General features: G+C 40.7%; 4 protein-coding genes across 6 annotated transcripts; 2 read left to right on the forward strand and 2 right to left on the reverse strand.

Moving 5' to 3' along the window:
• Nucleotides 1-2,355: 2,355 nt before the first annotated feature.
• Nucleotides 2,356-28,900, reverse strand: VPS39 (VPS39 subunit of HOPS complex). Its single transcript, XM_082485325.1, has 25 exons — nt 28,768-28,900; nt 26,919-26,984; nt 25,549-25,613; nt 24,692-24,734; nt 23,576-23,670; nt 22,195-22,293; nt 21,415-21,507; nt 19,653-19,836; nt 19,016-19,136; nt 18,515-18,635; nt 17,605-17,734; nt 16,280-16,422; nt 15,263-15,406; nt 14,554-14,695; nt 14,184-14,270; nt 10,826-10,899; nt 10,129-10,227; nt 9,760-9,877; nt 9,151-9,279; nt 8,448-8,550; nt 7,471-7,516; nt 6,707-6,856; nt 6,404-6,538; nt 5,744-5,835; nt 2,356-4,565 (listed from the first exon to the last, which is right to left on the reverse strand). The coding sequence occupies exons 1-25, from the start codon at nt 28,838-28,840 to the stop codon at nt 4,490-4,492; spliced, it is 2,628 nt and encodes an 875-aa protein (XP_082341451.1). The 5' UTR covers nt 28,841-28,900; the 3' UTR covers nt 2,356-4,489.
• A 4,441-nt stretch (nt 28,901-33,341) lies between these two features.
• Nucleotides 33,342-55,831, reverse strand: TMEM87A (transmembrane protein 87A). Its single transcript, XM_082485703.1, has 20 exons — nt 55,683-55,831; nt 54,626-54,683; nt 50,732-50,829; nt 49,742-49,858; nt 48,013-48,066; nt 47,853-47,909; nt 46,371-46,518; nt 45,589-45,650; nt 43,514-43,697; nt 42,557-42,656; nt 41,713-41,806; nt 40,436-40,508; nt 39,827-39,931; nt 38,648-38,706; nt 38,282-38,385; nt 37,861-37,934; nt 36,484-36,545; nt 35,313-35,368; nt 34,034-34,064; nt 33,342-33,677 (listed from the first exon to the last, which is right to left on the reverse strand). The coding sequence occupies exons 1-20, from the start codon at nt 55,815-55,817 to the stop codon at nt 33,636-33,638; spliced, it is 1,713 nt and encodes a 570-aa protein (XP_082341829.1). The 5' UTR covers nt 55,818-55,831; the 3' UTR covers nt 33,342-33,635.
• A 168-nt stretch (nt 55,832-55,999) lies between these two features.
• On the forward strand, nt 56,000-83,524 carry GANC (glucosidase alpha, neutral C). Its single transcript, XM_082485326.1, has 24 exons — nt 56,000-56,130; nt 57,223-57,285; nt 58,818-58,926; nt 60,497-60,624; nt 61,171-61,353; nt 62,208-62,253; nt 63,666-63,732; nt 65,132-65,228; nt 65,811-65,991; nt 66,870-67,023; nt 68,256-68,491; nt 69,651-69,777; nt 70,669-70,748; nt 71,612-71,755; nt 72,160-72,256; nt 72,638-72,739; nt 73,223-73,466; nt 75,100-75,164; nt 76,277-76,353; nt 77,604-77,678; nt 78,101-78,214; nt 78,758-78,870; nt 80,400-80,503; nt 81,397-83,524. The coding sequence occupies exons 1-24, from the start codon at nt 56,102-56,104 to the stop codon at nt 81,504-81,506; spliced, it is 2,745 nt and encodes a 914-aa protein (XP_082341452.1). The 5' UTR covers nt 56,000-56,101; the 3' UTR covers nt 81,507-83,524.
• A 2,473-nt stretch (nt 83,525-85,997) lies between these two features.
• CAPN3 (calpain 3) lies at nt 85,998-120,714 on the forward strand. 3 transcript variants are annotated; one of them, XM_082484778.1, is made up of 23 exons: nt 85,998-86,577; nt 93,373-93,442; nt 95,859-95,977; nt 96,629-96,762; nt 97,182-97,350; nt 97,987-98,127; nt 100,505-100,588; nt 100,981-101,066; nt 101,820-101,897; nt 102,354-102,514; nt 103,086-103,304; nt 105,046-105,277; nt 105,998-106,034; nt 107,090-107,107; nt 108,200-108,301; nt 109,619-109,696; nt 110,383-110,440; nt 111,036-111,100; nt 112,135-112,203; nt 112,804-112,882; nt 114,386-114,502; nt 115,654-115,712; nt 116,364-120,714. In XM_082484778.1, exons 1-23 carry the CDS (start codon nt 86,284-86,286, stop codon nt 116,388-116,390), a joined length of 2,496 nt encoding a protein of 831 aa, XP_082340904.1. In that variant the 5' UTR covers nt 85,998-86,283; the 3' UTR covers nt 116,391-120,714. The 3 variants fall into 3 exon arrangements, with proteins under 3 accessions (XP_082340904.1, XP_082340903.1, XP_082340902.1); XM_082484777.1 differs by having other exon boundaries at nt 103,086-103,273; nt 105,069-105,277; XM_082484776.1 differs by lacking the exons at nt 85,998-86,577; nt 93,373-93,442; nt 95,859-95,977; ... (6 more) ...; nt 102,354-102,514; nt 103,086-103,304 and adding an exon at nt 103,893-103,968 and having other exon boundaries at nt 105,069-105,277.
• The last annotated feature ends 1,274 nt before the right edge of the window (nt 120,715-121,988 follow it).

Here is a 121,988-nt window from a genome sequence, read left to right on the forward strand (position 1 = left end):
ACCCCCAGTCCAGACCTAATTTGAGAGTTCCAGCCACCCGATCTAGGACTTTGGCCCTTTTAAACCCTTTCAGAGGTTCAGCATACCCTAAAAAAAAAACCCGTATTTTTAAATAGAAAGAAATTCCCATCTTACAAGCCTGAGGCAAAGCTGGATCTGTCATTGACTGTAGCCGTTCAGAGAAGTTTCAGGGAGGCCTGAGCGGAGACACCACAACTTGGTCTACATTAGGATGCCTCAGAGGATCTTGGTTCACCACCATGTCTAACCTCTCGCTATGCGAGCGGCCTCCCAAGTCCCCGCTTTATTCGCACTTCCACACAGCACAGTCTTGACTCCTCCACCAAATGTTCTTGAAAAATCACGCAACAGATTGGGCAGACTTTTTATGTGTCTATTGTGCCTTAAAAAAAACCTTTTAGGTAGTAAAGGAAGTTATCTACTGGAAGTGATTAGTTTATTAACAGCTGCTGACAGTTGGATTATCTGAAGTTTTTTATTAGAGAGCTTAAACTGAAGCAGCAGACCAAAAAACAAACTTAAGTGTTTCAACAATTGGAAAGTGGCAGAGAATGCACGAAAGCCGGTAACACAGCATGTCACCAGCTCCACACAAACATGAGAATGTGACACATTCTCAGCAAGGTCCCATTTGTTAATCATTTCCTGTCATTAGTGTCAGTCACTAGATCAGAATTTAAGAAAATTAATAAAAGCATAGGCACTGACATTTAGAACACAAACAAGTCCGTACTAGTTAGCGAATTCACGGACTTAGAGGCAACGCACAGGCAAAAAGCAAACATAATACCATTGCAAAACAGCCAGCAACTGCTGTAAAGCTCTCATGCGATACTAAATGGTATGGTAAAGATAGACACTGGGCTGAAAAAGCAGTTTGTTTGATTTACTGTATACCACTGCATTGGAAGCAAAGGACTGTCACACTACATTTTATTTACCTTTGAAAAAACTGCAGAACCGTAAGTGAGATTTATTTCTATTTAATCTAATATAGCTCAACTATAAATTACAGGAAAATTGAGGCAGCCTCACACAGTAACATGGAGAAACGACACTTAGTCTAAGCAGTTTATTACAGGCAGTATACATCGCCTGTATTTTATCTTGCGAGTACCCAACTGCATTTAAAATCAGGCTTACCTGCCTCCTCCTGAAGTTCTCTCTCCTCTTCCAATGAAATCTCAGCACAGGGGTCTCATTTCTATATAATTTGTCTTGAATTTCTCTCAAGAAAAACTAAAAGCTCTTTAGAACATATGCTTAAGAATTCTTTCATGGTCAATAGATCATCTATTAGCACAGTGTTTGTGCGCAGTTTTAGCTATCTACAGAAACTGTTGACAGCCAACTTAATATCCAAAGATAAGCTACTCACTTTTGTCATTTCCTAACAGACTAAGAAAACAAGAAAGCAAAACAGCATCAAAACCTGAGGCAACAAAGATGGTCTCACACCTGGTAACTTTACATCTGCTTGGATTAGCATCCCCATAGTGGTAAATACAGATGTATGCCTACATTTCATTCACTTATTTTTTTTGTCAGCAAGCGTGAACAAATGACACCATCACCAACTATACTATATAGTACTTAAAATGTGCGTAGATCTTGCAAGGGATCCCTTTTGCTCCCATTGGCAGTGATAAGAGGAGAGCTGAGATGCAGTGCATAATTAAAAGAGATGAAGATTCCAAAGAATACTATCAAGGTTTGGGGTTTGGTTTTTTTTTTGGAGGTTCAGTCTTCTCCAGAAATACCAATATACCCAATTGTCCAACATGGAGACAAAAGACTTCTTCAGTGCTGATATCTCCCATTTCTATAGCACGGGAAAACTAAAGATATACATTCCACTTCCAACACTAGACTAGTCTATGACCTAACATTCAAGCAACTGAAAACCTGTGAATCTAAACATCTCCTGCTTTCGTCATACAGAACTCAACAACCCTGCCCCCCCCCAAATAGCATACCACCACCCCAAAAAAATTGTCAGTAATTTTAGTGTTCTCTAATAAGTAAATATTTAATGGTAAGACTTTCAAAAACATTATTCAAAGAGAGAATACAAAAGTGGTTTTAGTAGGATTTTGAGAACATTCACAAGCATACTATAAACTTGTAGATTTAAAACCCAAAGTTGAGAATTGATTACAACTCTCATAAGACATGGCCTCATTTGAGTTACATATATTAAAGCAGGAGTGATACCAGGAGCCCCTGCATAAGGTGACTTCCAGGAGAAAGCGAGGACTAATATATATATATTAAAAAAACCAAAACCTACAGCAGCCCAGAGAAGCTTAACTGCACAATGACTGAAACACACACTGGTTCACAATATTTATTACAATCTATTGCTTTATATAAACCTGCTGTATGGTTAGTAAACCCAAATCACATTATAAGAATCAACAAAAAATGTTACAGCACAAACCACACCTCTGTAAAAGGTATGCAATGAAGGTGAACAGAGGCACAACCTTTTAACGATGTAAGAGCACAATGAAGATCCTCATATGTGAATACAGCTTTCCTGGCAGCAGATAATGAAGGTAAATAAAAATCAGACTAACAGTACTAAACATAAGATAGGTAAAAATCAGAACAATATTGTTATATCTGTATACAAAGAATACAGGGCCTTTTTTAATACCCCTCTTTCATTCTCAATGACCTGTAAACACAACTCTCCCAAACCATCTTCCCTCTGTACCTGAACAAGTATATAAAGATCTATACAGAATGTGCAAATCCAATATAAGTATTTTTAGGCTCTCTTCTTCAAATAGAAGAAATACAAGGTTAAAAACATTAACACCACAGATTCCCTCTACCCAGCCTCTGCAGAAAGACATCAGTAGCAATACTGCCCAAGACATCCAAGTACAGAAATAGCAAAACACTGGACCAAGAAATCCACAAGAATGCATGGCATATGAACAATAAATACAAGCACATGAGGAAAGGGAAAAAACAGTTATCAAAGGAAAGTAGTAACACTGGCAAATGAAAGTAAATTAGGACTCTTGTCAGCCTACAGCAGATCTGTTCCTAAAAACCACTCACATAACAATGGCTTAAGTAAACCTACAATGTTAACTGAGATCCAACTACATCTTAGGCAGACAGGCTTTATTCATCTACTTGTTTGTTAAGAGCTGATATCTAGTAGTTACTTGCCATGCTCCAAACTATTTGATAATTACATATTTATAAGTATTGCTAGACCAGGATGTTGGGAGTCAAATAGCCACTCTACTGGGTTATTTGCTACTGCTGCCTTTTCATTACCGCTGCCTTTCATTACCACTGCACCAGTCAAACATTTTAACATCCCTCATACCAATCTGCTATAGATAAAAGTTTGTGGAAAAATAAGTTAGACAAAAATATTACAGCCCACAAGGAGCATGGTACAATCTAGTTCTTGTAGTTAAGACTTCTGGCTGAAGAGTAACTTGAGAACAGTACCAGCCTGAGCAGAACGCAGTTCTAGAGCATTTAAAATAGAGATGTTTAAATAGTCTGCATTTTATTCAATGCTGGAAAGTGAACCAGAGACCAAAGAACTTATATACACAAATGTCAAGTGTTGTCTAGAAACTCAAGCAATAACTATAGTTCACTCCCTTCAGAAGTTGCTTTACAGGGTGTTCTTTGCTTTTTGGTATGAGTGCAGATGTGAACTTCTTAGAATAGTCTCTGAGCTTCGACTCATGCTGACAGTGAACATATATATTCAGTGCAAATAACACACAAGTTAATTCAATTTACAGCTCTCAAACTAAAGTAAAAAGGAATAAAAATGCTTACTAGTGGTATCTACTGTTTGTCTGACTATCTCCTGTGGAAATTCTGATAAGGTGGTCAGGTGATAACACTGAATATCAATAAAAAGATTCCTTTGGCCAGCACTTAAACATCCCACTTCTGATATGAAAGTAAAATCATATTTTCTAGGTCTAGAAATAGGCACAGAAGCCTCCTCTATGCCAAACACCTGGTGATCTCCATGCAACACTGATAGAGCTGCAAAGACTTTTAAGGAATTTTCTTTTTTTTTTTGAAGAACCATTTACATACAAGGCCAAATCACAACATTGTCGCCCTAAGGAGGCAAGTTTTATAGTAAAACTTGACTTGTGGTGAACGCCCAACAGTTGTCTAACAACTCATTCACAAGGCTGGAGTGCAATACAAAACTCACTACAAAAATCAGTTTCTATTCTTCATCTGCATACTGAGAGATTCAGTGTAGTTGCCAGCACTATAATAACATGGTTAAAGTCATTGTCTAGTAAATTAATATTGCCAGATAGGTACAGTCAGTTCACAGATACAAATGACTTCTACCCAGTGTAAGAGAACCTAGCAACAAGCCTCAAAAATCTCAGAGGCATCAACTTCTTAAGTCATCAGTTCTGAATTTCATATGAATGTTGGGATAGTTGACATGACAAGGTCAGGTGTCCAATGTGTTGACTTCTTTGGAGCAGAAATAATGCACAACTATTGCATTAGGGTATCGAGCAAATGCACTGTAAAGAGACAGAACACAAAAAACCAACTGTCAATGCAAACAGTTTTCCGTATTCAAACAAGAAGATCGAAGTTGTGCAGAATCAGAAAAAGATGTTTACATGAAACTGACACTTTTTTGTTTAAATTACAACCTGAATACATTATTGAGAAAACCAGACAAAAGAATTCTACAGATTTTGTAAGAGTTTTGTTTTAAAAAAATATAATATCTATTTTCACGTCTACAGGCACACTTAACTTGGAAATCACTGGTAACAAGTTAAAGACTGGGTGACGTGCTGACATGCTTGCCTTTCAAAACCTTGTTGAACTTAACAGCATTAGAAAAATCGTAGACAACCAAAACAATACCGCATATTCAAATTTAAATTCTGATGCTACATACTACACGCTAACTGCAAAAAACTGAATATGCATAGCAATAAGTATATTCAGACCTACGTTCATTACAGTGTTTTGGAAAAAGAACCTTTCCTTATTGTTGTGAATGCTACTGATATCTCAGAAGGGTTCATGTCAACAAGAGAAACAATGAATAAGCCTGTCATGTGGCATTTCACTGGAGTTCAAAGAGGAAAAAAAAAGCGCAAACAAAATTTGCATTCTATACTAACCCGTAACTACCAACTAAGAGTGGCAGAAGGAAAGTTATTGGCATCCAGGTAAGAAGTTAATTAGTTCTACTTTTAGATGTCCTAAGATAATTATGCTACAAAATGTAAATCAGCCAGGGAACCACAAACCCATCAGATATAGAAAACTATTACACATATATCTTAGTTCGAGATTCTTTATATCGTCCTTCTAAATTCTAATTAAGAAGCAGGTAGTAGGCAGTGTTCTTAGAAAATTTTCCAAATTCAGTATGAGAAGCAGTTTTCTGTCTTCTAGAGCCGTGAAGTAAGAAGTCTTCTGAGTTTCTGAAGTGGTTTTAATACTGCTTTCAACAAAGGAGAATAAAATCTCACAATAAATTTCACTGACTAAAGCTTTGATGTTTTCTCAGCCACCCAGTTAAGCGATATAATTTGGACTTCAAATGCTCTTCAAATATCTCCCTCATACTGCTGTACTCTGTATATACGCATTTCAAGTTTTGCAACATTCTTAGTTTAAGTGTACCAGATTCATATTTGATTCAGTTTCCCAAGCTTTAAGGTATATGCTCTCTCACCTGTTACCTATCTTCTTTTTACATACAGTGCACACCTTCTCCTCTGTAATAATGCACTTCACTTGCTGATGCAAGATCCGCTCCTCCTGGACCTAAAGAAGAATTAAAAAAACAAACTTATTCAAAAAGCAATGCCACACCACAGCTCCTCTCTATTCTGGTGAAACTGAAAACTGTCACAACGTTTAATTTTCAGTGACCATATCTACATTAGCAAGTGGTACAGCACAAAAGAAGCAGGTCTGTAGAGCAGAGCAGGCGATACCGAACACCCAACACCCACACTATATGAACTGCAGGACTTCACTTCGAACTGGTCTTGTCCCCACACTAAGGCATTCTAACCACTAGAGGATGTTCAGATGAACTACTGAACTGCATCATCTGGTTTAGTTTATTTGAAAGAAATCCAGTCCATGCTCTCCGAGATCATCCTGCAACGCACAGTGAGTCCAGAGACTCACAGCAAAGACACACACCTCATCCAAACGAAAATGAATGTACTTGCCATCTCCTAATAAAGGGACATTCAATCTACCTGATGTATATCTACTCATTTCAGGTGCACTACAGCACCATCTAGAGCACACGCATTAATTTAAATACTGAACATCTGCTTTAAAACACTATTCCAATAAATGACAGGCAGTGTATACTTACCCTCAGAAACTCAGCATGGAGAAGATTCTTGAGTACTTGATTAAATCTTTTCTTCTGAGCATTTTCTTCAAGGACTTTCTCTAAGAAGATTCGAATCTCACTAATCTGTGTATTTGCTGGGAGTAGGTTTATCGCCTGAAGTAAAACATACTTAGTTAGGAAAAGCTGAAAAGCAATAGAGAGCAAAATAGAACAGAAACCGACACATTTAGCTTGACACTGTTACAATTTGCTTGCCTACTTCAGCAGCTTCTGTCACCTTCTGCCAACAGTACGAATTGAGTACTTAAAAGTCTTTCTTACCTTGGTGGTATCCAGTTTGCTGTGATGTAGTTCCAAAACCTGCAGAGCAGCCTGCAGATTGGCTTGAGGCTCCAGCACTTCCATCTTGATTGGTCCCAGGCAGTGGACACTAGGTGGGGAGAGATACATCCGGAGCAGTGACAGATAGACCTGTTGCACACAAAAGGAGAGCTCTGAAACCACTGCAAGCATCCACAACTGACAGTGCTGGTAGAACCCAGTGACATTACTAGTTAAGTTGTACCCATGCCATTCAAAATTATGAAGGGCTCATTTAAATAGCTCTTACCTTAAAACAACAAAACCTGTAAAGCATTAATGCTGTCCAAGGCCTTCTAAGACTTGCATTCTACGCTATAACAACTTTTATAGAAAAACTTTACTTAAACCTCTCATTTATCTTACATAACTTGTTTATAACCTTTAGAAACCAACACTTCATTGCTTTTAAAAATTAACTTTTCTGCAGGTGTATGTGCAATACACACGCAGTATTCTGTCTTCTGAATTCCACCAGAACTTTAGCTACAGAACATATGCTCAACTCCAGTGACACAGTAATATTCTCAACAAAAACCAAATTAAAAAAAGATTAAAAAAAAATATCTAGTAATTCCTAAAGTCTACAAGCTTACACATAGGTTTGTGTCCGCTTATGCAAACCCTGAGAAAGTCTATACAGAGCAAAAACTTTAAAGTCCATAACATGAATAGTCTAATACATCTTTACTGAAAAGGAAGATTGCAAAGACAAAGCTACTTACATCTTTGTTGCCATCTTTGTTTCTGTCATAATGTTTATGGCAGTAGCTAGAGCAGAGAAGAATCAAGTGAAATGCAGAGACAGTTTTAGAACCTGAAGAATCAGTCCACAGAAATTAACATTTAAATGCTTTGATTACTGAAGCCATCCAAGTTAGGTGACCATACATCAGATTCTGATCAATTAATCAATTTGCACAACAAAATTACACCATTTACTCTGCATTACAATGCTAAGAAAAGGGAGGTTTTGTGCAAGTCTGCTACTTCTAATAAATTTAAAAAGCTTTAATTCAGCTGTCTAAAAAAGGGGGAAAAAAGATGTAGCCAATCAACACATCATAGCATAAAAACACATGTGTAGACATATATAGTCACTGTATCTGAATCACAAAGAGGTATTCATTAGTGTACCCTGCATACTGGGGTTCAGTGTCCTGTAACAGGCATTTGCTGAAACTAGCTTCAAAAGAAACTATTTTGAACAGGGTCCAGTGTTCAGATATACCTGCCAGTGTCAGTTAATTCCATTTTCACCTAAGTACTTTGGATTCACTCAGGAGACTCCCTGGCACAATACATACAAAATGCCATATCTTTACTAGAGAGGATTCTACTAACTGAAGGAGCTTACTTAACTTTGCATTTGGGCTAGTGAATGTCACTCCAAAGAGAAATGAAGTGAAAGAGCACACAGAAATTCACTAGCTAAGAACAGGTGGAAACGAAGAACTCATTGATGACAGTCATATTGCTCTAAGGTGCAATGACAGAAGAGCGTGAAAAGTTAAACCTCAAGGGGACTGCATCATCATCTGTAATTAACAGATACCTGGAAGAGCCCAAAAATCAAGAAACCATGCAAACCGAGAAGATCTGAAGGCTTACAGCATTCATGCTCCACATACAGCAACGTTCTATCCATAGGGCAGTGAGCAAACTAAGTCTTGGGGGAGGGGGGCGGGGAGGAAACCCTTACTTTTCAGCCATGTTGGTGTCCTTCAAAATATGAACATAAATAAACAGAGCTTGCTCATGCTTCCCCATACGACCCAAGAGCAGAGCACGTTCTTCCAGGAGACCTAGTGATAGCATGAAGGATTAGTTAATAGCTATGCAGAGAAATGGCAACAGAAACTCCATTAGTGACCAGACTAACAGAAGGAACTGTAGTCTGAGCACAGGTAAAAGTTACACTAAGACTGTAAGTCTACTTCACGCTAGTCTCAGTAACATTTTATGAATTCTTAAGTAACCTTAAGAAACAACAAACTTCAGATCTGTTGAGCAATTCAGGCTCATCAAAAAGTTAGGCTAAAATATTTAAGTGAATCATAGAATACCAGGTTGGAAGAGACCTCAAGGATCATCTGGTCCAACCATTCTTAGCAAAAGCATGGTCTAGACAAGATGGCCCAGCACCCTGTCCTGCTGAAACTTAAAAGTGATGGGAGACACCACAAGGTCTTAGACCATAGTCACAGGAATCCTGCAGAGACCGGTAAAACCAACCATGCCAGCAAACACAGTTAGTATACACTAGTATACGCACCAGTGGCCTACAACTACAGATACAGCCATCTTCTCTGTTTCTAGTTACCATGATTCTACAGTAAGCGAGGAGGTTTTTCTGTACAATGCAATAAGCTAGGGTTTAATTAACCTATGGAAACTGAACTCACCATCAAAGGGGAAGTCACTAATTAGTCGACCAGGTTCATACCAGCTAGACTTCTCCAGAAAAAGTAGAAGCTTTTTCCGGTAATCCCCCAAGTCTCCTCCTTCCTCCCCAGCAGGCACAGGAGTTTTATCTATATGGAAGAAAACAACACAAGCTACAGTATTACAACCATTTCACTACACTAGTACACAGAAGAAGATAAACAAATCATTACCAGGAAGAACCAAATGCTGATGAAACTGTTAGGTGGGTTGGGATTCTGATGCACCTGCCAAATTACTTCAACTCCTTAAAACACATCAAGTGGCTGGTTAAACAATAGACTGTTATCCAAGACCCTTCCCTACCTTTAACGTGCAGAATTCAGGGAGCAGTAGATGCCATTCCACTTAATCATGAATAAAGTGTCACTTGGTTCCTTAGGACTCCTCTAGGGAGGCAATAAACTAGACTTCCCTACAAACCCACAACTTTTGTTGTTCCAGTTCCTTCATCACTTGGGATATCTCCTTCTGGATGTGAACAGGAAAGGCTTACAGCAGTACACTGTGAAGGCTCCCCTGTACTATCCCATGACCCTGGTCTTCCCACAAGAAAAGCCTAAACATACCTGCAGGGAAAGAATTGAGATATTCTTTCATTAAGCCCTGCACTTTCTCACAGTACAGCTGGATCAGACAGTTGTGAAAGTCTGCACCGGTTTCTTCCCAGACGTGAATGATGTGTTCCTGTAAATACACGTTCAGGTTCAGCTATAGACACGCTTCCTCTGGGAAGTAATTTGTTATAAGCAAGCAACAGTTCCATGCTTTCCTTTACCAAGCTTGACTTCAGGATTTCATATTCTTTAATTACTTTTTCTTTGGGCAGCTTATGGCAAAGCTAGCATTCTCCGAGACAGCAACAGGCTCCAGTGCCTCGAGAACTGAAGCCTTACATGTAACACATTGTAATGCAGTAGTAGAGACTGAGTACTTACCAGGTAAGGAATAGTCAAGCTTTTAAAATTTTCTATCAAAAAACTGAGCACTTTGTCTCGTGGCAGAGCTTCTACTTCAGGGAGGTCTTCTGTAAATATCTGTTAAACAAAATTTTATTCACAGCGTGATTTTTTAAAAATTTGAGTGCCACACTGTATTTTCTCTGAAGCACCAAAACCCAGCATATCATCACATATGTACAAAGAGTAAGCACAAGAAGTATAAAAAAATATCTGAACAGCTTATTCAGACACTCAGAAGCTATCTCACATCTGAGAGGATTAACAAACATCCCCACTTCTGCCTTATTTAACACTCTTTTACGGTGCCCAACACCTCCCAGATACAGGGAGTCATTTAAAGAGGAAAGGGAAAATAAGAAAGACAAGTTAACATTTAAATACTCAATCAGGCTCTTGTGTAAAAAGCATATCAACAACATTAAATGTTGTATCAAAGGTTCTGAGCTACTTATTACAAGATAAGGTATTCCAAGAATGGAAAAGCATAATAAAAACTGAAAGGCTATGCTGCTCTATCTACTGCTAGTCTTACCACAATACTGAACATAGAAATATAAATTAGATATTTAGTTAGACTTAGCGTTAATACACGGCTTTTCACATAGAGTTCTCCCAGTTACATATACTGGGCTAAGAATCTCAATGGCAAGGTGCCTGTTTCAACCATGCTTACCTTCAGTCCATCTTCAGGAAAATCTCTTAGCACCCAGACAGAGTAGGAAAATACTAAGTGCAAGTTCTCTGTGCCTGGAAGACAAAAAGCATCAGCGCTCAATGTTAAAATCCTAAAGGCCTATCTATTCACAACAGAAGCAGATGCTTTCAGAGCCAGCAAAGCTTAATTTACAGGAAGAATACAGTTTGTTTTTTCCCCCCTGCTCAAGTCAAGCAAATCACACATTCCAGGCTAAAGCCACAATTTCATTACTTTGCAAACATGATTTCAAACAGAAACATGAATTAACTCAAAATACTAAGTGCCACCAAATGTAAACAATTCGGACCAAAACAAAGCTTACTTGTCTTAACCACAATCAAAAAGTCTTCCCTTACAATTTGTTTTTATTAGGGTAGAAAAACTTTTCACTTGGGTAATTTGCTTCAGTCCATTTCCAGCCCCAGCCTGCCAGTCTAATAACTTCTACAGCAAATGGTCAAATACTTCATAACAAGTAGTAAAGCATCACAGTATGAGAAGTAACTGGCATAGAAACTACATGACAGATAACTTTTCAGCTTTTAAGAAAATTTAGGACCTGTCTCTTTGAAAGAATACTTTCATTTGGACAATTTGGTTCACAAGGTTTATAAAAAACATGTTAGGAAAACATGACTTTCCCCTCACCCTCCTGATCAGAACCACTGAGGCACTCACTACCAGAACAATGCAACAACACAACTATACAAGAAACAGAAACCTACACCAACCCTACAAAAAGGCAGCCATTGTTTGCTTTCCTTATCCCACAATATCTTCAGGAGTAAGTTACTTTTTCAGTATTTAAAACAAGCAGCATCTTCATAGTAACAATATTTTAAAAAGCAGAAGATAAGCACTATGAAGTAAAAGAATTAAAATAGCCCCCAGAAGAGCCAATTTCAAAGTTTCAAAAACAAAAGAGTGACTTGGCAAACAGCACTAAGGTCATGGGTCTGAATTTCGCTGAACATCAATGAACTTTCTGAATTAAAAGGGCATTGTATGGTAATGGGTTTGCTAGCCTCACTGAAAAAATTTAAATAAAGGACAGGACAAGTCATGGGAGTAAGTTCTCATGTAGAACAAGAGAGTCTAAATGCTTATAAACAAGTGTAAGATTAATTAGAATAGCTTATTTCCAAAGCACTGATCAAGTTGCCTTTGTTGAAATCACAACCAAATCAAACACAAAGTTACAATCTACTCAGAACATTCATGATGGCAGAAGGAGAGGAGGAACTCATCAAGTAACTACCAAAGCTTATAGATCAGGACACTAAAAGGTCAACATCGCATCACACAAAACAACTGGCTCCCTCAGCACATAACATTCAGCTGCACGGGGATTTACACTGAAGGTCACAGGCAAGGATGTTTTGTGCTGCTAGAATTAAAGCAGACACTGAATTTCTAAACTTTTTCAGCAACAAATGCCTAATTTAAATACGAGCTATAATAGGAAGAAGTTCCGCATCACACTATTTTAACAGATAAAGAATGGTGTAATACAGAAAACTATCTGCCATCCAATCAAATAGATAATTCTCCTGTGCCTACCTCTGCCCAGATAAAGTATACTTTTGACGGACATGGCCAATCACAGAATTAACAATTAGTATTTGCTTTGATGCAATAAACAGTAAGTGCTCACTCTGTTGACATGACAAGTATCAAATCCAAATCAGTAATACATAATCAGTAATTCTCTAATTACCTAAGAACTACTTAAGAATATTTCATTAAATGCCCCAAAACCTACAGACAAGATATAACTAAAGAGTTTCTACTTCACTCAGAATGTGAAAACAACTAAAAATACATCTTGCATAATTAAATTTTTTTTAAAAAAATCAGTTATTACTTAGATTAAAAGCTCATAACTACAGGAGCTTCACCAAAGCGGGAGGGGGCGGGGGGGGGGGGGGGGGGGGGCAAGGGGGCCAGCAGAGGGAAAAATCTGTAGAAACCACATAGTCTGAAATGTTTTTATCATCTTCTTTAAGGGACTCCCAGAAATGACACTTGGCAATTAAGCAAGGCAGAACAGGCAGTGCAGTTAAAAAAACTACATATAGAATGTTACATTTCTGCTATTTACTTGGGGGGAAAATCTGCAAGTGACACTAGTGTAAAACATTCCATTTATTAGCAACAGTTAAATTTCTAGATTTTTTCCCCACTGTATTTCATTACTCTGAAGTGAATAGACACAAATATCCTTTATCAGTTTTAAAGAGCTGAGCAAGAAGCATACAGGAAAACTGACTGTCAGGAAGTCCTGAAAGCTCCAGAAGTCTACAGGAAATTTTGCAAGCTGCCAAGATTTTAGAAAAGTACTCCAGAGAACCTGGATAATTAAAGGTCTTGAACATCATCAATTGCAGGTAAAACAAATGAACAGCTGACATATGTTGATAAATCCATCTCGATTTACCTGACAGATTTATTTTCAATTAAGATTAGAAGTTTGTTTTGTAAAGCTGTATGCTGAATATAACATACCTACACCTCTCTAAGACGAGTGACATTACCAAATGCACCAGTGAATAAGAAGTGTAAGCAAGACACATGGCACAAACAATGACATTGAAACCCTTCCCTTCAGTAATTTATCATTGAACAAACATGTTGCTAACAGAAGCCAGCAGTTCTTAAAAGAAGTTATTATAGAAAAAAATATCAAACCTCGCCAACAGTATAAGACTATGAACAAAGGTATTTCCCCCATAAACTACTCACTCCCAAACTAATAGCACGATACTTTAAAAGAGTTATGCATTTAGACATAAATAACATTATTGGATGGGAAGGGACTACTTGCAAAAGTAGCAGAAACAAAAAAAGGACTTGGGATTTCACAATGAACAGTCAACCAAGCAAGTTCCTACCATGATGCTGTGACCAGCAACTACAATTGGTAGGTCATTACCTGGATCTACATAAACACAGAAAACAAAAACTTCATAAAGATACCACAAGCCCCAGCAACTGGAAGTTAGACTTTCAGCTGGAAAGCCTAACCCAGAAGTTAGACTTTACTTTTGTCAGTGACAGTAAATCATCACTGGAAGAAAATTCAAAATACTACAGCACGTTCTCTACCAATGGAAATTTTTATCAGAACTAAGGAATGCTTCCCAATGAGATACTCACGTTTAGCCAAGACGCTTGTGAACTAACCCTTGAAGTTTGCATTATGCAAGAAACCAGGCAAGATGACAAGGATACCCTTTAGCTTCATAGTCTCTAGAAAGTCGCCAAACAGCAGAATAACCTCTAAGCCCAACAAGAGTAACGCCTTCACAAAAACAATGCTCTCCTTCACACTCACCCAAATGCTGCAGATATTGCACTGTCCTTTCATGACCCTTCAAAGGTGAGTTGGCTTTTTTTGATTGATCCACCAGTACCTGTAATGCTTTTAGAACAAAAAAGTTCATTCCTTTGTAAATAGTATCATTCCAACTTGAGCCACAAAAAAGTGCATTTTTCCTGTTCTGCTACTGGAGACAAAACAAAGTTCTATTTTAAACACACAGACCAAACAGGTAACAGGAACAAAGATCAATTTAATCACAAGACAGACACAGAAACAAAGTCACTTTGGAATATTGCCTACTCACTGAAGACCAGCTAAATCTCAATACTAGGAATACATGCTCCTACCCCTTCTCCCCTCCCCACCCCAACCGCATACCTACCTTTCTCATGCAGACCTTTTTTCTCATACAGTATTATCAGCTCACTGTATTTGTGTGCCTTCTTTAGTACATGCTCACTCTCCTCAATATGGCAGTGATTGTTCTCCAGACGTAGTAACGGTGCCACCAGTGCTACATTTGTCTGCAAGCAAAAAGGGAGCACTTAAACATACTTCTAATGTGCACCTCCTAAGCTTATAGTACAAAACATGAGCCAGACAAAAAAAAAAAAAAAAAAAACCAACAACAAAAAAGCCTTATAGCATAAGAAAGAACAGTTTAACACCTTAAAGCAAGGCCCATGTTCAGTACCATAATTTGTCGGGACAAAGTATCAGAGCCACTCCCCTTCAAAAACAGAGGTCAGCTTTGAAAAACATTGTTGCCAGCAAAGATCTTACCCTCCTGCATTTAACAGTACAAGGCAACAGGAGAAGCATTCATTAGAACTCCAAAATACACAGGCACATCACGTTCTTTTGACTGAGGCAGTGACCAGAAATGCACACATCTGCTTTATTCCATGAAACTACTTCCTGACCAGCGAGCAAACTAGCTAACACCAAAGTTTCATAGATCATTTTTAGGCCACAGACAGTTGTGTGAGAATTTCTGAAGTAGCGCCTTATACTCCTTAAATGGTTCAGTCTGAAATACCAACAGAGTTTGCATGGTAAAGGAAAGGCCTCAAGGTCAGGCATAAACTCACGTGGAGGTAACACTTTAACAGGGTGGTATCAATAATTTGTAGCAGCTTCTTTTTGGATTTGATCGTGGGCGTTCCTTCCATGAGGGGTGAGGTACTGGACTGATGGTCTGAATCATTTAGCTTCTTCACCAGCTGACTTCTTTTCTGCAGGACATCAAATGAAATTTTAACAGGAAAAGACCATGGATTTCTCCACCCCTCATCAGCAAATATAACCTACCAAGTAAAAAGACTAAATTAAACCAATTTAATAACTTGTTTTAATCAATTGTTTCCCAAAGAATTTTTATTGTTAATAACTATTCAACACATCACCTATCCAACCACATTCAGGTGTATACATTTCTTTTGCAAGTTTATAGTTTTGCAAGATGTCCAGAATCTTGAGAAAATAGTCAGAGGGAAGCTCTGTTAACCCGGAGCAGAGACATTTTAGAGAAGTCAGGAGACATTTAGAAAACAACTTATGTTTTGAACTACTGGGAACGAAAACTATCCTCCTTCAGATGCAAGCTTGCTTTTAGTCTAGTATGAACAGCAACAGAATGATTCAGATTCTATTTACAACAAAATAAAGAGAACAGAAGTTAAAGTACCCACTACCTCCTGTTCCACCTTTTAATGCATGCTTTTGACCTGTCTCCTGGATAGAGTGCCCTCCACGACAGTCACCAAACAAAAACAAAAGATCAAGAGCTCAAGTCCTCTTCAGAAGGCTACTAGAAATAAAATATTGGACTCACATTCAGACCTGGTACATAGGTAAGTTTTGTCCAGCCCTTACAAAAAAAAAAAAATCATATGTGACGTCTCCCACATATCTGTGGGGCACCTCACATCTTCCAGTTCCCCTGCTTTCTCAGGAGCTACTGCCATAGTTTCCAACCGTGAAGACAGCCCATTAAGGCTAGCATGACAGAGCTGGAGTAGGCGTACTGCTTCCTGCACAAAGTTAACCAACAAAGTATGCTAAAACTGAACAACCCTGCTCTAAAAAACAGATATAGGAGCACTCACTTGAGTTAGGTAGTCTATCAGAGCTAAATGTGCCTTCTCCAGCTCTGCCCCAGAGAGCCCTGGCAGGGGGTTGGGATACTGTAGCTGTTTCCTGTAATCTGTGGGCAGGAGGTCAGGATACAGACCCATCACGTGAGTGGGATCTAAGCAAAAAATAACTAGTATTAGTAACCATTCATAACATTATTTTTGCAAACTCTTAAATGTATATAACCTTTGAGCAAGCTTATCTTTCCAACGGAGCTGTTTCTAGTCAACTTGTATATCTGCGAGGTTCCAGATAACACAATTTGCTTATTAAAGAAAAGAAGCTAAAACAAAGCAAAAGCAGCAAGAGAAAGACTGTTTCAAAGTCCAAGCACAGTAAGTTTCCATTTGTGCGCTTGGCACACCTGGAGAACAAGCCACTATCATAAGCCTCTTAATGTTGTGATTCTGCAAGAAGAGCAGTAACAGCTCTGACAACAGGAGAGGATTTCTAGGAACAAGCAATGTTTTCAGGGAAGATTTACTGTGCTTTTGAAACAAGAACTGAGTAGCACCATCTGTAACTAATGAGCACCCATTCTCATGGAGTTTAAGAAAATTCAAAATTAATGCCCTCTAATTTAAGTTCAAAGTATTTTGATTTCTCAGTCCTTTTCTTTCATTGTAGTTGTCCAAAGTAAATATGATGTTGAGTGTCAACAAAACAAGTAGAAGTTCTATGTTCAAATGCACAAGGGATGTGCAGTCACCAATAAAAGAATCTCAGCCTTAAGCACTATTCTGTGGTACAGTCCAGTCTTCAGGTGTTCTTCCAATAATCTTAGTACAAACCAGAGAAATAGCATCAGATACTATGTTGATGTCCAAAACCACAGAAAAGTTTCCTGGCTTCAAACGGCTTGGTCCATTAAGCTGGAAACAGGGTTAAGGCTCCTCAGTTTGGTCCAAGTCCAATGATTTAGCAAATCTACAGATGCTCCTTATTTCTCATTCCAAGCTACAAGTGGGCCTTTGGCAGCTTCTGAAACCCTCAACTGCAAGGGTCTGTGTACATTGTATGCACGCTGTAAAACAGCCTACAATACAAACCTATTCTGCACAAAGGGCAAATTCACAATTTAACTCACTAACTGGGGTTAATTAGGTACTATAACCAGTTTCACAAAAGAAAGCTAAGTAGCTGACTAGGCTATTCGCCATTCAGAGGGGACCAGTCTGCACAAGACACCACTGTTTTAAGACAAAAACCAGAAAAACAAAAAAGCCCACACAATAGTCTGCGAGCTTCGTTTCATTCCTCCTAACCTAGGTATCTCAATGCCAACGCAAATATTTACCTGTACCAAGCTTGGCAAAAACTTGCATGGATTCATCAAAGCGCTTCTGGCAGAAGAGGTTGAAGGCAAAGAGGTTCTTTATGTGGTGAATTTGTTGTCGCTTCTCACTATCCGAATCATCTTTCATTTCCTGCACACATACAAATTAACCAACATGAAAAACTCTTGGGCCTCAAACAAGAAGGACTCACTCTATAGAAGTAATAGGAGTATTATCCTTTGGAGAGAGTAAGAAGAAAAATTATAATCTTCCAAAGTGAACACCTTTGATAGTGATTCTCAGATACTGTGCTTATTGTGTCAGTCAGAACCTGGAAGGTTTGAAAAGTACCTCTGGTTATCTATATACTCGCTCTATCACAGCAACTATGTCTTCACTCATTTGCCTTTTCAAAATTTTTTTTCGAGTTAGTAATACAAAATGTAATTAATTCATTTTAATGTAGTTCTAGGGAAGTTTCCAGAAATCAGAAAAATCAAGAGCAATATAATTAAACATAACGCTTCAGCATCTCTAAGAAATTATTGTTTCAGGAGTAATATGGAGGGCTGTTACAAAGAAAACCGGTCACTTGACAGACAACCCACACAACTCCAAGCAAAACTGTTTACAAGCAGTCTGAAGACTTTGAAGTCCAAGGGACTTCAAGTATATAAGAAGGTAACTGATTAAACAGCTAAGAGACATAACCTTTCACATACAAGATGGTATGTCAAAATCTAAACCACAGTAGATCAATATGGAGAAATGGCAGCACAAAACTAAACCAGAGTTTACCAGTTTGTGCAAAGTGGACAGTACAGAGGTAAAAGTCTCCAGAGTAGCTACAGTCAAGCAGAATGCAAACATCCTTCTGTGTACTTTGCACAAGTGCATCCGCTGCAAACCCAAAGGTTTTTGAGTACTTACTGCTAACTGCAAAGCCAACTCAAACTGCTTGTCCTGCAGAAGCTGCTGGATCTGTGTGGCTATGGACACTGGAATGAGCCGCCACACAAAGTGATTACTTGCCACATATATAATATTTGTGCTGTAAACAAGACAAAAAGGTCAGTTACTAAGTTCCAGCACTGAGAAAGAAGCAATATCCTATCTGAAAAAAAAAAAGAAAACAATCTTGGTTAATACACACGTGGATCAATCAGATACAAGGGGTAACTTGAGCAATACTACAGAGCAGAAAAGAGAAAAATATATCTCCAGTCATCAGAAATTCCCAAAGGCACTCAACTTTGTCATTTACTCCTCAAGGTATGGCCTCCACCCATCTTTTCATAAAAAACAACAGACTGCTTCAATGCTACTTCTTAAGCCGAGGGAGTTAGAAAAGCTTTTACTCTCCCAGTTTCTCAGAGTGCTACCATACCCCCAGACAACCCGACAAAAGTAATAATCAGTTATACTCAATACCCTCCAGAAGTGATGAAGCGTGGTCTCTGCAGCTCGATACTCTGTACCAGCAGCCGCGGTTCAAAAGTGCGGATCTCCACGTACCTTGGCAGAACAGCAATGATGTAGGGAGGCTGGTGTTCTATTAATGAAACAAGTGAAAAATATAAGCTGATTGTTCTCAAGTATTCCTTGAAAGAAGCTATGACTAAGTAAGGCTTCTCTTCAACTTCTGAAATGTGTCCCTTTTTTTGCTTATTAAAAACAAAACCCAATGCCCAACACTGACAGCAATTTGGTAATAGACTATTACCAGGCTTTTTGTTCATCTTTGAACATAAGAAATTTATGTGGCACTCAGATGCCCAGAGCTACAGTGCTTTAACACACCACCTTCCATTTCAAATCTTGTCCCTCTATAAAAGATAAGCAATACGTCTGTTTTTCTGAGGAGGAGATAGGCATACAGACTACAAGCAAAGAAGAGGAAGAAACAAAAATAAACACAGGAAACCTTCCGCAGAGTACAACTTGAAATACTTTAGAAACTGTTGCACTCCAAATCCAGCTAGTTTCTAAATACCGTGAACCTAACAATTTTGTCACATACAAAGGAGTACAGAAGCAAATTTTAAAAAAAATTACTGCTAATTCTCACCCATGGCTATAGGAATATCCGTCCAATTCAAGGCACATTTCTGAGTACAAATCCCTTCTTCATTGAGCACAACAGTTAGATCATCTTGGCCAACTGCAACTTTTCCATCTGCCACAGGAGCTACCAATGGTTCCAGCTGCTTCCCTGTGGGAAACAGTTCTTTGATGGATCCTTTTCCATCCACCTAGGATAATAAAGAAAATAAAAAACAAACCTGTTTTTCAAAACAACCTTTATTTCAAAGCTGCATAAAACCAAAGTCAAAAGCCCCCTAGAGGGATTTACAACCCAGACTAAACACTTACAGGACATGAGCAATTTTAAAGAGTAGCAATAAAATTTTCTGCATATCATCATTTATCTTGCTTATACATCATTTGGAAATAAAGAATTAATACTTTTGTGTCTGAGGAAACGTACTCTTGTTAGTGTAACAGTAGCTGAGCACATAGTTCATACGGGTTTATAAAATGCATTGCACAGTAGCAACATCAGTTAAAGTGTCCAAACACTTCTTGGTGTAACCAGAGGATTTCATTTAGGTCAAAACTTCAACAAGGTTTTATTCTCCCATGAGTAAGTGCTGTCATATAAAAAAATAAACTAAAAACCTAGCAACCTGCCTAGCCTTTTCCCCACCTGCCCTAGCCACTCATTCTTGTAGCCACAAGCTGTCCAGGGAACTGAACACACTCCAAAAAAAATTAAAAAAAAAAAAAAAAAATCCAAAAAACTGTTGCATGAGCTGATCCAACAACTCATTACTACCAAAACAAAGAATCCTTCTCCTTCATTTCCAGCTATATGTTCCTGCTGCTTCCCTTGCATTACAGCTCAAGCATTCTTAAGAAATCAACAGCTAGCCAGCAGAAAACAATACCATAAAAACATGTATATTTTTCCTGACTATTTAATTAAATGAGGTCATTTAAGGATGGGTCAGTCAAGCACCAGAGCCAACCCAAAGTAAACACCTGGCCAGCAAGTCTCCACTCTGGTTGCTTGAGCAGCTGCACAACTGCTTATATCACTAGAATGGTGGGAATCAACATCTGGGACAGAGATGCGGAAAGGCATCACTTCTTCTGTGAGCAGTGTCAGTTTGAAGTGACTGTAAAAATTAGCGTGCAGTTCTCCTGTCGACTACAGATCAGTGTTGCCAACCATGTACGTACACATACATATGTGTGGTGCATCTCATCTTCATCTCATTTTCCTATATCAGAAGTCAATTGTAAAGGCAGAAAAGAGAATCAAATATAGCTGTCAAATGAAACATAAGTGGAAACTGTAATATTAAATCAACAACAGTAAGTTTAGAGACTTTCAAACTGAAACAATTACAGTTCAGCAAGAGAATCAAAAAAGAAAGAATGGTTAAGCTCCATTGCCTGCCACATAAGAAGATATTCTTGGTCTTTTTGCCCTTTTACAGCTATCTCCTTTCTTAATACATTAAATAAAATGCAAACTGAGCTTATGCAGACTGCTGACAAACCAAAAATATATCTTTTCCAATGCCTTCTTTCTGCAAGAGCTTCAAACCCTGGTTTCAACAGCAATAAACAGATCACTTCCTGACAAAACATCAGTTTGAAAGGACAGACTTAGACTGCCCTTCCCAAACCACATATAGCAAGACTTCCAGATACTGTTTTTCATAAGTTTCTGTTAGCTAAACCCCTGAGCACAAGAGCAGCCTCCGTAGCATCCACAGCTATCCAAATCTTCTGTAACACTGTATTCCAGATGTCAGTCTTACCCGTATCAGGTAATAGTCCCTCTTGAAGCCTACACAGATGGAGTTTTCACACCAGGCCATAGACTTGGGTACATCAGGTACACTGAAGTCCCCCTGAGGAAAACAGGTTGAAATGACTGTTACAAGAGAAAAGCAAGAGTCAAATCTGGCAACACAGAGTGTAACACAAAGCACTGTTGTTGACACTCTATTCCCCACCACACATGCCCAACTTCTACTTGTCAAGGAATGGCAGTATTCAACTAAAAGGCTAGATTCATGTACAGTAAAGAGGAGTGCCCAGAGTTAGCTGGTAATTCCTAGGAGAGCAGTGTCGCTGAAAAATTCTCTACCCATTTTCACTGATTATTTTTATCATTCTGGTACTCACAAGTGCAATTCTCTATGCTTGTTGTCAGCAACTACCTTCTGACTTAATGACATACCTGGAAAACTTTGAGCAGAAGCGGACCGGCTTCCATAGTGTTATTGTTAGGTATACATTTAGAGAGGCTGCACACTAGTACATTTCACTGACTTAAACTGTACAACCAGAATGTTAAAATAGAACACAGCCTTTGATTTGATTTATGAAACTGTATTAATGCCATTAATTGTGCTTTCAACCATGTATTGTTGCTTTTATTTACTGCTTCATTGTTAAATCACTGCAGAACCAACTGGAGTCAATGCTCTAAAAGTCAGCAGTGCCTCTGAGTAATAGAGACTGCATAGCAAGCAGTAAAGAGCAACTACACTCCCTGTCGATGCATGCTAGACTACAGAAACAACACAACTCACCTGTAGTTCATGGAATTCTCTGTCCTTCCAAAAATAAAGTTGTAGCTTTTTCCGCACTGCCACGCACATTCTCAACACCTCTTCCCCTGTATCTGACTGCTGTGAAAATAGACAGGCCTAACTCATAGGCTCTCATAAACTAAGAGGCAAGTAAGATAATACAAGGCCAAAATAATCCTCAGCCTGAAGCAAAGCTGGCAGCTGAAGAGTAGCTTTGTTCGTCCATGCCAGAAAGGCATTCCCTAAACAAGGAATCACAGAGAAAAGAGGGGGGGGCAGTATACTTAAAAATGAACTTTGGCAGGGATTGTGACACCAAGGAAATATAAAAAAAAAAAAAAAAAAAAAAAAAAAAAGGACCAAAGACATACGCACACACAAATAGAAGATAAGTAGAGAGCTATCAGCCCAGCCCTGAAGATTAGGATAAATAGCTTCAACTCTACACAGTATAGGAGAGGGGAGGAAAGGGAACAATGCAAAGAACTGAAACAATGCAATACTGACAGATAAAAACATTAATAACCATTTAAGATTCTAGCTTATTGGAAAAGTTTCCTGACAAGAAACACTAGAAAAGCTAAGTGCCTGTACACACAAACAACAAGGCACTTTGGAATGACCAGATGTAAAGGTGCTTTGAAAGACATCACTAGTTTTAACACTTAGAAAAAATATTTTCTAATAAGTACTAAAGGTAACACTAAGCTCCAACGGGGCAAAGAGATAAAAAGTGATGAAGAGTACTAAGTCATCTCTTCTGGTTATGAATAAAGTTTCTGAATGACATGGGTAGGCTAAGAAACTCACTTGGATAGAAACGAGTCACCTAATAAACTACAGCTTACAGACAGAGAAGGACTATACCTTATGGAAACATTTTATGGCCTGAATCTACCACAACTGCCCTGGGACTCCTTGGGCCAATACAGTTTAACAGAGACAAAAATGTAGTAAAAACAGTGATGGAGATGCTTGGTGAAGGGAACTACTATGACCTAGTACAATGGCAATTTAAGGGAAGGGAATGGCTTTTATATTGGAAGAGGACCTTTCAAAAAAGAAGCCAGTCAAAGTTACTACAGAATGCAAATGCCTTGAAGATTTGTATTAGGAGATTAGAGGCTACAATCACAACAGGCACAGGAAGATACCTTATGAAGCACAGGAAGAAAATTAAAGTGACTACATTAAAAACTGTTGCCTTAAGCAAAGCTTCAACATCCAGTATGTACTAATTTACTAATTTAAAAAGCACTAGTACCCAAATATCTTGCACGTAACACAAAATTAACAAACCTAATCTATACAGCAACATAAAAAAAAGTTATCCTTATTACAAAGAGTAAGGACATTTATGCCGTTGTGTTCCTCCTCTTACCTGAAGATCACAAGTAAAGAGAGATGCACCTTTTGCCTTGGAAACCGTGGTGATTTGTTGAAATGTCAACAGGTCATGGACATAAATATTATTTTCTGTTTTAAACAAAATTCCAATTATTATTCAATATTTAATACATGTAGAGCTCATTGCTAGTTCAAATAAGTTATCATATTTTATGTTTACATAAAAAGAAGAACTTGTGAAACTAAGAGCAGCAAGAAAGGAAAAGGAATGTTTTCCCAAAAGCTGAAAAGTGCTAAGGCACATACAAATACAAGACAATAAATGCAGAAAAGACAACTAACACCATCATTGGTAATTACATGAAGGAACTGAGAACAGGTGCTAACCAAGCAGAGGAAGTGGGAGTGAAAGGCCAGAGTAGAGCAAGTTCATGATGGAAGATTGTGTGAACAAAGACCATTTTGAACTGGCTCCTGAAATTAGTGGAAAGTGAACGGTTGCAAATGGAGGGTACTGTGGTCAAGTTTTTGTACGCACGAGGACGCAGGCAGCAGAAATCTACGCATGCTGGAGTCGGAAGAGCTGGGACTTGGAGATCATAAAGAAGGGAGTAGCAACATAAGCAAGAAAAGACATAGGAAGATCATAAAGTTAAACAAATGTAGCCAGAGACAAGCAAACTTAGATTTCCGCAAGATGGTAAAAGATCACCATCTGCATATAAACTGAATTTGGCATAACGCATCAACAGTAAGTTTCATATATCAAACAAGTTTGGACAGAAGTTTTAGCCCCTATCATACGGTGCACACACATATGCATGCATGTATGTTTATATGTGTATATACACATCAGTACAGACAAACTATATATACACACACATGCTTTAGTGCACGTATGTATTTTTCCATTTTTAATTGCAAAACTTAGTGTTAATACTTTGTTCTCCAAGCTGGCTTACGACAAGCAAAGCTGCTGCTCAATCTATGCTGCATAATGCTTCCTCTGCAAACTGAAAAAGCCTAAATCCTACCCAATGACTTTTCAACAACTAGACTACTATGCAGGTGCGTGGAAAGGGTGCCACATTCAGCCAAGTGACCGCATCGAGAAGAGCTCATTAAATATTGAAACATTTTATTCACTTACCTAATAGACTGACCAGAATTTTAAACTGAGAAACAACATGAATCTGAAAGAAAGCATTCTATTAGTGAACTCCATTCATAAACTAAACCTCTGAAGAGGCTTGGTTATCGACAGTCTAAGAAAATGCATCTTACGATACTCTCAAAATAATGAAAACAGCAAGGCAGCTATCTATGCACAACCTTCCTCCAGCTATTGCAACCCCTTTCACTCACACTCAGTTTTTACAAGCTAGAACACAGAGCTTGCAACCTAAGGTAAAAAATGCCGTACGTGGTATGTTACTAGTACAGAAGTACTTCTAAAGGATATGCAGAATGTTGCTGAAAGAGGCTGCATATTCTTTGAGGTAAGCGCTTTCCTAAGTATCAATATAATCAATGAGAGAAAGTTCTCCGAAAAAAAAAAAATTAAACAGTAGTAAGACTGGCAGTAGGTAATCAGCTACTTTAGTTCTAAATTTCAAATAAGAGGAATTACATTCACATCCCTATAGCATTTTATCCAAGAGGCAAATTATATATTAGAGTCTGTTGGTGTATTACCGTAATTTTTACAAATATTCTCAGTCAGAGCAGCTGAAGATTTACTGCTAACAATAGCATTTCCATAAAAGCCAAAAATAAACCTGTAAGTTCCAATTCTTTGCTTTCTGCTTTAGCAACCAAACCGAGCTTATTCCTGTTATGGGAAGAGTGGGCAAAACCACCAGGCTGTGGCACCTCTAGAACCACCTACAGTTGTAGGGAATTTTTTTGTTAAGCTTAGCAGAGACTCCAGAAGTACATTCAATATTTCATTTCCTGGCTGAAAACACTGGAAAACTGTCCCCGCATCAAAAAGATAGTATTTCCTACCTGCTGAATCTTTTTTGAGAAGTTCTTGTTGGATTTCTCTAGTGTCACTTCAAACCTATTGCAACCTACCAGAAAGATTTGAGAGAGTATGTAAACTGAAGTTGCCCTTAAATTTATGGCTGCATATATCTCACACTAAATAGATTACAAAGAATTATGAAAGCAAGGTTGGCCACTTAACACTAGAAGAATGACTCTTCTAACATATCCATGCTATCTTTTACTTAATAGCTAAACACATCAGAAGGTCTTCTACGAAGTCGGGTGAAAACGTAAATTACACTTCTTGTACCCATCCTAGGGCCTCATCAATAGTTACATTTTTGCCTTGCTGGTATTTTAGATTATAAGAATTACATTCAAGCATTTTGAAACCCAGAGATACAACAATACCCATAAAGACTTTATACACACCAATCAAATATCAGCAATTTAAATTGCTAGGGAGCACATCACTGCAAAGTAGACAAGGAATAAACACTACACCACAAGGGTTTAAAAGGAGTTTTAGGGATAAAGACTTACAGACACTTTCTGATGACATAACCTCTCCTGGCATTGATGCAAAAAAGGGGGAGAAATTTACCATGTGAGATAAGACACTAGCAACTCAAGACTAGCATGTTCTGACTGGAATAGACAGCCTACAAGGTTCAGAAAAAAGCAAGCTGAATTCAGTCTCTAGAATCCAAGTAGCTACAAATGTTGATGTTTGGTTTTTTCTTTCCTGTCACACACTACATGACATTACTGTGTTCAATAACATCAGTTTCTACATAATAGCAGATTAACATGAAGTACAAATCTGTTCAGTGAAAATCGATTTTAACTCAACTGAAAATAGAATAGTTCTATTTGTGGCATCTCTAGAATAGACTATGAACACTTACGACTGTCAAAGAGGCACAGAGAAGAGCAAACACATGACAGAACTACTTTGGAGGGATCCCTCTTCCCCATCCCTTGATGCTCATGGACCCACCAAAAGAAGTTACTCTTTCACTAATCCAGTCCATTAACAGAAAACATCAAACCTCTGGCAACTTGCACGCTGCACTGCTTTTGCACATGTCTGTGCGCTGTATTCACAAAAATTACACTAACGGTAAATTTAAACATATGGAGACCCAATATAAAACATACTTTAAAACAGAAAAAAAGACTAATACTACTTGCTATCTTTCTTGCACATCTGGCAAATGGTATTTACACTTTCACCAAAGATCCCACACAAATATTCATTAAACTCTACATGTGAAAAAAAAATTAGCAATTGAACATACTTGTGTTAACATCACTACAACCTCTTAAAGGGCAGGAAATAAAAATAACATAATCAACTCTTTGTGCCATTCTTAATATCAACTTACCTATGTCTTTCTTGATCCTGTAAAGCAGAAGATGCCCTTGTTTGGTACCAACAAGGAGCCATTCCTCTACAAAGACAAGGGAGAAGGAGAGACTGATTAGTTTCAACAAAAACTACCCTTCCCAGCCCAGTTACTCTTATCTTCTGATAAGTGGAAACTTGTTTCAAAAGCCAGAGGACTTTCTGTGGCGACTACACGCATGTCTCCTATCATCTTTCTGTGGAAGTGCTCAGAAGTAGCTTTCATTTTCAGAAGGGGATGGCTGAAAACCAAGCAGTAAAATGAAGAGTACAGCCTAGACATCACATCCCACTTGTTTATACCAAGGTAAAGAGGCAAACCATTGTATCTTGTGTGCAATCAAAAGAGGCAATGAACTATTTTTCAGCCATTACTATCTCCCACAGAGGAAAACTACCACATAATAGGAAGAAAATCGAGGAGTTCTATATGGGTTTGTGTGTTGGGTTGTTTTTTTTTTTTAAATAGTCAAGCCTATATTAGAACTCTCTGAAATCGTCAGCTATGCCTGGAAGGACAGTGGCAGATTTGCTTAAGTGGCATTTGAATTGCTTGGACAACAAACAGTCATTCAAGATTTATAAAAGAGAAACTTTTTAAATAAAAACTCTATGGCACAGTTTCAGATTCTTCCTATTTACAGCATTTATAGCATACAAAAGGCACAGAATCTTTCCCGGGTCACAAATATGACTGAAATTCATCCTCCTCGCTGAAGATCATACAGGAAAGAAGCATACACAAATATTTATTTCTACATCTAGTACTCTTTCACTACCAAAAATACTTGTATTTTAATAAAATCTTGTTTCCTGCAAGACTATTATGTAGAAGAGTTATAGAGACAGAATCACACCTCTTTTTATACAACCATACTGTCAGAAGCCTGGGAGTTTAGGCTTTTTTCTACTTCAGCAAAATAACTGCTTTCAAAGAGATAAAAGCCTCAACACAGGAATAAACTACCTTCACATCTTCTCTACATACCTCCAGCATAAACAACCCATGTTTAAACGTGGTACTACTATCCGGGTTATAATTTTCTACTTAAAACAGATTAAAGAGGTCACAATTCCACAGCGTCTAGAGTTTTTTTTTTTTTAATTACCGATTTTGTGCTACAGTAGTGTATCTGATGGGAACTGCTCAAGCAGTCTGTAAAGCATTATCAAGCTTTATCATCACAGCAACCAGTACAATCACCTGACCAAAATCTCGACGCTTTAACTACACCCCAAAAATATAACCTACGTTTACATGCCACTAACACACGCAAACAGATTCTAAACCTAAGACTTGAACGCACCCCCCGGCCTTCCAAGATAATTTCTAGCCAAAACAAAGGGAAGGCTTTTTAGCAAGGCACTAGCCGACCCGCGGTTACAGCGCTGGGAATCATGGCAGCCTCCTCCCCGGCAGGGCTGCCGCCGGGCGGGCAGGGCTGGGGGGGGGGGGGGGGGGGGGGGGGGGGGGCAGGCGAGAGCCGGGCACCCGGCGAGGGGAGCTCGCCCTGGCTGTCATCGTCGCCCCCCCCCCCCTCCCCGCGATTGCCGCAGGCACCGACCCAACGCAACGAGCCGAAACACGGGGAAACGCTCCCCCGCGCGCCCAGGCCTGCGAGGCGGCAGGGACACCGGCCGCCCCGGGGCACAGCGACGCGGCCACCCCCCCACCCCCGGCCCGCCGCAGGGCAGGGCAGGGCAGGGCAGGGCAGGGCGCGGCGGGCCCCAGGAACGGCTGACGGGGCGTCCCGGCCGCCCGGGATGGGAAAGACGAGCGGCTCAGGGCGGCAACACCGCAGACCCCCTCCCCCCCCGCCCCGGCTCACCCCAGGCCGCCAAGCAGTCGATCTGCAGCGGCAGCTTCTCCAGGATGGGCACATGCTCGAAGGCGTCGTGCATGGCGGCGGCGGCTCCTCCGGGCCCGGACACCACAGCGCCCCCGACCGGGGAGAGGCAGGCGCCGCGGGAAGGCTCTCCCCTGGCGGCGGGGGTTGAAAAGCGCCGCCGCCGGCCGCGCCCCCCCCCCCCCCCGAACACCCTCCGACGCCCAGCAGCTCCCGCGCCCGCCCTCGCCGCCACTTCCGCGCTAAGGCTCCGCCCCCCACCCGCGCGCTGTTCCCGCCCCCACAGCGGGGGGGGGGGGGGGGGGGGGGGGGGCGGAGCCGTGGCGGCCGCTGTCTCCTCACGGCGTCTCCCCCGGCCAAAGGGCGCAGCCCCCACGCCGGTAAATGAAGTATTCCCCCCGCCCCAGCTGCCGGCGGCTCGGGCACTAAGGGGGAAGGCGGGTCGGCAGGGCCGGCACCATGGGCCGCGAAGGGCGCGCGCCCTGTCCCTGAGGGGACTCCCCTCGTCCGTCTCCGTACGGCCCGAAATGGGGAGAGACTGCAAAACACTCGTTTTGTCTTCCCGCGACAACGTTAGTGTCGGAGGCAGCAGGTTGCCCTTGGCCAACGTAAAAGGTAGCAGGTAGGAAATTCACCCTGTATACAAAGACAAAAAATGACCTGTGTAACCTAAGGAAACCAGATGAGAACAGCAACACATCTCTTGCAAGTAAATGTCTATTTTTGGACGTCCTGAATTTTACTTTAATGAACTTAACTTCACCGGCCAAGTTGATAGGATAAGTCTCCAGGAGGAAATCTGTACTTGTCACCTTGTCCCTTCCAGAACAGGCCACGGTTGCATTTACGTTGGCCATGGGAGAGGCGTAACATTCACCACTACCGACTTAAAAGCTAAACTAACTAAACCAAATTAAAGCAGCACATGGTGCTAAATTCTCTGAGCATCTCCACCAACAGAGACCACTGTTTGAGAAATCAGAGATTGAGGACGCACTGTGCTGGGAGGTGGAAGCACAGGAACAGGAGAACGAGCGTGGTGCTCTCGCATCCAACTTCTTTCCTGCTCAGGAAAGAAACCTTGCTAAAGCATGGAACCGCACCAAGTCACATCGCCTTTGCAGATACCAAAACTGCAACTTGCCAAGGCAGTTGTGGCTCAGGCACGTATTTGGTCTTATTTACCTAGGATTCCTACAAAAAGAAGAGGGACGTAGCACCAGTTTAGCGAAAAGAAATGTAAGTTTCAGTAACACTGGATAATAATGACTCACATGCAAATGGCTGTAATCTATTTTTACCAGAGTGCAAATTGGTCTCTTCAGGTTTTAAAAAGTAGCATACTTTTCCTTTAGCATACAACATAAAATGCCATATAAAGTGAACAGAAGGATGAAAAAAAGCCCACAAACTTGCACATCCCTATATCTGCAGAGTGGTGACACAAACACACCCTTCCCTACCCCGGGTCTTATGATCCTGACTCACTCTGTGCCTTTCAAGCCTGTTGCATTTCTTTACCGTGCCATGTGATCTCTTACTACTCAGTCCCTCCTTCGGAGAGCCTCACAGGAACATTTTGTCACCCTAATGAAAAGCTGGTCAACATCATCTTCTTCACTATTACTTTGTTTTCTGCATGGCATGCACATGCTACAACAATTGCATCAGTAGCACTTTAAAAAACTCCCTCTATATTTGAATTCCTGTCAGGCATTTATTTTTTCTGCAAGCAGAGGATCATCTCAATTAGGAGCAGCTTGTTGAAGATATCTGAAGTCAGCAGCCAAATTTCCTAAAGAAAATTTAGCTTCTACACACCATTCACGTCACTAAAAACTTAGGCAGATCTCAGACCTAAGAATAGGCACATTTTCTCCCATCCTGCTCAAGTCTTCAGAGGAATCTCTACAGTTTGTTTTAAAATTACAATACCCATGTTGAAAGAATGGGTATCAATTTGTCTTCCCTGTCTACATAATCAAAGGTAGCAAGCCTGGAGGGTTTCTGGTTTCGTGCATTCTAGCAAGCTAGCTTGCTGCAAAGCTTTCCTGACAAGTCATAGAGCCCACAACTCTTTAGGACCAAAACCAGGAATCAGGAGAGGCAAACACCTCCTTAAAACCAACACATCTGACCGAACTTGCTGTCAGGGGAGAGGCCACGTTGATGCAACTTCGTTGCACACAAACCCTTCATTCCTCACCCACATCTCATCTACTGCTTTTAGTCACCTCTTCTGCAATCCCAGTAGTTGTGCATGTGCCATAGCCTGTGTGATGCAGTGGGAACTTGATACAAGTTCTCCATTAGACTGGAAACAAGGAAGTCACAGCATGCACCTGAGGCATGCTAGGCAACAGATGCTACCTTCCAAGGATATGGAAACTCTGCCAAACAAGCAGAAAGAACAACTGAACAGCTGAGGGAGCAACAAGCCCCCTGTAGAATTCAGGCCAATTTCAAATACTGATAGAAGTTCCTGCAGGGATGGAAGGGTAGAAGGCAGAGACCACTGTAGTTGTAGGCTGAAAGCACCACACAGCTACTAGATATATTTTAGTCTTTAAATTACTAAACTATAAATGCAATTAGAGAAACAGTTTAGATATTTCACTTTTGTTCAGAAATTTACAGTTTACCCTATCTATATTAGCTTTTCAAAAGACAGATTTCCACTCTATTGTCAAGCTTAACAAGATAAATAGAGCTATTGGGAATAACTGCATTATAAAATATCATGCAATAAAGAGTTAAAGTGAGGGAGCTTTGTGAAGATGTTAACACTTTCTCATGTGAGAGAACAGGTGGTAAGAAAGTGGAAGGACACAATGTAAACCTTTCTACTCTTTGCCTAGCTTTTATTAAATAATACATACAAACTTCTTTTGTGCTTCCAGTAGAGAACATTTTTCCCTATTTGTCTCAAAAAAAACCTGAACAACCCAAAACAATAGGACTTAAAACAACCCCAAAATGAAAAAAAAAAACATTAAATAGCAAGTTTTGTGTAGCTTTATTTCACAAAATTTCCTCTCCCCAAAAGGACACGGAGGTAACTTTTTTTCATCTGTATCAATTAAGCACAGCAAATGAGAAGTGTTTTCTAATTAAAGATTTTACCTGTGGCCTAAAGGGGATGGCAAAAGAGCTCCAGCAACTCTTGGAGAAGCAGACTGAGGTGTTACAGCCACACAGCTTTTTATCTCTGCCCATCCATAGAAGGTTTGCTGCCCCACAGCACAGCTAGCAGAAGATACTATGCACTTGTGCCTCAGCTACTGTACTGTAAAGTGCCATGTTTCAGCATAAATTGCTGATGAAGATGAACTAGAGCTAAGCTACCAGACCTTACAGTGGAATGAATGAAGTACAGGCACACGTTCACTTCTGCTGACATAGCTATGAGTGAAGACCCAGGAAAGCTGACTCCCTATGCCATTCCAGCAGCAGCCACATCAGCTCTCTAGAAGTCCAGCTAGGCTGCTGCTTGCCTGGTAATGATCAGTTGTAAAGGTTATGAACCCAAATTATAGCTTTTGTCATACAGTCCACAAAGGGTTTCCACGTGTAAGTTATTGCAAGTGAAGCCTCTACAGCCAAGCATAGAATAGAATAAAAACAGGACACTGTCCAAAAACTCTTTTTCAAAGGAGAAACAAAAAGCAATTATATAGAATAGAAATCTGCAACTTTAACTGAAACACAGTGATCTCAAGAGTACCTCTTGGCCACAGGGACCAATTGGGACAGGAAAGCCCATCATCAAATCACTTACATGGGAGGCAATTCTAAACAGACACTGGGAACAGAACTATCCCAGCACTGTGGACTCCTATTAAAGCCTCTTTCAAGTAAGGTAAACAGTGCTTGCACCCTCTAGAAAGCAATGCCATTTTCTCATAGAAGAGTGCCAACTTCTCAGTGGGAAATGTTACATATGCAAGGAGAAGAGTTCTGCTGAAACGTCTAGTTAATATCTGCTTAACATGAGTAGTCAAGCACTTGTGGAGCACTGCAGAAGTGGGTTTCGTGGTGTTTGTTTTGTAGTTTGGGGTGTTTGTTTGGGGATTTTTCTGTGTTTTGGTTGTTGGTTTTTTTTTTTTTAATTAAATCATGCAACTCAATGCAAGGTAGGGGCAAATCATTTTTCCAGGCATCCACCACATTGCCGGCAATGAGATGTGCCACAACAGCAAGTGTTAGCTCTGTGCAGCTGTTACCTATAGGTCAATGGCATTTAAAATAGAAAAATCTTTCTTACACAGTGTTATGAATAAAATTGCACTTGATTTTGTTAAAAACTCGTATCACTGTAACTTTTCCAAATATTTCCTTTCTGGCATCTCAATTTTCTTCATTAACAGGAACTTCTCTCTAAAAACCTGTCATTCATGTTGGACACATGACATGCAATAGCAGTAAGCCATTATCAACCAGAAAATGGGCCTGTTTCTTCAGTGCTTATTTCTATCTGTCCCCACCCTCCCCCCAAAAAGGTACAGGCAGTTCCCCTCTAAGTGTCAATTGTAACATTGAAATATAAACTCCTCAAGCAGACATTAGGAATTTTAGTTTCACAGATTAAATATTTGAAAAGTTACAGAAGGTGCTGGAATAGTACACATTTAAATTGCTTAAAAATCCAAACTTGCAGCAACTTTGTAAATTCAAATTTCCAAAAGGTTTGTAATGTCCTTGTGAACTTCTTCCACAGCAAGACGCCCTCGTGACAATAAAGCATCAAACTTCCAAGGCTGAGATCAAGAAACAAATCAGCAGGATGCCCTTGCTCCACCAAGCAACTTTAAGAGAGGCGTCTCCACTTCCAATAGCAAAAAGCTACTCCTTCATTCCATTTTGGATCTTTCAAAGTGTGTAATCATTCTTTCCTGGAAAATAAAACACCCAACATTGTCATCTCCCCCAGTAGGTTTACATTATTCAGAAATAAGGTGGTACGCTTTGCACATTCACAACAAATGCACACTTGTATGCATTTTAAGTCAGGAGTCCAACTCACACAGCAAATATACCACTTTTTAGAATACACATTTAGAACGCATGTTCGTATCGTAAGAATTTGTATCATGGTTGTCCCCGCTACCCTTCCCCCACTTGTAATATTTTACTGCTGCACTGGCAAGATCAGCCAGTTCAGTTCTAATCAGCAAAGTCCTTAACAGCTGATTCATGATTCCTTTGGCATGTCAGAAGACTAATTTGAACTGAAGATTTGTTTACTGACCTCATCTGAATCCAGAAGAGCTGGAAGAGCACTGCAGTGGGGAAAAAAAAAAAAAAAAATAGTTAGTATTAGAGCACCTACTGAGAGCATATTATTGACAACCATTTTCAGCCTTATGTTGCACCTTAAGCTTTTCAGGGCACAAGAGAGCAATAACGAGACAGACCTTTCAATTTAACAGACAGAAATTAAAAAGGCACACAAAAGAGGAAGAGCCCAAGGAGTATCCTTGATGACCTTCACAGTTTTAAAATGCTTTTTTTCTAAGCTTCTCAGCTGAACAATTTCCAAGTTGCCATGAAATAAGCTGCATCATTCATACAGGAACACTGCTGAACTACACTGACATTTACAATATGGTCCCATATTGTAAAAACACATCCCAGAAAGCAAACAAGTTACACTGGTACCATAGCCTTTTCAGCTACCATAGACCTCCCATCTATTGGGATCTCATCTCTTTCACAACCCTGATCATACTTTCAAGAACAGAAAACCCTGCAGCAGACTAATTTAAAGTGCCCTTTCCTAGCTTACACCAGTCTAGTCCTTGTTTTCTTAAGGAATCCTACTATTCTTCAAAAAATAAGTACTAGAACTGAGAAAAACAAATTCAATTGAGAAAATGAACTTTTTCATCCTCTTGAAGCTTCACTTAATTTCTTGTCTTTAACTTCAAGCAGAGTTTACCTAAATCCGGAGCCTCTGCCAAAATTACCTGTTCAGATTTGTGAACATAATTAATCTGTGAACTTCTGTTTTGCTATGAAAAATTTAGACACAGACACTGACATTTTTTAGGATGTAAAAGAATAGATATGGATTGCCTACATAGCTAACTATGTTGCCAGAAGTATAAAAATGACTCAACAGGCATTCCAAATAAATTTGAGAACTAAATGGCATTATTCAGTGGTTTACATTCAGCAAGATACTCAAAGAACTTCAGAACACTAAACAGAAAAAAAGGCTTGTTTGTTCTTTGTTTTCTGAATTTATTTATTTAATTTTAACTTCAGCAAAATACAACAAATCGGTCTGTGGTTTCACAGTCCGAGGCAGTGTTCCTTAAGTCAGCATGTGTTCAAGTGGCATGAACTGTAAGTCTGACAGACTGAATAAAGCCAAATGGAGGCATGCTCAGAAGTCAGAGACCAATTCCATGCTGAACTCAGTATCTGCTTATGTAAGTGCAGCATACAAGTTATAAGGCATTCCAATACATTTGTGTTCCTGCGTCCAAGAAACCTTCTCTTATTGTGACTATAAAAATACTCACACGTCTGTCACTGATGAAGGAACATTCTCCTCTACCCACTTCAGGTCATCCTCCTGCTACAAGTACAGAAATTAAATGGAAAAAAAGTCAGTTTTTCCCAAAATGCTGTCACATGTAAACCTTTTTCTTCTCAGCCTACTTGACACAAACCAATGTATAGTGTCAGTTAAAAAAAATAAAAATAATAATAATAAAAAAAAAAACACCTTCAACTTGATTTCTGGATTACTGAAAACACATTTCAGGAAAAAAAAAACAAAGCCCCACATATAAGTTAGTGTCAACTCTGTAATAATCTAATGGTGACCAGGAAAAGTGGGGCCTCAGGACACTTCTGTTATTTACATAATCTAGTTTAGTCTCCCGCAAAAAGAACATATCTTTAGAAAATGTTATAGATGAAAAATTATTATAAAAAGTGCAAACTAGGTTTTGCAAAAGTAAGTTAAACTGTATTGTCAGATTTCTCATTTCTATCTGATCAACACTCTCTAATTCATAACACAAGTACACTTGTTTTGAAGTTGGAGAACTGACCCTTTCGGATCGCCCCTATCCCCAAAATAGAAAAGTTTGATTTTCATGTTATCCTCAGATAAGTAGCATACAGTTGAAACCAACCTTTGAGAAAAACAATTAATGACAAAAATATTACTGCTATTATCATGAATCCCTACAGGTTCTTTCCACTTGGAAACAATGCAGATATATTAAAAATGTTCCACCCAAACTATTTAGGCAGCTACATAATATGCACATCACCCCAAGCAAGTAATGAATCACCAATCTCAAAATTAGAAGAGCAATTAATTTAAAATACAGTTCAGCCTCCCTCTCAGCCTGACAAACTTCTTAAAATAATGTATTATTCATTATCAGAATATAGTATTATACAGTTCTATCTATACTCGATTGTGCAAACATTCCTAAAGAACAGACTGAATTCTAAAGCTTCCATTGCACTGACAAGAAGTTAGATGAAAAATCTGTATTTACTTTCTTTTCAGAAGTACTGTAAACATACAATACTTTGACTTGCTCTCACTCTGAAGCAAAGCAGGACACTCACATTTATAGGCTGAAAACTTTGTATATTTGTGAGCTACTACTGGGGGGCAACCAAACAAGACAGATTGATCTATATCCTTCGAGGTAGGGAGGACATACTCACAGCTTTGTTTGCTTTAACATTTCCATTTGGTTCTTGCTTTGTACTTCTCATTTTCATTCCCTCTGAAGACAAAAGAAGGAAAAAAGATTGGGATAACTGAACTGTAATTGTTCATAGACTGTAAGTGAAAGTGTTGAGTGTTCATTCAGAATATTTCATCAAATCCAAAGAGACAGAGTAAGACCATTAAGATGATGCTTTCCCTTTGAAAGGCCTATATTTTTTTTTTTTGACAGGTGAAGTATCTAGTTTTTTCCTGAATTTTGCACTTTTACCTAGGAAATACCAATTTCTAGTCCTTTTTTTAAGCCAGACATAAGTAGTGTAGAACTCAAAGACACAGTTGCCCAGAGAGGCTGTGGAATCTCCATCGTTGCACTCAAAATCCACATAGACATGGTCCTGGGCAACTTGTTTTAGGTGACCCTGCTCGAAGCAGGGTGTTTGGACAGGATGACCACCAAAGGTGCCTTCCAATCTCCACCACTGAGATATATGCAACTCTAAAAATGTATTCTACCTACTGACTGCTGACCAGCCACTTGGGAGCTGAGAAGCAGCATGCATCTCCCAGCCTGGCAGACAGCCAGGTATAGCTGATTTGGCAAATACACCCAAGGGATTACACACGCCTCAGCTCTTAAACAAGTGAAACAGCACTGATACATCCCAGCAGAATTGATTTGTGTACAGACAGCAGCAGTGGGTATGTCACCCTACATTTTACACAACTTGTAACACTATTGTTTAAGGACAATAGACACAGTAGGGAGATGGGAGGCAAGGAAGAGAGAGGGTTTTACCGTAGGAGGGGAGTAACTGAAGAGAAAGATGCAACCTAGTGTTATAGAGCAGGATTCTCATTCATAAGTAATTTCATGAACATGTAAAGATATTCATCCCTATGTTTACAACTGGACATTCCCATACAAGGCCCCGACATGGAAAATGAAGAAGATCACAGAGTTCAGAGAATACATAAGTGAAAATCTTTAAACTGGATTTTAAGAGAACTGCAAACTAAACCACTGCCTAGCAACAATATCCAAGAGATCTTCAGATATCCATCATCATGACTGGATCCAAACCTATGACTTGACATATTTAATAAAAAAAAAAGTCCAGTAGACACAGTAAAGCAATCACAACAGTAGCAGTGTCTTCAGTGTCATCTGAAAACCCCAGAATTAAACAGGCAATGCAAAACTAAGCATAAAGCCAATGTTTTATCTAAAACTGCATAAATCAATGGCAACAGGGAGGCATTGACTCCACTTTTATGGCGGTAATGAACATGTCAGAGAACAACAGACCTCCCTCCAAATAAGTGTCTCTTCAATGCTGAAATTAGGCTGGGGAAAAAAGTTTTTCTCTTACCAAAACTTTCCTTTAACATTGGCTCTTTCTGCTCATCATCATCCTCCTCTTCAGACAGTGGTGAGAATGCAAACCTTTAGGAGGGAAAGAATAAAAGCTATCTTAGAATAATATCTCTTGCCACCCAAGACATTCATTACCCCAACATTCACGACTTCATTATTCTGTGTAGTTCATTGTTTTTAAGACCTGTGCTAAACTACACAAAAGTTAAAATAATTTCTTTTTAAGTAAATTCACCACCAGGAACAGATTGAATTTTATCTGTATGACTTCATATACTTACTTTTCCTCAAGCCCCTACGCACACTACTTAGTATCCTTATGGATCAGTATACAGCAACTAAAAATCACCCACCAGTACTACTTTGGATAAACAAGCATTCCCAAAACCCAGTATTTTTAGAAAAAACAGCTGAACCTTTGGTTGTTAGCAGATGGTCTCCACAGGATCATGATGACAAAAAGGATCATTGAAAACAGTAAACGCCAGATGGCATCATCCACCCATAGCTCCTGCCAGTCCTGTCAAGGAAAACAGCAGCACAAATAGAAAAAGTTATGAAGAAAGAGACACCATGTCCTCAGGTCTTTCCAAGGGTGAACTACAGACATCTGACAAAGAGGTTCGTTTCCCGTAACACTGAGAATTTTAGCATGTGATATATTACTCTAGACATAATCCACAGAAAAATCTGTTTCAGAATGCCCACTCTCACCTCTTACACTGCCAAATGTAAACTTATTAAGAGGCAGCAATTGCAGAAAGTATTCAATATAAACTTACCGACTGACAGTCCACCAGCCTGAACTTCATGGTGGTCCAGATGATAAATACAATAGATGCTGCAAGATTAAAACAAACAAGCTGCTTATTACTATAAAATATGCTAATCCAAATATACTCCTAAAAGGACTGTTTCCCAAACAAAGGGCAAAGACCTAAATAGTTAATTCTTGCAATCCAATTTATTTATTTTGGAAAACAAGAGATTGATTTATTGCACTGACCTTATACGGTAGTTTAGGCACAGACTATTTTGTTCTTTGTTCTTCAGAGACACAAGTCATAAATCAAGTATTAAGTATTTAGCCAAACTACTCATCCCTATTCACTATTCTTATATTACTTCCATCTAGTCTCCAAACCACAGTTGCATTATCAGCTGACAAATAAAGCCTACCTTGAAGTAAATGAGCCACCTCATCTGACCAAACGCCTTAGCATTCGGATCTTGACCCATAAGAGTTCCAGTGTTCAAACTATGCTGTTATGACAGTTTTAGAAGATGAGACTTCCCTCAACTAAGCTGTTCTATGATAACTAAGAACAAGACACTGCAAGGAATTTAATTAATTTAAATTTTGTTTGTTTAGATAGAAAAGCACCGTGCTTAGAAGTTTTCTGCCCATTGTAGGTATAGCATTCCCAAATAGATGAGGAGCTAAGCACCTGGAAGCACCAGCAGATTTACTCATGAAGTTCAGTTCACTGCTACTACAAATGGAAAGAGAATCTGAATCTGTATTCTTCCAGAACATAGTATTGTAATGTAATGCCTTACAAGAATCACTCTGGTCTTCAGCTATGTGGTCTTCAGATATCTTAAAAATCCCGTAGTACACAGTGGTACAGTGATTTTCGCAAAAACTACCTCTGTGAAGTTAACTGCATAGGATAATAATCTTTTGCCCCCGGCAGCTTTAAGAGGGTCAAAATTACTCCGTTAGACCTGCATATAGCTACTGATCTTATTAACATCAGGACTAATAATCTACTGACTCTGAAGTATTAACATAACTTGGCATAGGCCCACTATTAGAAATCGGTCAAGTGTTAGAAATACCACATATTTTGATTGCATTTACAGAAAGGTCACCAAACTCAATCTGCTTTAGTGATCAAATCAAGCCATATCTGGAAATGGCAAGTGCTCTTATTTGATTAATGTAATTTTCTGCTTACCTGCTACCGCCAAGATGAGTGTGTTCGTGAAGTGCCGATACAAAGAGAGTTTCACCACATTCCTTCGAAGTTTTAGGAGTTTCATTGTTTGAGTTAAGCTGATGAATATGTATGGAAAGTCAAGGAAAGCCTCTGAAGGGACAAGCTGGTCACAGACTTAGGAGGACACAGACCTTATGATCAACAGCTCTCCCAGCCACACACTTAGCCCTTCAAAAAGTTAGACCAGACTCAGTAGAAGAAAAGTTCATCCTATAGCAAAGGTGACAAAGAGCAGGATGCATCCCTTTCACGTTAGTCAGCTAAACCTAGAACTCTTGTCACACAAAGATGGTATCCAAGCATCTATTTTGGACTATACCCTATTCCTCCAGAAAAGTATCAGATGTACTTTTGGTAAATAGAAAATCAAGTCTGAACTAGAAGTGAGTTAAAATACAATTATAAAGTGCATACACGTGTCTTCACCCTTTTGCCTACAATCTTATTTCCATAGTGACAAAAGTAGAAAGAACATATACTTGAAGCTGATTTAAAAGAGTTCAGCCAAAGACTCCCAAAAAACCAAATCTGAAAGAAAACACACACCACCAAGTAAAACAGTGAAGGATATCCACCAGCACAGGGCAGTATCTAGGAAAGCCAGGGGAATAAAAGCCAAGGAGGCAAGATCACTCTGGGCCTGGAGACAAAGAAAGAGCCAGTAAGAACAAAATGAAAAAGGAAACAAGGTACAGAAGAAGTGAGGAGCGTCAGGCTATTTTATGAGAAACCACAAATACTCCACTGCAATGCTTCTGGGTTTTACTACAGAAGCAGAGGGTTTGAACCAGAAGTTTAGTCCAATGCACAAAGGGGAACTGACAATACCACATTGTCAGTTCTAAATTCTCCACCCGCAAGGCGAGAAGTAGTTTTCCAGAATAAGTTCATCTAGCACCGTTAGAAGGAGCCTCTGCTGAGGTGATTGCTGTGACAACATGCTCTGGCCACTTCCATTACAGAAAACTAGCAATCAGCTTGTTAGAGATGTAGTAATTAAACCTTTTACACTATCCATGGACAAACTGAATGCTCCACTGGCAATCATGAGTTTGACTGAAAGGGGCAAAAGTTGCCTTTGTGTGTACATCAAAAACTATCGAAGTCCCAATTGAAACAAGCAAATCACCTTTTGTTCCTTTTAAGTATGAGACAGAAATAATAAGCTGTGAATAAGCTTGTAACATTCTACAATTTATGAAAGGATATCCACAAAATAATACAGGCATCAATCATGGACAGGGCCAAGTTTGCTATCAGAGCCACAGTGTCATAGAAAAACTGAAAAAGTACCAAATATATGACATGTTAAATACCTTATCCCAAAATACCAAAAACAGACCAAAAGAAATCTACATCCCGAGATGCACTTAATGAAGCAAGTAGCAGCACCACCACTCACGTGCACTTCCCCAGCTGCAGCCTCCAAACTTGAAGTGGTGATTTTCGTTTTGTCTGGTTTGTTTTGGTTTGTTTTTTTTTTATTTTATTTTATTTTTTAGACTCGTGGCCAGGTTAATCCTGGCTGTACGTTTATGTCTGCAATTATGCCTAACTAATACAAAGTATTAGACACAAGGGTCCAGGCAGCATATAATGTCCGAAACCTGACTAGTCAGAAAACTATTAGTATTATTTCCAAATACACAGAATTACCTGATAAATAGAGAACACATCAAACTTAAAATAATTGCCAATAATCCATATCCATAGTCTCAGAGGTTAACCACTTCATTGTCTCTGTTCCCTTCTTTCAGCATAGCCCTGGAATTCTACCTTAGCATAAGTAAATAAAGACAGTAGCATCTGTGGCACATGGGAAGATTTAAGCAGTTATTACTGACCCCTGTGACTCTAAGAACACCTTCCATGCCAGAAAATAATAGATAAAGGGCTCCAGCCATAACTACTTTGTGAAGAGTAACTCCAAGGCGAGGCCTGTAGGAAAACAAAGTGGAGTTTATATTAACTGGGGGAAAAAAATATGAAGTCATGTCAACTTGAATCTAATATAAGGCTGAAGCATGTCAATAAGAGGCCCTCATGACAAGCCACTTCTAGATTCATAAGTAATTTTATTATAGTGCTGGAAGCTTACTATTCATTTTGTCTTATGGTATGATATGACTAAGGAAGAGATTTGTAACAGTCCTGCTTCCTAGTTAACCTGTTTAGCTTTCTACAACCTTTTCAAGAAGTCTTAGCCCACCTCTTCTTCACCAGTTTCCCCAGCACACCCACACTTTCTAGAAGCTTCCACTGCCACACAGCATGTTGTTTTACCATTGAATACAGTTGGGGACAGATGGTTGAGCATCAATCTTGAGAGCAAAAGCCAATCCTCTCCTCTATTAGCAATTCTTGATCTCCCCCATTTCTATAAGCTCCTCCTTGCCCAGAAGGAAGGCACGTAAAGCTCCCATTCCAGGCAGTGGACTATCCCAACAGTGACTCAGAAACCTACCCAACAGTGGTACACAAAAGGGGGTGGGAAGAAGAATAATCACCATATGGAACTGTATATCTCTGTTGACCAGTGAAGAAGTCTAGACCTTAACAGCACTTAAGTAAAGCACTTATCTTTTAAGTAGCAGAGTACAGGGAGATGAATACTACTCTAAGTTACTAAAAACCAACAGTGAAAAGCTTTTTAATAGAACACAACAAACCTGTAATGGAATTACTTACTTGACTATCCCATATCCCAAGCTGACTATGATGACCAGAGTTCGAGCCAATGAGCGCTTCACAGCAGAAAGCAGTTCTGCCAGTATTACCGCTCCTTGAACTACCAAAAGCAACAAGCAGGAAGCTACGTTATTAAAATATAATTTCTGTTTCATTAACTACTGCATGCAATTAAATGAGAAGAGACACAGTTACTTTCAGAAAGTAGGCAATAAAATTGTACAATATTTTTGTTACCTACATCTGGAGTAAACTTTCAGAAAAGATAGATCACTTAGCATAAAAAAAAAGTACTGAAAAATTTTACATCTATAGCAAGCCGAGAGTAAATGATCCACCAAACATTTATCCGTAAGATCAGCCTGGACGACCTTCCAAACAAGTCAACCAACAAAACCTTCTGTACCATGGGTGTGGCCAATTAACAAAGTCATAATGAAGTCTTACTTGCAGAGTTTAATTTGCATGCAACCATCCTAAAAAAATCAAAATCAGAGTTTCAAAGTTTTATGTGGAGAGAATCACTTAAGATGGATTATCAGGTTATGGACTGAATACCAAAAGTCATCTGCAATGCTGCCGCCTTGAACAAGGATTTTCAAAGTCTCTTTCCAAGGCCAATACCAATTGTCAGAAATTAATTACAAGCTACTCTTATGAAGTGTTAGCTGGCTTCAAGCCAGCACTACAGTGAATACTCTCCAGAATCTAGCATTTTACATCCCTAAGACACTACACTCAGGGGTCAGAGAAAGCAATAGCATCTCAGCTTTAGAAGAGCACAGATCATCACATTTACAATATATAAAAAGATGCAGAAATTCTGGTTCCCTGTTCTTTGTTTCAAAACAATCCTAAAGTAATCATATACTTAATATGCATCTGTCCCCTCAATTTAGCATAAGCCATTAGTGCTATGCCTCATCAATTAAACTGCAAGCTGCAATTGCCACCTACCAGATTCCCCTGTGTAGCGGATATTCTGGAATTCTGCATAGAAAACTGCTTTCTCAAGCATTCCCAGGAAGATAACAGCACCAATCCAGAACTGGATCCTCAGGAGATCCCGCCAGTAACAGGCTGACCACGCAAGCCATAGAACCCCGAAGAATACGTACACAATACACATCACCATGAAAAACTGTGACATAAAAAGAAGCAAGAAATAAGAACCTTAGACAGAAAAATAATTTCCATGTTTCCTTTCAACAGCTGTAAGATAGCTCTACTTTTTCCTCTACTTTTTCCCCGAGAATAGCAACTTTTAAAGTTTTTATACATACACAAAAGTGACTAGAAACAAACACTGCTTCATTTGTCTTCTCTGGATTCTTTTACAGTGACGGTCTAATTTCTCACTGCCAACAATGGGAATCAGAGCAACTGAATTTCTGAGCAATTTCTCTCTTGAATGGCAGTCTGCCAATTTATTCACAGGCAATTTTTCCTCAGGAAGATATCAAGTGCTACTAGCTTTCAGAGACTCGGATAAGAGCTCAGGCAAATCATCAAATACTAGAAACTCTGCCCCTTCTCGCATATTATTCTATTACTAACTTAATTGTACCATTACGGTACTCTGCAAATAAGCTTACAAGTCACCTTTACACACCATTCCACAGAACAGAGATAAGCAACTGATGGTTGTAATCCCTCTGATCAAATAACTTGACAACTTCTTTCAAAAGTTAATTTCCAGTAAACTCAGTTTTGACCAAGCTTTAGGTCAGCCAAAAATATGGAATTGAAAAAGAAACCCAGATATTCATTTAAATATTATTTTGTGATTTTATTTTTTTCAGTCCAGTGTTACTTGCTTCAGAAGAACTTTCAGGGTACATGTCTCCTACGGTGAACAATAAGCTTGACAAATCTACTCATTGCTGAGTTTTGTAAATAACAGCACCATAACAGAGCGAGTTAAGTTTTCAAAAAGGACACCGAGATTAAGAAGGAGAGTAAGACATTAAATGAGTAGCAGGAAGTACTTAGCCAAAGTATAGGACAGTAATAATAAAGCAGTCTCCTCTTGAAGGAGGTAGATTTTTTTTAAACCAAGCATGCACTGAAGTTAGCTGCACAATCCATCGAAACTTTCACAAACTGAACACACCTTCCCTTAGGAGAACAGCTTACTGGTCCTTATAGATTTTCATGTCTGACTAATCCATGCAGTTCAAATGGTAAGAACCTAGGCATGCTAGTTCATGTTCAGATGCTCCATTACAGAAACATTAAGACAGAGACCTTTTTCTGGACCTGCCAACATGGGGATACTCACACTAGTGAATTACATGTCAACAGAGCTGCTGGAGGCTTTTTACTTCTGTCATGCTCTCCTATTTACAAGCCAGTCTTGCCAATACAGTCAGGCTAGAGACCTTACTTGTTATTGATCCCCAGCTAAATATTTATGTAGTGTAGACAGACTTTAAGTTCCTTTATTTTCTTAGCCTCCTGGACAGAGGCAACTAGCAACCAAGCCAACAACTCCTTTGAATAAAACAGGAATTAGCTCTTTGTAGTTCAGTTACATTTTTGCTGTTAGGCAGTATTAAGGACCTCTTCATGGGGTGTAAAACAGCTTGCGGAGGAAGGAAGATTAAGCTGTAAATGAACAAAGCAAGCAGTGACAAATGAAGGGGTAGCTGTGGAAAAAAAAAAAAGCACAGAATAGCAAATTTTCTAAGATACAAGCTAAGGAGAAAAACAGCATCAGCAAAACTGATCAGCTTAGAGCTAGTGATACTGATAGCTTCTGGAACTACAAATTGACAGGCATCAACTCAAACAATCCAGAGAAGGACAACACAAGTGGCACATGCAAACGTCTGAAATCTACATCTGTTTTCCCTATTCAGTATTTAGAACAAACAAAAAAAAATTATCCCAAATCAAAAACCACCTTCTGCTAAATCATTTTTTTTCTGAGATACTGGCTTTGTGTTTCCTGAAGTATGGAAAGAGAGTATGTAATTGAGATTCAAATCAACTGACAACTTTATAGGTCAAACAAAAGCTGTTTTACTTACAATCATCAGAGGATAGTCTGCAAGCGAAAGATACTCATATGGCCCCTTCAGTTCTACTGTCACTGTCAAAAGACAATCCAATAACCAAATTGAACAAGAACCAAAAGGAGAAAGCCAGGAGAAAGTACTTAACTGATTTTTACTCAAGCATAAAGAAATTCCAAATCTTCACAAAGCTTTTAAATCTAACTTGCACTTTAATCAAAAAAAGCTAAGACTCATAACACTCAGCTAAAAGTATGCAATAAAAATTACACGCTCCATTACCACGTTAACTCATGGGAGTACTTAAAAGTAGTTTGTGCTGGAGATTCATGTGTAACAGGAAAGTTCAGAAACACATAAGTTAACATTTTAGGGGGATTTTCAAACTTCTCTGAAGTTTGGATAGGTTATCAATGCACCGTTAGATATAATATAATTTCAAGGAGACAATTATGATCTTTGTATTCCACATTATTTGAGCGTATTAATATAAACCACTGAATTGATCTGGACATTTTTGAATGTCCAAAACCACAAAGCCTCAAAATTGAACCGCTTGGGATTCTTTACTACCATCATTAAACTGACAGAAAAGCAGCCTTAGAATCTTCAATACACTAAGCATCACCTATTTTCTTACGATAAGAAAGAGTGGTAGTAGGTAATACTTAGGTCTATGTGAAGTGAAATATGTGAACCATACAGTATGTATTAAAAGTACCTTAGAATACACTTAGACTGATATACATAAAAAGTGGCACTACATTTTTATTGTACTATATAAACAGCTATCTTACTTGTAAAGGGCTTATTTTGATATGAAGGAAGTGTTGTTTTCACCATTCCTTTCACTTTGGTAGTAGAGTCCTTTGCAGCTGTAATTCCAACATGCACAATAAATATATACGGCCCATCTCGCCAAGTTTTGATAACAGCATTCATTGCCTGAAAATAAAATGTCTACATGTTGACAGTGCATAATCAAGAAGCTAGGAAAAAGACAGAAGTAGACTCACCATACATGGGTGATATCTTCCATGTAAAAATAAAGTTCATCTCTTCCCAGGCCTAAAACTTATCAGTCAATATTTGATACATAAATTTTAAATCTATTTATTAGACATAATACTTAAAATTTAGTTGTTGGAATCCAGAAGAATCCTCAAACACCTTGGAGATGACGAGGGCTTATTTGCAAATTTAATGCTGGCTTTACTGCAAGAGTCATCTCAAGGGTACTACAAAAGCTACAAAGAATTCGGCAAAGCACCTTATTCCTTGTTTTCATCCTTGTTCCTTGTTTTTTTAGGACCATCACAGAAATACTTCTTTCCTCCTGAAATCAATTGTCTGGCGACAGCACAGCTACCTATAACTCAGCTCCCTGGTGAATGCTGACTTTTATAGTGTAATATAGAAGATGTAGATGAGAAGTAGAAAATTTCCACAGTGGTCATTTCCTGTGGAAACTACTACTGCCCCTGCAACAGCTCTCACACCTATAACACTCTAACCCTGCCAATGAATTAACAGAGGAAGCTTGCCCAGATAAATATTTGCACCATAAAACAAATCAGAGATTTCTCTGAATTCCAGCATACAAAATTGTTAATTCCACAACTGAAGTTCTAGCCATCTCAGAAACTACAGTATTTACCAAGCGCTTTAAGGTTAAAACTAAGACTATCTCTGTGTGTCACTCACATGACCACTGCAGAATTACCACAAAGACTTTTTTATAACTGCTTCTCCGAGAGAATTTCAGTACTAAGAGCATGCATTACTTTTAAGAAACCTCCTGACTACAAGACCTAAAGCAAACAGAATTTTATGTTGATATCATGAATTTTATGTTTGAAAATCAAAAGTTACCACTCAAGTTGTTAGGTGCAATGTTTTAAAAGACTGACTAGTTAAAGATGAAACCAAACAATCTCTAAGTATCAGTCACCACTTAAACCAGATCATATCATTGATTACTTTAAATTACTATGAAGAATTTTTTTTTTAATTTATACCATCAGTCTAAACAGTATGAGTTCTTATATTTCACATACAGAAGAAGCAGTCACTGTCTCTGTTACTGTTTTCTGTTTTACCAGACCATGCTACTTAGTTTCAAACTAAAAAAGAAAAATCCAGGTGTCAAAAAAAACAACCCAGAGAATTGCACCACCCCTGTAAATGCTACCAGCAATTTCTTATACAAATATAAATTAAAAAAAAAAAAAAATTAAGACTGCTGGATGACAAGCCGTGTTTAAATTCAATATACATACAGTTTTATCTGACACCATTGTATGATTTCCTCCACTTTCCTTCTTATCTTTTAAGCCCTTAAAGAAAAACAGAAAAATAGATAAATTAGTACACCAAAACCATCTCTTCCACATCTACAATCACTCATTGGAAGGAAAAAAAACCAAACAAAACCTTTACCTCTTGTTTCTCAGGTGAGAGTGGCTCTGGATGAACAAATTCCTTATAGAAAATCTGAAAGATATAAGGAAATTACAGCATTTATAGGCACTTTATATTAACATGACCTTACCACAACAGCTTCCAGTAAACTTGATTATATGGAAGGATTTTCTGAACAGCTATATTAGAAAGCTTTTATTTTTCTAAATCAAACAACTGTCTATTTGTGGTGGGATTCTTGAACACTTAGATTAGTATTTTGTCATTTGAAAGTTGCTTTTCCTCCCCTCAGACAACAGGTGTCTATTTTTAGAACTGAACCCACAGACATAACAGTAGAGAAGTTAATTTTATCCAACAAATTCATATTTGGAAAACATCTCCATTACTAGATGAAGTCTACACAGACAGAAACAGGATTTGGAGATTTCTGCCTTAGTCCAGCAAAGAGTCCCTAGATGAGTGGATGCCTATTAGAGATCCAGATTTTGCCAACTCTCCTGAACTACAGTGACCTGAAATCTAGTGAAACTACTATACCACAAGAAAAAAGCTAAACAATCAAAAGGAGATATTTCTGTGAAACTTCAGAAATTAATATCTGAGAGAATAGCTTTTAAAAGTTTCAGTGGACTTTTCAAAGGAATTGGAAGAGAAGTCACTTAAACTTTTAAAACCCCAGCTTCACCAACCTGAACATTCAGTTAAGATACCCAAGTTCACATTACACAGCTAAACTCACAAGATCTCTTCTATAAAACCAAGTAAAAGTAGAACTGACACTTATTAAACACAAAAAGCAGGCAGCATACAGATTCTTTTTTAAAACAAAAAAAAACACCTTTCAAGCTATCTTCACATATCAAAGGAATTAGAGGCATGCGAACAGGTTATTAAAAGTCCTTTTCAAGTCACCTTTAGGTATGTCTTTTTTCTTAGAAAAACCACCCCAAAACCAACAAAAAAACACAACACCAAGTTCAACAGTTATGAGACATTTCCCAGCATTCTCTATCCACAACCCTTTGTCTAAATCAGGAATGGCTGGCTACAGATGCAACACTGCACAATTTGCCTTGAATTCTTAAATACACCATTGAAGAAAGACAGCATGTTATATTGATATTGTCATTAGTATGATCGCGCAGCTTTGCTTGGTGATATACAGCTGGTGTACAGCCTATGTTTGCACATTACTTCTCTAGGCTGTTTTGCATTGTCTTCTCTCTCCCATTTGATTTGTTTCAAACATGTTTTAGCACTACTTATTTTTCATTTTTAACCTGCTATCAGTGCTTAAGTAACCCATTTCTCAACACTCTTTCATTTCTATTATGATAAATCAACGTTAACTGAGCAAAAAATGCCAGTCCTTTATTGACCCAAATTTAGTGGGAGCTTTGCTCTGCTGCTAGAGATTCACATTGCTACTCAACTAGCAGTAGCCTTCTGTAAGTGAAGAAATTCAGAACAGAGAACCACAAACAAAAAGAAGCACTGAAATTAACAGTGGTTTGGGTTGTCCCCCCCCCCCCTCCGCATTGTGGGCCATATGTTGAACAGCAAGCCAGAAATACGACAAAATGAAGAAATCATCATACCAGTTTGGTTGCCATAAATAGACAAAAACAAGTACCTCCCAACCTACAGTAATACTTTCATAGGATGCTAACACATCTAACGGGAACTACCACCTTCTCTGTATATTGTATGAGAGAACAGAGCAAACTGAAGCTTCTACCCGTACCTGAGGCCTGAAGAGCTCAGAGCAATTCGCAAAACGGAGAGAAGTCGTGGCATAGTATCCTGACCAACCTGGATGCTCTTCAGCCGTAGCCCCAAAATAGTAATCTGCCTGTTCATCCTGCCAAACATAGAATAGAACTTAGGTTAGCGTCCAATATATCAAACCGTTTATCTCAGTAGGCAGCTGCAAGACCTGGAGAGCACCGTAACTTCCCTCTGCAAACACTCTTGAACAGAATTGAATAGGATTAAGGCTATCAAGACCACACAAGACTATAAAAACAAGGGCCAAAAAATCCCAATACAGCCTTTGAATAACAACTAATACCCAATTAAAAAAAAAAAAAACAAAACAGTATTCCTGCAGTGGAGGTACAGCAGCCAGCATAAACTTCAGTCTACACAAACTCTACATTATTATATTAAAAATTATAGACGTCAGTACTGTGTTAGGCTTGTAGTTACAACTGTCATAATTAATATTTTAAGTAAACATGGAAAAGGTGTTACACAGGATAAAACACAGCTGCATTCTACCACGTTTGATAGAAACACTATACATTTTATATCAATTGCTAATACTTCCAATGTGCATCCATAAAGAACAGAATTTAGATTAAACATGAAAATATTCACTTTTTCTGTTTGCTGTCATTAAGCATTGTTGTAAATAATATTTTCATCTACCATAAACTCACACACTTCAGTTTAGAATTGATGCACTTATTTAAGCTTCCGGGTTTAGAAGAATTCTGAGAAACACATCCACCTTACCCAAAACCCAGAAAAGTCAGTAATTCCAGCAAGCTGTGGATCAATTCCTTCCCAATCCATTCCAAATGATCCAGAAATTTGTTATCTTTCAATGGAGGAGTGTGTCTTTTAGGCCCAAAGAGCAATGAGGATGCAAGTGAGATATCTCCAACCTCATCGCCCTTAGATCTGCTCACCCCTAAAAATCATAACACATGCTTTTCCACACAATTCTTACCCCAAAGTTGAAGACTTCATTGTAGCAGTCAGAATATCTTAAGTACCAAGTAACATTGTAACTTTGGGAGGGATCACAAGCTTTTTCATCCCCTTCAACTGAAAACAAACAAACAAAACCCAAATAGGTAAGAACATGTAAGGTGCCTTCTACCTACCATGCCTTCCTCCCATTCTGTGTCAAGCTACCACAATTAAATTTAATTCCTCCCATTCTGTGCCAAACTATCATAATTAAATTTCTTTTAAACATGAAACAGAAAGCAAAACAATAGAAAAACATTTTCCTCAAGTAATCCATTACTGTTCAGTAAAAGAAAGAAGCATGCAGAAAACGAATCCATTAACATAACACAATTCTATTACAGAGATGAAGATCATTTGGAAACTTTTTGTTCTCCAGACAATTGGGGATATTTCAGCAAATGCAAATACCAAATGAGGAAAACAGCAATGACACAAAAGGATTTCCCTTTCCAAGATATGTGGGACACACAGCAGATAGAGCGAGCTAGAAACAGGTTAATACTAAGGGCAACTTGCACAGATAATTTAAACACACAAATACCATCACCAACAAAATAAATAAAAAGGTAAGACTTTGCAAGTCAACATCCACTCCCCCACTCCCAAAAGACAAACAAGCAATCTTACACATTAGCTCACTCTGTCAAAGCTTCGATGCCGCCTAATTTATTAGAGAACATGCATGAAAAGTGAAACACAAGACTTCCCCCTCCCTCCACCTAGGAAAGATTGTGTGATTTTTGCTTCAAATCGCATTCTGAAACTAAAGCCTGCTGAAGAGAATTTGACATTAAGAAGGTAAGCTTCACCCCTAAACAAAATGAGCAGTGATTATTCAGAGTCTTGGAAGAGCCATTTAGATAATTATGTTTGGGTTTTGCCAGTCAACAGATGGCAAAACTCTTTTGAGTTGACAGCATGTTTCTAGCGGCTAACAAGTTCCCACATCTTCACAGGCAACATTCACCTCAAACTAGACTCCCACAAATTTGTTACACACACAGAGTGTTTCCATGTTGACCCCTGCAGGTAAAAATGCAATTAGAAAAAAGACCCTGCCATGGAGTCTTAACTGACTAATCTCACTTTAAACCACATGACTACTAAAGCAAGTATATGTAGAGCTAAAAACCTCAACAACCAAGTCCCTAATACCAAAGATTTAAAAAAAAAAAAAAATCTGAATACAATCACTGAAAAATAAGAGTTTCCTTATGACACCTTCTGGTAAGCATGAAAACAAGGCATACATTCTCCATGTAGCCCTAGATGTTGCAGACGGCAAAATAAACTAAGAAGCAACACAAGCACTGCAGTGACACAGGTAAATGGTAAATTCTTAGAAGACAAATGCTTTTCTAATAAAGTTGATCACATGAGGAACACCTCCAAAAAGTGCTACCAAAAAATAGGAGGGATTCAAAAATACCTTTTCAACAGCTTTTTACCTCTTAAAAATAAATAAAATTATTGAAACTCTATGTTCAGCAGTAACATCAACTAAAACAGGCCATGACTAGAATGATCCACAAACATCTGCAAACATCAAAATTACAGAAACTTTGAAAGGAAGTACTCTAAAAGACAGAAAAGGCACCCATGGTATTTACTGAATTCAGCAACACGGAAATCTACATTCCTTAACCTTCAAACAAAACGTGCACCATTCAACTCAAATGCAGTCTTTGTAATCATTTACAGAGAGCAGGATTTCTACCATGATCCTAGATAGGAAAACAGATACCTTCCAGAATAGCACTTAAGAAAAGTAGTAGATGAAAAATAAATTCATTATTGACAATACTAAACACCACTGTCAGTCTTCCCAGTCAGAAGTAGACACCAATACATCACACACACAACAAAACCAAAAACAAAATCAAGAAGGGGAAAGAAAAAGGAAGAGGGTGAAGGAGGAGATGCAGGTGCTCACTGAAAACATGAACAACCCATGAGCAATCACGCTTGACAAGAAGGGTCATACTGTCCACACAAACATCACAGAGCAGATGGAAAATGCAACAGACAGCAAACAAGAGAGACCAGTTTCCACACAGACAGAAAAGAAACAGTATGTAAAGCTGAAGCCTCCCAGAATCAGATGCAGTTTAAGTATCATATAGGCTGAGAAACTGAAAATAAGTTTCTCGCCTTTGTTCCTTCCTCTTTCAGTGATTCATTATCTAAACTCATGTAAATCTTTTAATCACACTGGCATGCAAAACAAGTGCCTTCACTAAAGAATTCTAAGGCTTAATGCCAATTTAAAGGCTGACAGCACAGTATTCAACAGTAGTTGAAGGAGCTGGAATTCTTACTGCCAGATCTACCACAAACCTGTCTTGTAACAAACAAATTTCGTTTTCTCCATGTCTTTGTTCCTTCCTTCCTTCTCTTGGTTATTGCAGCTGTACACCTCATGACTATATCTACCACACACTTCATTGTGGGGACCCACATCTTAGATGCCACATTAATATGAGTACACTATTTGTATTAAAATTTTAGGCAAGAAAACCTAACATCTACCAAAGCTCCAAATGCCCTTTCAAACCACTCCCTCCTTTTCCCCAAGCATCAGATTTCTGTACTTTGATCCTGCATATGTACATGGTTTCATGACTTGCAGCAAAACACAGTATTTGAGCTACACTTGACAAGTGGGAAAACCTTACTCCCGACATGATGGGCCTTCACTGATAACCACTCTAATACTAGCCTCCTATTTCATGTTCATGTGGGATTAATGGAAGCACTTTAACAAACTCTCTTTGAAACACTGTCCCAAGAAGGGCAGGTATATGAAATTAAACCTGAAAATCAGTAATCACTAAACATAATAGAGCACAACAATATGCAATTCCATCAAGAAACATCAGCTAATCCTCATGATACCTTAAGTTTCTCACGTTAAAAAAGAGCACAATCACTGCAGCAACTAAGTCTTGGGAAGTGACAAAGGCACAGATCCCACTAATTGTCTCTAAAGTGACTTTTACTTCCTCATTTGACACAAGCACAGAAAGGCATTCACCAGCACTGTGTCTGTATAACTACACAATTAGCAGCTGGGGATCAAATAGCTCCCCCACCCATGGTAAGAACTGGTGCAAACAACCCCTTAAAGTGCTCAAAGTGTATAAGAAAGATTTCAAGCCTTTCTAAATCAGCTAGTTACTTCCACAAGTCCCCTACATCACCTCGTTGCCATCTAAATGCTGTTCCCATGTTCACAGATAAGAGACTATTTTACAGAAACTCTCCGTTGAGCTATAAGCTCCATAACCCATAGTCCTGGCCAGATCAGCAAAGAGCAATAAACAGAAATAACAAACAGGAAGTCTGCCAATGTGTTTGCTCTGTAGCACACGCACACACTATGATCAGGAGAAAACAGCTCTCAGGAGAGCTCTGCTATAGCGTGCAATGACGTTCCCTTACCAATCCCAGAAGCACCCTGCTAAAAAGGCCTGAAAAGCACTGCCTTCTGCACACTGGCATCAGTCACCCTGCAACACAAACAGCTCTTGTCCCAGTCGGTATCAGATCTCCCAGGTGGAGGAATTTAGCATATCTTAAATAGGGAAAGCATACCTCACAGTAGGGCTCAGCACATCCCATGCCTGATTACCTGCTATCTGAAATGAAGTGGTGCTCCCATTGCTCATCTTGCCCTCTCCACAGAGGGCCTGAGCAGATCACAATTGGGAAGCGTCAAGGCTGTTAACACACTCCACCATATCAGAGCTATGACTTTTATCTAAGGAGATTAGCTGTCACTGCAACCAGTGCAGTTAAACACTTCACAGGGTTTTGAATCTCTAATATTAAAGCAGTCAAACAGCAGAGAAAGCAGGTAACCACTTACATCTCAGGAAAATGGTGGTGTTGCTGAAGAGAATCTTTCCAAAGTTAAACTTCTTCCCCTGAAAAGGCACAAAAAAGTAAAAGATATTAGTGGGCTTAATGTCTCCGAGGTTAAGTAAACATTAGCTTCCACTCTGAGTTTTAAGTTAATACAGCAATGAAAGCTAATGCCAAATCAGGAGCTAGCCTTACTGGATTTTCCAGTCGTGCCTCACCACCCCTTCAGCCTTCTCTTAAAGATGGCTCGAGAGGCTCGGGGATTTTTGTTCTGCAAAACTGATTCAATTTCATCACCATTTATTGAAACGACTGGCATTTTCTTGCTGATGAGAAGATCTGGACTACCCAAAAAAAAAAAAAACAAAAACAAAAACCTGTTCCAAGAATCAACAGGAGTGCTCACAGTAAGCCTTCACTTTTGTTCCAGAAGCTCAAGAGCCTCACAGAAGACGTACATTACCCCCTTCCACAGCCTGGAAAAGGCAAGTTTACCGTGAGGCAAAACAGCTTTTCTCCACACAACTTCGAACACGTACGGCACCACAGAGATGCCGCAAATCCCTTCACCTTCCCGGAGGCCCACATCTCTCTCGGTTCAGCGTTTCAGGGGCGCAGCCTTCCCGACGCCGGGCCCCAGCGCAGCTCCACGGTGGGGGCCGCCGGGCGCCCTCTCCCCACACAGGCCCCACCGAGGCCGGGCCCCTGCCGGGGAGGCCGCCTCCCTCCCTACAGACGGCACAGAGGCCGCGCTCCCTCCGCCGCCCACCGCCGACCCGCCAAAAGGGGCTCAAGCCTGGCAGAGGGCCCCGGGTGCGGTCAGGCCCCACGCAGGGGCGGCCTGGGGTGGGGGGACGCAGGACAGCGGGCGGGACAGGCCGCAGCCCTCCCGCGGACCCCCGCGGCGTTTCTCCCCCCCCAAAGGAGGACGGCCTCCCACCCCCGCCACGCACACGTCCGCTCCGACCGCCGCCACAGCCAGCTGGCCCAGCGGCTGGGAGCCAACCCCCCCCCCCCCCGCTCAGCGCGGCGCCCCGGCCGCCCTCCCTCCCCGCACTCACCATAGGCACTGGGAGCCGCCATTTGGAGCGCTGCCCGGCGCCCGCCGCGCCCGCCAGCAGCAGCACCGCCAGCAGCCGCAGCAGGACGGCCTCAGGCCGCCGCCACCACCCCCCGGAACGCGGCACCGCCGCCATCCCGCCGCACGGAGGCCGCCGCCGCGTTGGCCGCGCCTCTTCCGCTCCCGGGCGAGGGAGACGCGGCTGTCGTGGGCCGGCGGGAGCGGCGCGGGGGGAGGAGCCGCACCTCGGCTGGGCCCAGGCTGTCACCGCCCCCGGGTGCCAATCGCCCGGTGACAGAGCGCCGCGCCGGGGCCTCCGGCACCTGCCGCCGGTGAGGCGAGGCGCTCCCCCACTCCTCCGGCTGCCGCCTCTCCCTCAGGGGAACCCCCGGGCCCTGCCGCCGCCGGGGCAGGCCCGCCATGGAGGCGGTCACGCCGGGGGGAGTCAGGTAACGCTCCTGGGCCGGCCCTCTCCTCGCTCCCGGTGTTACCGGGGTGGCTCCACAGCCTTCCGCGGGGAGCGGCGAGGGGCGGGCCCGGCCCCAGCAGCGGCCCAGAGCCGGGCGGGGGCGGGGGGAGGCGGGCGGGGGCCGTGGCGGTGCTGTCCCCGCCGCCCCCGCCGGGGCAGACCCGGGGGTGGGGGCTGCACGGCTGGAAGGTGGTCGGGTTGCAGGGCAGAGAGGGTCCCACCGAGCTGGTGCCGAAACCCGAAAGTGCACGAGTATCTTCAGGCAAAAAAAAATGGGAAGGGGTTAAACTGCCTGAATACGTGGTTACTGTGAGGTCTCTAATAATAATCCGGGTCTGTTAATAGTTCACAGTAATTGTGACCGAGTCTTCGTGGCTGCCGTCTGCATTTTATCTGTTGCGTGTATATAATTAATAAGTATTTTGTAAGCAGAAGCTCTTTATCTGCCAGTACTAATATCTTATTCTCTTCAACGTGTGTCTGGACTCAGCACGTTCTGGGAAGTATTTTGATGATAGACACTACTGGCAGTCCATTTTTTCCAGGCAACCCAAAAATTTAGTGTTATCTAATAGATCTAAAAGTCACCTCAAGCCTAGAGATAGCATAGAGCTGTCAGCAGGGCCATCAGAAGCCTTCCTCCCTCCCCTGTCCCACTGCAGCTATAAGAGAAAGGTGCAGGGTTTCTCCTTTTCTGCCAGTCCTGCCTCTTTCTCCATTCTTATTACTGGAACATAATATTTGACTATAAGGACTGCAGAGAGAGATCTGTCTTCAAAATGCAAAACCCCAAGAATTCACTCATGCTGAAATTCAGCTCTGTTAGTCACAGATTCAGTTGTTTGCCAAATTATCAAAATTTAAAAGGAAATGATTTAGCATGGAACTAAATATGTAAGACATTCCTCCCATATCCAGACACAGTAGTAGTCCAAATTCCAATACATTTTATGTCACCACAGTTGTCTGCACTGTATTTAATCCTTAGCCTTCTTGAGGAGGACCCCCATTTAATCATTCAGCAGGTGCTTGGTGAATACATATAAACATTTTCTTTTTCTGCTTTTTCTAGTGTCCAAGATGAGGCTGTGGACAAAAGCACCTTTAAGGAATGCAACCAGGTTGCTTTTTACAGGTAAAAAGAAGAATTACAGAGTAGGGTGTTGTATTGTTTGGTGTTTATATTTTTTTAAAATCAGTAATATTAAAAGATAAAGAGAGTAGTTACACATTGATTTTTAATAGCAGCAAGTCTGCTACTTTCAGGATTTATCCTTCAAACTGAGCATTCAACTCACCTGTCAGCAAGCAATAATCAGCATATTTTAAAACATGGAATCTTACATCCCAAACCTCTTCTGGTAAAATTCAAAAGAGTCAGTCCTCTCATCTGACAAAGCCCCAGCAGTATTTTAACTATAGATACACTCAGAGACAAGTCCTTTTCTTGGTGTGGATATTTGTTGAATATCCATAGTTCAAAACAACAAAATTCTCAATAGAAACCATTAGTCTGTGACAATAGCATACATGATTACAGTCCTGTTGAACAAGTACCTTTGAATTCAGCATCAAATCTAAATTCTTGCTCATTATTCTCTTAAAGCTAACCTTAAGTGAAGTGATCCTTCTGATCCCATTTCTGAGATACCTCTCCTCCACGTTTTTTTCCTCCCATCCTCCATTGCTGCTTGAGTGAAAGGAATGCTTGCCCAGTGTTATACCAATTAGTCACTGACGTGCTCGGTTACAGTTTCAGATATTAATTTCTGTTCTGCAGGAAATTATGTTCAGAACATCCCAAATAACATTGCCAGTGAGAGCAGGACTCCTCCCATTTTTACACACCAGCCCTTTCTAGCCTCTTGCCATTTTAAGTTAACACATCTAATTTCTCAGCAGGAGGTTGCCAGACATTGGCAAGTATCAGATCCTGTCTTTGCTCTGCTTTTAGAAGAAATCCTTTGTCTGATTGCTCATATTTGTGCAATATCTGTTTGCAAGGAAACAGAATCAGTTTACTAATGAAGAAGCTTCCCTTTAAGGTAGCCTCCAAGACACTTATTTAACTTCAAATAGTTCATAAAACCTGGGTTCAGCAAGGAGCATTCTACAAACAGTTGAAAGAGCCTCTGTTTCAAGCTCTCTGTCCTAAGAACATCATCAGGGCCAAAAGCTGTAGTCAAAACTCTGTAATCAGCAGGCTTGTTGGAAAAGGGTTTCCTCAGTGCATATTCAGGAGGTTACAAATTACAAACATATACTGCATCATCATCACAGAATGTAGAAGCTGTTCTGTGAGGGACTGCAGGCCAAGCAGGGATATATGACAGAAAATGAAAAACAGATTATTCAGCTGAAATTTCTGGGGTCATGAAATGAAGAAGAAGAACGTAACTGGACAACTGAGAATTTACACTTGAATTAAGATTATTATTGTTTAAAAAAACCCTATAGAGTGGTGGTGGGTGACCAAACCCCTCTAACATCTCATTCATAGACATGTATGCGTGCTCAGAACTATATTCTTTTTTCCCTTGACTTGAAGTGCTAATATTAATTGTATTTGAAAAAAAAATTCAAGACAAAATTATTAAGTAAACATTTCTGACAATATTATGTCCCTCTGTGTGATATAAGACCAACAATAATTTTCTGTCTTGACAGGCGTCAGAAACTTCTACATCCTGGAAAATCCTTGTATCGAGCATTGTTGGATTCAGTCACGTTAAGTGATGAAAATGTCAAATTCCAAATTATTCATGAGGAAAATAAGGTGAGATCCCACCTAACATAAGAGAGTGCTTACAGAAGGAGCAGTGAATATTATCAACAAGTCCGATAATATTTGCAAGTTTTTAAATTCTTCAGTGATAGCTATTTAAGATGTGATGCAAAGTGTCAGCCTAAAAATGTCCTTACCTGTCAGTATTTATTTGACAGCTTGAGACTGTGCAAGGAGAACAGGTATTTTAAGGAACTTAAAAAAAAATCTTCTAACTTTATGAAAAATCAGAATAGAACTCTTTTTATCCGAAAAAAATGTTTTTAATTCAGAGTTTTCTCCACTATTCCAAAATAATAAATTCCTTTTCTGTAGTGGAATAAGAAGACCTGTGTTCCAGCACCTCCTATCTATACCTTTGTATTCCTGTGTTTGCTCAAAGACAGTCTTTTGGGAAAAAGAAGTCTTTGCATTTAAAAAGACAGCCAGGAGGAGGACTGTCTTCTATTTCTCTATCTTAACAGCATAGCAGCTAGCACATCCCCTTAGGGAATAGACAAAGTAAGCCGTCCTCAGATTATGGGAGTTTGGAACTACAGCTCTCTTCCATGCTCTAAGCATCACACTACATCAGTACTCTGAATAAATGTATTTTCTGCCTCTCCTGTTAATCCTGACCTTCTTTGCAGTCAGCACAGAAAAAGGAGCCTATTTTTTGTCTAGATTTTAAGGCAGGTGAAAGATTGAAGGCTCTGTGGCTTTCTAGACTATTCAGGAGTTTATTCAAAGATGGCATAATGTAAAATATTTCCTACCAAGCAGGATCTGGAACTCCAAATGAATATTTTCAGTCTTGCCTACTCTGTCTCTGGTATTATGGCTCTTTCATCCTTTATGCCTTTGAAGAGAGCAGGGCTGATTGCCTGCAAGATAGAGGGAAAAGATATCAGGCCAAAATTCTTCATCCAGTTTTGGGTGTCACAGGAGGAGAGATTAAGAAAAGAAAAAACAAAATAATCAGACTTGTGGTGTAGGCATCCTCCACAGAAGAAAAATGAGTCACTTTGTATGAGGTAGAACAGAGTGATTTTCCAGTTCCCTGAACTCTAAAATAGCAAGTTACAGTGGGTAGGGCAGTATTATGCATTGTCTTTAGGTGTCCTTATGGCATAGTGTCAGCACCACTGTGAATGCTGGTGAACACAGAGCACTGACATTTTTGCCAAAAAGCCCACATCTCAGTAGTATCCCTCTCTTACATTGACAGCGCAGTAGTGAAATTGTCCAAACTTCAAGATTAGTGTATACTACCCCTGTTTTCCATGCCGGTTGTGGGGAGAGCTGCAAAATGCTAGACATGGGAGACTTCAGGATAAAGAGTCCACTTAAAAATAGTTGCTTGTTCAAAGGGGAGAGGTAGAGTTAGCTGGTGTCAATTTATATGGATGATGATTGTTGCTCAGCAATGCTAAAGAACATTAAATCAGAAAGCAGGCATGGGTTTTTTTTCCGAACAGTAAGTCTTTGGTGATGTTGAGTTACTTACAAGTCACTTACTCAAAAATATCAAGTAAGTTGGTATTTTTTATCACTACCAGTTCATCTGTTTGTTTCCCCCCAGGTTCTTCTACAAGTAGAAATTTGTGAAATAGAAGGCAATATTTTCAGGCTTAAAATTGATGAGGTATCTCCTCTCAGAGCAAGATATAAAGTTCCTGATGTTCTTATAAAGGAACCTACCACCCAGAGGTAAGTGATGGGAAGATGATTTAGAACCTTAGTAATTTACACAGCTTCCTTTGCAAGGGTGTTTTCCCTTCTCCCTCATTTGTGCTACACTACAATTATGTCTCTGCGATACAAAGTTGTTGCAGGATGAGGAAATAAAAATGCATGTGGTTAATTTACTTTCAAAAATTCTTGTTAAATACATAGGGGAAAGTTTTGTCATATACATAAGAAACTTGAGGCTATTTGACCCAGTCAGAAAGTAGCCTACTTGTTAAGATACATCATTTTTACCTAAGGCATTACCTGCTAATGTGGAAGGAATGCAAACTCTGGATAGTTTTCACGGCAATTCTGTAGCCACCTGTTGCACTGTGCAGTGAACCCTGAACACAGCATGTATTTCTGGCATTCTTTGCCTCAACATGAGCCTTGAGGTTTTTATATTTATATTTATATATGGGCAGATATTCTCAGCCCATCTTTTGTTTCAAATCATTATTTAGTTACAGTGGATTTCACGTGCTGCTGATTCATATAAAGCTGTTGTTGCTTTTCATTTACCAGACTCTTCATATCCCAGAAGGAGGCAGGTATTTTGGTGCTCTCAAGTGTTAATGAGGACTACAAACTTCAAGTCACAGCAAACCCCTTCCAGGTTGAGCTACAGTCCAAGGGTGAGACTGTTCTGAGCATGAATTCCAATGGGTTGTTGTATTTTGAGCACCTACAACCACCTCCCAGCGATAGGTACAGTATCTGTCTGTCGCATCGTAGTATGTACTGATTGTGCAGCAGCTGAAGATAAACAATTCTGTGGAATTGCAATTTCTGTAATAGAAGCTGTTATGCATTGAAATCTGTCTTCTCTGTTACTTCATACCAGTAAGTACAATGGTGAAATTTTAACAAAGAAATTTGAGATCAATTAACTGCAGACTGCTTTAATCCCTCACAACAGCCATGTGCAAAATTCTAACCTCATTTAATGGCCGATTCTGTAAAACACTAAAGTATACCCTTGTCTTTCTTGGGAATGAGCGATGGCAGTATGATGAGGTTATTAGTATCATCTCCTTTTATGACTAAACTTACTCTTTAGGTAAGTTTTATTTACCTTATAAGCTCTTGAAGTAAGTTTTATTCAACTTACAACGTGCCATATAGCTGCAACATTTTACAGGTCAATCTCACTGCAAAGTCCTGGAAGGCTGGGAAACCACAGTGCAGGGCATGTTATGACTAGAAAAAGAGCATAGCAAGCATCTCTCCTAGAGAGCATTATTTCAAAAATTGTAATTAACAGAGAATGGCAAAGAAGTGAGGATCTTGTGGGTGGGTAAAACCCTGATGTAGATACAAATAAATATGAAAGGCCAAGAAGTCAACCTAACTCAAATATGGAGTGAAGGTTATTTTAAGGCATCGAATATTAAAATGATTTGCCAATTAGAGCTCCTATGACATCCATTTTCAGAATAGTCAAGCACCCAAACTCTTATATAATGTATACAGCAATTCATAATGTTATATGAATTTTCTGTTTGAAATCCCTCCTTATGTTAACAATAAACTGATTATGTCTGTGCATTTGTTTTCACCAGAAAACCTACAGCAGAAAATGAGGAGGCAGCAAGTAATTCCTCTAAGGTAACCCAGGCTTACTGCAATTCCAGCATGAATATTTTGTAGAAAAGAGAATTACAATCACATGTTCATTTTTTCTGGTACTATGTTTACAAACATAGTCTAACCACTTTCCAGTGAAATTCAAAAAGGACCTGGTATTTCACATTGAGATATCTTGCAAATTCATAGTTGAATAAAGGTTTATGTGTTTTACCGGGGCTGTGGAAGGCATCAGTCAGGTCGATCTAGCTCAAAATGTTTTTTCCGTCGCCTTTTTATTTAGAATTTCTTTCTCTTTTGTTCTTTCATTTGATTTGGAGTAGATGTGTAAAAGGGTGTTTGTGGTGATATTTGGTAATTTTCAAATACCTTGTTCATTGCAAATAGTACTTCAAAAGAATGAGACCTGTTTCATAAGAGTCCAAAAATATGCCTCCACATACATTCATGCTTAATACAGAAGTAAGGTTCTGTCTGAAAAAAAACCAACCAGGTCCTGGCAGTGCATAAAGGCACATACCAGTTTTCTCAGGAAGTTATGTCCATGATATAATTTTAGCCTCCTGTGAAGCAGATGGCTGCTTACTCCACCATCCTCTTATAAATGGCAGGAGCTATGCTGCCTTCAGCATACTTGTGTCTGAACACTGAGTTCTGCCAAAAAGCGTGCTTGCTCTGGAGGAGTCGCACAGCTGCAAGAGGCCACGTCTGCTTATTCTGGGATGAATGTAGAAAAGAAAACCAGGAAAGACGCTGCAAAAAGTGGAAATTCTGGGATAATGAATGGCAGGGCACAAGGCTCAAAATTTGAAGGAGGCTAAAAGAAGTATCAGTTACACACACAGGACTCCGGAGAGTCTGAAGAGTTTTTTGTTGTCTGACCTTTACTGTTTAGGGGAGTGGTTTGGTTTCTGTTTGTATAGGTTTTCCTGTTTGGTTCCATCCATGCAATCTTTGCATTTCATAATTGTGTTCAACATCCAGAAGAAAGACATTTTTTACACTGAGAACAATCATTCACTGGAACAACCTCCCCAGGGATGTCGTAGAGTCCCCATCCCTGGAGGTTTTCAAGATGCAATTGGACAGGGTGGTAGTTAATCTCATCTAGGCTCCCTTTCCCACGGAAGGTTGGACCAGATGATCTTTTGAGGTCTGTGCCAACCTATCATTCTATGATTCTATCCAAGACCTCGGTTATTACTTTTATGCTGTATCAGAGTGCATGTGTGCTCCACTAGCACATCAATTCTTCAATGTAAATTCCTTCATCAGGATCTGAATTGTGATTTGGGTTTATTTATATTAACTGTATTTGGAAAAAAAAAAAAGCAGTTAACAATGTACAAATCTCATGTGAATAAACGTTTTCCTTAGGAATATGCGGTGTGAGCAGTTGCATTTGCTAGGCTTAGCTATATCTGTTTATGCAGGAGAACCAAGAGGATTTAGGTCTCTGGCAAGAGAAATTTGGCCATTTCTTAGACATCAAAGCTCATGGTAAGTCTCAGTTTTGTTCTGAAAACAGCTTTACTGCTTTGTATATACCTGCATTCATTCATATTTCTGTCTGCTTTCTGTTTAGCTGCTTAATGTTTATCAAAGTCTTGCTTGCTCCTTCTTTTAACTTGTCTACCGGATATCAATGATGGTAAGAAATTTGACAAAAGTACTGTGAATATTCATTAGATTTGTGTTCAGGAGGGCACGTTAAATATGAGCCATTTTGTCAGCTCACTGTGTGCCATTTCTGACAGAGCGTAACCCTATCTGTATTGGCTAACTGGTATGCAATGCGTTATTTCCTTTTTATTTTCCGTTTTTTCTTTTTTAGTATCAGTGCATAACACTGATTTCACTTGTAGTTTATTCTCACGACATATGAGAAATCATGATATCTAAGCATTAGTAATTGTCACAGGGAAAGTCTTTAAGTGGGGGACTACTAAAGAAAATACTGAGCAGTCTTAAGGGATAAGAAGAAGGTTATAGAAATGGGTAGGTCAGTAGCTCAAATACGGTTTAAATTATTAATTACCAAAATTTATGACCATCTGCTGTCTGTCCAGTTGTATTCCACATTAATTGAGTTGGTTAGCTTTGTCCGTTACCTTTATCATGCAGACTTTTATAGCAACCAGCACTACCCAGCAGCTGCAGTAGGGAGAAAGAAGTCTGAAAGAGCTTCCTTTTGGTGGCAGGAGCCACCTTCTTCAGTTCACAGTCAAGACGCAGAGGGGTGGGAAGCTGTTTCCCTTGTTGTTCGTGCTGTATCTGATGTAGTAGGCCTAGCATCATGTTTTTCCTGTTTCTTTGTGTTGGAGGAATAAAGTCTGTATAGTCAGGTTCTGATCCTGAAGCTACTGCTTGTCAGTCTACAGGATCTCTGGTCACCTGCCAAAAGTTGCTCTGGATTCAGTAATGTGACAAGATGATATCACTGGCAGAGGCTCTTGTGCATGCTACTCCCACGGCTGAGGCTGAAGAGAAGGGCGGTAGAAAACAGGCAACTCTTGACTCTTAAGTCCACTCTGCTGTGCCACTGTGCTGCAAAGCTTGGCTTGTAGGTACTGGGGTAGAAACAGGAGATAATTTTAAGCAGTTTTACTGGAGAATAAAGAGGTGACCCACTATTACGTGTATATTTTTTCCTATTGAAGCGATTCATTTTATCTTCTTAAGCAGATCAAAATGAGGGTAAATACAATAAAATCTGTTTAAAACATTACCTGCATAGTACATAAGTAATAATGAAAGTGAAGTTGAAATCAAGTGTGAAAGAGCTAATTATTAAAACCTGCTTTTTAATATTTTTTTATTAGGTTACTCTTCTTTTTTGCTTTCAGCTAAGCCTGAGAATGAAACTCTGTGATCGTCTCTTTGAATGTTATTCCCACAGGTCCTAGTTCTGTAGGCATGGACTTCTCTTTACATGGATTTGACCATGTTTATGGAATACCACAACACACAGAATCACTTCTTCTCAAAAACACCAGGTAAAGATGGCAGATTGCTAGTGAAAGCAGTATTGTTTTTGTAGAGGAGAGCTATAACATTGTCTTAATAAATTAATGCAGACAACAGCTTGAGATACATATATTATATAGTGTATATTTCAGTTTAATGATAGAGCAAGCTGAATCATAGCTCCTGTCCAAGTGGACTAAGTTGTTCTGCTTTCCCTTTCTGCTCTGCAATTTCAGGAATGACCCCTTCTCTTCTCTCTCAATTTTCCATGCAGTTTTTTTCAGAGCTGCGGGATTGGTCATGTTCAAGTAGAACTCTTAAAAGAGCAACTCCATGGGAGAGGATGGAAGAGTTCAGAATTCATATTTTAGGACTTAGAGCTAATGAGCAGTAGTCTCATGGCTGCAAAAATGTTTGATTCAGATAGCTAGGACCAAAGCAAAGAAGCAGTAATCTAGGATGTCCACATTTCAGCTCTGGATGCTAAACAAGACCGTAACACAGTGTGTTCCACTGAGTGTTCACTGAGTTTAGTGGAATAGTGATAGAGGTAAAATTGGCCTAGTGCAGGATGCTTACATATAACAAACACATCTGTTTCTTTGTCCTAGTGATGGTGATGCTTACCGGCTTTATAATTTGGATATCTTCGGCCACAAGATACATGACAAAATAGGCATTTATGGTTCAGTGCCCCTTCTCTTAGCACACAAGCCTAACAGAACTTCAGGGATCTTCTGGCTGAACTCTTCAGAAACGCTTGTGGATATTAGTACAAAGGCAGTAGCTGAGGTGAGAGTTGCTCACTTTCCCCAGAATTTAATAATGATTAAAAACACTCCAGGAAAGGGCCAACAGGAACATGGCAACATCATTGGAGATTTATCTTTTGGTGCCTAATAAAGACTTGTCAGCCTCTTCCTCCTGTTAAATTTGTTGTATTAAACCACTGGAAAGAAAAAGGCAATGACTCCTTTCAAGAAACAAGTTACAGAATTTGTGTCTTAACAGGTCTACAGGAGAAGGTAGAGAGGAAATATGTAATGTTGGAGCAGAACAAATCTACAGGTGGATGTGGCAGGCAGAAAAAAGAGTGGACAAAAATCTTGACAATCTCGTGGATTTGAGGAATTTTTCTGAGTTTTTAAATTCTTGGAATTGCCACTCATTTCTGCTTAGCAGGCTCATTCTTCTGTGGAATGTAACTGATCTTCAAGAAACACAAAATGTTCAGGAAATGAATTAACTCTTGAAACACAAACATATGAATTCTGTTTAAAATTGAAACAGTGAAAAAAAAATCTTGCTTTATTCCAGCACTTCATTACATGGTTAAAATTATTAATTTTCTTTATTACTCAGGATATAGATACTACTCGAAGATTCTGCAGAAAATGCATAGTCTTTAATTACAGAAAATCTTTAATTACTTTTCTTCTCATTACCCATTTTTCCTTTTTCTTCTCATTACCTATTACTCTGTATTTTGTATAAGCAGTATGCAAAGTAAAGGATTTGTGAAGGATATATAAGAAATGTTCAGTGTGTATTCCTAATACCTGCCAGGTATGTGTTAGTGAGTTTTGTGGGTTTCCGTCTTTGCTCCTTCAATGAAGAAAAGTTTGATACAGAGAGAGAGAGACTCAGTTTTACCTTGGTTTCCTTCAAAGCACAAGCCATCGGGAAATGCTGCAGAGACTGCTAAGCAGAGAGCAGTGCCTCTAACTGATGTGCGCTGGATGTCAGAAAGTGGGATCATTGATGTCTTCCTGCTGATGGGACCCACTGCATTTGATACCTTCAAGCAGTTTGCACAACTGACAGGTACTAACTCACATAATTGGAGTCAGAATGGCATATTCACATGGGAGATTCTCTGAGGAGCATGCTGTACCCAAGAGTGGGTTAATATTTACCTAGCGCATTGTGTGCAGGATGCCAGTTGTTCCCAAACTGCAGTTTGTAGAGCAAAGGCTGGTGCTTTGTAAAGACAAGCTTCCATCCTTGTTTTCCCTAGCATCTGCAGCTGGTCAAACTTGGCCCTAACTGAGAAGCCAGCATAGTTACTGCTGCCTGAATCTGCTCCCTTAGATGAAGAGAGGAGACACGGGGGGCTAGAACTGCCAGTCACCATCAAGACAGGCCACCTTATAATGAGAAAAGACTGAAGCTACGCAGTAATGTATCCTGGAGAGTAGAAAATGAAGATAGGTAGCTGTCCAGTGTGTCCATTAGGGAAGGGAGCAGAGATGGCATGCAGATATGGGAAAGGAAAAAAGCAAGAGTCTCAGGAGGAGAATAAAAAAATGGAGGCAAGAGGACTAACATTTTATGAAAGCAAAAGTCTTTACGTACTAAAGAGAATTAAAAGCACAGAAGCATCCCTGGTAGTTCTTTAGTGTGTTAGCAATGATTGTTTGCCACACAGGTGTTATGGAGAGAATGTGGTTCAGCTGAACAGGAATACGAAAGTAGCCAGATCGCAAGAGGATCTCACCTAGCAGAAGTGCACACTTGGGAAAGTTTCCCAGCTCCCTTTTGACCTATGCATACATGCACACATGTCTTCTCATTTTAAAAATTCCTAACAATTGCAATTCTATGGTTCTCATCGTGCTGCAGCAGCTGTGGGCTTGTTTACAATACTCAGGTTCAAGCAGTCACAGGAATTGCATTCTACTGATTAAAATCTATTTAATTGTTTGCATTAATGACAGTTAAGCTCATCCAGAATAATTTTACATGAGAAAAAATTAAAGAATAGAATTGTATCAGTTACTGGAATGACACTTCAGCACCATGGAAGAGCAAGTTCCTTCTCGCTCCTGTATTATCATTGCAGCCCTCTGCTCTTTCTGGCTGTTGAGCCCATTGTAATGTTTGTTATTTCAAGAGTTCAGTCACTTGGGTGTGAAGAGCATGCTTTAGCCTCAACTTAGGCCAGCATTCCCTAACTCCAGACAGTTATGTATTAATAGTGTTAAATTTTCTAGAGTCTCTAGATAAAATTCTAAAGGGCATTAACAGTGTTATCATCATTCATATACTCTTCCTAGGCACTCAAGCCCTGCCCCCCCTTTTTTCTCTGGGCTACCATCAGTGTCGGTGGAATTATGAGGATGAGCAAGATGTGAAGGCAGTAGATGCTGGCTTTGATGAACATGGCATTCCGTATGATGTGATATGGCTGGACATAGAGCACACAGATGGCAAGAGGTATTTTACCTGGGACAAAAAGAAATTCCAGAACCCCAGAAAGATGCAAGAACATCTCAGGAAGAAAAAACGCAAGGTAAATAATACAGCAGAAAGAAAGAAAATATTTCTTCGTAAGGGGAAGCTACCCAATCTACCCGAGATACTTCAGATACTGGAAACAGTTTAACTACAACAGAGTAAATGAGACTGTGTTGCAGTCTGCTTCCAGTGTGGAAGGTATTATTTCAGCTCCTCATGCCATTTTATTATTTCGTAGGTTGTTCTGTATCCTGGCCATCAGGCTAAGTTTGACCCATGTGAAGCTCCATCTTACAGAAGCAGCCCAGTGCTGTCCTTGATGGGCACAGTAAAAAATCTTTCTACTTAACATGAGCTTTCGCCATTGGTAGTTGCTATCCTAGCTTCAGCTTTTCTTTGTATTGATAATACTTTTTACTTTCTTCTTACACTAACTGGGATTTGTCCTTTATGTTGATACGATTACTTACCATAAACTAAATTTTTTTTCCTTCTGGTGAAGTCCTGGTATGATGTGCAGTCTGTTAGCTTAGTTAGTCTTTATTTCTGCTTTTACAGCTAAAATATTTTCCCTGGAAGTATAGAGGTATTAAAATGTGCCCAGTTAATATCTAAAAGTTGTAGAATTGTTAAATGCTTTATCTTCGCCAAAAGTCAATGAACAGGGAACTGTTGAAATAGCATTCAAGTTTTACAATCTCTTAGTTGGAGCTATAGTACATTCTCAGCTTTACAGCAAGGCAGTTAATGGCAGCAGAAAGTACCTGCAAAATACAATACCTGGATGTTTAAAAAATTTAAAAATGTCTGTTGCTGTTGTATGCTATACAAACTAAGATATATTTAAATGTCTTAAGGCGAATTATTTTAAGCAGGGACATGAATGTGGAACTCTTATACTCACAGAATACAGCAGTGAATTGAACATAATGTTTTTAGGAGTTGCAGTATTTGCTTTTATCTGAAACAATGTTTTTTGGCCCTTATTTCAGATGGACAAGCATGAATTCGTGTCCTCCTTGTAAATTCAGCTGTTATACATAAGTCTAGCACAACATATACAAGCACTGGTAACTGCTTTCTAAAATTAGTGACACAGCTACCTTCTTTACCTGAAGTGAGCTTATTATCTGCCTTTTATCAAAAGTGAACTCTTACTGTTTTATTCAGTACGGTTGATGCTAATGATGTGTTTTATTTTCTTATCCTGGCAGCTTGTCGTCATTGTAGATCCCCACATTAAGGTTGATCCCACATATACCCTGTATTCACAGGCAAGAGACAAGGGATATTTTGTGAAAGACAGAAATGGGAAAGATTTTGAGGGCATCTGTTGGCCAGGTAAAAAAACCACTCTGTTGCTACATTTCAAGCTGTTTATTTTTAAAAATTCGCAGAATAGTTTAATTGGGACCCATGGAAGTAGAATTAAATTCTTACATTCCTTGCATTTTTTGTAAATATTCGCAATTTCAAATACTTTGTGGTTTCTTTCATATAGCCATGTTCTAATAATTACCTCAGCTGTACACTGCCTCTGTTATGTCTATTAGCTCTGCATGTAGTCCCAGTGCCTAGAGCCTGTTGATCAGAACAGCCATCCTTCTTCCCTACTTGTCCTGGGTAACAGAAATGCAGCCTGGTCTGCTGCTAATGTAGGTTGGATGAAATTAAGTGAACCCTGATACTGAAGGCTTTGATTCAATCATAATACAGTGATTTGACATGTTATTTTTCATGAGGACATCTCATTGCGGAGAGGCAAAGGAAGTTGTCCCCCTTTGCCGACAGTCCGCAATCTTGGGAAAGGAATGAATATGGGAAAAGTCAAGGACAATACTACAACTTCTAGTAGCGTGGCAGGATGCAGTTATTCAGCTTCTAAGTGACACTTTCCTGTGTAAGCTCAAAATATCAGGGATGCTGTTTCTCCCTGGCTTCCTGTTCACATCTGAACATATTTCAACTGCTAGCCGTTATCCTTAAATGGTGCTGAGCTTCAGACCTCCAGAATCTACGTCTGTTGATCTGCAGAACATCACAAGGGGTGTACTGAGTTCCGAGTCAGCCTGGAATTTTCTCTTGAGCTTTCGTCTCAGAAACAATAGCGACCACGTTATTGCTGCCCATTGTGGAAAGCATCCTAGCTTTAGGCCACTGTATTAAGGTGCAAAGACAATGCATGCATGCTATTAAGCTCAGGTGAATAATTGGGATCTCCCACATCCACAGGTTCCTCTTGTTACCTGGATTTCACCAATCCTGAAGTGCGGAAATGGTATGCAGATCAATTTGCCTTCAAAACATACAAGGTGTGTATTTATTTGTATTTATATCCCAGAAAGCCTGAAAATGGGGAAAAGAGAAAAGATGAACTACTGGCTAAGCAAGCTGGTGGCTTTTGTAGCTTTATTATCATAATATAGAGGAAAATATCTTGATAAGCTGAAGTACCACTCAGGAATTTTCTCCATGGACTAAGAAAGTTGGAACCCGTGTGCCACCAGTGAACCTGCCCACTTAGTTGCAGCAGCAGGATGGACAAACTGCAGGCATTTTTAGCAACCCATAATTTAACACGGCTGCTGCAATTCCAGCTTTTACTACCATGACAGCACACAAGGAGTGATGTGGGAGTCCTCTCTCATAGCTCATGGTCACTTCACCCTGACCTTCCTTCCAGCACTCCTGCCTAGTGCTGAAAGTGTCTGGGAGAACACTGCTGGACACCTGCAGTTCCCCCCTCCCTGCCCCAAAGTTCTGGTTTGCAGCAGGATTGCTGAAACCACTACCCTTGTAGACATGCGTAGTAGACATTTCCCATTCTGCTTTTCCTCTCTGGTTTTTCTCTTCTGGACTCCTCTGATTTTTTACTCATAGCTATTTAATACCTCTTTTTTCCCTGCCTCTTTTCCGTCACCAGAAGGCAGGAATAGCAAGTTTTGTGAGTTTTGTAAAAATCAAATGAGCTTATAGGCTGCTACCCTGACCAGAAGGGCCACCAAGAGAGATGAGATGAATGACTGGCAGCTTTCACAGGAGTATAATTACCATGTCTTGCTCTGCTGCTGCTGTTTCTACTCATACCCCAGTCTGGTCTGACACCCACTAGAGATAAACACACTAAGTCACAGCAATGGCTCTGTTATGTCCTAATTGCAACCCTGTGTCATAGGGATCCACTAATATCCTCTTTGTATGGAATGACATGAATGAGCCTTCAGTCTTCAAAGGGGCAGAACTAACAATGCAGAAAGATGCTGTGCACTACAACAACTGGGAGCATCGAGAAGTACACAACCTCTACGGATTCTACCAGGTAGAGTATCTGAAGACACAAACCAGCAGTTATTCTCACGGAGTATGTCTTATGTGTTAATTTACACAGTAGTAGGTATTCTGTAACCTCCCATCAAGGACTGAAACTCTGCTGTGCTGGATATTGCTATATTTGAAATAAACTCTGTGGTTGGTCACGAGAAAATGTGACAACATCTGTGCCTCTCTGCCATAATGATATAAATTATATTGGGTGTGACTACATGATAATAATATATTTTTTTGTTCAAGTATATTCTAGTAAGAAAGGTTGCTTTCATAAGAAATATTATTTGTGGGTACAGATTTCTTAATTTTCCTGCCTTGGAAGGGCTAAAAAGGCAGTGTAGCAAATATCCTAATTACAGAGTTTGTCTTCCTGACTTGTATATTCGTGATTTTCAGCAAATGGCAACTGCAGAAGGACTCATCAGACGTTCTTCAGGAAAAGAGAGACCATTTGTCCTCACACGATCTTTCTTTGCTGGATCACAGAAGTATGGTAAGGACGGACTAGCTGCATGCCTTCCATGCTGCTTTGTTCTATTGAGTTTGGTGTGTAGTAGTTAAGTCTAGAGAGAAATCTTATGTTAGAAATACAGCCATGGTGAGTTCATAAGAGTGCAAGTGATTAAAAAAATCAGGAGAAGCTGACAAAGTGGGTACAAGTTAAAGGCAGAAAAAATACCTGTGTCCTGTGACAAACCACTGCCTGCTTTTATTGCATGTTTCAGGAGCATGAGTGTATAGAGGAAAAAAAGTTTCAATGAACAGCAGTTCACCAGCAGTTCATGACCATTTTTGTCTTCTTTCCTTAACTGCAAGCGTAAGCTGAAGCATACCCCCAACTTTCCTGTGTAACGCTGAAACTGGGTATTTCCAGGGGCAGTGTGGACTGGAGACAACACGGCAGAGTGGGGTTACTTGAAAATATCCATTCCAATGCTTCTCACCATCAGCATGGCAGGGATTTCATTCTGTGGAGGTAAGGTGTTTAGCTGGAGTGGCTCACTACGCGTGAATCGCTGGTGCCAACAAGCCTGTATCCCAAGATAGACTTCAGCATAGATGGTGGAAAGCTCAACAGTCCAGTGCATTTCCAGGCAGTTTCACAGATTAATCTGGTTTCAGAAGCCTGGTTCTCACCATCAGTTCTCCACTAACTCTTATATAGTGTTTGCATCCCATCTGGAGCAGTGGTCCTCAGGTGGTGTTCCGTAGCATCACTGTGGCAGTCCTTTGTCACTGGGGAAAACACTCGCTTAGAAAGCTTTCTTGAGATTTTTATTAAAGGATAACTTGTTACACCACTCTTATTTGGACAAGCAGCTGCCCAACAGCAGAACTGCAAGCGCACGCTGTGAAATGCATGGATTTATACACTTGGAATGTTTATTAGAGGAGTACTTCACATTTTTCAGAATAATTTCCAAAAACGTGTATTTTTATTTGTCTGCGCAATATCTAGCTGATGTGGGAGGGTTTATTGGAGATCCAGAACCAGAATTACTTGTTCGCTGGTATCAGGCTGGAGCCTACCAGCCCTTCTTCAGAGGTCATTCTAACATGGAGAGCAAACGGCGAGAACCGTGGCTCTTTGGGGAGAAGAACACCCAGATCATCAGGGAAGCCATTAGAGAGCGCTACGTCCTCCTGCCATACTTATACACACTGTTCTATCGGGCACACACAGCGGCTGAACCGGTTATGAGGTAAGAGCATAAGTCAGGAGGTTTAGTGATTATGTTCAACTTGGAGGAGGGAAGTTAAATTACCTTCTCTTACTTTTTTGATTACTTATTTAAATATTAAAAAAGAAGAAACACACAAAAATTATTAGATTATATTTTCATGCAGTCTGCAAGTTTTGGTAGGGTTCTTAGAGGAAAAGAATATATTTGGGGTTTTTTTCCAAATGACACCTGGAACACACTAATTCAGTAAACACTGCACAACCTTTAAATATGTTTTTAAAGTACTGTGGAATCCAAACTTCTCCTTGTGATAAAGAACATTATGTACTATTCCAACCCACACTTAAAACAGTGCTTAACAGACTCAGAACTCGATGACCTAAAACCATTTTCCCCCTCATGAAAATACTTGTTACTGCTGAATTGTTACTGTTATAAAAGCTTATTTCATATTGATAATTTGATCATTTATCTCTGCAGTATTTCTTATAATTTTTCTTTTAGTAGAGAATCTAATGATCTAGAACAGAAACAAAATTAGAAAATAAACTTTTGCTCTGCTGCTCTCTAACCTCAAAGAAAGTGTCTCGGTGGAACTGAACGCAACAATCCTTTCTGCAAGAGATGAATGTCATTAATCTCTCTGGTGTTGAGGTTGCCCTAGAACTCTCATTCTGCACCACATTTACCTTTACTTATTGTTTTGCAAATACAATGCATCTCCTAAGTTTTAAAAACATAAAGGTCTGTTTGAAGAGGGTTGAGTGGTTTGAGTTTTGAAGATGATTTGCATTACAGTGTGAACATCTGTCTGCACACGTTTAGGCACATGTTGTACGCACTGACATAGTGGGTTTCTGTCTTCCTTGAAATGAAGCTTATGTTGACGTGTGCACTGCCCACAATATTAAATAAAACTTTGATTATTTTAAATTGGCTGCAGTAGGTACAGAATTAGAGAGGAAGCATGTTATTTTTTACACTGAGAGAAGCAGGGTGGAAAATGTATCTCATTAGCAAGCGCATAAACAGCAGGGCTGCAGCAAACAAATAGATGCCTACGAGTAAGCAGGTTAGCCAGGCTTTTTGTGTAACGAAACCCAGACCCTGTCTCTGAATGAGCTATTACTGTCATAATCTCTTTAAATACACAACTTTAAATATACAACTCCTGTTCCATAACCAGATGGTTATCGCATTACCCCTTTTTGAGAAAGACTGAAATTGAACTTCTGGTGCAGGTTTTTCAGTCATGACCAGGAGGAGACACACTGTAAAAACAGTGGTGAGCTGCTGAGAACAGGAAGGACTGTGCTGCAGAGACCAGTTCATCAGGTGTCAGCATCACTGGTAGACTGTGACAGAAAGGCTCATCCATCTCTCCTTTGCTAGAAGGAAGGTATATGTAGTGCAAGTTTGTAAGGAAGAAGGCAGGAGGCCAAGCCATAGGTATATTGGAGTGTCTTAGACCATGTTGTACTGGGAACTCCTCAGCAACTGAAAGGGGGTACTTTAAGGCCCTCCCTTCAGTTCTTGATAGCTGTATCTTGCAAAGAGAGGGAGAAAATGGAGCCTGAAAATGCCAGAAGGTCTTGAACAGACTGGTGGGAGAGGAGCAACTAACTGACTCTCACTATCTTTATTTCTACAGGCCTCTCTGGATAGAATTCCCAGGGGAAATAGAGACTTTTGGTGTGGAAAATGAGTACATGCTGGGTAAGCAGGTGTCTTCTCATTCTCTGAAATTTGAGTTAAATATTTTTGAGGTGATAAAGTCTCATGTGACAAACACAAAACAGGAAAACTCTACCCAAGACTTTTAAAAATTATACTGTAAATGAAAACAGAACTTGAGACCTCTTTAAGGGACCCAGTTTTAACAGCACCATGAAAATAGGGGTCATATGAGATGCAAAAACTGAGTTCAATCTCACTAGTCACTTTGAAAAAACATGGTCTGTTTTGACCTGAAACATGGAAGATCGCTGTAGCATCTAAGACCACAGTCTGCTTCAAAAATGACAGGAGCAAACGACGACCATCCAAAACTGATTGGTTTTTACTCTGATATGGCTGGCTGCTAAAGTCAGTTTTCTCAGAAATTAAGCTTAAGAGATGAGTGTGTTGGTGTAAAGCACATTCAGCCTATAAGGGAAGAAGAGAGAATGGGAAGGGAATGTTGCTTTTCATTATTTTTTTGTTACCTCTGGGCTCGAGAGTGCCAACTAATGGCTTTCAAATGAAGGGCCATTCACTTCTCTTGCAAAAGTCTGACGAAGGTAGGCAAGACACAGCGACAAAGCTAAGTGTGGTGAAGCAGAGCATTTCAGAGGACTCTGGGAGTTCAGCTTCATCACCAGTGGGCAAGGAGGGAAGACGTTTATCAAACTGTACAGTCTATATACATGAACGTATTTTTTTTAGGAGTAAAGAAGAACCATCCCCAGTGGATAAGCTTAAGCAGATCTTTTTTACAAGGACATTCCTGTCTTCCACTCTTTTGGTTAGAAAAGTGTATTTTTTTGTTCAACCAAAGAGCAAACAGGAAGTCATCTCTTAGACTATGAGGGACCCAGAAGTGCCTCCAAGCTGGTGGGTATACAATGGAGCCCAACTGCATCCCAGTGCCATAACAGAAGAAGATCCAAGCAGCCATCGGCTCCCTACATATGCTTTTTTTTTCCAGGGGAAAGTTAACCTAAACACATGGTGTGCCCGAGCAAGCCCCTAAAAATGGCTATGGGAGGCTGCCAACCCCAGAGCACACACCTTCCACTCCAGTGAGATACAGCTTTAAGGACCACAGCCATGTTTATGTTTTTCTCCAGGAAACGCTTTATTGGTGCATCCAGTCACGGAGCGAGAGGCCAAGGCAGTGAGCGTTCTCCTTCCAGGGTCAGAGGAGGTGAGGATGAATATGAAGCCACTCGGCTGTTCAGTCCAAAGAAGTATTTTATACAGCAACGTTCCAGCTCCCCATCTCATAACTGCCACTGTGCCAAGTGCTGGCCAGCCATTCTGTGCCACGCTGAACCTTCCTTCCATCTTGATACCTCGTATGCTTGGCTCACAGTATATTTATTTTCTTGCTTTTCCGAGAGCTGCTGCACAAATTTCAGGTCTCCTGTAATTTAAATCTCCCCTCAAGGCTTGCTGCTTCTCATGGAACACAAAAAACCAGCTTCACTAAATTGTCAATTCTGTTTTTTTTATGTTTCTCTTTGCATTAAACTTCTCTTTTACAGAGAAGAAAAGGGATCTTTAAAGAAAGGTCATAAGGAAAGCAGAGGGAAGTTGTGGGGAGGGAAAATTATAAGAAGGAAATACCATGCTCGGTAGCCTGGGATGTATGTAGCAAAGACTTTGACGTGTACAGAGATCAGTTCCTTTCTGAAGTAAAATTATTTATCCACAGGATGGCACTGTGATTGACTCCTACAAAGACCATTTGGCTGCAGCAGCTGAGAGGTGGAGGAAGGGAAGGAATTTGAGGAAAATAGTTCCTAGGGGAAAGCCCGAGACTCGAGAGAGGAATGAGAGGAAAGACAGCAGCAAAGGGGAGCGTGTGGGACCATACAGAGACTTCTGACTCCATTAATGCATCTGAGAAAACTTAGAATTCTTCTCAATATAAGGAGAAAAACAGACTAGGCTCTCCAAACAAGTTAAGAAAAATATTTTTATCAAGATATCTGTGGGAATTGTCTGTCTGGCACACTTAAAGCAGTTAAACCTGCTGGCAAGTGTGGTGCATGGGAAGTTTCAGATGTAGCTCTCTTTTGTGACCTGTTATTAGCAACTTTGTTGTTAATTTTCACTTCAATATAAATCTGCTTATTCTAGAATTCAGCATTTCTAGATTAAAAAAAAAAAAAAAAAAAGAGAGATATTTCATTGTTTTGCATTTCCAGATGCATAGACATGGAAGATTTTATGCAAACTGTAAAATAGATCAGCTTATTTTTGTGCTCCAGGAATGAGTGTTTATTCTTTCTATCCAGAAGGTCATTCGGTTTAAAAAGTCAATGCTATTTCTTGTACATCAAATAGGTTGTTAGGAATAATGACAGGAAGGTTAAGCAGAAGAGCAACTGCATCTACAGAGGGAATAGATCATGCCAAATGTCATGCTCATTCTTTTTTCATTTTTCCTAGATTTGGTATGATTTCAGAAAATTTAAACAAATGGAAAATCCAGGCACCTTGAAGATCCCAGTAACACTGGAGAATGTATGTTTTTGTTTTAAAATACTACTTCCATTGAGCAGAAAAAAAAACCAAATAGGCTTTTGTTTTGTCAACATTCAAAATCAGAAGAGTGACATTTCAATTTTCTTGTAGGAATGTAATGTAAAATAGCTTTTGTATACAAGAAAATCCCATCTCCTTTGTTGTTAGATAGAACACTAATATGTCCTGGTGGTAGAGAAAAGTGAGATGATGTAAGGGTGACTTCTCCAAGCAAATATACTTCGCTTGTACACATACAGGAAGATTACTACTATTCCCATTGTTAGTTGAATAGTTTATGTACTTGTGATAAAAGCTTGTTTTGAGCTTTGATGAAAGCAAGCTTCAGTTATCCCAGTTCCAAGTTAAAATTATATGATCAGAGTATATGAACCTTTCTACCCTGGCTTTGTTTTTTGCAGATTCCTGTATTCCAGCGGGGGGGCACTGTGATACCCCTGAAGACCATGGCTGGAAAATCCACTGAATGGATGATAGATATTTCTTACGAACTCCGCGTGGCCCTAGACACAGAGGTACTCTGAGATGCCAGTCCCTTTACAAAGTTGCCTTTTATTCCATCTGACCTTTTAAGGTCCTTGATACCTGTTCAGTCAGCAGAATGGTATCTGCATCTGTATGCCCAATGGCTTCTCCTCCACTTTGGGAGGGGTCCCACCTCCCTCCCTCTGTTCCCTTAAAATGAGACTATCTCAGTATAGCAGAGGCAGAACATTTTTCTGACCTTTCTCAGCCCTCCTCTAGTTCCTTGGAGGAAGGAGCAGAGAATAAGCAGGCCTCAAACTTCCTCTTGGACACAGAGAGAGAACTTCCCACAACTGTCTTTTCTAATAAACAAGGTGACACCTGGCACCCACATCAGTTTACAAAACCACATCCAAGTCTTCAAAGCAATCTCAGAGCTGGACTCCCTGAGCCTTCCAGGGGTACAAGTCGATAAAGAAAAATAAACACACACCCTTCACTATGAAGCATAACATATAGTGAGACATTTTTAGTTTCTTTGTCCAGCACTAGAAGCTGCTGTTAATTTGTACTCCATCTGGTGTGTTTCACAGGCCTGTGCAATAGGTGAGCTCTTCCTAGATGATGGGCATTCATTTCAATATCTCCACAAGAAGCAGTTCCTGTATCAGAAATTCACCTTCCACAAGAACATTCTGTCTTCCAGGTAACAGCAGTTATGGACAAAAGCCACCCACAGGCTGTCATTGGAAATGCCTTTTCTAGTTCATGAAGCCTTCTTACAGATGTAGAAGTATCAGTCTCATCTATTGCTTAGTGAAGTCCGAGAGCATGCAGAATCTGTTATAAAACTGCAGACGTAAACAATGTTCTGCCTAAGTCTAAGGGCAGCAACACATGAAATACTAAGTTGTCTCATTGTTTCAGTCTAGTCAAATCTACAGATTCTATATATTTACTCAAATGCAAAGAAAGTCATCAGCAAGAGTAAAGCCTATCAGAGAGACAAAAGGACAGAAACTGGGATATTTGCAAATAGGCAACACCTGGAGTTTTTTTTCTAAGATGTAATTTTCTAAGATCTTCACTGAGAGGGTAGTTGGTCACTGAAACAGGCTCCTCAGGGAAGTGGTCACAGCACCAAGCCTGTCAGAGTTCAAGGAATGTCTGGACAATGCTGTTAGTCATACAATTTAGTTGTAGGTAGTCCTGCGAGGAGCAGGGATTTGGACTCGATGATCCTTATCAGTCCTTTCAGCTTGAGATATTCTATGGTTCTATGTGGGAACAACAAACAGACACCATTATGTGTAGTCTCCAAAATTCATCAGCAAGCACACCTTATATATTAGTATGGTAAAATATACAAGAAAAGCATTTGAAAGGAAGCATGAGGGGACACAAGCTGCAAAGGTTGAGTGAAACAACCTAAAAGCCAAAAATATCCATAGCTGTTTGCAAGGAAAGACATCCTAAATATGCCACTATGACACTTTTACTATTGAGTTATGTTGCCCATGGGGCTGTGCAGTGCATAAATGCATAAATAAATCAGTGTCTGATTTTACAGGCATTTCTTTATTCCTTCAGGGTTCAAAAATATGAGGTCCTAAAACTATAAAATTTAACACAGAGCAAAACTGTAGACTAGCTTGGATAATGTATTTAAAAGTATGCTTCAAATCTCTTTATCTGGGACACAAAATCTGAAAAGCTTAAAAATTCAGGATGGAAAATAAGAATGTTGCTAAATCACTAGCAAATCTAGAAGCTGGAAAAAAAGTCATTTTGAGATGAATGATACAACATTCTGTTCACTCTGGAAAGGAAACCTTCATTTTGATTTAAATTAGTTACAAAATGAAAGATAACTCTGCCTCAGACTGAAACATCTTACTTGACAAATGTTAAAATTAGCTTTACATTTATACTTAGGAGTTTTAACTACCATTTACTAAAAATCCCCAACCTTTTTGGTTGTCAAAGCCACGCTTTTTGCCACAAAATATCTTCCCAAAGGTTTTTTTTTCCCTAACTTTGTGAAATCTGCTATGCAGTAAAAAATTAGCTGATAACGGGAGAAAGTTTTACTTGTTTCAGGAGAAAGGTAAATAGAGGAAAGGAAAGCAGTATAAGGAACTTTCAGGGTGATACTGAAGTAGTACTTTCTCTATGATGCTGAACTTTTACTGATGGACAGAAACTAATGTATATGAAATAATTTTCTTTTTTCAGCTGCACAGATGAAAGCGGACAATACCACACTACGTGTGTGGTTGAACGAGTGATAATTCTGGGATTTGGACAGCAACCCACTTTTGTGACAGCCTGTTCCAAGGGTAATGAACTGACTTCCATTTTACTAACATTATTTAAAATACCATTGCACTGCTGTCATTCCCCAGAGGTGGCAAACTGACAGCTCTATAAAGGAAGCGTTCTAGCGTAGGGAGCATCTTTGTTTAGTTTTATTTGTTGCTTTTTCGATATCAAGGACAGAAAGGAGCCAGCAGCTACTCACCACTAATGTTACATGCATAATTAAAGAACGCTTACTTTGTAAGGCAATAGATACATCAGTAAAAGTGGTTCAGAATTAACAAGTTCAGATAACTTTGTCCTGCACAGAATATGACCAGAGATAGAATTTCAAATGAAGGACCATTTGCTTGAATCTGTAAGCCTGCCTAGTCTAGAACGGGAAACTTACAGACAAAACCAGAATTACCTTTATGTTCTCTTGCTCATTCAAAAGCATTTGGAGTTCCTGACTATGTGGGGATCTCTAGAAGCTGTGAGGGTTCCCAAATGGATAGGCAATGGCATCTAGAGAAAGGCCTTATAATTTCTGGCTGCTTTCCAAGCGTGTCCCTTCACTTTGGGAATCGTGTGGACAGGGACTTTCTGCCTCCAGCTGTCAATCTCGAGGACTTTAGGATGTGTGGAAGAAAACCTATGCTGAAACAAGGGTTATTTTTTTCAGAAAAATCCTTGAATAGTTCCATAGTTTGATGTACCATAGTTTGAAAGGTCAGAAAAAAAGAAATAGTTTTTCAAATTCTGCTACATTCTTATGTGTATACTGGGCAGATTTGACTCCTATTTCTTTTTTTAATCAATCTTTTCCACCAGTGGCAGGGACAGCCTTAATTAAAAACTGGAGGGAGTCATATGTAACTGTTTCAGAAGGGTTCTTCTTAAATCTTATAGTAAACTCTCTTGTCCTGTCCAGATGGGAAAGAAAAAGAAGTGATTTTCACATATGATATGAAGACCTCTGCTCTGACGCTGGAAAATTTAGCCCTGAGTGTAGATGCTGACTGGGAGATTTGCATCAACTGAAAGGAGACACAGCTTCTTCAGAGAATTCATTGAGAAGTTGAGGGGAAATAAGTTGGTAGAACTTAAAACGCTCACTTGGATCCAATCAAATCGAGGAACGTATTTCCCACCTACACCCCAAACTAACATTTCCTACAATTTTTCTTGGATAGCTCTTCTATTCAGCAAAAGTAATAGCCCTAGGATTGTATCTTTGGGGAAAAAAGCTAAATACTATCTGCTCCAGGCTAGCTTCAGTTAGGCATTAAAATTGAGTTCTGCCTTCACTTGCACCAAAAAAAAGTCATAAATTGATAGGGTGAGATTGTGGCTCGTCAGCATAGGGTTTAATGTAAGTATTTGGAAATCCCACTATACAGAGACTGGAATACTTGAGAAGAGCAGATCTGGGCCAGTTTGACAAGCAGCATCAGTAGATATGCCAGACGCAGAGGTTATCATCGTAGTTCTGCCTGCAAACTGCCTTGTGAAAACAAACCCAGAACGAGCCACCCAGCATGATTACAGACACTTGCCCTTTCCACTCCTTATGACAATGCAAAATCAGGCAGTCTGTACAGGAAAGTGAACAACAGGTGGGCCAAACAGCTCAGGCACCGAAGGTAGGATTTGAGTGGGTTGTGCCAGTCAGTTGTGCGATAGTGAAAGACAGTAATTCTCTCCAATAGCTGGCTTTGAAACTGGTATTTGAATTTTGAAAAGGCACAGGTCTGTGTAAGTGCAATACTGGCTTAGGGGAGCAGCTAGACTCACGCACAAACGTTATCCATGTTATTGCTCCCCTGTCTCTGTGAGTACTACTTAAAAAAAAGAAGTCTTTTTTTAGGAAAGAATTGGCGTTTTTGGATGATTGAATGTTATTTGTTAAGGCAGCCTAGTGAAGCAGCTCTGCTTATGGAGAGCTCTGCTCCTCCACATCTTCCAACTCTTGCCGTGGTTTGACTTCCTTTACAAACTTTAGTAATTTCTCATGCAGTCTTTAATACCTGGGGCTGAGATTTGAGCTTGGTATTTATGAAGGAAGTTTTTCATTTTAATGGGATTAATTCTCCATTTAGTCATCCCACTTCGTGCTTATTCCCCAGTTCTCTTACAACTCACCCTAATGTTCCCTTGCCTCCTTTTCCCACCATCTCTGTAAACAGAACTGGTGTGTCCTGATGCTGTCATCTCTTTCAAAACTAGGAGACATCCTGAGTCCCACATCCTCTACATCCTGCCTGTTCCCACAGCCCTTTCCATATCAGCCACCTCTTTTCACAAACTACCATTGCTCCATGGCTCAAGTTGTTTGCCCTTTCCATTTGCTACAGTTATCAACTACATTATTTTTAAAACCGGTTCTGCTTTGAATCAAATCTGAACATGCCATCAGTTTTTGTGGATATAAAAGGCAAAATTAACTTAATTTCTTTAAGCAAGATGAGGAAGTATTTTCTAAAAACATCAGTAAATTAACTCTTAGGAAAGGGAGGATGGTCAACATTTTTGCCAACTAAAGGTAACGTAACCATCCATTTGTACGTTGTTCCCTACTCTCCTTACTAAGTCTTCCCTGTGCTTGGTCAGTCATTCCCACCTGCTGCTGTTTGTCCTCTGCAGAGTGGATTTCTGGGAACAGCAAATGTGAGAGTAAACTGTGCCTACTCCACTCTTGTATACCAAGTGAAGTTTGTTCCCCACCAGACTCTTAGGTTCCTTTTTATTCTGCAGAGCTGTTCGTCAGCCCCTTCTAGCAGACTGAGTGAGCCTCCGGTCCAGGAACTGGCAGCACTTAATGCAGACAAGTTAATCCAGGTAGAACAGTAGCAAATAGATTTTTACATCTGTGAGAAGAGAGACGGACCCTATTTTTGAGACAGACCCTATTTTTTTAACAGCTTCTAAGCTTTAATTGACAATTGCTTCTTATGTTTAAGCATAGCGGAGCTTCTGACAGGATATAATTATTGTCTGGAGCATTTTAATGAAATGTTTTAACTGGTATTTCTGAAGTTGGAAAGTGAAATAAAGTAACAGTGAAGCAAGTTACGTGCCTTATTCCTTCCAACCTTCTTTGTACTGTTGAGAATCATTACTAAGTATTCTTCCAAGGTCCTCTGGTTAAAGTGAATGACTAGCTTCTATACTCCGGCCCTCATTATGATATCTGCACTATAGTATATACTCATGGGTCAAATTTTCAGTGGTATGAAGTGCCTAACTTATATGGATTTCAATAGGAATTAGTTGCTGAATATTTTAGCAGTTGTGTCTTTAGATCTGAGGAAATAAATTTCAAAGAATATAATTTACATTGATATTTTTAGCAATTCACGTACTCTTCCACATATTTATGCCATAAATGAAGAAATAAATTTATAGTATAGCTTTACAAAATAGTAATTGAATTCAATTAGTGAAAACAACTGGAGATAAAACTTCATCAAAATTAAATAGAAAGATTGTCGTCCATGTAGTTCACTTTTGCTCTGTCTGAACAGGTCAGCTATTGGGGTACTTCTGCTTGCAAAAAATTCCATTGCAAAAGGTGGTTTAATTCCTAAAGGACAAAGGGTTTGTTTTGCTGTTTGTAGCAGACAGGACATCCATTCTTTTCTATGGTAACTTGTGTTTCTTTAACGACACCGGTTATTTTTTACTAGCAACTGCTGTTTCTCACAAAAGAGACCTACATAACAAAACCATCTGTCCAGTAAAAAATAAGAAAAGAAGCTGTTTTTTGAATAGGTATAACCACATAATACTCCTGAACATCCATAAAGAGCAACATTGGGCTAGAATTGAGAAGTGCATGTCTACCTGCCATTCCCTATGCAGGCACTAGCTGAACTGTTAGCTGTAGCAGTAGCAGCAGGTCATACCCTCACACTTACTGACCATCCCAAGGAAAGAAAATAAAATACTGCTAATCCTTCACTTGATCCTCCCCAGCAGCCCACAAGGAGTTTGTCAAATGCCACACCTGTGCTACTGATATTCTTCCCTAAACAGAGCTCTCTGTACAAGACACAACAGATGAAGTTTTGTATTGGGCAACAGGGGAGTATATGAAAGAAAGAACATATGCAGAAGCTCCAAAATGAGCATTTTTGCTGAAGCTGTGCAGTGAGAGGGTCTTGCATCACACTACTTGCATTGCTCTTGAAATATCCTGGAAAGAGTGACACATGGCTCTGCCAAGCTGTCCTGCAAAGTAATGTCAAGTATGAGCCCTCCAATCCTTGCACCTAAATGTAATGAGGAAGTCATCAATTCTGCATCTGGACAATCCATCCTGAAGCAATCGCATTCCTGTTTCCATAATCACTTGAATCTGTCCTTTCTGATTGCCCTGTTGGTGCAAGAAGGCTTGCATTCATGATAAAATTAACAGGATTTAGGCCACCAGACTGAGGATTAATACTCCCAGAGGTTAGTCAAGTTTGCCAACTATATTACCTTCTTTAAAAGTTCCCCTAGTGAATTTTTTTTAATGAGGTGTAGAGGTTGCCCATTATACTGTTGATTTGAAATGTGTAAACCAAGCAAATGGCTCAGAAAGAAAGAATCAGGGCTTCATAAAACACCATAGTACTAGGGCAGAAGGTCAGCGATATGTACATGAGCCAGAATCCAGAGACTAGTGTCATTAGGCAAAAATAACACTGATGTCATCGTGTGATTTAAGACTTCCCAATCAAAGAAAAATCAAGATGTTTGTTAGATGGCTTTTCTTGACACATAAACAATGTCACCTTTTAAAGAACTGAATTATAGAAAAGAGCAACGTGTTTAGATTTTCTTTCATGGAGACTGAATTTGCCCCGTATCCCACTGTTGTGTGACAAAATAAATTTGCAAAGTCAGACATCTCCTCTAAGATCGGTATATCCTTAACACACAGAGAATAGCCCAGTTTCCACACTGGTCCCCTTATAAGTATTTCTGCCCTGATATGAAAAGGTACTTTTTACATGGTAGGTAGCTATCACCAGACGAATCTTAGTGCTGGCGGTCTGCTTCCTAGAGGAGGCCAACCCAGCTGGCAGGTATTGACCTGACCTCAGTGGCATAAATAATTACCTTTTTCACCATTAGGAGCGTGTCTTCAGATAAACCACTCTACTAGTAAAAATCTCTACATATCTTTTCTGCAGCAAAAGGTAGAAACAACAAGTCAAGTACAGCAGTTCCTTCAGGAGTGTCAGGACTAGCTTATTGGCTGGCAGTACCTCATAAGTACGTTCCCAAACCAGCAGGAGTTTAGCTTCCAGTTTCACCGTTCTCTCTACTTAAGGAAAAGATGAGCTGCTCGCACCAGCAGTCAGCCTACACATGGAGCCTGTCCCAGGAACATGCCTGGCCTCAGCACAAGCTGCGCAGAAGACTGACACCAACTCACTAACCCCCTCCCTCTCACTTTCCATCTCTGTCACTCTTTGCCTGTAGTTATTTTTAGATTTCACGGGTTAAAGCTTGTCCCTTCTGGGCGCTTATACGCACAGGACAGGCACACACACATGCTGTTGATACTACAACTCGGGCATAGGAGTTAGCCAACAGATTATCTTGGTCCACATTGAGGAATAAATTCCAGTTTCTTATGACAAAATACTGCCCTGTGGGAGGATGCACAACGTGCTCAACCACAAAGAATTTTGTTGCTTGCAAATTTGACTAGGAGACTTTCAACGGATAGAAAAAGCGGTTTACCCAGCAACTTCCTCTTTTCTTGAATTTCCTTCCAGTTTGCAAGGTCTTGCTTTCTTTCACATTTGCTTTAAGCCTGATTCCGATGCCGTCCGCCATAAATGCAGCGGTGGCTCAGAAGACAGGTGCTGGGTCAGTTCCCAGCGCTACTCTTAGCACTACAACTGAGGGTGCGGGTGGGGGCACAGGGGGAATTTATTCTGCCATTATAAGTCGCAACCAGCCCATTATCAGAGTAAAGGAGAAGACCTATGAAGAGCTTCACAAGAAGTGCCTGGAGAAGAACATCCTCTATGAAGATCCTGATTTCCCACCAAATGAATCCTCCCTCTTCTACAGCCAGAAAATACCCATCAAGTTTGAATGGAAAAGACCTCATGTAAGTAACATGTTTGCTGAGTGCCTTTTACTTTCTGTAAATTGAAGTATTCACCCTGAGCTGACATTTTTGCAGAAAGTGTGTGTCGGGGGAGGCAGGGGGAATAAGCTGGAAATATATTTCCTTAGGGCTCTCCTGGAAGAACTAACTAGGGCTGTGGAAGCTCAGAGAGTTGTATATAATGACTAAAATACAATAAACCAAAATGAAACAAAGTAAGAGATGGAACAAAATATGTAGAAAAAGAAATACGGAATTTCATTTTCTTCTTGCATGCTTTGCTAGCGATTTTCATGTCTGAAACTACCAAAGAAAAATTCTCCTCATTCTGCTACAAGTTACTGGGTTTGCTGAGGCTTAATTTTTAAACACTACCTTATTTCACTTACAACTTTACTTTAGCATTCTGCTGGTTTCCTAATCTGTGGGGGAAAAAAAGAAAAAAAGGCAGGTTATGGTCTGAAACATGCTTTTATTCAGTTGTTTGTTCCCAACATTGCTTAGCCAACTTAGAAAAGTTGCTTAGCATATTATCCACTTACCATGAATGCGAGTGTTGTTATCACTGTGAGGACCCACTCCTGCCTACTAATCCTGTTTATTTTTCCTGTCTTGTGGGCATTCCCCAGCCAATCTTCCTCTACTTTCCCACCCTGAGTCTCCCTCAATTCCCAATTGATTCCCCATCCTACACAGGAGGAGTTCTCCTCTTTCCCTGTCATTCATGCTGGGCGGCTGCTACCCTCCGGCAAGGCAGCCCTGGGGCGCTGCCTCAGCCTGTGCCGTCTCTGTCCAGCAGCGAGGACGTGGTTCTGAGGAGCTTTCCCAGCTCCCTCTCTCTGGCGGGTTTTGGCCGCCTCTTCCAGATTTGAGTAGCAGGAGGTACCCTCGCAGGTAGCTGTTACAGACGCAGGGGAAGGCCATGTGCCGCTGTCACAACAGTGTGGGCAACATGGGGGGGGCACCGTGACTCCCCTGTTTGCCGTGCCCTGTCCGTATGCGCTCTGTCATTCCTTCGTCATCACCACAGCTGCATCAGCTCCTGGAAATGTGTGTGAACGAGTTAAATGCAGCCACAAGTCAATCGTCTTCAAGGGATGGGATTTCCCCTATTTCTACAGAGGGGAAAGCCATATAGCGGTACAGCGGATGAGTGGCAGCACCCTGGGGCAGACAGATTGCTGGTGTGCATGTGAGAAAACATCAAAGCATAAAAAAAAAAAAAAAAAAAAAAGCACAGTGTAACCTCCCACTGGTCTAATATATTTGAGCATGCACAGACCAAGCCTTTGGTTTGGGGAAGGTTCAGGCTTCAGGGCCTCTATCCCAAAGATATTTCTCTAAGCCACTCATTAACAAATAGGCTTTGGAGTTCTATACTTATTATTCACGCAGCATGCTGAGGATTGTAGAAAGACTCAAAATAGGACCTAAACATCAGAACTAAAGCTATTTGCGATCTTTTGACACAAGTGTTCACGCCTGATGTATCTGTGGTGCCAGCTGCAGGTAGAGCAGAGGCAGGAGATCCAGAGCGCTGCAGTCTGCGCCTGCCGACTACTGGTGTGCGGTGGGATCATGGGTCCAGTCGGTCCTGACCCCGATAGAGATGGCTGTCCTCTGGGGACGCCCCAGGCCTGTGCCTTCTGTTGCAAATGTGTGCGTTTGTTTTAAAACAAACCCTGTAATTCAGGTCACTGCTGTACCTAGCATGCCCCCAAAGAGGAGAGACTCACATTTAAGGCTTTCTGCTTTTATAATGTATCCCCCCATGTTGTCATTGTACCACAACTGCGAAGCGAGACTTCTCTTGGGCGCTGATGCAAAAGAACTGTATTTATTGGTGCTGATCTCAATTGACCCAGGACTTTGCTTCACTGGACTCTGAAACTGTAGGTTATATAGCACTGGGAGGAGGACTTGCCCAATAATAGTATGTACGCAAATAGCCACAATAGACAGACATATTAACAGAACATCATAAAGTCAAATTAATATGAAGTAATAATAGTGGGCTAAAGAGCGTTTTGATAAAAGATCAAAGGAATCATTGAAGCACTAGATGCAAAGATTTGACTCCACAGGCCATGTTTTGTAATAATCTATAAAGATACAGACAACTTCTGTTCTTATTAAATTGCAATGGCATTTTTTTGGCAAAGAAAGTGACTAGCTTGTAAACGATAGTCTTAAAGTGGTAATTTTTAATCGCTTTGAAATTCAGGTCAAACTTGAATTGAATCAGACTTGATAATGTATTCTAAAAGAAAACAAAATACCAGACAGTTCAGAAGTCCTGAGAGAGTATCCTAACACTGGCTTGGCTCTAAATCCTTTCCCTGATTTCTATAGGATATTGTATATGCCACATGCCCCCAGAAGCAGCAAATAAACAAGGGATAAACGTGCTCTAAGATCTCAGTTAAAACAGAGACCTGAGAAATAGGCAACCTGTTCCTGACTGCCTCTGGCTTCCTGTGTCACCTTAGTCATGCCACCTAACCAATTTGTCTCCAAGCTCCCCCCACCCACATGAGATCAATGTATGAGAACATAATATACACAAAAGATTAACGCTGGGCTTAAACGAGCATTATTTGCGATGACATGAGTTGACATGGGATTGTTGAGTGCAAGTTTTTCTGCAAGCTCCAAGTACAATTTGAGGTTATTGATGATGGTGGTATTTGGTTATTGATGATGGTGTTATTTGATTATTGACGATAGTACCATTCCTCAGCTGAATAGTGCTTCTCCACTGTAGTTCTCAGCATACTGTGCTGACATACGGAAAGGCTCTGAGTCAACTTTTGCACCCGGGATTTAACAAGGACTCCACAGAGCCAGTCAGCCATATGGATGGCACTCTCCCGATGCCCAGCTCTGAGCTGAGGTGCCCACTGAGCCCTGCGTGGGCAACTCCCCCTCCCACGTGTGGGCTGCCAGGACCTGGGCTCTCTACGCTTCCCCTGGCAATGGCCGTCCTGTGACTCGGCCTTTTCCTCAGGGCTCCTGCAATCCATTACTGATGTGGTGAGAGGTGTCCAGCATCCCAGCCCCAGGGCTACTCCATGCTTTTATGCGTCAGGCTCTTCTGGAGGTCAGGTCCTCCTCCACCGCCTCCCAAAATGATTGCCCTGTGCCACTGCGAGGGCAGCGAGGGCACAGGGACCATTCTTGTGCCTTACCGTCAGAAGGACGGCGGCCACGCTGGGCAGCTGTGAGCCTTGGCATGGGGGCGGCGAGAAGGCCCCTGTAATTCTACCCAGCTAGTGACTGCCGTGCTGTGACATGAATGCGCAGAGCAGACCACCTAATACCCAATTTGGCCAAAAGCCAAGTGGCAGCCCTGAGAGTTTCCCTGAGTAAAGACTGCAGGATCCACCCAGTGTTTCTCTTCAGAGTATGTGTGAGCGTGGTTTAGGTCCATAGAGGGGAAAGAAAATCCCCCTCAGTTGATGCATAATATTAAATCCTTTGCTCACCCATGGAAGGGAAGAGAAGCCCAAAGAGCCATCCTCACCTGCACCAGGTCATATCCAGCCCAGGGACGGGCTGTGCTCAGCTTTCTTGACAGCCTCAGCCTCCCATGCCTCTGCTGCCTTTGGGAGCTTCTGTCAGCTGAGAGCAGGGATGAGGTGACCGATCTTTGAGAGCTGAGAAAAAGTCTGTACTATAACATAATGCAGAGTATCGAGAGGTCCTGCTGTAGTCCTGTTTCAATCTAATGACACTAGGACATGAATAGGAAAGCTCTGCCATGACACTGTGCCTTCAAATGCACTATTGTCACTCTCTGTGCTCAGATCCAGGAGGTCACAGCATTAACCTCCAGATTCAATGACTTCCCTATGTTGATCCTCTCCATAGCCAAGAAAACCAGCAGGAGGAGCTTTCTTTTCATAGTGAATGCAAATGAAATCAAGTCAGCAGACTAGTGGATTTTGCATAGAATGAAAAGGAACCAGTCAGATCATCTGCTGCACAGGTGTGAAGCTGCTTGAATTTAATAATCACAAAGTGTGTGCCTCTGCAGGCGGTACCACAAAGCAAAGACAGCATTTAGTGCCACCAAGGCAGGACTTTCAAATGAGGGTAATCCAACTCTGAAATTCTAAAACCAGCTTGGTGTCTGACAACGTCAAAGTCTGCCTTGAAGTTTGCAGCACAGCAATTTAATAGCATGGTCTAGGCCGTGAGAGGCCAAGGGAGAAGGACGGGGCTACAGATTGTCTTAGGCAGAGCCAAAGAAGATGCTTCCTCTACTTGATAGGAGCAGTTTAGGGAATTTACTTAGAATTCCATAGTTTACTAACAGCAGGTTTTTAAAGGAATGAATGCCTTTTGACGCAACAGTATAAGCTGACTGGAGGATTTTTCCTGACACAGAAGAAAAGCTAATGAAAATATAACAAAGGTCAAATGACATTTTTGGCACTTGCGTGCTGCCTTTGCATTTTCCAGTGCTCTTTTCCAACTGAGTCATAAGTATGCTCTGCCCAGAAAGCAGCATGCAGTGCTAAGGGGTTTTTCCTAGGATTTTCTGTCTCCCTTGCTTTAACTTTGACTCTTTGTAATGAAGTTACAGTCTGAACTGAATCAACCCAGTGAAAACAAAGGTCCTTTGGATAGTACCAAGGCAGTCTGAGGCACTCGGATCGGAAGAGGCTCTTTCTAGATGAATCATCACATCAGTGAACTGTGGCCTATTGGGATTCTCTGCAATAACTTGACTGAAGACATGAAGAGCAATCCCTTGCTCAGCCAGGGGGACTGGAAGGACAGACCTGCCACCTGCACACCAGGTCGTCTCACTCTGCTGACTAAGTACTTTTCATCAGCCTTGGAAGACCTTGCAGCCTTTCCCTGTAACTTTGGCTGTACTCAGCACAACTAGCACAGCTGGAGATGAACTAGAGTAATACAATATTAAAAGCATATCTACAATGTACTAAACGCACCTGGCCACCATAAAGAAATGCAAGAAAAGCATTTCTGTCATAGCTAAATCAGTCCATGTGACAATTGTATGATTCCCTCCTTTGCATTCCTTTACCAACCATCCTCCAATGCAAACAAGTCCATGATTCAATAAGTTGCTCTGAGGAACAATCATCACTGTACGTTTAATATTTGGAAACATTTAGGCAGCATCTAACTGCCTTCATCTAAAACACAGCTGGATTTCAGATCTTGATACTTCAATAGGAGTAGGATCAAGTTAAAATACAGTAATAGAGGCTGAAAAAAAACACAATATGAAAACCTGGCATGTCACCGCTAGTTTTCAGGAGAGCACCACAGCAACGTGAGGAAGAATATTTTCAACAGAGCAAGTGGGGGGAGGAAAGCATGAAGGCATGTCAAACAGCTGCCTTGATGGAACTAGACCCCAGGACAGCTGACCGAGGCCCAAAATAACAGGACAATCCCTCTATTCCCTCCCTCGAGGAGAATAAGGTGACTGCTGCGGGGAGCTGGAAGCTGGTCTCTCTGGCTATATGACTAATCCAAATATTTACATCAAAGCAACTCTGCTGATTACTGGGAAGGAGCAAAAAAGTGGGCTCAAGCCAAGTGAAACTACCAGACCTGAAACATGAGTCTGGGAAAATCCAGGGCTACGCTGATGACATGAGAAAAAAGCTGCTTGTACTGCCACACAAGCAATTGTCAGTTGTTTTCTTTTTCTCCTTCTCACCCCAGCCCTGCCATCTTTCAGCAAATTTGGTTCCTGGACTACACTTTGTCTTCTTCCCCATTTGCAGCTGCTCATTGAAGTGGTCCTCAGGTTGCAATACCTTACCCTCACAAGAGATGGGTCCAAAAGTTAGGTGTCTTCCTTTTCTTCCCCATACCAAGCATTTGAGTATGAGTGATGGCATAAAGCAGGGACTTTTTTTGTCTCTATAGTACAGGTTGTACCTATTTCTTCCCTTGGCTTTCCTATATCCTGTGGTTCTTTGTCCTATATGGAAGAGGTTCTGTGTAACCCTGCAACAGTCCCACCTCCATTTGCTGGTAGTTCCTGCATAGTTCTTTCTTTCCTACAGCAATTTCTTAATTATTTATACCTGTACAGCATCTTGTGTCCATTCTGTACTAGTGTAAATACTGACAAACCTAATACATTGTCCTAAGTGCAGGACAAAAGAAGAGCTTCCTGTCCTTGGGGACAGATGATATTTATTACATTTCTGAATACAGCATTGGCCATTAAATACTGCAACATGATGAAAAGAGTAAAATCTCTTAACCAGCAACTGATTATTCCTGAGAATTAAATATCTGATACTGAGCAAATTTCAAAGAGGAGTATTACTGGGGTTCATTCCTAATGAAACGTACTCTTCAACCCTATTAATACCTCAGCACGTTAGGTACTGCAAATTGGACGCCTTAAACCTGCAGTCACTTTTAAAGAATTTAATCTGGTCCCCTGATGTTCTTTCCACCTACCGGCTCTCCTCTCTCCTCCAGTGTTTCTTTTTTCATTGTATGGAAAAAATATTTTTCCCTATTCTCCTCATTTTAACTCTACAGAGGACGCCCCCCAGGCTACCTACTAAACCCTGTAGACCAGGAGTTTGGAGAAATCTCTGCCTGAAGTCTGGAATATCCAGATTCTAAAACATTTCCGTAGTGAAACTCTCCTGCTGAAAACTCTGCAAGAGATTTTGATATCCACAAACTCTCTTACAGGAAAACATTGCCCTAAACCAGCCTTTATTTCTGTGGCAAACAGGTATCATAATGCATGTTTTTCCTGCTCACCCATGTGTTTATATTTTGCAGGAAATCTGTGAGAATCCACGGTTTATCATTGGTGGAGCCAACAGAACAGATATCTGCCAAGGAGAATTAGGTAGGAAATTCTTACTTCAGCCCACCACTTTTTAAAGTCTGCGTCATAACTCTGCTCTCAATTTTCTTTTGCTTCCAAGGTGACATTTGAAATCCTCTGTTTCAGTATACCGCTACACATCTACTGACTCCTTCTCTATATAGCAAATCATTGATGTCTGCCTAGTAGCAATCTAGGCAAGAACTTTAAGCAAAGGATGCTTTGCAGGGTATTTTGCTTTTCATGAATTAATATCATGAGTGTGTTACAAAGCACCACTTGGCCTTTCTCTCAGGATTTGAGGATGAACAATAAATGTTAAGATGAGAATAAGAGGTAAAGAGAAGGAGTTATTTGACTGAGAGAAAAATCTGGTCAGCTACTCTTGTATTTTTTCAGGTTTTTAGTCCTGTTATTTCCATACAGGATCTACTGAAGGCCTCCAGCTAAGTGTACCTTGTACTCAAGGACAACCCCTATACTGAAGAATTTTTCAGATGCTCAAAGAGACTTTGATATACAGAGCTTCTACTTAGGTACAAGTGATGCCTCTGCAACAGTCATCTACGTGGCACTCATCTGCACTGCTTTGTACAGTCATTCCCCACTCAGCTTTGCCATATCTTTCATGGTTCTATAACTTCTCCTGCGACCTTCCTCCTAAGCTAATGCATTCTAATATGTGTTAATCTTTTCATTTAATTTCTGTGCTTGTGACTGTCCTCACCTTCCCAGTCCTTTTTTAAAAACAAACAAACAAAAAAACCTGTTGCCTTTTTTTTTTTGAAGTGACAAGAACTTCAGAGTTTCCAAGCTGTGGACACAAATGAATTCATGTGCATAATATATTCTCTCTTTTGTCTTCCATTTCTTCCTCAACTACTTATAGCATTGTTTACCTTTTTGAGTTCTGCTGAACATTGGATAGTTTAGAAAACTCCTGTTCACAGTTGACCCCACATCCTTCCTACAGGGAAATAGGTGACTGTCATGGTTTAACCCCAACAAGCAACTAGGCACCACGCAGCCGCTCGCTCACTTCCACCCGGTGGGATGGGGGAGACAATCAGAAGAGTAAAATGCAGAATAATAAAAGTGAGAAAACTCGTGGGTTGAGATAAAGACAGTTTTATAAGTAAAGCAAAAGCTGTGCGTGCAAGCAAAGGAAACCAAGGAATTCATTCACTACTTCCCATCAGCAGGCAGGTGTTCAGCCATCTCCAGGGAAGCAGGGCTCCATCACGTATAACAGTTACTTGGGAAGACAAATGCCATAACTCCAAACGTCCCCCCCTTCCTTCTTCTTCCCCTAGCTTTATATACTGAGCATGACGTCAGATGGTATGGAATATCCCTTTGGTCAGTTGGGGTCAGCTGTCCCAGCTGTGTCCCCTCCCAACTGTTTGTGCCCTCCCAGTCTACTCGCTGGTGGGGCAGTGTGAGGAGCAGAAAAGACTTTGACTGCTTAACAACCACCAAAACCACTTGCGCGCTACCAACACTATTCTCATCCCAAATCCAAAGCATAGCACTACACCAGCTGCTAGCAAGGAAGTATGTATAGAGTTGGCTTTCCAAAATATATACATCTATGTATTTCTATGTTTTATCCCTCCACCAGTTTCATAAATTTCTTTTACAACTCCCTGCAGTCAGTTTTAGTTTTTACTACCTCGTGCAATTCTCTCACCCCACTAATTCACACTGCTCAGGCCAGCTTAGCCTATAACCTCTCTTACAATAGCAGCTAGGAGGTTTTAATTAAGGGTTGAGGCATCCTTTGCTGAACACAGAAGTACTATGGGAGAAAGTCACTTGCCCAGAGCTCCTACAGAGGCAGCAATCTTGTGCAAGAGTCTGAAGGAGGAACTGAAAAATGCTAAAGGGGACAGTGTTTACAACAGCACAGACACAGATTCAAAAAGAGGAAAAGGCATCGGAGCAATGAAGCAGGAAAGAGGCCCCAGAGAACGATGACTGGGACAGTGGGTTTTCCTGAGACCAGAACATGAAAATGTGAGACTGAGCCTCAGCTGTACAGATGTCTGCCTGGGAGAGAGTTATTTCTCAGCTGGTCTCTGCCCTGAGCTTGGAGGGAAAACTAACACGGGAAATCAGATAGGAGTTCATGTGGGACAGGGAAATCTTAACACAGGCAACAGCGCTCATCAGATTTTAGGCTTTTTCTAAATTGTGGGGAACATCTGTTTAACAGGCATGTACCTAGCCATGAATGATGCCAATGAGCATTTCCAGAGCACAAATAAATAAAGTGCTAAAGTACTACAGAACACATGGAGAAGAGCCCTCTCCCGAAAGGCGACGATGGCACGCTCTACTGCGAATTAACGTTGTCACTTTGCAGTATCTCAGGTTTTCCCTTTGATTCCAGTTGCTCTGTCCCTTCATTTTGTCTGCTGCTTCTGCTCACTTTCAGGTGACTGCTGGTTCCTAGCTGCCATTGCTTGCCTGACGCTGAATAAAAAACTGCTCTGCAGAGTCATACCACACGACCAGTCCTTTATACAAAACTATGCTGGCATCTTTCACTTCCAGGTGAGTCCCTCCGTCTAGCGGGAAGCAGACGTAACTGTATTTACCCAAGAGAGCACTCAGCTGTCAGCGCGCTCTTCCCTTTCACTTCTCCACCCTTTGGACGTGTAAGCGACAGCGGGAAAGGAAGAGAGATTGAATTGCCTCGCCCTAAATTGTTCCAACAGGGCGGTCACAGAAAGGCCAGCCTATACAGGGAATTAGGGAGTATTAACCCACCAAGGAAGTGTTTGCAGGTTGTGATGTCCTGCGTGTAAGGGATAGCAACAGGTGCCCGGTCCTGCCTGGCTGCTCAGATGCAGCACCACAGCCAGCACAGGCACGCGGGTAGTTGGCAAGAGCATCTATTTTTAGGCCCACAAGCAGCTGGCCTCCGTCAAAAACAAGTTATTGAAGAACCGCTTATTCAGAAAAAGATTGACTGCTTTCCCTAATTCCCTTGGCTTCCCTTGAGGGACCTCTCACTAGCCCGCATGTGTTGCCCAGGGGTATTCAGTCCAGCTGCCTCCCTCCCAACGGCCATCACTTTTTGCCACGTTATGAAGCAGTTAATTTCCACGTTTCTCCTCTCTCGGCCTGCCTTTCAGCCAGGTTTCCCCTCCCTGCACCAAGTCAACTCAGAGTGTTTTTTTTTTCCTTTTTGCCTTTATTCAGTTCTGGCGCTATGGAGACTGGGTGGATGTTGTCATCGATGACTGCTTACCCACGTACAACAACCAGCTGGTCTTTACCAAGTCCTCCCAGCGCAACGAGTTCTGGAGCGCCCTCCTGGAAAAGGCCTATGCAAAGTAAAATGACCTACCAGACTGTGATGGGGTCCCTACCGAGGCTTGTGGCTGGGGATGTGGTCAAACCACTAAACCATTGCATACAGGACCGATAATGAGCATGTAGAGAGGCTCTGAACATACCAGTGCCATTTCTCATAGATCCTCATGCCTCAGAATCGGGGATGGGGTAAAGCATATTTTCTAGGGGGTTTGCTGCTCATTCAGAGGTCTACACTTGATTCTCAACATTTTTTTTTTTTTTTTTTGATGTGTGCAGGTGGCATGTTTTAAAACTTTTAACTTGAGGGTTACCAAACAGATGGTTTGTGTTTTTCTTAAGTATGTGTGTTTACATATCTTTATTTATACACACACACAAGTGTAAATATATAGGTATCTGTGTAAAAGAGAATCTTATTTTTTTTTCTCTTTCCAAGACTCCATGGGTCATATGAAGCTTTGAAAGGAGGCAACACCACTGAAGCCATGGAGGACTTCACTGGAGGAGTCACAGAGTTCTACGAGATAAAGGATGCCCCTAAAGATATCTATAAAATCATGAAACATGCTATTGACAGAGGATCCCTCATGGCCAGCTCCATTGATGTGAGTCCATATGAACTTTGCAGATGAGCCATAAGAAATGATAGAGGAGAGGACCCCTCCATCTATAATTAAATATATGCCACCTTTTGGAACTACTTGGTTTAGTCCATATAGCGAACATCCATTTCTAAGAGATGGAGTAATCTCCATTAGACACCACCTATTAGCAAATAGCAAGCGCCAAAAGGGAAATGAACAGAAGCAGAACACGCAGGTGGGGAGAAGGGGTGCGAACAGTAAAACCAGAGTGTCCCACCCTCAGTGGCCTTGCCCAGTAAAATGAGGTTAGTAGGGGGGTGCCACAACTCTCTTAAGACACAAATCTTCATGTCAAATGTGCTAAGTGTGCAAATGCTTGGGAAATCAACCCCTCAGTTGTCTTCATTTACTGTGGTTATTTTAAAAGTGAAAGCACCAAAATGAGCTTCAATAACCATTATGGAGTATGAAGTTGCAGTAAAGGCAGAAGAACAAGCAGTGCTATCAACCACTGTAGATAAGCGTGGACCATCTAGCGTGGAGTGAGAGAGAAGTTAGCTAGGCTATCTTTTACCACTCATCTTTCTTGTATCATTTCTCTTCTCTCTCCCTGCCTCATCTTTCTGTGTGACACTTTTCTCCCATTCTCTGTACCAGGATAACCTAGGCTTTTCCTACGGATCAGCTCCTCGGAGTGACATTGGGGAACTGATTGCTCGAATGGTGAAGAATCTAGAAAACGCGCAGATGACTCACTCCACTGTAGACTACCAAGGGACAGACGAGAGGCCAGCCTGGGTTCGTATGTTTCCAGAAGCAGTTTGCTTCGCAGCGCTTTTACTTACAGACAGAACAGTTAGAGAAAACATCATCTATGCTTTTAAATCCTTGTTTGGATTTACTGAGTTATCCCAACACTAAAGACCTGCTCTTATGGATGCTATTTGACATATGTATTAAAGTTGCTGCGTTTGAAAGGACTGAAATCCTGATACTAGAGGGCTTTGCTGATACTGAGGCAAAGGCTTATAATTTCTATACTTACCCGTACAGTAGAAATGGAGAGCAAAATCACATCAAATATGTGAAAGTGGCACATTGGTTATTGAATTTGGGAACCGGACACGATTAGTGGATTTTATAAACTACCTCACTTGCAAAGGATGGAGAGAGCAAGAAAATTAAAATACTAGAATGGAACAAGATCGCCAAGTGTGGAGAGGGTATGAAAGAAAGAACAAGCAAGCCGTGCACAGCTGTCATTCCAGGCACAAAAGCTCCTTGTGAACTTATTTTGAGACAGAGGGTGGTATGGAGCTCTGACCAGCAACGGAGGGGAATCTGCTCTCTGGGTGCTCCTGTTAGATTACTGCCTTTAAGTTCCTCATTTAAAATGCGTAACAACGAAAATGAAGAATGTGTGAAGTTTTACCCGTGTGATAAAATACAAAGTACCTCCAGCATACCTAAGTATCTAGCAAAATAGACAGAGAGATGTTAAAACCGTGAAAGGAAAATCCCATATTGGGAAACTTAAAAGCTTCCAAATCTGTAGAGGAACAGCTGTCATATCTTGCCCTTTAGGGACCTGCATTTCCATGACAATGAAATTACATCCCTCACTTTATAGAGGGAAAAAAAAAAACAACCACCACCCCAATTACATCACCTAAAACTTTAGGTTGCACAAACTGTCTTCTGCATTTGCAGAAGAAATAGCTGATTTTTCCTCTTCTGACATCCATATTTAGTCTTCCTAAAAGACTGACATGGTGTAATTCTTTGGGAAAGCCCAGCATGACTGCCTTGTTTTGCAAGCGTGGCTGCCCAAATCACCCATGTTTTGGGGGGGAACTTCCTCCCCGGTGACTGCTTACTCAAAGCAGTTTGGAAAACTCTCTGTAGTTGCTGTTCCAGCAGCCATTTTGCTGTTGGCTATTACACACTCCTGAGCCATCACCAGAAAAGAAAATGATGATTCCTGCTGGAAAGAGGCAGATAGTGCAGACTTCAGAAGCACTTTAGAGAAGTGGCCCAGGGCACCAGCAGAAGTTAATATTCTGAAATAGACAAGAGAGGAAGGAGCGACAACATGAGTAGAAATGAAGAAAAAAGGAAATAGACACGAGGTTATAAGTGCAAGCTGAGAATGTATCTGTGTGACCTTACTAATTCTTCATTTCCAGCCCTGCCTTTCTCATGCCCTCAAAAAGGGATGGCAGAGTTACTGGCAGGGCCTTGCGGTCATCTCTCAGTGACAGACACAATGGAGGAGGGGAGGTTTCACACATAGTCCACACGTGCATAGCAGGGATTTCCCTTCCCACCGTTCTCAGTGATCTCCCCTACAAACACAGCAGACTGTGTGCACCTGCCATCTTCCTCTCAATTATTTATCTCCCAGATAAAGACCATTCTGAAGTTTACAAATAAAAATACATCAGACAAACTAACAGTTGATTACCAAGACAGCAAATGCACGTACACCTGAGCAACACATCGCTGAAGAAAGTGATACCCTTCCTCAATGTCAGTTGGAAAAAAATTCAAACACGAGAATTTTAATAATTGTGGAATAAAATGTACATCTCCACAGGAAATTAAAAAAAAAAATAGTGAAGTTGGTTGGAACAGTGTATTAAATAGGGTGTTTAAATGTCATTGTGGTAAGATTGCAGCCATGTGTAAAGATGGAAGCATTCTTCTAGGTGTTGATCTGCTCTGATGTTGCCAGTTAATATGTAATAACCTTACTGAGCCATACAAGATCATACTATCCCAGAAAGGGCTGAATAGTCCTACTAATAGAAAATCTAATTATTTTGATTAAGCACGATACATCTATCTATATATATATATAAAAAGCATGTTCTGAGTGCAAAAAGCAGTAACCTACACAAAGGGAAACAGTAAATCACAAAATGCCCTTTCCAATTGATATTATTAACATTTTGCTATTTTAGTTCATGCTTCACTCCTTTCTAGCCAACAACGCTAATTCTGTGGGCACTAAGCTTGGCCACCTTAGATAACACAAAGAAGAGAACGAGAGAAAAACCCCTGTCACCTGAACAGTGTCCTCCTCCCTCCAAAAGCCCTGGGTGGCAATAGCTGACTCACAGCAGCTAGCTAAGCTTTGCATGACTCTTACAAGTTTTTATCTTGTGTTTAACAGACCATAGTGCCAATGCAATACGAAACACGGATGTCTTGTGGGCTGGTCAAAGGTCATGCCTACTCTGTCACTGCTGTGGAAGAGGTACGTATGGTCCCTTTACTCCAGCTATGGGGAGCTAGAGTCATGGATGTCAGCACATCTATGAAGGGGAAAAAAAAAAGAAAACAAATGATGAGCTAAGGGAATAAACTTTATATTTAAATAAATGAAAGCTTTGTGGAGAAACAAACCTGTCCAGGTTCCAGCTTTCTGGGGCAATGGATATTCCACCATGGCGTGTCTGGGCAAAGGTGGCCACAGTTGGCCACCTCCTGGTCTTACAGCCTTCCCGCCCTCACCCCAAGCAGGTCAGGCTGGGCGATGGCCCAGGAAAGCACCATCACTGGAGGAACTGGTATCAACGATTTGACAGGCAGAACGTTTCCTTTTGAACCTACTCTCAGTCCATTCTTGTTGCCTTCTTTTTCAATTAGACAATATTTAAAGGGGAAAAGCTACGTCTGGTAAGGCTAAGAAACCCCTGGGGGCAGGTGGAATGGAATGGACCTTGGAGTGACAAGTGAGTAAAAAGGAGCTTCACGTGATTTGAAAAAAAAAATAAATTGCAGCTTTATTTGCCCTTATGCAGTTTGTGCATGACCCTAACATCTAATGATGAGGTATCTGAATTGTCTTTGCTGTGACTTTGACACATGAACTTTGAAGTTGATCATACTTGAGTGCTTAGCTGAAGCTGTAAAAAGAAAAGAGTATCTAGAAAAGATGTTAAGAGGGGCTTCAATCAATGGAAATTAAGAGAGCACCCAGTCTAATGGCACAGTCAATCTGATTTTACTGTCTAGCAAGTTCAGCAATGTCCATTTTCAAAACAAGGTGTGACAGTAGAAAAAATCTTTTAAGTTATGGAAGAACTGGATGAAGCAAGAGGTCAGTACCTGAGCAAGTTTGGATAAAGTTTCTCATTACCTTCTACTGAAAGGAATTTAAATAGCTACTCCAGCAGTGAGAGTCTGCAAACACTTTTGTCTTCAAGATAAATAAAATGAACACAGTTCAGCAGATTTTTTGAGAGCTGCTAAGAGGATATCTGAAGAGAAGGCAGAGAGGAGTAAGGCAATGGCTCTTTGATTTGGGCATGTGGAGAGGAGGGTAGCATTGAGAACAAACGGTTGCAAGGCTGACAAAGGAAAAATTACATGGATGTAGCAAGATGACTCTTGACTTTCCAGTCTACAAGGCTTACAGTAAAGAGTAGACATTTTAATGAAAACTGTATTACAAATTGTAGTCTAACTTGTTTACTCCTTTGAAGGTCAGACGAGTGGAATTTCATTAACGAAGCAGAGAAAATCCGTCTGCAGCACAAGATCGTGGAGGATGGGGAGTTCTGGTGAGAATCTGTCAAAAACCTGCGTTTCTTTAGCAGATATGCAGCTATAGCAAAAATTATTCACACTGCACTACCTAAATAGGCTAAAACTGTTGCAGCAGTCCCTGTTCCCTTTCATATTCCCAATAAACCCTCTCTGCAATCCCCTTATTCTCCCACCAGGGTTACTGAGTGCCACCAGCACAGTCCCTCTAATTATGCCACACTTCCACAAGCTCTCCATCACCCTTCCTCTGTACCATCCTCGCAGCACAGTTTCCTCCAATTTGTAGCAGTACCTGTGTTAATTGACCAACCAGCAGGCCAAATGCATTAGGAAATCATGGTGCTCCCCCCACAAACTTGCCCTAATAGTGGCAGTAACAAGGGTCACCCTCCTCCACCTCACCAGGATCTTTCAGACAACCACCCACCATGTAAATCTATTTGGGTTCAGTTTCCCCTCAATTCCTCCAGGATATCATTTGAAGATTTCATGAGGCACTTCACAAAACTTGAGATCTGTAACCTCACACCTGATACTCTGGAAGCAGATAAACTCCAGACCTGGACTGTGTCAGTCAACGAAGGGCGCTGGGTGAGAGGCTGCTCAGCTGGAGGCTGCCGCAATTATCCAGGTGAGCAATGGGTCTTAAGAGATACAGCCTCTTTGATGGGGACCATATTAGATCCCACAGACTAAGTCATACCACAGCCTGATCAGTGCTCAGCCATAGGTAAAGCCTTGCTTCCTCAGTGGATGAGGCACGTGATTTTGTAGCTGGAAATCTTCTGTTGCTATGTTTGTGAAAGGACCTCGTAAGCCCAAAAGGCAGGCTTGGCAAAGATCAGTCATTGTTCAAATACTTCACAGTGCCCCAAGTAAGAGAAAAAAAAAAAAAAAAAAAAAAAATCAGTTTCACTCTGTTAGATTTCACTTGGGAAGTCCACTTTCTGATAGCTTTAGGTGCTTTGGAAGTTTGTCAGATGCCAATTCTTCATTTTATATCCTCCTTTGCTGTGCAGTCTTTTTAAAACTACGTAAAAAAAAAAAAAAAACACATAAAAAAATATATACGTATTAGCCCAATTCTAACCGTTCCTTCAGGAGCCACAGGCAGGGAACTTAAAAGTTCTCTTTGATCATGGTTATCATTAGAAAACTGAAGCTTTTCATATTTGGTTTGGGTTGTTGGTGGGATTTCACAGATACATTTTGGACCAATCCCCAGTATCGCTTGAAGCTCCTGGAGGAAGATGATGATCCTGAGGATGAAGAGGTTATCTGCAGCTTCCTCGTTGCACTGATGCAGAAAAACAGGAGGAAAGAACGCAAGCTTGGAGCCAACCTGTACACCATTGGCTTTGCCATCTACGAGGTACCAGCACTAGACTTTGTTCTTCGCACCGCGGTCGCAAATTCTGACAGTATACATTTACCAAGAGAGTCACTGAATCAATCAGCCCGATTACCTGAACTGTAATTTTTACTTCGCAAGGAACTCAGGGAAGAGAGGAAGGAAATTCAAGGCTTTGTAACCATTCAGACCATAGTAACCTCAGGGTTTACCCCATCTATAAGTAACATACTCTTTAGGCTTTTATAGTGCCAGAATTTGATATATTCTTTCCCGTACATTCTTCAAACTCCCTCTCATTCTTTCTTGCTGAGACTAAACATTTCTTTGGCAGAATTATGTAAAAAAAGGAATAAGACATCCCAGACGCATACATAGTGATTAACCTCTGTCCCTGCTATCGACTTCATGAAGTCAATTTGCTCAGTCCCTTGCATAAACATATTTAGTTCAGATCTTGGTGGGTCTCGCGGAGATCCCAAGAAATATAGAAAGGGGGAGAGAAATTGCTTAGAATATTTATGTAACTTGGGGCATTTTAATTACTGGCTGTGTCCCCAGAAATCTATGTGAACACCCTTCTGGGTGATCTATAAACAAGCGGACTCACCTGGCAGCTCTGACTGTTTCTTCTCTTTGTTTCTCCCTAAGGTGCCCAAAGAGGTATGAGCAGAACGGAGGCAGATTGACATCTTGGTGTATACTCACAGCTAGTGTTACTGTTGTGCCTGTCTGTAAGTCAGCAGGAAACGATCCAGTCACGTTTGTTTTCAGGGATGTAACAGAAGTGAAACTGCTAACCTTTCTGCTTCGAGTGTTTATTAGTAACATTTTGTGAGTAATTTTTAGCTCCTCCTCACACGCACCCCATTTTCACTTGCACCTTTTCCTCAGCCCTCCAATTCTATTCTGGATGAGACCTGGCCATGGCTGCACGGCCGGTCAGCGAATCTGGGCTGCAGGCAGCAGCGCCAGCGAGCATTTTGCCATCACACTCCATGCAGAACTACCCTGAAACTCTTCAAATTCCTCCTGCAAATACTGCCAATGGCCTATATCCTGCAGCCACAGAGTTTCCTCTATAGTCTTAGAATTTGTTTGGAAAAATCAATGGTATTTTCAGCCATTGAAGAAAACGTATTAAAAGTACACGGATTAAGTTTTTCTGAGCTTGCCGGTAGCTGAATCATTGACATCACAGGTTTTGCAAACAAGCTCACCAGAAGGCTGTCTTACCTCGAAAACATGAAGATGAAAGTCTGAATGTTGTCTTTGCTGACTATTTTACAGGTGGTTATTTCTGCAGCAAACAGCCTGCAAGTGTTCTTAGCCCACAATTCTTGAGTTAATGTTCGTATTTGAACCAATGCAACATTTGATTATCATGTTTATTTAGCAGATACAGAATTCATGTTTTGTCCAGGCAAGGACATGTTTCCGCTGAAAGCACCTCCACCTTACCACACTGCATGTAAGAGTTTGCATATACCATTCCTTCCCATGCCACCCTCCAAGGAAAGTAACTGAACTTTGGTTAAACACAACTTCAGCATCCAACAAAACAGTCAGATAAAAGTGCCTACACATCAAAGGTCAGCCAACACTGCAGGTGGGCTCTGGAGCAGCCCTTAGAAGCCAACCAGACCCAGCCAGTAGCAACTTTAAGGTGACAGACTGTATCTGTTACCAGCTAGCACCCCGCGTCAGCGCCCTGCCTTGCTAAGCTGCTGCTTCGTTTGTGTTTTCTGTCCCAACCATGCGCCACCCTCATGACAAGCCACCTGGGGAACAGGTGAGACTTCCTTGAACACAAATTGATTCATTTGTTCTGCAGATGCATGGTACTAAGCACCACTTGCAAAAGGATTTTTTCCTCTACAATGCCTCCAAAGCTAGAAGTAAGACCTATATAAACATGCGAGAAATCTCCGAGCGCTTCCGGTTACCTCCCAGCGAGTATGTGGTGATCCCATCAACATACGAACCCCACCAGGAAGGAGAATTCATCCTGAGGGTCTTCTCAGAGAAAAGAAGTCTTTCAGAGTAAGTTGCAGATCCATTTATCTGGCCATGAGGGTGGAGGTGAGCTCGCTACTCTGCTTTAGTGACGTTCCCAGTTTGCTACACCCTGCTTTTAATTTTCTTAACCTCATTAGGAAATCCAAGCTGCTAACTCATTTCCCTGAGCTTCTTGTAGAGTCTAACAAAAGCCTGCTGTGAATTGTCTTTGCAGAAACTTACTACTTGCAGCATATCCTTTGTAAACATACCATTAGCCCTTTTAAATAATGAAAATGAACCTGTCTGGGTTTTATTGCTAATATGCCACTGGCTGAAGTTTTGACCAGATAGATCATTGAACCAGATCTAATGTCAGTCACGAATGAAACACAGAAGTAGGTAGTTATTTCTTTTCCATCCTGCTCTTCAACTGGTTTCCCAGAGCTCAGCAAATTGCAGGTAGTGTCACTCCACTTAGGCCAAACAGCTTCTGTTTTACTCCCGGCTGCCAAAGTTCAGCGTTATCAAAGGCTCTTTCGAGGGGTTAACCAGGCAGCAGCCCTCCTGCAAGTGGTACTTGGGATGCTCAGCTCAAACTGGGGAAAAAGCTATGTCTAGAACACGCAGCTGTAACGCTTGGAAGCCAGCCCGCACCACTGGCTGTTTGGAAAGTTCAAGTGGGTCCTTACAAACCAGCTACAGAAACAAGCACTGTTGGGAACATTCACTTTCCTGATTTATTTGCTTTCTGCTTTCTTCTAGGGAGGCTGAAAACATGATTGAGGCAGAGCGTCCATCGGTAAGTACTGTCCTGGACCTCTTTTGTACATGAATAGGGGCAGGGAGAGGAATAGCATCACATCTAGGGAAACCTACAGCAGGAAACCATTTGCAGCCACATGACGGCTCCTTTAGCATAAATTCCCACATTTTCTCATCAAGATACCTCTATTAACACTTGCTTTGTATATGCTACTTTCTAATGTGGCCAGACTGACATCTTTTGCCAGATTTGAAATCTGCTCCTGGCATAAAGAAGCTGGATGCTAAGCGTTGCCTTTGCCTCCATCAATGGAGATTATTTGTTTACCAGGGGAGGCCTAGCTCTGTACTCCAAGATCTTTTGTTTGTGAAATTGGCATCTCATCTAATAAAGAAAAAAGTACCTTACTTTGAAGTGCATGCTTTCTGGAAAGGGATTCTGATGACACTGTGATTCAAACTAGCATCCACAACGAGCTCTAACTCTTCAGCCTGGGGTTTTACACATCTTTGTGGGAATATACTAGAGCTAACAATACAATTAGTCTTGAAAAAAAAATCAGTGGAAATGCTCTTGCACAGAATTGAGCTCCATCAAACCTTGCTCAGAAGTGTTCTCCTTTTGTTTGCTGTCACGATAACAAAATATCTGTCCAGATCTGGTGGAATGTAATTGCCACTTCAGATAGCATTGGTCTGGGGGCACAGAAATCTGATCTCCGCTGCACTGAAGTGTTGGGAAAAAGAAAAGGAATAGTCAGAGCTAAAGGTACAACAGAGATTTTATTCAAGCAGACAAAGTCCCAAATGAGATGGGATACTGTTTTACTATGGTTTGTGCAATTTCTGTCCTTCAGTATGCAATTTCTTGGTGGGTGCTTTTTCCCCTCATTTTTGGAGATTTGAAAACTGTAGGAATATAGGAAATGGGAAAAAATTTTATGAATGTAGGAATGAGAAAAATAAATGTGAGAAAGGGCAAGAGAAAAAAAAACAAACTGTACCATCAGCTCTGCATAATCTGGGTAAAATCTATAATTCTGTTTAAAAACACTTTTTTTTTTTTTTTTAATTTTGCCTCTTTTTATACAGAAGAAGAAAAAGGGCAAGGTGGGTACTTGTGCAATGTGCCGAGTGCCAGCAAGGCAAAGAGCATGTGCAATTGCATGCAGCAGGAGCAGCTTTCCTTGGTATCATTATGATTTCTCTGCATCTGGAAACTCATCTAGTTACTGAAGGGCACTGGAAAAGAGGCCATTTGCAGGCAGCAGAGATTGTCTTCCTGCCCTAAAATCTAATGAAATAGCATTAGTATCATATACCCCTCCCATTCAGGGGGGTTGCAGAAGGGTAGCAGAAACTTTTCAGCTTTATAAGCTCAATCCTCTGGGTTGCTTTAACTGCCTGTCCTTCCTGCCCCTCCGCAGGCAGCCTGACACCCCTTTCTAGTGCAAAGCACCCCTTTCTCCAGACACGTGCCCTCACATTTGCTTTCTGTTGCCTAATGCAGCTACTCCTCTTTCCTGAAGTTTCTCCTCACCCAAGTCCAGGATTCTCCTTTTGATCCTACACAACACATTTAGGACCTTGAAAATGTAATCAGGCATTTTAATCTCCAGACAGGCCAATTGCAGTTGATACTCTAGGGTAACATATTTGCACCTTGTTGCGGCTTTCCTTGTTTTAAATAAACTAAAACAGAACAATTGCATGTGGCTGCTTACAGCTGAACGCTTCAACAATTAATAGAGAGAAAGCTCCTATACAAATACTCCTTTTCTGTGTAGGTTTCAGATTGATTTCATTGCTACTCTCCTTCACAGAGAGGGGCAAGTTCATCAGGTTAACTGAGAATTGAGAATCTGGGAGGCTTATTTTGCTTAAAAAAGGGGGGGAAGGTACATATAAACCATTACTGTCTTTCTGACCAGGAAAGCTAGAAGCCAGAGATTGCACTCTTTTGGAAAAAGACTTTTGCAGCTTGCTTTTTAGCATGAGAAGAGCAGTAACTTCGGAAGTTTGGTTTTTTCCTTCATCTTCTTTTCTTTCCTTTCCGGCTCTGGCGTCTCCAGTCAGGCTCTCAGGGGTGGGAGCCGCTGCTGCATGCGCTTTACCACAGAGTGGTTGTCACGAAATATTTTCCTTTCTACTATTTCTTGTGTAATTTCCACTTCTCTTTTGCTGTCTTCTTTCTTCTTCTAGCCTATCATCTTTGTTTCCGACAGAGCAAACAGCAATAAGGAGCTGACAGCAGATGAAGATGCTGGCAAAGATGGTGAAAAAACCCACGTAGACGAGAAAAAGGTTTCTGCAGCAAGTGGAAAGGGGGGAAACAGGGTTTGGTCCGGCTAGCAGGAGAGCGCAGCGGGGGAGAGCACAGGAATGGGGCAAAGAAGTGTCCTGAGATACTTAACAGCTTTTCATCAAATCTTAGCATAACTTGCATCTGGTTTATGTGGATTTAAAGAGCATGAGTGAACAGATACCATTTCACAGTTATTTAACACCTGTGCTGGAGGATTTAGTTGCTTGAAAACAACTCCGGGTTGCGCTCTCATACAAGGATCCTGCCTGTGAGAGGTCCCTTCCCCACCAGCAGCTCAGTTCAATCCACTCTTGCTCAGCTCCTTGAAGCGGTACCCGCTTGACACAGAGCACATGTGCAAATTGCACCTGAGGGGCTTCAGGAGCTCCTGGACATGATCACAGCCTCTCCCCGTTACGGATTACACATCCCTATACCAGTCCCCGTGGTCATAGGAGAAAAGGATGAGTAAACCCAGGAGCTCCTCCACCGCTCCTCCTTTTTCTCACTGCTGGAGAGGATGAAAACAGGGTAGTGAATCCAGAGTTTCTGCCGGCAGATGGGTGAGGGACGTGAGATGTGACAGCCAGATCCTGTCCCCAGGCTGGCTGGGTCTGGAGGCATGGCTTGAGTGTCTGCTTACAGGGAACATGCTGATCTGCTGCGTGACTGCCAGAGCATGCAGGTGGCGAAGTGGGAGCCATTTAGACAATCAAAAGTAAGAACTAAGCCAAGAAATTCACTTTACTTTCTTACACGTAATTCCTGTAATTTAACAATTACAGGGGGAAAAAGTAACACATAGCTTCCTTTTCCAGTATCAGTCTCAGAGATCAGGCTTGCTCTTTGCATGTGTCCGAGACAGAGGAAAACGATGAAACCGACACTGTCTCATGTGCTACTTGTCCCCAGCAAGGGCGGCCCCCCTATTACAAAGAGCTCTCAAGCCCCAGTCCCTCTGGTCAATTCCTAGCCTACTGGGGGCTACGGAGCAGATATGCCTCTTCTGCTCCAAACTTCTCCTTCGCAATGTTTTGAAAGAAAAAGTGAGAAGATAAACATCTGTCAGTGAAAGTAATCATTTAGGCTCCTTCCAAAAGAAAGGAGAGCAATGGGATGAAGTGTGTACTCAACAGTTTTGCCAAGGAACACACTTAACCAAAAAAGGGGGAAAGGACCAGGAGGATGACCTGTTCCTCCAAAGAGCTCCAGATTCAGTAAGAGGCTCCTTCACATGAGGGCATGTGAGCCCCACAGCCCCCTTCCCTTCCCTGCTGGGCTAAGGTTCCGACTCTTCCGTGGTTGTCTCTTTTCAGCGTCCTTCAGCAAAAGCTCGTGAGGGGAGTGAAGAGGAAAAACAGTTCAGGAATATTTTCCGACAGATTGCGGGGGATGTGAGTATGCAACCGATCCCTTTCTCTGCCATCAAAGCAGCCTCGCCACAACAGCGCCTAAATCAACTGCTTCACAAATTCATAATACTGACTTGTAAAATTTCCTTTGAATTTCCTTCCATCAAATTTCCTTTGACATCTGAAGCTAAGCAAAATCAAATCAAAATCCAATTAAGTATACAGCTATCCTCATATGTACATACAAGTTATTCCCATTGTGCACAAGGGAGCTTTATTTAAATTCAGGCTTTTACTTCTATCACTACTACGTGATGCTGTTTTTCATAGCATGTACAGACAAGTTAGAAATACAATGCTCTCCAGTACATGCTTAATGAGAGAAGTTAAAAGTAAAACAGACCAAAGAACTGCATAAATTGAGAGGCTGTAAATGGGTTACATGGATTTTCGCATTTTGCTCTTGGGCTTATACAATGGCTTGAAATTCCTGGTCGTTATTCTAGTTGTAGTTTAATAAGCACTATATGGTAACTTTAGACCTACCTTGTACTGCAGCCTCAAGAAAGATTTGGACCAATGTTTATACGAACTAGAACACACTCTAGCTTGAAGCATATATATGCCATACTGAAAAGGCTTCATACTTATAGCATATCCATCCATAAAGCGATCTGTTTATTAACTAATTACAACATTCTTTATATTCTCACCACATTTCCCACCAGGACATGGAGATCAATGCTGAAGAACTCAGGAATGTTCTCAATAACGTCGTAAAAAAACGTGAGTTTGAGCATGTTTTTCAGTAACCCTGGACAAAGAAATCTGTAATATAATGTAACCCTCCACCCCCGAGTTGCACTCTAAAAGCTATTTATGCTTTCAAACTCACAAATGTCCTAGTTACACTTCCACAGACTTTGCATCCGAGACTTCAGCAAGCTGAACTTTTCATAGAGGTGCTCTCTAGGAGCAATCAAGTACCAATAAGGCTGAAATGAGCAGAAGTTCATTGGAAGCACCACACGGGATAATACCGCATTCCTAGCAGTCTGCAAATACCCTTAAAAAAAAAAAATTCTAATGGAGAGGGAGGCGTTTCTCCCTGTTTAGAAAAACATTAGGCTACAGACCCTGGGCTTGCTTAGTTACCTGGAAGTTAGTTTAAAGTTTTCCAGAGGTTTTTAGTGTATATAACAGGTCAAGAAAGAGTCATCTCTAATTCACAAGCAATAACATTAGAGTCTTTTCAGATTTCTTTACTATTCATTTCTTACTGGATGAAGGGAGTAGGTTGGGCTTCTACTTTGAGTAGAGTTCCACCTAAGAGGAAGCATGACTTGCATGATCTGTTTTCACCTGGGATCATTTATTTCAGATAAGGACCTCAAGACAGAAGGATTTGAACTGGAATCCTGCCGCAGCATGATTGCTTTAATGGATGTATCCTTTTCTGGTGAAAGAGGAGTGCTTCATACCACACTAGTCCACTTGGGTTGTATTTCCCACCGCTACATGCACACAAGCCAGGGAAGCAGAAGAGGACTACAGTCTGTAGTCAGATAACACGGCATTCCTGGTTTGCCACATCTTAACTCCAGTCATCGCAACAGTACCATAGGTGGTAGATGAAAATATGTCAAAACAGAAAACTACAGAATAAGTCAGTCAGTATGATATCCTTCCATAGGTAACAGTGACTGACCAGCTTATGTACTAAAGCATGATTTTTATTTTTTTTTTCAAACCAACTCAACATAACTACACTTATTGCCAACAAATTTACTATGTTTCTCTCTTTAAGTTTATATCTATTATAGATTCCACTGTGTGTTTAGCATGCAACACATACAGAAATTGTCTCACAGCAAGTATAATCAAACACACTACAAGATGCCATATGGGATTATCTCTGATACAACAGCACTCGGTTTTCCTATTTGACGTAACACGTGATTTTGAGAGAACATACGCACACTCAAACACAACCAGAACAAAATTGTAACTACAACCCAAAGCCATAATAGTTGGAGCATAAACACATTTTTGTAAATGGCTTTGTCAACATTTTGCTTAGTTCTCAATTCATTTTAAGCAAGGTAGACAGAGCTTCATTCTAGGATAAAGCTCAGTTCTCTTAAACATGTTGAGTAAGCTTCACATTTGGAGGTATTTGGGAAGAGCCCACTAAAACATCCTGCTCGTGTACTTTATAATAGCTCCAGAAGCAAGCCTCTCTCCTGTACCAGATGTTTGCTTCTATACAAGTGCAAATAGTACTTCACACTCCTGAAACAAAATACTACGCACGATAGCCAAAATGGTCACAAATGTTTTACTGCACAGCTCGGCCAGCTCTTAATGCTGAGGCGATCCTGAACTCAATTTCACATTCATCCCTTCACCAGTAGCTGCAGACTTAATTATTTTCTCATAAAAATATTGTGGGTTATTTTACCTGAATGTTTGCATCCCAGACAGACGGCTCAGGGAAGATAAACTTCGATGAGTTTCGACACCTCTGGGACAAGATCAAAAGCTGGCAGGTATTGCTGGTATCCGCAGCGCTGATCATCACAGCTTCTGCAGCTCAAAAGCTTGTGAAGGAAAACCAGACCTCTCTACATGCACTACAACAATAAGAAAAGCTAAAATATTGCAAATTAGCTTCTAAAAAGAAAAGTAACATCTCTCCTCATCCTACTCACAGCCTAAGCAAATAGCCTGAATCTCTGCAGCTCCAGCACACGTGTAAGGACTTCCCTCATGAGAGTAGCACGGAGGCATACAAATTGGAGGAGGAGGGTGATGGGAACTAGAATAAGGTGTGGCAAATAGCTTAATTAGGACAATCAAGAGAGAGGATTAACAGGGTACACTCAAGTCAAACAAAGAGAGTCTCTAGGGGAGAGCTGTTTGCTTCTCACAGCACGGATCTAAATTATTCTACTTTGTGAGTGAGAGGAGCTCTGTGGTAACAACGCAGACTGCCCAGCACCACCAGCAGCAGCAGTATAAGGCAAATGGCAAAGCCTCCAAGCGCCTGAGGCACATATCCCGTACCCACTCAGTGGGAGTGTTCAACAGAAGTACCAGCTTTTATTTCTGTTGTGTATTTATATATCTATATTTTTTTTTTCCCCCAGAAAATTTTCAAGCATTACGACACGGATCATTCGGGAACCATTAACAGCTACGAGATGCGCAATGCAGTCAACGATGCAGGTACTTTGCCCAGTGTTCAATGCCCAACAGCCAAAGAAACCTTATTTTGGTTGGTCTATCACAGGGTAAAATCAGGAACGCAGTGCAGCCTTTTAAAAAGATACACTACAGAAATTGAAAAATCCTTTTTTCCCTCAACAGAGTTTCTCAAATATCCAAATGGAAAGTCTTGTATGTCTTGCTAACCAAACAGATCTCTTCAGCTCTTTAAACTTTCCTATGAATGATGCTCTGCTGTCTTAAGGATCTCCCACTCGGGGTCCTGCTCTTCAGGGGCACCAGGCAGCACTGAAGACATTTGATTTCATTTAAGCTGTGGATTCTTTACATTTGTGTAAGTAACAATCAAAGAACAGCTGAAAACCTCCAACCCAAGTGTACAGGCACTGAAGCCGAGGCAGAGCAGGTTAATGTCAGAGGCAATTGGATGGACGTTTCTCAAGTCCTGCTCATGTCTCTTAGTGGCACTAAGCCACTGCGGGCTCAGTCTCCTCTTCCACCTGCGCAGCAAGCAGAAAGCATTTTTGCAAAAGTTGCAGTTAATGAAACTCATCCTGCAAAGAGAGGCTTTTGACTTTTCTTGCTTTTTGTCTCAAGCACATTGGTGTACGGTCCTCCCCCTGCAAATGTCTTTACCAGCTGCTGTTTCTCTATGGGAGTAAGACGGCTTCTTTAATCAGGAAATCTGTAGCATCGCTATGAACCTAAATGTGATGGTTTCAGTGACTTTATCTTCAGTAGTATTTTGGTGCATCACTTACCAGTTCCTGAAGGAACAGAAACAGATGGCTATCTTGCACTTTACAAAACATCAGTGATCCAATCCTAGGACAAAACTACACCTGGATTTGGACTCCCGCTGCAGTAGAAATGGAGGTCGTTCTTATTTTCCAGGTTTCTGTTCTCACCAGGAAAGTTGTCAATGTAAAAAAAATAATTATTTAAATACCTCCTGCCCTGACATGAGAACTAAGAACACATTTTGCAATAAAAATGTCTCAGTCTTAGAGCGGGTAGGCTGGGCCTGACCTCGCATTTAGCCAACCACCAGCAGCACCCAAATCACAACAGACCCTTTGTGAAGCATGGGCACACGCTGCAGCAGTCAGTGCCGCAGTTTGGCAACGCCGCACGGAGAAATTACCTCCTTATCTATTTTTTGACCATCATGTAATTTTGTTTTCATAGCAACTTCCTCCTATATTTCTGTCGCCCAGTTTCTGCTGCTTTGCTCTCATCAGGCTCAGCTAAGCTGCAAATTCTTTGGTGTAGACCTCTCCTCTTCATACTTACAGCGTGCGGTAACTCACGTGCTACTGCCCCTCCCAAATCATAATTTCAGAATGTTACTCCTGTTTTAAGAAAGCAGCTGGACACAAGGAAGCTCCTTAGAGCTTTACATCATTTCCTGAGAAGTGCCTATGGCCAAACTGGAGGCCTGACCAGCACCAGCGCTTCTCCCTGGCCACAGCCCAGCTGTGACCCATTTCTGGTCCTCTGCAGGGTTTCGGCTGAACAACCAGCTCTACGACATCATCACCATGCGCTACGCCGACAAGAACATGAACATCGACTTTGACAGCTTCATCTGCTGCTTCGTGCGCCTGGACGCCATGTTCAGTGAGTGGCTGCCCCAGTTTTACTGCGCTGCTTCCCCTCCTCACCCCCCAGACACACTGCCATACTCAAAGCACTACTGCCTACACATACTTTTAATAATTTATGTGCTTAAGGAATCTAAAATATGACAGCCATCCCATACGAACACAAAAGAAAATAAGCCATTGCATTTCTCTGTGTATTATAGAATAGAATCATAGAATCGTCTAGGTTGGAAGAGACCTTGAAGATCATTGAGTCCAACCATTACCGTAACACTGATAGAATCCTAAAACCACCACTAAAAAACATCCCTAAGCACCACATCTACACATCTTTTAAATACCTCCAGGGATGGTGATTCAACCACTTCCCTGGGCAGCCTGTTCCAATGCTTGACAACTCTTTTGGTGAAGAAATTTCTCTTAATATCCAATCTAATCCTCCCCTTGTGCAACGTGAGGCCATTTCCTCTTGTCCTATTGCTTGTTACTTGCGAGGAGAGACTGACCCCCACCTCACTACAACCTCCTTTCAGGTAGTTGTAGAGTGATAAGGTCTCCCCTCAGCCTCCTTTTCTCCAAACTAAACAACCCCAGTTCCCTCAGCTGCTCCTCAGACGACTTGTTCTCCAGACTCACCAGCTTTGTTGCTCTTCTCTGGACATGCTCCAGAATCTCAATGTCTTTCTTGTAATGAGGGCCCCAAAACTGAACACAGTATTTGAGGTGCAGCCTCACCAGCACCGAGTACCTCCCTAGTCCTGCTGGCCACGCTATTCCTGATACAGGCCAAGATGCTGTTGGTCTTCTTGGCCACCTGGGCACACTGCTGGCTCATATTCAGCCGGCTGTCCACCAACACTCCCAGGTCCCTCTCTGCCTGGCTGCTTTCCAGCCACTCTGCCCCAAGCCTGTAGTGCTGCATGGGGTTGTCGTGACCCAAGTGCAGGACCCAGCACTTGGCCTTGTTGAATCTCACAGCATTGGCCTTGGCCCATTGATCCAACTAGATAAGGAAAAACATGGCAGAAATATTTGCTGACCACCTAAGTAAATATCTGCACAAGTTTGCACAACACAGCAGGGGCACAATTTGGTTTCCTATCTGGGATCATCTTTACACACACAGTAACCTTATCTACTCTGTACACTTTTGTTTCCTTGCTTTAGGAGCATTCCACGCCTTTGATAAAGATGGAGACGGCATCATTAAGCTCAATGTCCTGGAGGTAAACAGGTTTATGCCAGTATTTCTAACACAAAGTCACAATACGAAATTTTAGTTGTATTATTCATTGCACACATTCTCAAGGGAACCTATGAGAGTTGGTCTGAAATTGTCATCCAAGTGGTAAGAGTCCACAAAACCTCCTAAAAATTTTGCTACCTATTTTACACAGAAAACACCTGTATCCAGGATTTGCCAGCAACAGCTGCTCTGTAAGACTCCAGTTGTTGCTGAAGGGCACAGCTGCAGACTCTTCATACCATCTTTAAAGTACTTCAAAAAAACTTTAAGTTTTTTTTTTTTTTTTAATTAGGCAATTAAAATCAAACATACTTTAGTTTAAAGATGTTAACTGATAATGGGGTTTAACATAGTTCTTTACTTTTTTTTAAATCTTATTAAGAAGACTTAGAAAGTTTCAACTTAAAAGCATGTCTTCTGCTAGGGAGACCACAGAAAAAAAACCCTTCACTTTTTGCAAGGGAAGGAGGAATAGAAGCAAGAAGCCTGAGACAAAGTTCCCCACTACCAGTGGGCTTCATGCTAAGTACCAGCAAGCTGCCTTCCAGCTACAGAGATGGTGGTGTCTCAATACAGTTTGTTGGAGGATGCCAACAAGTTTTTCATTATTTAATTCTAACTCTTCTTTCAGTGGCTGCAGCTCACGATGTACGCGTAACGCCGGAGCCAGTGCCCACCTTCATCAAGGAAACGATCAAGATGTCTGTTTTGAGTAATTAGCTCCATTCATCCCCAAGTGCAAACAAGAGCATTTCCTAATTACATGCTTCACTCAACGAGATAAACAGCGCATGGGAAAAATCCCTTGGAAAAAGAGACAACCGTACTCCAGTAGGCAGACCAGTCTATTCTGTAACTACTTTTATAACTTCCTGACATTTTCCTTCGTGCAACAAGGATTAATTTATTTATGACTGAATTAAGCTTTTTCTGCATGGTAAAGACATCCTTATTCTGCTTATGCTGACAACTGGAAAAGTCTTCCCTCGAGCCAGGCAAAACTGGGACTGTATTTGAACTGTGAAAGTCAGAGGTGTTTACTACCACCTTGTAATTAGTCATTAACTCTTTGTCCTGCTTCTGATACTATCATTTCAGCCTCTTCATAGTATTGACTGAGTATTTCACATGAGGCAATTGTGCTAGATTCTATTACTATTACGCATCCCAGTCACTTATATTGTTATAAATGTGGCTGTGCAGGTTGGTTCTCCGCTATGCCAGAAACGTGGAAAGTAAGGCATAACAGACCGCAAGACTTAGGTACAGCTTGGTCTAGTGCCTCAGCAAAAGTAGCAGAACTGAGCAATTTGGTCTCAGTATCTTAGTTACACATTGGACGTTTTAATTTTTTTAAATTGTAACTGCGTTCTCTGTAACATTGAGAAAGCTGTTTGCCATTCAAGACAGAAAACCCCTTATACATACAAATATACATATTTACACACACACTTCCCTCTGCCCCAGGTCCTGTTTTCTGAAAGTATTATGTATGTCTTTGTTGTAAGAGGTGACTTGTAGCAGAAACAGGACACTATGTTAGCATGACCACTTTGGGAAGATTATTAGAATGTGTAAGTACAATTAGTTTAATTGAACCAAAAATAAAATCAACTGGATTTTGGCCTAATGTTTAGGGCTGGGTTTTGTTTTTATTTTGAAAGAACAGAGGAGGATGAAACACTGAGCACACTTCTGTCATTCTCCTGAAGGTACAGCAACATTTGGAGTTTTATGGCAAGTGTGAAATCAGCTTAATACCTCAAACATTTGCCAGTTCCCTCCTTGAATGCACTAAAAATAAAAAAGCACTTGAGTTTGAGAGCCCCATCATTACCAGCTTTAAGGATGTCAGCTTTTCAGAACTGGTGAATTGTTGATCAACATAAAAATGGATGGAAAATGTGCAAGAAGAGGTATGAAGAGACCAGACTCTGTCAGAAGAACCTTCTAATTAGTTCTGTACTGGTGAAATGTAACAAAGCAATCCACTACTGTAAAGCAAAATTGTAAAAACAAATTGTAGCATCCACTCAAAGTTAGTCTGGTAAGTCGCACGTTTAACTGAAAGGTTACTAAGAAACAGAAAGCCTTTTGACTATAAAGTTTCTAATGTTGTCCTGCACTGTAACTTACTCTGAAAGAGTAAGAAAATCTACAGTTCATCTAAAGAAGAGTTATTCTTCTTTAAATGCAATTTTTGTTCTAACCCAAATCCAATTTTTAAGATGACTGGAACAGTTGGAGCCCTGGGTTCCAGCCATGTGCTCTCTCCACTAAGCTATTATTTTCCATACAAAAAGATGGCAGAGATGCTCTTGGTTAGGGTGTTCAGAGAAAACCAAAATCTGTCAGTCAAAAGATCAAAATCAGGATTTTTGACTGGCAACTCAAAACCAATCCTTGAAGTCCTGGTGAGTGAACGACCCAAGCTCTAGAGAACTGCCCTTTGCAACAGGCCATGGAGCAAGCGAGTCAGTACGTCATCATTGCGGCACCAGCTGGGCGGACAGTTTCCATCTTCCCTGCCAAGCACCCAGGTCTGAGATTCCTGCACACTGGGAGCAAAAACTTGCAACATTCCTGCCAGTGCTGGAGCTTCAAAGTGGCCTGTCTGATTTTACCCAACCCTCTTAGAGGAAAAAAATCCAGAACCAAGTCAAATTCTACCGAATCCTGTGAAATAATCATTCTATTCAAAACAAAGAAGAATCAGACTGACAAACCATAACAATATAAAGAACTTTTATTTTACTTCTTTTTTTTCTTCTTTTGCTGTGTAAAGTTTCGTTATTACGCTCACAGCTTTGTACCAAAGTGAAAGAAGAAAACCAAGGTCAATCTGTGCACATGTTCTACACAGCTTAAATTATTAAATATTCAATCACGTTGTTTTATTCCACTTCTATTCTTCAAAAAGACTGTTTAACTCTTACAGCAAAATGAAATTAGAGAAGCTGGCAGGCGCATATAACAATATATACCTACACAGTTTGCTCTTTACTTTCACTATTAAATATTTTACAAACAGTAGCTGAAACCGTTTCCTTATCCTTCCTCACATACTCTGCAACTCTGGACAACTTAGACTGTTTGAATGATAGTACCATACAAGCCTCAAAACCAAAATTCACCTGCACTTGTGTTTTAATTCAAAAAGAAGGGAAAAGTATTTTTCAACACCACGCTTTTGTTTCTGGGAAGCTACAGTTTATCACACGTTTGCAGTTATCGTTTACCTTGATCTGGCATTATTGTACAGTTTGAAAATGTGCATTAAGAACTGCACTACTTCAAACACACTGCACAGCCAAACTCCTGCTGTTTTGCAGGTGTCAGCTCATGTGCTGATAATACATTTAAAGTCTGCAATCCACACAAGTAAGTGACACAAGACAAGCAGAAGCTGGGATATTTAATGCATCTTCGTACCAATGGATGCAGCAGTTTTCCCTCTGGCTCCTTCCACAGACAGAAGCAGCAGCGTTAGGGCCACAGAGTATTTTGCACTGCCAGTGAGCTGTTATTTTCCCTTGTGATTTGAAGGAAAAAGGAACAACGAATACAGACCAATACATGTGAGGCTATTGAGGTTGGGGAAGGTTAAGTTTTGCGGCGTATGTGAACTTTAAGTGACCGTTTTATGCTACTCACACCCTCCTTTTGGAGCTGGGGCAGGACTTGGTATGCCTATGGTGCAACAAATCCTCATCCTTTTGAAGAGAATGATATAACTGGTTTCAGTAGTGCCTGACCCATTCTTTATATCGCAAAAGCGCACAATGCCTCTGAGCACTTTCTGTCCGCTGAGGAGGCTCATAGCTTAACAGGCGCAACGTCAGTCCTGCTAAAACGAAAATGGTGGCCTGCCCTCCGGAGGGCCTGTTGTACGTAGTGAGCCATATAGCAAGACCAGAGCTCATTATTTAACATTGGACTAATAAAATAAACGCAGCTAACCCCAAAATAAACCTTCACTCTACACACTCTTCCACCCGCAACTTTTTACTTGCATAAAAAACAAACTGAAAACAAAAATAGTCCTGAACCAGGCTTCAGGTGTGCAGTACTGCTTTTCATGCAAATATTAGTCCATTAAATTTCACAAATAGTCCGCCTTCCAAAGTTATTACACTCTTCAACTGGAGGCGTATGAGGAGTCAACACCCTAAGTTGCAAGACCGGCAAGAATCTCATTAATGGCTAGTAAGCCAATGCATTAATTTGGCATCTCTTTTCTGCAATTGCCTCTGGAAGAAGTGAACAGCCAACAGCAAAAGCTGCACCAAATTCCAGCTGAACAAGTAGGAAACCTCCCTAAAGGACTCCAGAGAAACCAGGGGATTTCCACAGCTGCACAACAACTTCATAGCAAGTCCTCTTAGGATATCCTCAGGACAAAGCAGCACAGCATTTTCCTCAGAACCCCAGAGCAACTTCCTTTTGTTTTTCTTTTTTTTTTAATTTGTGAAGCAAAATTTTATAAACACTCGTGCAGCTCTGCTATTTTCCTGCCTTTTACCCATTTTAAGATTCTTACAATATATCTGAAATGACCTACAAAGTAGCAAAAGACACCACTGCTAAAGCCAACGCTGGATTTCAGACTTTTCAAGGACAGATAAGGAAATACCATGGACTATGAGAAAAGGAAGTCTGCTTCCACCAATTAGAAAAGATAAACCCAACAAGCAATCAGGAATGCAATTAAAGTGTAATTACTGTGTTTGTTGCAACACCTAGTGAAAGAGATCTTTACACGTTCCTGAAAACAGCTGAAGAAGTAACAAGGAAGAAGTAACAAAATCTACTCTTAACACACCATTTTTCAGAATGCTACAATCACTCCGCATGCTTGTCCTCAGGACACACACCTCCACACCTTCACCTCAAGCATGGTCCATGAAGGACGGCTTGAGATATTCACATTGTTTATCCCACACTTTTCCACGCTTCCTCACTGCGGTTCAAAAAAACCTCAAAAACTCTTGAACATCGATAATTTTGGAAATGGTTGAAGTATTACGCAGTATTCTGCTTTTAGGTGATGAAAAAAACCCAAATACTCTCAGAGGCTCTAGAACAATAGAGTCTGCCTCAGAAAACATTTATACTGTTCAGAGATTTCCCTGAACTTGATTCTCTCTTGAATTGCTCCATCCTCAGACCACAGAAAGAAAGGGAAAAGAAAAACCAAAACCACAAAACACACCCCAAAAAACAAAACCCCCTCAAAACAGCCTGGGGTCTGAGCCATATATTGTGTTTTTTTTCCTGTCCACAAACAGCTTAATAAAAAAACCCAAACAAATCACCCCAAAAGCACTGGAACCTCAGAGATTCCCATGTCTTTGAATCAGGATGCTACTGCACCTCATTCCTATTTTACTCCTGTCTCTCACAAAAAAATCATCAACGTCAAGCAACTACATTGAAATTACACTTGTCTGCTAAGACAATACAAAAATAATGTGCTTCAGAGAAGGCCCTGGAGTTCCTTGATTTGATGGCAGTGGAACATCCACGGGCTTTTCTCAATAATTTTCTTGGCCTAAAAAGGCTTCTTCATAGTCAAAGAACGAGGCAATAAAACTGTTGGTCTATGGTTGGCATACCAAGCCTCAAGGTAGTGGTGAAAGACACGCCCAGTAAAACCAGTGCATTCAATTTGTTTGAAAAGCACTGGGTTCATTTACAAGCAGCTCAGTTTTGACATTGGGCTGTCTTTACCTTCTGTTACAGCTTTTTTTACCCTGAGCAGCAAGTTAGGCAAAAGAGAACACAAAGCTCCTTGCTATGTTAGTCTCATTGTTTAAGAGAGCTCTTTGCTAAATGACTGTCATTATGGGTGAGAGGATCGCAAACGCAAGAAGTACATTTCACTGAACTTAACGGATAAAATTGTCCACCCCAAGGACACCTGCAGAGGAACTCTGACAAGTAGAAAGTATTCCCCTCTGCACTGGCTCCTCTGTGGTACCTTCTGTGCATTAGTAGAAACAAGACTTTTACATGCGATATGCATTTTGTATCCTCAGCTTCTGCTTGAGAACTTTAGACTTTAAAATGCTTTAAAATCCTGCTCCACCCTTTCCAGTTGAGTTTTTACGAGCTTGATATAGCCCAAGCCAATTAAGCCAGTTCACCACAGAAACAAAACAGTACCTAAGTTGATGCACTTCGCCAGTGCCTTTGCATTTCTCTTTGTTTGCTATGCCATGAAGATACAGGACTGCAAAGGTCAGTCACTAAGATT

Source organism: Vanellus vanellus (assembly GCF_965231255.1).
Source record: "Vanellus vanellus genome assembly, chromosome: 6".
In the NCBI taxonomy this organism is placed as follows: Eukaryota; Metazoa; Chordata; class Aves; order Charadriiformes; family Charadriidae; genus Vanellus; species Vanellus vanellus.

Bases quoted from the DNA above. Each gene is read 5' to 3' on its own strand.
- VPS39 (XM_082485325.1), bottom strand. From the start codon at position 28,840: ATGCACGACGCCTTCGAGCATGTGCCCATCCTGGAGAAGCTGCCGCTG. The intron at 22,294-23,575 runs GTAAGAGGAGGA...CTATTTTCACAG, and splicing joins TCTTTACTTGTGATCTTCAG to CAGTCAGATACAGGGGAAGA. The intron at 15,407-16,279 runs GTGAGTGCTCCT...GATGTCCTGCAG, and splicing joins TGATAGACTACCTAACTCAA to AAAAGAAGTCAGCTGGTGAA.
- TMEM87A (XM_082485703.1), bottom strand. From the start codon at position 55,817: ATGGCGGCGGTGCCGCGTTCCGGGGGGTGGTGGCGGCGGCCTGAGGCC. The intron at 45,651-46,370 runs GTAAGATAGCTG...GTCTTTTGACAG, and splicing joins TCAAAATAAGCCCTTTACAA to TGACAGTAGAACTGAAGGGG. The intron at 38,707-39,826 runs GTAAGCAGAAAA...TTAATCTTGCAG, and splicing joins ACTCATCTTGGCGGTAGCAG to CATCTATTGTATTTATCATC.
- GANC (XM_082485326.1), top strand. From the start codon at position 56,102: ATGGAGGCGGTCACGCCGGGGGGAGTCAG. The intron at 57,286-58,817 runs GTAAAAAGAAGA...CTGTCTTGACAG, and splicing joins AACCAGGTTGCTTTTTACAG to GCGTCAGAAACTTCTACATC. The intron at 60,625-61,170 runs GTAAGTGATGGG...TTCATTTACCAG, and splicing joins AAGGAACCTACCACCCAGAG to ACTCTTCATATCCCAGAAGG.
- CAPN3 (XM_082484778.1), top strand. From the start codon at position 86,284: ATGCCGTCCGCCATAAATGCAGCGGTGGCTCAGAAGACAGGTGCTGGG. The intron at 93,443-95,858 runs GTAGGAAATTCT...GCTCACTTTCAG, and splicing joins TATCTGCCAAGGAGAATTAG to GTGACTGCTGGTTCCTAGCT. The intron at 110,441-111,035 runs GTGAGTTTGAGC...CATTTATTTCAG, and splicing joins CAATAACGTCGTAAAAAAAC to ATAAGGACCTCAAGACAGAA.